The sequence below is a fragment of the Sebastes umbrosus genome, chromosome 3, assembly GCF_015220745.1.
Source record: "Sebastes umbrosus isolate fSebUmb1 chromosome 3, fSebUmb1.pri, whole genome shotgun sequence".
Taxonomy (NCBI): domain Eukaryota; kingdom Metazoa; phylum Chordata; class Actinopteri; order Perciformes; family Sebastidae; genus Sebastes; species Sebastes umbrosus.
The window spans coordinates 15806121-15936404 of record NC_051271.1 but is presented as its reverse complement, the minus strand read 5'-3'; the positions used below and the strand labels follow the sequence as shown (position 1 = coordinate 15936404).

Sequence of the window (130284 nt, the reverse complement as noted above, 5' to 3'; positions counted from 1 at the left end):
TCATCTCTCTGTAGCTGTAGAATCACAGGGACGGGTGATACATACCTCTGTGTTCAGTTCATAACAGAGGTAAGTGTGTTACATCACTTAAGGAACAGTTAGATTGCTAGGTAACTGTTGCTATGCTACCTTTATGAATGAACGTAGCCTGCGTTAAGCTAACGTATGCTAACATTAGCTTGAGCATCTAGCTCACTAAAACGTGATTAATCACTTGAGATGGGACACTACATGTTAGTTAATGCGGGATAGCTCCAGCTAGCAGCTTCTCTGTGGGGATTTGTGGGTTAACATCAGGTTTAGTGAGACTTTCTGGTGTCATATAATCATTATAGTGTTGATGGTGTCATCACATGTCACAGCCTGAGAGACAACCACAACAACACATCATAATAATCATAATAATCATAATAATAAACCTTATTTGTATAGCACCTTTCCAAAAATAGTTACAAAGTGCTTTATATAAGTTAAAATAATGCAAAAATCAGGATAAAAACAATACAGAATAAAAACATAGGCCAAAATAAAATGTTGAACATAAGACTTGTACAAAAAGTCAACAATAATGAAATTTAAAACAAGGGATTGCTATAAAAAAGGCCTTCCTGTAAAGGTAGGGTTTGAGGCATGATTTAAAAGAATAGATGTAGGTTAACTCACACTCTGCCTTTTATTTACTTCATGTTTTTTGGGGTTTTCTTTTTTTACATTTATCCTTTGATATTGCAATATATATATTGTTTTCTTCCATTTACATGCTCTCTTTCTCGTGTTGTTTTGTCAGATACCACCATGGATATCCGACCAAACCACACCATTTACATCAACAACATAAATGACAAAGTCAAGAAAGATGGTAAGTGTCCATTTATTCCCTCTCTATGCCTTGAAGTGTGATTATAATAGGCAGTCAAAGTAAATTACATTGTCCTGGCCATTTGTTGGAAAAAACAAAATCAAACTTAAATCAAAGGGCTACTAACGCACCATGGGTATGTGGTTTACGCTGGCAAAAGTGTGTTTCTAAGGACATATTTATCAAAAAAAAGCAAGCAAACAAAGCACAAGGAAACCAAGGATGTCGCTGCCTCTCTCTTTCTGGTAAAAAACCATAAGCCCACCCAGGTGCATGCTGGTCATACCTGCCTACCTACCTATATAACTGCGGGTTCCCACAGTTTTACCCAATTCATAAACAAAAGAAAACAATATACTAATTACGCAAAAAACTAAATATACCAAACTTGAAAATAGTTAAGAAAACATTATCAAAAATCAAATCTAAATAAACATCTAGAATAATAAATCAAACAATACTACCTATTTTTAGTAAAACAACAACTAGATACTAACAAGAAATAAATAGCTCCTACAGATATGATGAGAGTCTGTGTTGAACTCTGTCTGCTTCTTGTTTTCACCTTGCAGAGATGAAGCGTTCGCTCTACGCGCTCTTCTCTCAGTTCGGTCAGGTAGTAGAAATCGTGGCCATGAAGACCATGAAGATGAGGGGACAGGCCTTCGTCGTCTTCAAAGAGCTCGCCGCCTCCACCAACGCGCTGAGGCAACTTCAGGGTTTTCCCTTCTACAACAAGCCCATGGTAGGAATGGCTGTCTGATGGGCCATTTTCTTTTTCTTGTAGTGGCATGCTAGCTGTGTTTACTCATGCTCACATTTCGTGTTTTCCACGCTCGGATTCACCTTCGTGAAACATCAAAATAATAAAAGTTAATTGCATGTTGCTTCATGCAGCTGCAAAAATGTGTAAGATGTCAGTATGAACGAGGCTGGGCTTTAACTGACGCATGTTCTGTTGTTTTCCAGAGGATACAGTACGCAAAGACAGACTCAGAGGTCATCGCCAAAGTGAAAGGCACGTACGGCGACAAGGAGAAAAAGAAGGACAAGAAGAAGAAAGCTATGGAGCCGGCAACCAGCCTACTAAAGAAACCACCAGCGGTGAGTAACGCGTCTGTCAGCAAACATCAAGTTTAGGTTTACAAACATCAGTCAGTCATTGTTCTTTGTCTCTTCATGCGGTTTAACTGTAAAAACAGAGGATTCAATGTTCTTTAAAAGATAAGAACACATATTTTAAATGAGCCCAACAGTAGTTTTGTCTGTCAGTTTTTTGTCTACAGTTCTCATATACAGATCAATACTGTTGATAATTTTTGAAAGCAAGATCTTTGAATCCATTTTCCTACCCTCGTGGCAACGCCATTAGTTTCAGAAACAACTATTTTTGCAGCTTTCACTTGCTCATGCAATTTTATTGAAAAAAAAAAGGCAGGCATTTTAGACCGCAACAATCCCCAAAAAAGCCTGCAAAATCCTGGAGGGACTGGTTTCCGTTCATATCAGTTCTTTATTAAACTTTTACAGTTTGAACACTCAATAGTTTTATGTAATTTAGTGGATATTTGAAGGCTTCTGATTTCTTATTTTTCCACAGTGCACAAATCCTTCTCGGGGATTGATTATTTCTACCTAGATTACAAATTGTTAACGTCAGTAGTAGCTGGTTGTACTTAAAACAATACTTATACCTGAGCATGCCTCTGTCTCTCTAAATCCTAAATTTAACCACAAAAGATGTGTATACATTTGGCGCTTAAATAATGCCCTGTTTAAAGGATAAGGAATTTTGCTCCTATTTTTCGGATAAAATAGATTAGTACCTAAACTTTTACCATTTCATTACAGTGAAACGGATTTAGGCAGTTTTCTCTTCACAGTAGGGTTGAATACTAAGAACTGAGATCCCAGTATTTCCTGGGAATTCTTGTAACTATCTGGTTCCCGTGTCCTGGGAAAACTGACAAAACTGGATCGAGTTTTCAGCTGCAGCGGTTTCTTCTATACATTTCTTCAGAGAAATCGGCCAGGCCGCTTTGTAATCGGAGACTTGTGCCTTTGTATCAGAAGCCGAGGGGCGTGACACAGCGGCGGTATTTGACCACCTGAACGGGCTGCCCACCCTGCGCACTGTTATTGGCTTGAGGTTACACCCCCACGTGGGGCCCAAAGGCTGTTTGTAGATGGCCAGAAGCGTCCCAAGTAAATCAAAATAAGAAAAAAAGAGAAAATCCAGGAAGAGTGCGGCAGGGTCTCTGCAGATACAGACACCACCACACACTTCTGGTGGGGCAGAAGTGATGATTGAGAGGGATTATTTTTCTCTCAGTCTATACCTTGTTTTTTTGTTTATTAAACTAAACTGCAAATAACGACTGCTCTGTTGTATTGGATCTGCGTAAGATCATTCCTACCTTTATATAAAGGAACATCGGAAAAATGAAAAATTGCCATTACAGTCGTCAATGCCAATATATCGCAACACCCTAACACCCTTTTTTATGTATTATTATAGACTAATCTACCCAGCAGTCTATAAAGTAATACAAAAGTTTAAAGTGATGAACACATTAATGCATCAATAATTATAACCCATCCTAATAATATAATATATATTATTCTGAAACGATCCATTCTGTTATAATTAATGCTTTTACTTTTTGATGCCAATACTGTTGCTTTTAAAATGTTGAATTTAGGACTTTTACTTGTAACAGAGTATTTGTACACTGTGGTATTGCTACTTTTACTACAGTAAAAGATCGATGTACTTCTTCCACCTCCTGCAAATATGAAATTGGATACATCTGAAAGTTATAAACATGAGTTTATGTTCAAAATAAAACCTAATTTATGGCGTTAAATCCCAGTTTTCTTGGGGAGAGAGTCATGCAGTAAAAACTTTAAAATGAAGGGAAAACCTTTTATCGTACTACTACAGTACACCAACACTATCTGCCTCACAGCTACTTAAAGTCAGATTTAAAAAAACTCCTCCACCTCCACCCACGAGACGACGCTGCTTCCTCCACCGCTGAGAATTGATGAAGTTTGGATCACTGAACTTTACTCATTAACTGTCACTTAGCAGTAAGATTAATGGCTGTAATAAAAAAATGAGGAAAAACAAGAAACAGCTGGAAGAAATATTTCCAGAAACCTGTTTATTTATCATCAGTTTTGTCATTTTTATCGGTGTGTGATTGTAAATATGTCAGTAAGTAGAAGCAGAGGAGAGAGGCAGCGCGTCCTGGTTGGGAATAAATCAGGAGACATTAGATGGAAGAATCCACACATCAACACACATACACTCTATTCGTCTAACAGGATTTACAACAGGACATAGTTGGAGGAGGAGGCAGAGCTGTGGTCTGATGCTGTTCTATAGGAACTCTCTGATGAGAAGAACTGAGGCTGTCAACAGTTACTCACGTTAAAATATAACTTCCAACCCACTTAACTGCTGTACTTTAAGACAAATGTGATTCCAGTTGGTGGTTATCAGACGTGCATACTGTTAATACTTTATTTTACTTTTATTTTGAAATCCATGACGGTATGAAAATGTATTAAAGGTGTTTATAAAATTAATATTTATATCAGTGTCATGAAAATTAAAAGTTCAAGAAAGCTAGACGCTGTTCTTGGTAAACTTTGTTCTGAAAGCACATTGTTCTGTAAGAATGAAAGCAAACAGAAAACGTCAGTTATTTTTGGTCTTCATGTTGTTCACTGTCGTTATTTATGTTTCTTGTTTGCAGGGATCAGCAGCACCTGTGCACTCGACTGCAGTACAGGTAAGATTGTTTTTGTTAAAGGAGTAAACCAGGGTGGGGGGGGGGGTGGGCTGGAGCCGATCCCAGCTGACATTGGGCGATGGGTGAATATAATGAATCTGCTCTGTGGTGTGTTGACTTGCACTCCTAACACATGATCTCTGCTGTCTTCTCAGGTGCCGGACAACCCACCAAACTACATCCTGTTCCTCAATAACCTGCCTGAAGAGACCAATGAGATGATGCTCTCCATGCTGTTCAACCAGTGAGTTCACTGTCATCACTTTGTGTTTATATTAGGGCTGTCAATTAAAATATTTAATTGTGATTAATCACATTTTGTATCTGTGCAAATGTACCTTAAAGGGAGATTTGTCAAGTATGTCATACTCTTATCAACATGGGAGTGGGCAAATATGCTTGCTTTATGCAAATGTATGTATATATTTATTATTGGAAATCAATTAACACAAAATAATGAAAAATATTGTCCAGAAACCCTCACAGGTACTTGAACAGCCCCAGTTTATATTCTTTACAGTGTTGACAGTAGTTTTTCTTCTGTTGTCCTCTGCAGGTTTCCTGGTTTCAAAGAGGTGCGGCTCGTTCCGGGGAAACACGACATCTCCTTCGTGGAGTTTGAAAGCGACACGCAGGCGGGCGTGGCTAAAGACGCACTGCAAGGCTTCAGAATCACAGCGACCTGCGCCATGAAGATCACATACGCCAAGAAGTAGTTTGATCACTGGACACAAAGAGACTCTGAGTGGGAGGGGTGGGGGGGGCGGCCCCTGGATTTACGTTGTGTCGCCAGATCCTTTTGATTTTTGTAAATCCTACAGAGCGTTTTTTTGTTTTTTACTTTTTGTTTGGTAAATTCAGTGCCGTCGTTCATGAGGTCAAGTGAATAATCTCTGTCCTACATATTTTGTAAAATAAAAGGCTTTTACCTAATTGTTGTCTTAGATGTGAGTTTTCCTCCTGGATCTTCAGGAACAAATGTGATCAGTTGAATACCAAAGCCCCTTAAACGTTTGATATTTATAATAAATAGGGCTGTCAATCTATTCAAATTGTTAATCGTGATTAATCACAAATTAATCACACATTTTTTATCTGTTCAACTGTACCTTAAAGGGAGATTTGTCAAGTGTTTAATACTCTTATCAACATGGGAGTGAGCAAATATGCTGCTTTATGCAAATGTATGTATATATTTATAATTGAAAATCAATTAACACAAAACACTGACAAATATTGTCCAGAAACCCTCACAAGTACTGCATTTAGCATAAAAATATGCTCAAATCATAACATGGCAAACTGCAGCCCAACAGGCAACAACAGCTGTCAGTGTGTCAGTGTGCTGACTTGACTATGACTTGCCCCAAACTGCATGTGATTATCATAAAGTGGGCATGTCTGTAAAGGGGAGACTCGTGGGTACCCATAGAACCTATTTTCATTCACATATCTTGAGGTCAGAGGTCAAGGGACCTCTTTGAAAATGGCCATGACAGTTTTTCCTCGCCATAATTTAGCGTAAGTTTGGAGTGTTATTTAGCCTCTAAAAATCACAAGTTGCGTTAAAGAAATTAGTGGCGTTAAAAAGAATTTGCGTTAACGAGTTGGAGTGTTAACTTTGACAGCCCTAATAATTAGATAAAATGATAATACTGTAATGTTAGATAATGCCTCATTTGCATATTTAAACATACATTTTCAGAAAACTTGTAATACCAAAAAATATTTCTCTTAATGTAAATAATGAACTGAGGAAGTTTGATGGTGATATTGATTAGTTAATTTTTTTTACCCTATTCACTTGTAGTGTCTCCCATTAAACACTAAAAGTCTGGAATAACCTCTAATCCTGCACTTCCTACATGTTATGAGTGATTATAATCATTCATAAAAGTATGAGAATAAGCTGTAAAAGCATGTCCGTACAGAACATGTTCTGAGACTTCAAACTGTATTTTCAGTCACACTTTGTCCTCCAGCTGTCATTGATCTGTGTAATTCATTCTGCTGGCAGTGAGGACCATATTTCACCGTGTCGAGTGACATCGGTGTTGTTTTCAGCTCTTAAAAATTACCAGAGGAGAGTTATTGATCAGCAAGCAGCTGAACAAGTCCAAACGTCAACACTTCAGCACTTAGTGAACTGTTAATTACCAGGCAGATGACAGCAGGAGTTTATGGGACATGGAGGAAGAAGAAGAAGAGGAGGTTATTTACGGGTGGACGTCCTCACAGTGATGGGAGAGCTGGTTTAAATTCAGCATGAAGTGATAGTATCGACTGGTGCTGATGGCTGAATGATCATATCAGACTACAGAATTAAACAATGTCGACAAATGATCTTTTCAGTGAAGGTTCAGATCAGACAGATATCCATATTCGACTTATCTTGTATTGTATTTTGGGTTTCTACTAGAACATGTTTACATGCTTTAATGTTCAAAAACTCATTATTTTTTTTCAGTCAGGGCGTGCCAAACTAGCCGTTATGCAAATGTGTTACTTGGTGACATCACCACTTTATGGAAAAAAAGGCGGGACTTCAAGCGAGGCCTTTCAGGCAGTTCAGGAGCAGTGTTGGGGGGAGAGTAACTCCCTTTAGCGTGGACTTGGGGCTTTGTAACTTTTACATGCACAAAAAACTATATAACACACTAAACACACACGCATAATAGACATAATAGGTCCTCTTGTTTGAAGAAAGAAACGTGCAGAACTCATATTAATCGCACATTTTGCAGCATGTGAAAATCTGGGGAATAACGTTTGTCAAATGAATCTGACTTTATCGTAACCAGAGGAGAAATAATTACAAACAAACATCTGAGACTATTCTCTGCCACTGACAGTCTCCAGCCACATATAAAGCAGAAGTTGTCCGTCCTGTCTGATGTGTGTGTATGAAAACAACAGCAGCAGGACCCGAGCTGTGATCTGAGGTCAGCGTGGGTTTACTCAGCTGTATCACCGCTCTGCTGTAAATGATTGTTGTGGTCACGAGTGTTTCTGTACAGACGAATCCATCACAGCAGAGACCCTGGGAACAAATGATGGATGTGTTCCCAAAAGTCAACATCTCATATAAACGACTACTGGAGTGCGTGTGTGTGTGTGCGTGTGTGTGTCTCTAAGTCCTGTTGCTCAAGGCTGCAGTGTTCATTATAACCACAACATGAAATGCAGCAAACATCCGGATGATTCAGGTACTTTCACAGCAACTTTTTTGTGTCCCTTTATAGTAAATCAGTGTCTGAATGAGCACAAGCTGTGTATGCCTACGAGTTACTCCAGTTCACCCAAAGAATGATGTTTGCTTCTCAAACTATTTCATTTGAATAATTTTTAAAAGGAACAGTGTATAGGATTTGGCGGCATCTAGTGGTGTGGTTGCAGAGTGCAACTAATGAGTACCCATCCGCTCATTCCTCCCTTCCCAAGACTGCAGTAACGTGAGCTCAGAGGTCATCCTTATTATAACAACACTATTATAGGAGCAACCAAACACTGGCTCTAGATAGACATCAGATATAATAGTAAAACACTGACCGGGAACATTTTACTGCACAATGAGTACTTTGTAGTGCTTTTTGCTGATAATACTTTTACTTAAGTAAGGTTTTGAATGCAGGATTTTTTTGTGTGGTGGAGTATTTTCACAGTGTGGTATTAGTACTTCAGTAAAGAATCTGAATATTGCTCCACTACTGGTGGCAGCAGCTGCTGAAGGAGAACTGGAACACATCTACCTTCACATCCACAATGATCCAGCACGTAACTTTCTGCTTTTCAGGTCAACTGTACAATACAAATAATAGCAAACATGATGTAATCTTGAAGGCGGTTGACCTGCTGTTGAATGCAGCACTGAACAGCACTCAATGACTCCAGGTCCGTTCTTTAATTACATCGACGACAGCTGGAGAGATTACAGGTGACCCAACACCAGATGTCAGCAACCTGTGGCTCTCCCCCCCCCCCCCCCCCCCACCCCCACCCCCACCCCCCCCACCCCCTCTCCAGTGGCTCCTTTCGACAAAAAAATCATAAAAAAGAAAAGTCTCGTAGGAAAATAGAGAATTTAATAGTGCGTGGACAGATTCAACAACCAAAGAAGAAATTGAAAGACATTTCAAGAACAAGCATGCTGCATTTTTACTTTTTTGCATGCAGTATAAATGTGTTATTTGGGCCCGTTCTAAAAATTATGTTTTTGAATATTTCTGCATACTAGAGCATTCAGAGGATGGATGGATTTCCCAAGTAGATTGACAATAAGGGGGTCTCTGAGCAGTTTCCAGAACAGAATTGCTAGCCATCCAATCGCCGAAAAATAAAATTCTTGCAGAAATCTCCAAATATCAAAAGTTTTTGAAACCAAATCACAGCATGGATTTTTCTATGGTGTTCCTCTGTGTAACAAATGGTATCAACCCAAAAATAGCTGCAACAACTTTTGAGACATAATAGAGCTTGGGAATGACCATCATATGCTTCTATCATAATGTTTTAAGCCCTTATACACTTTCACAATTTATTTTAATTAATTAATTTGTTTTTATTTCTGATTTATGACTAGAGCAACTTGACACACAGTGCTAATTTTCAGGTTCCCAGCTTTCAGATGATGTACACCACTTATATGTGACATCTACTGCTGACCTGCTAACTCCACCTAAAGACCCCCTGTACCCCCCTAAAATAGACAAAAACGGGTCTATTGTGGGTCTCAGAGGGTTAATCTGTGGTGTACTTTTAGTTATTAGTAAAGTACTGACCTGAGCAAAATGAATTTCCATTTGGGGACAATAAAGATAGATAGATAGATAGATAGATAGATAGATAGATAGATAGATGGATAGATAGATAGTAACTTTATTGATTCCGAGGGAAATTCAAGTTTCCAGCATCACAGTTCCATAGTGCAAAACATGTTAGTAAAAAGGCAGTAAAAAAGTTAGTAGTGCAAAGTACAAAAAAATATACCAGATATAAAAATACAAGGAGATGAAGAAAACTGTTAAAACTGAATATAACGCAGAGTAACTCCATCTAATTAATTAATAATACATTACATTATTAAAAAGGAAAAGCAACAAATCTTCACATTTAAGGAGCTGGAACCAGGTAATGTTTTTAAATGTTAAAATGACTTTAACCATCAATATAGTCATAGTCAATTAATATTCTGTCAATTAACTAATTTATTAATTGATTAATCGTTTCAGCTGTATAAACTGTTGGGAAGCTTAACTGATAACAAAACATATTTTATAAACTCTTTGTATGTTTTGTGAGCAACAAAGGGGACATATATGACATCACAGCGCGTGCACATAATTTATGTTCTGAGGAATAAAGTGTGCGTGTGCGTGTGCGTGTTGGTTCGCTAGACGTCGTGAACGCGCCTCTAGGTCCTTTCAGTCATTCAGTGGATCAGAGCGCGCGAAGAAGCAGCTTCAGGTCTGTATCACTAATTATTATCAATCATCTCCTTTATTCACACATCAGTGTTCATTTCTCTCTTTGATTACGTCATTTAATTGAGTTATTAATGATCAGCTGGAGAATCTTTAAACCTGAATGTTGGATTTTTTACATTTCACACATTAAATGCAGATTTTCACCTGAAAACTTTCTGCTTATTTTAAATGTTAGTTGTTGTTGTTTTCACAAACACAAATACTGAATGTAAAATACCATTAATTCTGCAGTTCAACACGTGCAGAAATAGTTGGTCTTATATTCATATTATATATTCAGGTCGTCACTGCTCTCATGTGTTTCTTATGGGTTTTTTTATTTCTTATTTTGTAATCGAAGTAGTATCTCACGCTCTGATGTGGTTCCAAAAGTGTGGTCCGGGGAACCCAAAGGGTCCCGGAGAGAATTCAAGTGGTCAGAAGTTAAAAACATTTTTTTTTAAAAATCCTTCATATTTCATTATTATTATTATTATTATTATTATTATTATTATTATTATTATTATTATTATTATTTGCAAGATGGCAATGAGGTCTAAATTATACAGTTAGATACTGTAATTTATATATCTAAAATAAAATACCCTTAGTTCTGCAGTTCAACACGTGCATCCTGTAAATTTACAAATTTACAAACAAAACAGAAATTCAGTTTTATTTTACTGTGTTTATTCATAGGAGAAATCTATAAAAGTGGAACAATGCTCATAAATGTACTATTATGTAATAAGCAGGAGCATCTATAAACATATTAGAGCTGCAGCTAACGATTATTTTCATTTTTCTATCGATTAATTTGCCCATTATTTCCTTGACTCATTGATTAATTGTTTAGTCTATGAATAGTGTAAAAAAAAAAAATGTCAGAGTCCATTATGATGTCTTCAATGTGCTATATTTTGTCCGACTAACTGTCAGAAACCATAAATTATTAAATTTACTGTGATATATGACAAAGAACAGACAATCCTCACATATGAGGAGCTGGAACCTGAGAATGTTTTTGGCATTTTTTGGCTTGAAAAATGACTGAAACGATTAATCGATTACCAAAAGAGTGTCTTATGATGGACAGACAACCTAACCCTAACCCTTAATTGACTAATCACTGCAGCTCTAAACAACAACTACATGGACAACAACATACAGTATGTATAAACAGGTCAAACTGTTCATGTAAACAGGAAACAAAGACACATTTAGGTGAAAGGGAGTGCAAAGAGTACTGCCATAAATATTGAATGAGTAATGTGAGAAAGGTGGAACCATTACATGTGCATATATGCATGTACACATGTAATATAAATTGGTTAACAGATTGGAGTAATTTGTCAGTGGAAGCCCATTAATGCCGTGAAAATAAATAATTTATTTATTAATCTTTAATTTATAGATTTTTCTGGCAGTAACAGATTTCCTTATGAGTTATATTTATTAATAGTACCTATTTTTTAATATAACATGATCTGCTATGATCTACAGCAGGTAGGTGTGGCTGAGGATCTACTTCATGATGAGTTCTGGTTGAGTGACCTTTAAATGACCTGTGGTGGTAAAAGGTGAATTTAGGTCAAACCTTCCACTGACTCCGCTGGCCTTTCATTTAGAAATAATATGAGAACAAACCTAAAGACAGTGGAAACATCTGCTAAGATGTCTTTGCGATGTAGCATGATGTGAATTTTTTGACTGACACTTTTTAAATTAAGATTAAACTATGTGTGTACTTGTGTATGGAAGACCATTCATGCCAAGAAAATAAATATATACATGAAAAGTTAAATATAATCATCAAACTTTGCAGTTTACCATTATTAATTATGATTATTAACTTTATCTGCAAAATGTCTTTGATATATTTTTTTTATGAGACGCTACACTGCCAATATTTCAATGTATTATTATGAGTAAAAGCCGTTTCTCACCAGTGCGATGTGAAAATGTAGTGCGGAAATGTGGAAAATTTGCATATAGGTGACAACTATGCATACCCGGTCCAGTGCGAATTATCCACATTTCCGTGTTCCATTTTTGCAATGAGTTTCCTCCTAAAAAGTGCCGTGTCCGCTCCACACAACAAAAACCTCTACAGACAGAGAATGTCTAAGGGGCTAATGTTAACTACACAATACATAAACTAATCGGACCCCAAACGTGAAGTTAATGCTGCTAGCTGTGGTGGGTAGCCCCGCTCCATGATCAACATATAGCAAATGCATATCAGCTACATTACCGGCGGCCGTGAGCTAGCCAGTGGGGCATGCTCACATACAGTGTGCACACACAGCGGCCCGGCTATGTCAACAAAGCACAGAGTTGCGCTGATTACAGCACAAACAGAGGGAGAGTGACTTCATTCTCTGCTCATGTAGACATTACTCCTCTATATCTTTACATAACTAATGATTGTTTGATGCTACATTGATGCTCTGGATATCGTATAGATCACCTTTAAGTAACATTGTCGATGCAGGTCATTTACTTTAATACTTTTACTTCAGTAGAGGATCTGAATACTTCCTACAGCCCAGCTGACTCCTGCTGAGCTTCAATTTACAATCAATGAGAACAAACCCACTCTGATGCAGCTGACTCTTGCGTCGGAGCGGTAAAAGACTTTTTCAGACGTCAGAGGTGAGACGTAACATTCCTCAACCTGCGAACAAATCTAACAAGTAGACTACATGGACACTGTAACCTAGCAACACCATTAGCAAAACTATGAAAATAATGCATCAAATAACTCAGATCCAACATTTCTCAAGTTACACTGAGCGGCCAAACAGCTGTCTGTATGTCAAACACTAAATCTAGTGTCTGTACTGTATGTGTGTGAGAGGCCCGAGATATACTGGTGACCTGTCCAGGGTGTACGCTGCCTTTCACTCAGTGCATGCTGGGATATCGGCTCCAGTGCCCTGCCACCTTATACATGACGTTAAAGCACAAGTTATATCCTGTATTTTTCTTATTGTGAACTGAAAAGACCAAACCAACAGTGAATGTATCTACTAACAAGTATTGTGTGTATATCAAAGCCTGATATATATTCTTCCTCTGAGCCATGGAGCTCAATTCTTATCCAACAACTATTAAAAACACATCAATGAGCCTCACTGTGTCACCGGGTGGCATGTTCCTTCATCACCATGAACACACACTGTAGTTTATTTTGACTCAATCCCACATACACCGTCCTGCTGCCACTAATACTCACTAGAACACCACATGTGGATTAATCCGTCGCTGAAAATAGTCTCCAACAAATGCACCATTTCCTCCTGTTTGTTTGATAAAAACTACAGTGAGCAGCTGTTTTTAGGAGATAACAGATTTTTCTCCACACTTTAAAGGCTCATGTGTTCCTACAGGATTTGACCTCATAGGTGCATTACAATCTTCAAAATGACTGATTATGACTCTGATTGGTCCAAGACGAACTACAGCTACAGCTCAAAGCTAGGAGATGGAAAATGCGTCATTGACTTTGGAAACATATTTGCTTTAGAGTTGAGATTGGAAGTTCATTCTTGACCTTGAAACAGTAGCTGACAAAAGTAACTAGTGTCACTCTACTCTATATCCATAGACTGTATATAAGAAATGGACGTAGTCACCGTGACATCACCCATTGGTTTGTGGACTACGGTTTTGAAGCCTCCAGTTTGACATTTTGGTCGTCGCCATCTTGGTATTTGCAACCAGAAGTGACACAAGAGGGTGGAGCTGAATGCTGAATAAGACATTTTTAGGCGACCAAAATGGTTTTAATTAACTTTCATGAACTGAAAACACATTGTGAAAGGGTTGAAGTTTTAAGACGAAAACAAGGACAACTCCCAGACTGGACAACGCCGTGGTAGCGACCTGTCAATCATAAGGTAGCCACGCCCTAAAGCATACCCTGCTTTATGGTGTATTTGACTCTAAATGGGACCATAATTTACTAAATGAACATCATGCTGTATTGAAGAAGACTTGAAACTAGCGATTGAGACCATAAACTCATGTTTACAATGTTTACTGAGGTAATAAATCAAGTGAGAAGTAGGGCCATTTTCTCATAGACTTCTATACAATCAGACGTCTTTTTGCAACCAGAGGAGTCGCCCCCTGCTGGCTATTAGAAAGAATGAAAGTTTAAGGCACTTCTGCACTGGTTTCACTTTTCAGACTCTGGAGGTCGCCGCCTGATTACATCACGATTCCCTCCTGCAGAATCTCAACTTTTAACTTAACCCAACTTAAAGGGGATGTCCAGAATAAATGGACATTGTGAACAGACTGTTATTATTTCACGGGAATCAAAATGTAAACTCTTTTTACTTCCCAAACCTTCCCTGCAGACACTCCTACCTGGGCATGTTGACCTGATCCAAAATGGACGACCCAACCAACAGCAGCTTGGCTCTATCAGACTACGTCCTGGCCAGTGACAGCCTGGACTATGAGATTCCTCTCGACGAGATCCCGGACACCACGCAGGGCCAGGCCTTCTTCGTGGCCACCATCGTCATCGCCGTGGTCCTGGTGGGCATCATGTTGGTCTGCGGAGTGGGGAACTGTCTGTTCATCGCCAGCCTCGCCCGCTACAAGCAGCTCCGCAACCTGACCAACCTGCTGATCGCCAACCTGGCCGTGTCGGATGTGCTGGTGGCGGCGGTGTGCTGTCCCTTCCTGCTGGACTACTACGTGGTGAAGCAGCTATCGTGGGATCACGGCCTGCTGCTCTGCGCCTCCACCAACTACCTGCGCACCGTCTCCCTCTACGTGTCCACCAACGCTCTGCTGGCTATCGCTGTGGACAGGTGAGCCCACTTGTCATCACACACATGTAGTCCAAGTGTAGGTTTCCAGTACGTCCATGAAGGTTTTTGGTTAGATTGCAAGATTAAAAACAACTTGGTGAGGTTTGGAGAAAGCAGGTCAAAATCCAGGTAAATCCAGAATGGGTAACAGGAACAAATACAAATGGCTGGAACTCAAAGGCAACTTTGATGAACTGGCAGAGGAACAAAGGATCTGGGCATGTATACATGTAGTGAGAGGCTGATGAGGGAATGAGGTGACGGTGGGGAGCGTATAGGTGAGGAAGGTCAGGTAACTGCAGGGCTGATGAGGCGGACATTATTGTGACACCATGTGGTTAAGGTTAGGGAATGACAGGGGTCATGGTTTAAAGAAGCCAATGCTGACAAATGCCGACCTTACACCAAACGACTTTTCAAGCGATTTCACTGTCGCAGACATATTTTCAATGTCGAAATTAAAATGATGAGAGTTTTGCTAGAGTTGCGGCGTGATCTCGGTCGTTTAGTGTAAGGTGGTCATAAAACTCAGTCCAAGCTTTCTTAAGTCCAAGCTTTTTCTCGTCTTGATGTTCTGATATAATCAAACAAGTTTAGTAATGGTGCCTTCAAATGAATATCGTGAACTCGTGTTTACAACTTGGGTAGTCGTGTACACGATATGCTTGGCGTTCAAGTGGTTAAGTCGTGAAGAACACCGCTGCTACGCAACGGCAATATTAACGTTACTGTCGGTGTCTAGAAGACACAGAGGCGAACAATTTAGCAAGATAGCAAGTGGGTAACATAATGCAGGAAATGCAAAGGCGTAATGAGGAAAGAGAGGAGGCCGTTGGGAATATCAGCATTATCCTCAGACTTATTTTAAATTATGAATAAAAACAATATAGACTAGTGAAACAAATGTTCAATCTAGAGGTTATAAATCTGACATGACACATGATTCACTGTACTGTATGTCCTGTTTCCTCTCTCATATTTATCCATTTCCTGTCATTTCTCAGTAAATCACATCTGAATTTGGATGCTCACTGATCCGAGACATGTGACCTTTGCCCTCTATCCATCAGTCTGCAGTGATGTAAATAAAAACTGTGTGACTACTCCTCAGTAATCATTAGAAGGGGCGTAGACACATGAACTACATCTGTTCACGGCAACTGTCCACCTCCATGTTCAATTATTGTTTTGTCTGTGGCGGACCATACTTGCCAACCTTGAGACCTCAAAAATAGGGAGGATTTCAACATCTGAGCGGGGGGGTCTGGCGGTCCTCCCCCAGAAAAATATGAGTTTCGAAGACATTGTTTCCTCACTGAAGGTCTTTTCAGACACAACATGACAACGGCACCACTGCGCTCTGAAACCCATTATTTCCAATGGCTTGCGCCACGCCATGACGGCTTTTCTCTGCATTGAGGTAAGCCCAACTGCACGCTGTGATGTGCACTGAACCCAGTGGCGAGTGCAGCTCAATATTGTTTTTGCGAGCAGCTCTCTTCTACCAGGAAAAAAACATTAGGTGTAGCTGTATTGTCGTCCAGGTGGAAACATTATGGCTTAAACAGGCTGTACAGCGCCAGAAACAGGTCAAGAAAACAAAAAGGAAATGTATGTTTGTGCAAATGTATGTTTATATTTATTACTGGAAATCAATTAACAACACAAAACAATGACAAATATTGTCCAGAAACCCTCACAGGTACTGCATTTAGCATAAATAAATATGCTCAAATCATAACATGGCAAACTGCAGCCCAACAGGCAACAACAGCTGTCAGTGTGTTGACTTAACTATTGCCCCAAACTGCATGTGATTATCATAAAGTGGGTATGTCTGTAAAGGGGAGACTCGTGGGTACCCATAGAACCCATTTACATTCACATATCTTGAGGTCAGACGTCAAGGGACCCCTTTGAAAATTGTCATGCCAGTTTTTCCTCGGAAAAATTTACCGTACTTTTGGAGCGTTATTTAACGCCTCCTTCGCGACAAGCAAGTACGGCATGGTTAGTTTCATATGATGGCAGTATCTTCACAGTATCTTCAACTTAAAAGCTGCAAGCGTTAATGCTTTTAGTGGCATTAAAACCAATTTGCATGAACGTGTTATTATTGCGTTAACTTTGACAGCCCTAATTTAGAGATCTTGTGGATAAGTTGAAGGTTTGGCGCTAAATGAAAGATGATAGGAGGTCAATTCATCCTTTGGGATCAATTGATATAAAGAGAAGAATATGAACCGGAGATTCCTATTCCTTCCTTGATTCTCTCAATTTACCTTTCTTTCTTTCTTTTTCTTTCTTTCTTTCTTTCTTTCTTCCTTTCTTTCTTTCTCCCTCTCTGTGTAGGTGTGTGTTCCTCTGATCGCCTCAAAGCTTATTATTCCTGCATGTACATGACCGCCCGCTGAGATCACGTTAGCAGCAACATGTTTGTGTGGGAGAATAGCCGAGGGCCGAGTTCTGGTTTGTTTGTGATAACACACCTCCTCTCCGCTGCTACAGTAGCTGCTGCAGTGCTGTGATAGAGCAACAAACTACACACAAAATAAAGCTCATTAGCTGTGTTAGTCTGCACTTCTTCTTCTGCAGCCTGTTTCTGGAGGATGTGCAGACTAGCCTTGCCGTGCCACTAATGAACAGCTAAAATTGCTAATTTAGGTTATTTATGTGGTGTCACGACAAGGCTAACAATGAGGTCGACCTTCTTTAAGTGATGTGTCCTCACTCCTTAATCAGAATAATGATTCTTGTTCTTCCCATTGTGAATGCATAAGGCCCCCCTTAGTGCTAGGCTTTCCATTAACTATAATGTAAACCCATCCGGGTCAACGGTTAACGCTCAAGGAAAGTGCTGTGGTGACGTAGTTATAAGAATGAAAGAGACAGACAGGGCAGACGGGAGGGGAAGTGGATGGGTCCAACAAACACAAAGCTTTCATCCAGGAGACCGCTGTCCATGTGCCGTACTTTACATTTCACTTTACAATCAGCTGTTCGTTCGTCTCCTGTGTTCACAACGTTGAGTCACATTTTTAGTGTACAAACGTAGTAATTTTAAGCTCAACCATGTTGTTTTTTTCCTAAACCTAACTAATGCCTAGTTCACACTTCATGATTTTAGCCCTGATTTTCCGCTCCCTGACATATTTTGGTGCTTCCTGACAAAAGCACTAGATCAGAGGCAAATCGGCGCTCGAGCGTCATGTCAGACGCATTCCAGATATCTAGCATGCTAAATATCTGGACCTGTCGGGGACTCCGGCCACGAGCTACAGCCATGGGTTGTGGGGAAACCTGGGGGAGGAGTGGTCGCCTACTTACTGAGTGCTGCATTTGCAACACGGAGCAAAGTTGTTGCACATGACCGGAGCACAGCCAATAGGAACGCTCTCTCAATGAGATGACCTGTGATGGTCAAAGCCTCCCATCACGGGCCTGTAAACAGAGCCATGATGAGGTGCAGAAGTCTAGTTATCTCTCAGAACACTTGAATTACAATATGCTGAAAGGTTATCATGGAATTTTTGCCCAATGATGCCAAAAAGATACTGCCTACTGCCACTTTTAAAGACTCACAATTACAAGACAGCAAGTTGTGTAGTGTGAACAGTACAGTGATCTGACGAAAGTGATGCCGCTGGGTCTGACAAAGCGTCAGTATGTGACGAGTTGGGATGAGAACGTGTTGGCGTAATCCTTTAAACCTCAGCTTTAGGCTACTTTAAGATGAACCTCAACACCTACTGACATGCTAATGTTTGGCATATTAACATGCTATTGTGCCAACATACCAACTGTAAGCACTTGCTAACATTAGCATGCAGCAGGCAGACGTATGTTTGGCTGAACTACAGAGCTCCACATCAAACAGATCTCAGTACTCGGAGGACGACCTGACCGGAGATGATTTATCTATTTAATAAAAAGCTGCTTCTGGGCTTCCTGTCAGCTTCTGAACCAAATCCGTCATCGACTGACGCTCACACTTAAGGACCAGCAGCCCTGTTTCATTTATCATGGCCGACATCCCCTATAATGTATAAATAGCATCTGCAGGGAGGAAAGATGGATAATCTCTGTATATCCGGGGACGGTCAGAGTGGTTCCAGTTCAGTGTTCATAGCTAAACATCTGGTAGTGTGTCTGATTGTGTCCTTCTCAGCTCTGCATCAAGGGTACAGATTGGCGTTATCAGTCGCTATAAGCCTCATAGATGTGGGTCAATTGGGGCCTACTACACCCATTAGTAGCTTTTACCATCTATTCACATGGTAGATCACCGAAAGGACGTATAATAGAACATGACAGTGACCTCTAGTGACCGCAGTAATTATGACAGGAGTAGAAGCAGAAGTCAGGGGCTGTAGTATAAACAGCGTGAAACTCAATAAGGGGTAGAGGTTGGGGGCAATGGATGGGACACAAAACACAGGGTTTCCACCTAAGAGACTGGAATTCGCATCCCGTGTGAAATCAACAATCTGTTATTTTTGGCCAAAACACAATGTTTTCCACTAAACTTAACTAAGTGGGTTTTTTTTCCCGCATAAACCTAAAGAAGTTGTAGTTCTGTTGACTAAACCTAAATAAAGTTGTAGTTTTGTTACCTACACCTAAAGAAGTTGTAGTTTTGTTGACTAAAGAAGTTGTAGTTTTGTTGCCTAAACCTAAATAAAGTTGTAGTTTTGTTACCTACACCTAAAGAAGTTGTAGTTTTGTTGACTAAACCTAAAGAAGTTGTAGTTTGTTGCCTAAACCTAAAGAAGTTGTAGTTTTGTTGACTAAACCTAAAGAAGTTGTAGTTTTGTTACCTACACCTAAAGAAGTTGTAGTTTTGTTGACTAAACCTAAAGAAGTTGTAGTTTGTTGCCTAAACCTAAAGAAGTTGTAGTTTTGTTGACTAAACCTAAAGAAGTTGTAGTTTTGTTGACTAAACCTGAAGAAGTTGTAGTTTTGTTGCCTAAACCTAAACAAGCCTTTTTGTGTGCAGGTACATGGCCATCCTCTACCCTCTGAAGCCTCGTATGAAGTACCAGACGGCGTACTGCGTGATCCTGACGGTCTGGATCGTCCCCATCTTCATCTCCATCCCCTCCGCCTACATGGCCTCTGAGACGACGTACCCCCATATGGAAGGTGGCCCCCACAAGACCTTCTGCGCTCAGATCTGGCCCGTGGACCAGCAGGCTTACTACCGCTCCTACTTCCTCCTCATCTTCGCTCTGGAGTTCATGGGCCCGGTGACCGTCATGGCTGTCTGCTACATCCAGATCTCCAGGGAGCTGTGGTTTAAGGACGTCCCGGGATTCCAGACAGATCAGATCCGGAAGAGGCTCCAGAGGCGTCGAAGGACGGTGGTGGTGCTGATTCTGGTGCTGGTCGCCTATGTCCTGTGCTGGGCGCCGTACTACGGCTTCGCCCTGCTGCGGGACTTCTACCCCACCCTCATATCCAGGGACAGGAACTCCCTGGTGGTCTTCTACATCATCGAGTGCATCGCCATGAGCAATGGGGTCATCAACACCCTCTGCTTTATGAGTGTCCGACACAACACCAAGCACCTGAAGAAGGCGGGCAAGTTCCAGCTGAGGATGGTGACTTTTGCGGCCGCCAAGTCGGTGGATGAAGGGGACGCACGGACCTGCTCCGTCCGAGTGACGGAGGACACGGAGGGAGCTCGGCTGAAGTAGAGGTCAAACATCTGACAGATCTGCTGCAGCTCGCCCAGAAACAGAGCAAAGAGACGCACAGAGTGGGAATTTTCAACGTGTATTACCCGACCAGAGATGATGTGCTTCCAATAGGTGTAGCGGGCGTGGCTCATACAGCGAAGAAAAGAACAGTGGGGCCATGTTGTAGTTCTGTTTCTGGAAATACTGGATTTAAACGTTGGTCTCGCCTCGAGGAAAGATGTTCTTATCCTGGCAAGACAACCCTGTGTGATCATGGAAGTACTCGGAAGATGTTAACCGCTTTCGGACAACAAGTAAAAAACGTTTGTATTCCCCTACAAGCCTGCATCATAAACGGGGGCTACAAGCACGTGCAGCAGCGTAAAGTGCAAAAGATGCTGGCTGAAGTGGAATATAAATCCCCAAACCATCCCAACTCATCACATACTGACGCTTTGCCATCGGCTTCACTTTTCGGTCCCAATAAACACTTGCTTAGGTTTAGGCAACAAAACCACTTGTGCGCACAGGACACGAACAGCGGTCTCATGGATGAAAGCCTTGTGTTTGTTAGACCCGTCACCACACTCCCGGACCACTTTCTCTGAGTGTTTAATATTGACGTGGATGGGTTTACATGGTAGTTAATTGAAAGCTTGCCGCATTTCATAGAGGCGCTAAAGGGTGCCTTTTGCATGCAGCGCCGAGGGTGACAAAGCGTCGGTATTTGATGACCTGGGAATGAGAATGAGCTGAAATCAGAGGGTATGGTGATTAATAAATGCGCTCTCAGCCAATCACATCACTGATCTCATTGCTCTGAAACAGCTGAGCCAATCACAGGGAAGCATGACAACAATGACTCATCATGCTGCTGCCCTGATGATCTGCAGCCGGAGACTGATGGTGTGTATATTTAATCTGTACAATGATAAATAAATAATAAAAAATGTTGATGAAGTCGTTTATATGATCGCATCAATCCAACAATATTTCAGTTTGAATTCTAGTGTATCTCACGTCATAAATGGTTCCATCATATTTTAAAATGTGACAAAGCAGCTTATACACCATTATGCACCTCAAAATTAAAACATAAAACTCCACTTGGGACCACCACTTACTACCGCTAAGAAGTGTAAATAACTAATGTTTTTAGAACTACATTTCAGACCTAACAAGATGGAGAGTTTTTTGCACTGTATAGCAGTAGTGGAGGAAGTATTCAGATCCTTTACTTCAGCAAAAGTACTAATACCACACTGTGAAAATACTCCACTACAAGTAAAAGTCCTGTATTTAAAACCTTACTTAAGTAAAAGTATTATCAGAAAAATGTACTTAAAGGTATAATCTGTGGGATTTGGCAACATCTAGTGGTGTGGTTGCAGATTGCAACCAACATCCATTGCTCACTCCTCCCTTTCTAAGACTGCGGTAACGTGAGCCAGAGTGCAAAACCGTGGTAACGCCGTTCGTCTTGCTTGCCATCCTTACCATAATAACACTACTTTAGGAGCAACGGAAGTCAGACGGCAGCTGACGGTACCACAGTTTTACTGCTCACGTTACCGCAGTTGCACAGGCGTGTCTGAGAACTACGGTGGCCTTCAGGTAACGTAAAAACGTAAAAGTCTCTCTCTAGAGCCAGCGTTTGATTTGTCTATTCTACTGTAGAAACATGGTGGAGCAACATGGCGGACTCCGTGGAGAGGACCTGCTCCATATGTAGATATGAAGGGCTCATTCTAAGCTAACGAAAACACAATGATTCTTATTTTTAGGTGATTATACACTAACTAAAATAAAGTTATGAATATTATATTAAATTCCTGCTAATAGATCCCCTGAGATGCTACACTCTGTACCTTTAGTGTATGAAAAGTAAAAGTACTCATCGTGCAGTATAACCTTCCCTGTCAGTGTTTTACTATTATATCTGATCTTTCTGGATTAATATTACTGCTGCATTAATGTCTATGTTGCATTTCACTAAAGGAACTTTCTACCCTCCCTCAGCTTGTTAATGTGAGCAGTGTTGGGGCCCGTTGTGTGAAATAAGGAATTATAATGCCAGTCACGTGAGAGGAAAGATATTTTCTCCAGCAAGAAAAGGATGAGGTGAGACAGGAAGCGGTTTGATGTTGAGGATTTACCTTCACAGTGGGATCATGTGTTAAAAATGTATGTAGTGGTGGTACTGTGGGTGAATCCACTCGTGTTGTTTGTGCATTCAGAAAGCAGCTCTGGAGTCGTGATGGTGTTTGCAGCTGTTGAAATTCATGAGGCCCGCCGGCCAGTTTAACATCACCAATGAATGCATAGTGTCAGCTGGAGGACCCACGATGCACCACAAACAACCTGACGGGCAGCAGACCTCAGATCAGCTCTCTGTGGCAGCTTTCAAACTCTGTCACCTGTGCTGGGTCTACACTTGGTGCTACACTTCAGCAAACTGGTTGACAGGACTTATTCTCAGGGGTGGAAAGTAACTAGGTAGGTTTACTCAAGTACTGTACTTAAGTACTATTTTCAGGTACTTTAGTATTTCCATTTTATGCTCCTTTATACTTCTACTCCACAACATTTTGGAAGCCAATATTGTGCTTTTTTTAGCAGATATTTCCTGTTTTATATCATATTAAACTGAGTATCTTTGGGTTTTGGACAAATCAAGACATTTGAAGATATCACCTTGCACTCTGAGAAATGTTCACTATTTTCTGACATGTTATAGACAAAACGATTACACGATTAATCTAGAAAATAATCAGCAGATTAATCAAAAATGAAATTAATCATAAATTGACCTACTGTTGATAAATGAATATATAAATGTGACATTTTGTGTTGTTCTTGTAAAATTCTCTCTATAATTGTACAGAGTTTGGTGGGTGACTAGTCAAGGATTTCTGCTTCATAATAACACCATACAATCAAAAACAGGAAAGAGTGCCTGGGTTAGCTCAGTTGGTAGAGCAGGCGTCCATGTATCAAGGCTTGGTCCTGACCGCGGCGGCCCGGGTTCGAATCCGGCCTGTGGCCCTTTCCGCATCCACTCTCTCTCTCCCCCCTTTCAAGACTCTATCCACTGTCCTCAATAAAAATGGAAAAATGCCCCCAAAAAAATAACTTTAAAAAAAAAAAAAACAGGAAAGAGTTTGTTTTCATCAAATGTATTCAATTAATGTAAGAAAAACAAATTAGAGCAACAATTATAAGACATCTACTCCTAAAACATACATATTTACATGAGCAGAATCAATCCCAAACAGGAACAGATGGAGCTTTTATCTGAAATAAAATCTAAATGAAAATAAAAAATCTGATAAAACATACAATGAAAAAGGTTCAGTTTGGACTAATGCTTACATACTGCAGCTGAGTGCTGATCAGAAACTATGTCGGAGTGTTTTCAATGGTTCAGAACAAACACTTAGTGGTTTGTCAAATCAACTCGTGTGTTTTGCATCTTCAGTAAACAGCCAGAACCGATGTCATGGGAACATTCCCCAATTTAAATTAGCGTTACGCTGCATGAGGCATGCTTTTCATTCAAAAACCTATTTGCTTTAATTAGCCCGAATTACCGCAGTCCACTGTTGTGTTTGAGGTTGCTATGACGACACCTGCGAAGACACCTGACAGCTTTTGCATGTTGGCAGCTGGAAGCAAACGTTGAAAAGAAAATATAAACTCGGAAATCTTTAAATGTGTTGTTGGTAAACAGACGGGAGGCCACAGAGCTCAAAGTGCTGCTTATAATTCACTTTTAGGCAGGATTCAATCAACTTAGATCCAAACATCTTCGGTGTGTTTTGGAATGTTTCCCACCCGTACATGAATCTGTTGAGGCCTCAGCTGCTGCAGCAGTGAATCAAACAACAAAAAGAAAACAGAGGTCTGTATCTACTTCCTCTTCTTCGTAAAGGCCTTTGCTTCCTTCTGCAGTCCTCTGATGTCCTCTTTACCACTGTCATCTGAGACGGGAGGCGCGTAGTCTGAGTCATCGCCCGCGTCCTCGCTGTCGTCGTTTATGAAGCTGTCGTCATCCCCAAAGTCCTCGTCGTCTTCATCATCATCATCAATCTTTTTGGGGACGGTACGTGTAGTGCGAGCTGTAAAAGCATAAACAGTGTGAACATGACGATATAATCCAGAGTGAGACAATACAAAAGGCTCAAAGTGAGTACCGTGGAGAGTTTTGTTTCATGTTGCCCTATCTTGACAAGTATTTGGACACATTACCATGATTTTTCTTTTTTTCTTTTACCATAAAACAATAAAAATCAGTCAACGTTGGTGATCCTCTGACTTTTCATCAAGCACCCGCATCAATTTTAATATGTGCAATACTTTGGTTTATAACCAAATATCTGCAGAACTAATGACATTCCCATCAGCCTCAGCTATACTCTGCTGCTATTTAGCAAATGTTAGCATGTCAACAGGCTAAACTAAGATGGTGAACATGGTAAACATTAAACCTGCTAAACATCGGCATCATTACACTTAAACAACAATTGTTCACCATATAAATATAAACGAAAACAGTTTAGTTTATGACAAAAGATTTGGTTTTACTGTAAATGTATGTTACACTGATAACAGGTGTATCTGTTGAAATTATTCTGTATTATTCTTGTTCTTATCATTATTGATAGAAATGATGGACAAAACAAAAAAATCCAAAATAATGTTTCAAGGAAACACCTTTGAACATTTTCATTATTTTCTCATGACCTTTAGCACTCACTTGACTTGAAAGAAAGAAATCTGGCACATATATGTGTATTTAGATGCAGATTAAAAATCTTTTACACCCTATTTGTTAAATAAAAAAATTAATGAGGATTGTGCGGCTTTGGCAGAGGTTTGCTCTCTCCAACTGCTTTATAGTTTTTATAATAATAATAATAATAACAATAATAAACCCATTAAACACCAACACCATTGGTGGTTGGGCCACTTATGAAATCACTGCTTTGGGTAAATATCTTAATTTAGATATATACTGTAATTTATATTTTACTTGAGTAATCCTCAATACAACATCTTGTTTCTTTTCTTCGCTCCTCCAAAGGGTAAAAGGACAGCAGAGCCATCATTTCTCCGTCCTTCTTCTTCCTGTCAGTGGCGTCTTAAATCAGGAGACAACTGTCGAGGACGTGGAGCGACTGAATGTAAATGAAGCGCTATCAACTAAATGTCAACTGAGGCTGAGAATGTAAATACTGCTGAGAAAAACACGTTTCTCATCAGTGTAGAGAGGTTTCCTATTAAATGGTGGAGGGCGGTGGTGTGTGTGTGTGAGTGTGTGTGTGCGTGTGTGTGTGTGTGTGTGTGTGTGTGTGGGTCAGAAGGTAATTTCCACTCCAGGAAATCAACGGGGGTTGATGTCTTGAAGGATCCTGAGATTACAATATGACCTGCTAACAGAAAAAAATCAATAGGCCCCAGTGGGTTTATGGATCCTGAGCAGCTCTGGTGACGGGTCGTGTGTGTTTGTGTGTGTGTGTGTGTGTGTGTGTGTGTGTGTGCGTGTGTGAGGGAATATAAGTGTGACGCTTCTTCTTCAGGTTGAGGATCTGTTGCTAAACCCTTTCTGAGAAGGAAATTCCTTTTATATTTTCTACGTTTGTTACATAGCTGATTGTGGTTAAAGGACCAAACAGCACTAGTGGTTTTGCACAATCAGCCCAGTAAATCCTGCTGCTACTGTTAGCGCTCACAACATTTACCAAGTGATGTAAAGTGGCACTGTCATTTTTAAATGTCCCGCCTTCCAAGGCCCCATTGGTTTAGTACGCTATCAAAATCATCTTGCAGAGACATGAAACCTGCTCAACAAACTACAGTGATGCATCACAATGAAACACGTTTGCACTATTTTTCATTAAATCTACTTAATATTAGAGTTTTAATAGTGTTTCAATTGTAATTGTATTCCTGGTGGTGCATTCATGTCCTAAAATGAAGGTATGACAAGCATCATAGTATTAATTAATTAAAGAACGGGTCATTATTATTTTTTTTTTTATATCATTTTGTAGCTTCCCAGTGGTGTTCCTCATCTGAATATTCACATTTTGGTCAAAGTATATATGTTTTAGCGCCAGAATGCCACCAGACTCCATTCACAAAAATTCATTCAACGTCATTTTCATTGGTCATTTTACCACTGGAGTATACATACAACCCCACTTAAGTAATCCAAACTAACACTTTCAGTTATTTCCAAACTTAGCACAGCTAATGTTGACACACTGAATGTTGAAAACAAGAAAAATTTGACATTAAATTATAAAAAATTATTTATGTTCACTAAGCAAGCCATTTTAAAAGGCTTTATTAAATCTGTATATTGGACCTGAGTTAATGTCTTTTTCCTGCATTTTAAAGAAGCTTTGATCACCTGACATCAAGAAATATATATTTTTTTATTAAAATGTATTATATTTGTCGAGAGCAGAGCCAATTCTTTGATTAAAATAATAGACATTTAATGTCGATTATGTTTACTGTGTCCTTAGTGTTGATGCTGTATACTGAATTTTACTGATATCATTGTTAATTAGAATCAGGATATTGTCAAACAGAAAACAAAAAGGTTAAACATCCTACCTGCTTTCTTTGTGTGATTGTATTCTTTCCTGTGAAGAGGATTTTTCCTGTCAGGGAACAAAAAGTCACAGTTGAGTTTGTTGTTTTCAGTAATAAATTACATTAATAAACAGGGCGAAAGTGAGCTTCAGCCCACCGATCACTACTGCGCAGACTCTGGCTCCAAATGACGCCAAAATCTCCGGGATCCGGGATATTTTTTTTCACTTTTGTACAGTGGGAGGAAGTGGAGACATGTCGTCCATCTATATATATATAGATATATCTATATATATAGATATATATACAGTCTATGGTGTCAACCCCCCAGAAAAATGTGTTGTCACAATATTTTGCTCAAGTGTTGGACAGACGGAGTGACAAGACATCTCATCATATAACAGTCAGACTTGTGATCTGCAGAGGATGAACCATTTCCAGTGTAGATATATCATTGAGCTTCCTCGAGCTCGACCCTCAGGACAAACTTTACATCTTTAGCTCCAATACCGCGAACGAGCAAAACACTGGCCAACTTTTTTGAAAGTATGAGACTTAATCTAAATAAAAAGTTTGTTCTGACTAGAAGTACTATGACAAAATGCAACACATTTTTTTGTCAATGAATAAAAAAGATAACGTGAAAGATGGATGGATGTTTTTTGGGGCATTTTTAGGCCTTTGTTACAGACAGCAGAGATGATGACGGAGAGGGAGACATGAAAGGGGATGTTGCAGTTCATGGTTGGTGCTTTAATCACTGAGCTACAGGGGCTATCATTAATTACTGCTGTAATGCAAAGTCTTATTCAATCACCTGTAATGTATGTGTCTTTTCTCCTGATCGGTAAAACATATCGTCTACTACCAAAACCCGTCTCTTCTTCAGGATGATGAGGAGCGTCTTGTAACGTTACGCCATCTCTGCCGTTAATGTAAGCTTCATCAGGTCACCAGGTTTCCCATCATACCTCTTAATCCCTCCCTTTCATCTGACCGTGCTGTGATGTCTGACCTGTAGCAGTCGGTGCCGTAGGGGCACTCAGGCCGGTCTTCCTCCTGCGTCTCCTCTTCCTCCTCGTAGTCGGTGTCACCGGGGTGACTGCTCTCCTGGAAATGGGCCGGGTTCCTCCTGGAAAAACAAACAGGGAGGTGATGAGAGGTCTTCAGAGACATGTCGGAGACTCTGCACTCAAAGCATTTCTGCAGGATGTTGCCCTGCTGCTGCTCCCCCGTTATGTACATTTAATTTAAAAAGGACCTAACAGCGGAAGTTCTGGACCATTTAAACCACAGACTGAGGTCAGACTGGGGCCAACTCTTCTTAAGAATTTAAGCAGCAGCAGGGCAAAATTTTGTGAGGATGTCAAATCACACAGGTCGACTAAAAAAATATGAATTTTATCCTACTAATTACATTTGAACATTATTGGATGTTAGTAAAGAAAATGAATTACAGTAAGTTACATGATGAGAGATTTACAATCTATATTATATACATATAAATCAATGTAAAAAATGAACAGTTCACTTTTGGTAGCTAAATGACTACAGCTGTCTTTAGACCAACATAAATCCCTCTGGTCTGCGTTGTTGTGTGTTGCAGGTAAAAAGATGAATAGTCCATTAAAAGCTGTTGTTGTCTGTAGTCGATGTATTTAGGGTAAACTGTAGAACTACCACAATGCTTCATGTTACACGCTACTACAGGACGATATTAAGAATTCAAGGAGGCAACAAAAGACAACTGAATATTTAAAAAAAAAAGGGAGAGTCCAAGGCACTCTTCTGGCAAAAAATAAAAAGCCTTTATTCAAATGGCTATTTCATGACATGTTCAGATTGGGTAACAACCCACCCCCATTTCTTCATGAAATAGCCATTTGAATAAAGGCTTTTTATTTTTTTTGCCAGAAGAGTGCCTTGGATTTGAACGTCTGAGCACTCATTGGTTTGTGGACTGCTGTTTTGAAGCTCGGCATGTTTGACGGCGCCATTGGCTGCCCTGTCCACAGCAGTGCATTGCTTTGTTCCTGGACCAGTACTCTTGTCTGTTTCCCCAAACTGGGGGCGTGCCGACCGTCATCTACTGTAGGTAATACCCTGACTACAGATAAGTACCTCATTCAACCTCACTTTAAAACACCCAAATTATCTTTTTAAGATCTGCAGCTGGATGATATTGGCTGATCTGGTTTCAGGTGTTTTACATCAATCACACTGTAAATGACGCTCTGAGTTTTCACTCGTCAATTTTTTGTGATTTTTTTCAGTTTTGGGGCTTCAGAGGTAAATGAATGTGGCTGTGATGCTCTGCTCCACTTCAGACCCACTTTGTGATTTAGGGTTGTGTAAGAAAACCTCAAAATTCATGTTTAGCTTTAATGTTTTTGAAATAATCTTTTATGTTATATTCAAGAAAATGAATATCTGTTGAGGCTCAAAGCAGAGAGACACGAGGCGGCTGCTTTGAGAAGCTTTTGGACCTGATTCAGTTTTTGGCTCGTTTCATGTTTATCAGCTCAAGTGCACTTCATCTCATCTTTGTTGGAAAATGAGCCACATCAAAGAAAAAGCCCTCTGGCAGGACTTTCATTTTTTTTTGCACTGAAGAAGCTCAGCCTCAGTGTTTGTGCTCAGGTAAACATTACCTGTAGCAGCTCTTCCCGTACGGACACGGCTCTCTGAATCCGGATGCGGATGCAGAGCCGCTGTTCGACACGACAGACGCTGCTCCTCGTTTAGTGTGTTGTCCATTTTTCGACTTCTTGTCCTCGTTCTCAGATTGGCTGATTTTATTCGTCCGTGTCGTGGTGTTTATGTGCGCTGTAGATGTCTCTCCTCCTCTTTCCTCCTCGTCCACATCCATGGTGAAGCCGTCAGACTCGTCGCTCATCTCAGACCTCTTGGATTCACTCTGAAGCCTGACTGAGGGCTCTGGAGGGACATCCTGAGAGTCAACAACAGGAACAGACAAACAAAAAGGGGTTCATTAGTCTGTAAAGACAGCATGGAGACATGTTTTGGACACTCGTTGAAAAGGCAGTCATTTTACAGTCCAGTCATTTACAGGTAAGATTGACAGGAGGACTTATTTGGACCAAACTGGACCAAAAACAGTGAAAACACGTGATAACAGCCACCGACTAGTCATTAACAATACTCAACTGTTTTAGACTGAGCTGCTTCCTCTTCTTCATCACTTTTGATCTTCCTTCTCCTCTTCTTCGGCCTCTCCTCCTCGCTGAGCTCCGCCTCCTCAGGTGAGGAGGTCTTGGTGGGCGTGGCCCGTTTGGCTGCGGCTCCTTTAGTGCTGGTTGAAGCTCCTTTACTTCTCTTCACAGCTGATTGAACGAAGAGACAAATGTCATTGTCAGAGGATTATACAGCAGCTAGAGTTCAACAGACACTAAAAGATTTAATATTTAATAATAATATTACATTTCATCACACAAAATCTGTTAAAAATCAATGCTAGTATGCATTGTATTAGTCGGAATATGTGTAACATTTCAGGGGATCTATAAGCAGAAATGGAATATAATATTCATAACTATGTTTTCATTAATGTAGAATAAGAATCTTTGTGTTTTCGTTAGCTTAGAATGAGCCGTTTATATCTACATAGGGAGCGGGTCCTCTTCACAGAGTCCGCCATGTTGCTCCGCCATGTTTCTACAGTAGCCCAGAACAGACAAACCAAACTCTGGCTCTACTTTTCACGTTTTTATGTTACCTGAAGGCCACCATAGTTCTCCGAAACGCTTGTGAAACTGTGAAACTAACGAGCAGCGTGTTAAACCGTGGTACCGCCAGCTGCCGTCTGACTTCCGTTGCTCCTAAAGTAGTGTTATTATGGTAAGGATGGCCTTACTTTCCACCACTGCTAACAGTTTTGTGTGAAATCAAACTCATGACGTGACTGTGGACACATTTGTGAAAAAGACTCAGTGAATGAAAGCAGACGCCACAGAGAGCATCACAAGTTTCTCTTTAGGAAACTGGAACTTTTCCATCGCCCCACTCTGCCCAGTTAAACTCAGCTCTTGAAGTGCAGCGCAGAGCGGATGGACGCAGTAACGGAGGCAGTGATGAAGTCACTGCGGGTCCATCCAGCAGAGCAGAGCCGTCTGCTTTCCTTCACAGTAAATTTTACAGTAGCAGACACTTAAACAGCAGCACTCAGGGGGGAAAGAGAGGATCTCCATCGTCTTCTATTAACTGCTCTAATTATCAACAGAGAAAGGCTAACCGCTGTGTTTTACACTTCTATTGATTCTCTTGTTAACGTCAGTTCGTCAAACATCACAGCAGTCAACCTGCTCAGCTTCTCTATTCAAAGAGAGCGACACCTTCAGACAGGTGTCAGCTGCTGTTTAAGGTCAACAAACGTCTGCAGCGTTCAGGTGGTGTCCCGACGTCCCAGCAGCACCTAGACAACATCACCTGGAAACAGACTCCCATTTCTTCACCAGACACTTTGTGCATTAAAGCTGAAAATGTACCACAGCACACGTGTCTTAAAAACAAGCCTAATATGGAAAATTATATTTTTTTAGCTGACATTAATGCTGGTTCAACCATTTAAAACAATTTGTAACATAGTTTTAAAAAGTGCTGTATAAATAAAGTTTATTATTATTATCATTAGTGCAGTGCCCGTTCAAAATGTGACTATGTGCGGTATCGGTAACGCAGACGGCCTTGTCAAAGCGTTTGTATTTGACGCTCTGGGAATGAGAACGGGCTGAAATATCCCACTCAGTATGCATCTTGGTCACAATTTTAAAAAACACATCTAACAGATGCATGTCAAGATTGTCTGTTTATGTTATGTGTTTATGTTTAAAAACAAAAAAATATACTTATTGGCCGATATCTTTCGCTATCTAAGTTTTTAAATCTCAAATACTGATATCTGCCTCAAACATCCGTTATCAGTCTCACACAATTTTAAATGAATGCCTCCTAAAAACATGTTTAGATCCACAATAAAAAGGGAATCCTTGTTGAGGATCCTTGAAGACCCAACAGATGTATTGTGATGTAAAGACGGATCCCATTAAGTGTCAAGTGTGGACAAAAGAGGGTTCTTCTGTCTGTGTGGAGAGACACGTGACAAAAGTAATAAATCCATGAGACATGAACACACTACCTTTCGGGCTGGAGGATGAGGAGGAAGCACTGTGTGTCGCTGCTACAGCCGCCATCATCCACGCAGGTAACACTCTTCTCTTGGTGACAGATGGAGTGACGTCACTTTGGTCCTCTTTCTCTTCTTCTTTTGGTTGTGTAGAGTCTCCCTACATGAATGAAAACAGTTCTCAGTAGAGTACAGTGGGTTTATCATCAGAGCTGCTGCTGCTGCTGTCAACACCGAGACTGAAAACTATAACGCTGATCATCTTAAATGATGATCAAGAGCTTTTTTTCTTTGTTTTTGCATGTCTACTCGTTCTATTTAAAGCAGTTATTTCTGCACAGTTGCAGATAAAGATCAGGTTATACAAAATAATATTAATTTTATACGATTTGTAGAAGTAGATTCCAGAGGTGGCTGCGTGGGATTGTTTCTGACTCGTGTGATCCAAAAATGTCCAATAACTCCAGAGCATTGTTAAGTCCAAAAGTCAACAGATATTGAAAAAAAGATAGCTGTAATCATTTCCAATTTTCACAACATGTTTTTATCTTCTGCTTCAATCCATATTTGTTGGAGTTTAGCCTTTAAAACAACATTTTCACTGAGGTCAAAAAGTGTTTACGCTCCTGCTCGCCGCACACAAAGGGAGGTACGCACCTGTATTAACGGGGCAGTCTAGCAGCAATCTAACGGCACCATTAATTACATTTTATATAATAAAATTATATAGTATGGTAATAAAATTATTCAGTATATAGTATGTAGAAATTTCAGTATTGTGACAACACTACTGCTGATAAAGGTTTTGATGTTAAACAAACCTTGTTTAAACTTCTGTTGGCGGCTTCCTCCTGGCTGGACAGAGCTGCTGGTGTCGGCTCCTCGTGAGGTGGAGTCTGTCCAACAGGAGGAGGAGGTGGCGCCACATCTGGCTCGGGAGAAACAGGAAGTTCTTCTTCTTCTTCTTCAAACATCTGACTGTTTCTGCGGGAAGTTATATTTGACAAAATAAGTTAAAAAAATGAGTTTAAGCCTGAATAATTGAGGTTGAAGTCCTCGTTTCTTCTCTGATAAAAGCTGGAATTTCTGTCTGAATTAAACATGACCTTCAGCTGGTTTGAACAGTGGGAACATTTGCTTGAGAGTCCTTTTTCCATGTGTTTGATCTTAATTTCAAACAGAGACAGGACAGTCAGGACAATGGAGGGGACGCTAATTCGTAGATAAAAGAGAGAACCATTTTCCTAATGTTGGCTTTTAATTGAGTCAACACTTGAACTGGACCCCATTCAACCCCACACAGTCTGCTCTGCTAAAGATAAAAGATAAGATTTTTATTAAACAGCCTCTTCCATCTGATTTAATTACTCACGCAGACGTCTGGGGGAGAAATTGCAGTAAATGAGATTCATCTCTTGATCTTGATGGAGAGGAGCATTATTATTTTTTTACGTGTAAGTACCTGGGAGTGCGGTCTTCTCCGCCCACGGCCACCACCTCGTAGATGTACTGCCCTGGCAGCAGAGAGAACAAGTCTCCATGATGAAGAAGGTACCAGGAATCTCTCTGCAGAGGTCGAGGGTCGTCGCTCAGGGACGACTGAACAAAGCACGGGTTCAGGTGGGTCTAGAGATCAAAACAACAAGATGAACCCATAAACTCCAGCAGGGTTATTATTGGATGTGGGAAAAACTAAAGTCTGTAATGATGTTTTGGGATTTATATTCAGTCTTTAAAGCGGCTGTAATCAATATTTTTATAATAAGCATGAAAAGCCAACGTGATAGGTGTCTCTGGTGGTGAATTATCAGCTGAATCTGCAGCTCCCCTCAGCTTTACGGAGCTTTATAGTGAGTTTCAGCTCATTGTTTAGTTGGACTTATGTGAGAAAATCTCAAAACACAATGTACCGTAATGAATATGTAGAAGAACACTGTACGAAAAAAAAAAATTTAAATACTATGCTTGTATTTCTTGTATCTACACCTCAGCACTACTTTGTACAGTCTGACACAGACTGCAGTCGTTTTTATTAGACCTATCACTATAACTGCACAGTAGGGGCCTTTGGTTAGTTAGTGCTCTCTCTGTAGGGCCCCTCTTAAACGGGTCACAGTGACCTGATTTTTCACCTGCACCGATCATCTGAAATCGGTGGCTGATTTTCCTTTATGCACACTGCCCTGCAGCCAAAAAACTGCCAGCGAACGTACGCTATTGAAAAGAAAAATCTGAAAGCATTGTGATTTTCTGTTTTTTATGACGCAGGTATGAAGGTCAGAGCATTGATAGCCTCAGGCTGTTATTGATGCAATTGATTCCACCTCACAATTAGAAAATGGATGAAGTGTTGTGACTGTGAAGTGTTAATTATTTGAGATGATGATTTGAGACGTGCAGATGCATCGACTTCAAGTCAATTAAACAAATGATAACTAGATGAGGTCGGTGTGATTTATGTCTTTAATGCTGTCTACTCTTTTCTAAACAGACCTCCATCTGACGTCTGCTGCTGGAATGACTCCATTCTCCCTCAAGACTAATAAAGATCTGAGTATTGAATGTATCTGTTGGAAAAATGGTATGTCATTACAGCAACTAAATGGAGACCTTTCAGCCATCATTGACATCCATTACTCCTAAAACACAAGATTTATCTTGCTGCCAGAAACAGAGACCATCCATCCGTTAGCTATAACTACCGATACCTAACTACAGATACACTAAACACACTAAAGTGACATGAGATGACTTCCATTTCTGCGACATTAAAGTTCACAATAACATTTCTGAGTGAAGACTCTAGTTTGGACAGACTTCATAGCACACAATCAGCCACAAAAGTAGCACGCTACAGCTCACAGACAGGCAGCCATGCAGACAACGCTAAATAATTATATTTTAACTAGGGCTGTCAAAGTTAACGCGATAATAACGCGTTGATGAAAATTTGTTTTAACGCCAATCATTTCTTTAATGTATTAACACCATCCTTCTTTCTGAGGTTGTAGCGGGCACAGTTTTAAAGCTAGAGTGAAGCTTCTGGCATCATACGAAACAAGAAAACCTAAAGAATCCATTGGTAACAACCATGTCATACTAGCTTGTCGCAAAGGAGCTTAAATAAAGCTCCAAACTTGCACTAAATTTTGGCAATGAAAAACTGTCATGGTCATTTTCAAAGGGGTCCGTTGACCTCTGACCTCAAGATATGTGAATGAAAATATGATAATCACATGCAGTTTGGGGCAAGTCATAGTCAAGTCAGCACACTGACACACTGACAGCTGTTGTTGCCTGTTGGGTTTGAGTTTGCCATGTTATGATTTGAGCATATTTTTTATGCTAAAGCAGTAACTGTGAGGGTTTCTGGACAATATGTCATTATTTTGTGTTAATTAATTTCCAACAATAAATATATACATACATTTGCATAAAGCAGCATATTTGCCCACTCTCATGTTGATAAGAGTATTAAATACTTGACAAAAAAAAAAGCACTTAACTATGGACAATCATGCGATTAAATATTCAAATCAATTGACAGCCCTAACTTTAACCACAAAAAGTTACAGATGTGTAACTCATGGTATGCTTTGGGATAAAGGCTCACGCTTATGGTCAAACATGGCAAACCACTGGTGTGGATGTTTTAAATCTTCAGTGAGAGGACGTACCGGTTTGAGACGCAGCTGTCCGTTCAGGTTCTCCAGCAGACCATGAAGTCTGGACACTCTCTTATCGTTGACCTGAGACAACATGAGGAAAAACAAAACAGGAGAAGAGCTTCAGTACAAAATGATTCAGATTATGTTCAGGCTCATTTTTTAGACGCAGAGATGATTTATAAACTCAGATGTGCAAAAAAAAAGCCATGATATCATATTGGAAAATCTGTCATTTTTTTGATGGCTCTAATAACATAAGTACTACGAAGACAACGGTGTACCCCATCAGATATTACACATCCTGTACCAGCTGCCTCCATGTTATCAGTATAACAGAGTCCTCCAGTGGTTCAGAGGAAGACCTGCAGCTCAGCTGTAACACTCACATCATCCTTAGTTTTAGTCTTTAATAGTCTTTTGTAGTCTTTAATAGTCCTGGGTGTGTATGTGGAATACACAATACAAAGATATTGATCAGTTTGTCTGGATCAAGCAAAATGGTTAGTAATGGAAACAGTATCAAAATGATATACAGTAAATCAGTGCAATAAATTACATATTGATTATCTAATAATAAGGATAATCTATATCTTTAAATGTGACAATTTCTGGACAGTTTGAGTGGATAAACAACCCAAAAAAAATTAATTGAAAATATTTTCAAAAGTTCAGTAAATGGAGAATAGACAGATAGATAGATAGATAGATAGATAGATAGATAGATAGATAGACAGATAGATAGATAGATAGATAGACAGACAGACAGACAGACAGACAGACAGACAGACAGATAGATTATTGTCCTCTGTTGGGTAGCAGTGGTGGAAGAAGTATTCAGATCAGAAGAATAATCAGGTAAATGTACTTCAGGTATTTAAAGTATAAAAATGTCCCCTGTGACTGTTCTGCTATTCAAGTGAAAGACTCAAGTGAAGTACAAGTACTAGTACTAGTACAAGTAATAGAGTACTTGAGTAAATGTACGAGGTTACATCCCACCACTACATTTACAGTAATGTTTATTAAAGTGCACTGTTGAGAGTAATGCATAGTAAACTACAAATAAAGCCACACAGCAGGAGGACTCACTCCCAGTAAGGGCCCCCTGCCCAGCACCGTCTCCCCCGGCGGCAGGTGGATGGGAGCCCCTCCACCTCCACCGTCCACCGGGACGAGGTCGAAGCCGGAGCCGGACATGTGCTCAGCAGGGCGGGACTGGAGTAAGCTTCTTCACCCCCCGTTCACTGGAGGAACTGGTAGAAAACACATAACGATACAAGCCTTTAACCATCAAGTTCAATGGATTCTGAGAGCTTTTGGAGAGTTAAAGCAGGATTTAATATGCATTTGTACTCCTGCCTACCTGTTGTGGACGCACACTGGATACTTATTCCTCTTCACAGCACAGAAAGCAACTTTGGCTGCTGTCAGCTGCAGGATTCAAAACTTCCTGGTTGCAGTGGCGCATGCGCAGTAGACGTCAGGCGCCAAGCAGACTTCTGGACACCAAACTCCATCAAGATTTTGTTCAATTTAAAAATGTTCTTGTTTATTTGCGAATTATTTCTGGTTATACAATAAATATCAAGACGTATTATGAATTAGTATATGCCATTCTTTAATTCGGCATACACATAACATACATTGCACGACTTTAGTTATCACAATTTCAACTTTTTCATTTGATCATCATGTTGTGAATTTTAATAGGCAAGGCAAGGCAGCTTTATTTGTATAGCACATTTCAGCAACAGGGCAATTCAAAGTGCTTTACATAAACATTCAAGAACATTGCGACAAAGTGCAAAAGACCATTAAGACATAATTAAAACAGTTATAAAAACATTAAAGATTAGAAAATAAAAACAAGCTAAAAATAAAAGCTGGGATAGAAGCTAAAATAGAGTATAACACACAAGAGTAAAAGCTCTAGTGCAGTATAGTGCAGAGGAGATGTATGACTCTGATCGAGTTGCAATCCTCAAAAAACGTTTTTGGACAACTAACATTTTATGAAGGTTTGTAGGAAAAGTACTTGCCCAAACTATATTACAATATGAAAGATAGGGATAAATTAGAATATAATTTTATAATTTGATAAACTAAAGACACGCAATGTTATTTAAGATTCAAGATTCAAGATTCAAGATTCAAGATTCAAGATTCAACATGTTTATTGTCACGCCGGTTATTTATTTATTTATTTATTTAAAAAGGATCCCCATTAGCTGATACCAATGGCACCAGCTAGTCTTCCTGGGGTCCGAAATCATGTACATTAATTTATCACATACATACTATATACAACATCACATTTGTGTTACACCAATAACACTAAAATTTTCAAACATATATAAATTTCAAATTTCAAATTCATACACAAATCTTCCACAAATTTTTTTTTTTTTTGTTTAGCCTCAAGGCCCATCATCAGGGAAAAAGGAACAAAGAAAACAAAGAAAACCATACATGACCAACACTGGACTATCGATGGGTTATGGGTTACAGGGTTATACAGGTACAAACGTGTGAAATACTTTTTGCTGGGGAGCTCCATTAAAATAATAAGTTATATTACATTTACATTACAATTATAAAAGGAAATACTTTGTACAAGGGCATATTAAAAATATATACAGACATATTAAGAACATATACATTAAGAACATATACAGTATATACAGTATAAGGTATATTTTTGTGTGAGAAGGAAGAGAAATATAACGTGTATAAAAATATAAATAAATAAAAATAAAAAATATAAATAAATAATAATAATATAAAAGTAAAAATATATATATAATAATATAAAAATAAAAAAATATATATTTATATTATTATTTGTATATATATAAAATATATATTTATATATATATAAGAATAAAGAATATAAATAAATAATATAAAATATAACGTGTATGCCGAATTAAAGAGTGATACTTACTCATTCATAAACTGTCTTGATCATTATTTTGTAAACATAAAAAACCCCTCAAATAAACAAGAACATCTTTAATTGTACAATGTGATGACGGAGTTTGGTGAACGTGTGGCCAGAAAATGGCCTTTGTACGCATGCGCAGTTTGATCAAACAAACAGTGACGTATGTCTGTGAGTAAACAACCGTTGAGACATTTAAACTGTCAGCTGTCAGACGGACACGGAGCGACCTCACTGACGGTAAGAAACAACACATATTTACACCAAACACTTGCGTTTTGTGCTTAAATATGACGGCATACATGTTATAACCAGTGTTGGCATGTAAAAAATGTTATTTAGCCTGAAAACTGCGACAGGCCGGAGGGTTTTCAGTCTCTGTTAGCTAGTCAGCTAACTCGCTAGCCGTGCAGCTGAACGTGACTCCGAGCTGAAACAGTAAACATCTGGTTTCTTACAAAAGAGATTCACACTTTAGTCCACAAACCAAACAGGGAAACAAATATAAACAAAGTGCTTTATAAAGGCCTGGAAATGGGTAAATATGAGTCGTTTGTGCAGGCAGGATTTTACCATCATTCAGCCTTGGGAAGTGTAGCTGCACACATGTTGTCTGTTATAACCTGTTTGTTTTTTATAATCCTCTTAATTAATCCTCACCGTTAGCTGTTTACTTTTGGCATGCATATATTTTGATATTTCTGGCATTGTGCACAATTGTATGTTTTTTTTTGCACCTTATTGATAATCTTGTTATTATAATAATAAATAATATTGTTTATATTTTGTTTATTTGCACTCTATATAGTCTCTATACTCTCTCTATACTCTCTATAGTACCCATCAGTTCATCATACGTGTCTGTACAAATATGTCTCTGTCATGTCAAATCAATTTTTTAATGCCAGAATCAATGGCTGTATTCGAAACCGCATACTATACTAGTAGTACGTACTGATTTGGCCAAAATGTAGTATGTAGTATGCAGTATGCGAACAAAAGCAAAATCTCCAGTATGCCAGAAATACCCGGATGACGTACTGATTTGGAAAAATTCTCCAGTCTGCATCAGACCAGTCTATCTCGCCTACTGTATCCCACAATGCAAAGCGCCGGAACAGTACAGGCTGCGGGTACAAAAACAGCAGCCAAAAGCTGCTCGTTTTTTACTTTTTTTGTAGCCATTTCAACACTAAATTCACTTCTGAAAGTTTTTGAGGCGAGAAATCAACTGTGTAGATTATTAATATCGGCAGTTTTACGAAGTTAGATGGCGAATCGAACATTTGTTCCACCGTTGTCGGAGTTTAGAAGCTCCACAGAATACTGTGACAGCCAGCGAGCGCCTGCCCGGGTCGCTGCCAGCAAGCCGGGTAGTCACGCTCAGAGACCGCTATGAGCTGCTGGAGCTCACTCCGGCCTCGTAGACCAGAGGCTTTTATTTCCTTGTTGACGGATAGTTTGTTTAAATATCACAACACAGATGTCCATTATAAATTAACAGGAACCTGTGTTTATCTGCCTTTTTGGAGTTAAAAAGCTCCACAATCGCCCGCAGGCGTAGCTCGCTGGAGAGCCGGCCAGTGACGCTCACAGAGCGGATACAGAGCAGCAGAGTGGCGAGGGAAAGAGCAGCTTCTGACGGGGCAGAGAGATTCCTGATGAGACAACATGACACTTTTTTAGCATTTCTCTAATATCTGGAGGGAGATCAGTCCACTTTTTTTGTTGTTGCTGTAACTGAAAAAGCAGTTTGAGTAAAGTAAATGTTGTGGATGAATGTTTTATATTTCGTCTCTCCTCGTTGATGATCCTGTTTGTCAGACTTCATTATGAGCTGTTAGAATAAATAGTTTAAACCTGCAGTATCTTATAAAGTAAACAAGCATAACATAAACAACAAAATCAAAGTTGTATTTTTTGATAATATTGTAATAGTGGTACAAGTTTGTTTTTTTGTCCTGTGCTTTAAGAGCTGGTTTAAAGGCTTAACCTCGTCTAGCATACTGCTAAATACATCACTTTAACTGTCACATACTGCATACTACTGAGGAACGCAGTATGCAGTATGTACTGTATACTGCATACTGCGCTCCTCAGTAGTATGCAGTATGCGGTTTCGAATACAGACAATATATTTGCTTGATTTGAGTCCATGTGGCGGTAGAAGGAAGTTACCGCTTTTATTGTTGTATTCGCAACATCATATCCGTTCTGTATCCGTCAACCAAAACAAATTGCAGTCGACCTCAGTGAGCCGAAGTGAAAAAGCGGAGGGTCCGCGTGGATACCACCTGCACCCTCATATTTTAAATCCAAAGTGATAAACACTACATATACAGTAAAGTATGGAAACACTTTGGGTTTCACACATTGCCAGGAAAAGCAGAGTTAGACATCATGGCTAAAGCTGCATGCTAACTCTGTCATGGACAAGAAACGTTATCGTATTATGGTAACATGCAGTCAAGCCAACCATCACTCTCATCTCCGTGGTCAAATCAGCCGACGCTACAACTGTAAAGCACCCACATACTGACATTTATGTTAAATGCATTCAAACTGGAGCTTACCATGGATCTGTAAAGAGAACAGAGCTGCTGGGAGAGCTAGAGACGGACTTGTAAAGTAAACACATGTGACTATGTCCGTTTTTCAAAAAGAAATGTATACAAAATACATACTGTATATGGAAATAAGATTGATGGATTATATTCGCCAGTAGTTTAAAACATTACATGTCCCTTATAGATGAAAAGAAAGCCAGAATATACGTCTGTGAGTCAACTTCTTTAACTGAGCAGAGGACAGTGATTTTGCTACTTTAGCAGATTTAAAAAAAAAAATATATATATATATATATATATATATATATAATATTCAGCCACTTTCTGAAGCCAGCCTGCTACCTCAGCACCCAGCACTTTCTATCTATTTATTTAACCTTGATTCAGTCCTGGTACCTGGTGCTCCTTTTTATTGTAGCTTCTATTGGTGTATTGTGTTGTTATGTGAACGTGTTTTAATGTGTCCTGTCTGGATGTGATATGTTGTTTTAATGTACTCTTTTAATAGCAGTTTTAGCATAGCATGCGAACCAAAGACGAATTTCTGCCTTTTGTATGCAAAAAGCAGACAATGATGTATTTTCTATTCTGCTATTCTATTCTATTCTTTATATCTTCAAAGTGCCCATCAGATTCAAAGAGATGAAGCTTCAGATGTAATCAGTAACATCAGTTATCTCTTTGTTTTCCCCAAGCTTTTTCAGACCGTTGGACTCTGAGCTATTATGCAGCATGACTCCACAAGGACCTCGTCTGTGTTTCTCCTCTCTAAACGAAGACCCTCCCTGATATCCACCTGCGACACCCCCACCCCTCAAAACTTTGCTGAGACGCTGCCGACAGAAATGAGCGTGAAGATCTTTGGCGAGCTGGACACCGGGAGTCTGTGCAGCGCCTCGGGGACCTGCAAGTTGTGGCATTACATCATCGAGGAGAGCGACCAGGTGTGGAGGAGGCAGTGTCTACTGGTTGGAGCCGTCTGTCAGAGGGAGGTCGACAGCGACAGGAGAGACGGCCTGTCCTGGAAGGTGGGTCAAATTTAAAGATCTTATTGATAATATTTTTTATGTAGACGAATAATTTAAAACAAATAATACATCCACTGAGCTTTTAGAAAGGTGGTAAATAAAATTATACCCATAGAACCCGTTTTAATTCACATATCTTGAGGTCAGAGGTCAAGGGACGGACCCCTTTGAAAATGGTCATGGCAGTTTTTCCTCGCCAAAATTTAGCGCAAGTTTGGAGCGTTATTTAACCTCCTTCGTGACAAGCTGATATGACATGGTTGGTACCAATGGATTCCTTAGGTTTTCTAGTTTCATAGGTTGGCAGTATCTTCACTCTAGCTTTAAAAAGCCTGCTACAACCTCCGAAAGATCGATCGCGTTATTGCGTTAAAGAAATTAGTGGTGTTAAAACGATTTTGTGATAACATGTTATAAACGCAGACCTTTGAGGGGATGTGACATCACAGAGAGACAGAATATGTTCAGTTACAGGTGATGTTACAGTTGGTGCCTTAAATGAAACCTGTGAGCTGGTGTTTACAACGTGGGAAGTCGTGTACACGATATGCTTGGCGTTTAAGTGGTTAAGTCATGAGAACACCGCTGCTAAGCAACGGCAATATTAACGTTACTGTTGGCGTCAAGAAGCCACAGAGGCTAACAATTTAGCAAGCTAGCAAGTAGGTAACATAATGCAGTAAATGCAAAGGTATAATGACAGAGGGAAAAGATGAGGCCGTTGGGAATATCAACATTTTCCTCAGATATATTATAAAATTACGAAGAATTACAATATACAACTAAAATTACAATATATTCACTTATTATGTACCGAAGAATTAACTTCCATGGCCTCCGCCATTTCTGACAATGTCAACAAACACGTCACAAGACATGAACTCGGATTTTTCAGAAACTTTCCACTTACAAGGTTGTGAATATGACAAGAGGGGGACCTTCATATGGGCTCTACTTGTGAACACGGAAAACACGACCCCATTTGAAGGCACCAACCGTCAGGTGTTGGACAGCAACCTGCATAAAGACACTAATGCTTCAGGTTAGACCCAGCTTAGGCCTTGAAAAGACTTGAGAGGTTAAAAGGTCAAGTAGAAATGGCTGTATGCTTTAATTGATGCAAATAGTCCCATTATTTTGAATTAATGTAATATAAAGAAAATAATTTCACCATCAAATGTCATCTTGAATGAGAAGAGGTTTAAGCTTCTTTGATCCCCCCGTCCTCTGTCTGCGTCCTGTCTCCTCTCTGCAGGTCACGCTTGTGAAGAACTACACTCGAAGCCGTTTAAAGAAAGACTGGCTGAGAGGTCGATACAGCCACGTGAAATCAGCAGAGGAGCTGAGCGGCAGGAAGATGACGCCGCTGGACGCTGAGACCTGGGGAGAGATCCTGCAGGCCGAGCTGGACAGATGACCGACAGATGCTGCCACATTTAGGATTTTATTAAAAGCACCTCTGGCACTTCTGAGTGCCTGATTTTTAACTCTAATATATTTTATACTTGCAAATATACACAAACAATTGTACATATTTTTTTTTTTTGTAACTTTTTGAAAGAAAATAAGGATCATGGAGGAACGAAAAATAAGCATTGACATTATTTAGGGAAATTAATTTCACTTGCTTTGATGTAAAAATGACTGAAATGCAATAAATTACATTGTTGTGAAGCGTGTAATGTAGTATTTGTTGACACGATGTCAGAGAGGAGTTAAGTCAACTCCCAGCATTTTTGATGCTGCATTTAGTGAAGGTGGAGTAATGTGCATTACGTTGTAAGGTGTTTCTCTTATTGTGTCCACCCAGGCAACTTATAGTCTCACAACAAGTTTGCTCTGGCTGGTGGGCGGTGTTTGGTATTTCCTCAACTGATCTCAACATGGCTACCTGGTCACAGTACACTACAAGATGTTTCTAAAAACATTTGAGGAGAGAAATAGGCATTACAGTAACAGAATATTGATTCATATTTGATCAGCGCTGCCTAGTTTGACTTTTTGAATGGCGTTTGCGAGTGATTGACAGCTGCTCAGAGAGGGCAGACTCCAGCTTGGCTCTGATTGGTTGTTTTCTTCCGTTCTGTGAAATCTTGACAGAACACAGAGACACATGATTTTTTTTTTTTTCAGATTACCTGTCTCATGCACTACACTGTCGGGATATAGCGACTGTTTTATAAAAATAACTTTTTTTTAATCATCTTTACTCCAGTCTCGTCTACTTCAGAGAGAGAGAGAGAGAGAGAGAGAGAGAGAAAGCTTTATGTCATTGTATTAAATACAACGAGATTCACAGTTGCCACTTCTGGTCAGTGCTTTAAAACAAATACTTAACAAGACTAAACAAGGCAGATAAAACATATAACAGGTAAAACACACACAGTTATAAAGTAAATAAAACAGGTAAAGTAGATATATATAAAAATAGTAAATATAAAAATAAGTGTTACACTGGAAGTATAAAATATAAAAATAGATGCACTTGCAAAATAGGTAGAGTAGATGTAATAAATAAAATGTAAACAAAGTTGCACTTGAGGTGTATTTATATTCAGCTACTATTTTGATCATCAATCAGTTGTTTTTGCCATTTAAAAAAAAAAATATGCAAAACAAACCCTGGGTCCAGCTTGTCAAATGTGAATATTTATCACTTTTATTTGTCATTAAAATTATAAATATTATATTTTTAATTTCTGAACTATTGAATTGACAAAAGAGGCTATTTGAAATCTGCAATGGGAAATTAAAATGGCCATTGTTTCACCACAATCGTGTTAATTGCAGCCCTACTCTACACCAAAAAACTGACAATAATAATCTGATATTTTCAGGTGGAATTTCATTCATTCATTCATTCATTCATTCATTCATTCTCACTATGCAATATCATTTTCCACTTGTGCAATTTTGTTAATAGTCTGTTTATTGTCAATACTGTATATAATGCTCCTATTTTTATACTTCCTTTTATTTAAATGGTTCATATTTTACTACACTTTGTTTAGCTGTTTTTTTTTTTGACTGTGTTAGCTTATCTTATTTTATGACTTGGCCCTCACACTTTTATTTTGAAAGCCGTAACCGGAAGCCCTGTACTGACTGGTCCCTCCTCAGCATCACCGCATCATCTCTAGCCTCCATCATCACGGGACCTGAAACTGACCCCGTAAGAAACACACAGAAACCGGGATAATGGACGACGTCCCTCCGATCATCAACATCTCCATCTCCCTGCGGATCCAGCCCAATGAAGGACCGGTGTTCTTCAAGGTGGACGGGACCAGGTTCGGCCAGAACAGGACCATCAAACTGCTCACAGGCTCCAAGTACAAGATCGAGGTGGTGCTGAAGCCTGGAAACGTCGAGGCCACGTAAGAAGAAATTAAATGATATATTATTTTCTGCATTATAGGGTCAGATATTGTGGTTTTTCTGCAGCGGGAGGCAACACAGCATTCACATATTTAAATAAAATAATAAATAAGAAAGGACATAAATTAATAATTAAGTAATTTCTATAAGGATATGATCCATCTCCATAATTACAGTTAAATATCGTTTCTAAATGCAAAATAAAGCAGTATGGTCGTGCATGGCTCTGTGGCCTTCCTCCTGCAGCCCTGCAGCATCCGATATCCGCCTGAATAAATCATCATGTGGATCATGTGTGATGTTTTTTTAACATCACTGGTGGCGACATGACGCGTTGTCTCTCTACTGATGTACAAACAGCTCATGTTGGATTAGATGAAGTGAAGAAGTCAGTGTGGAGCAGGGCGGGTCCACATGATCCAGGGCCGGCTCTAGACCTATTGGTGCCCTAGGCGGATTTGGGGCCCCCTCTCTAGGATTAGGGTTCGGGTTCGGGTTCATTCCTCCAGAACCCGAACGCTAACCCTGTAAACCGCAACACACATCAGACATCACAATGGTTTGAAGACAAATATTAAGATTTTTATTTTAATAAATAACTGTATTTATTATAATATAAATTAACAATTTGTCCCTGATATTAGGGATGCACTGATACCGGATCGGATATCATGGCGATACTGACTCAAATAGCTGGATTGCATATCGGTGACAATGGGTGAAAAAGTGTAAGGAAGAGAGTTACAGGGGTGAAAAGTGTGTTTCTTTCTTTCTTTATTAGTTCATTTGTTTCCTCAATGCAGAAAATGAGGCAGGGCGCCCACCTGCATTTAAAAAAAATAATATATACATATTTTTTTGAGGGCGACCAGTGCTTCCCAGCGGGTGGCGCTCTAGATGACCGCCTATATGGCCTATGCCTTAAACCGGCCCTGACATGATCACACACCTCAGTGACAAGTGATCCATCTGTACAGATGACGGTGAAACGTTAATAAGTAAAATAACAAAGATACACTGTAAATGTCAAACAAAAAAGGAATAATAGTAGGATAAAACAGATTGGCCTGATTCAATTAGGATCTGCAGATTCTAGGCGTTTTTGGTCTTATGATGATGTTTTCATTTAGCCTATAGTCCAAAAGAGTAAGCTGACAAGTACATTATGCCACCATGTAAACATTATATTATAATTTTAAATTATTATAATTTATAATTGAATGGTTTAAATGTTGGTAGACTTAAAATAACACCAAATGTGTTCAAATGAAGCAGGTTTAAGAGTGGTGGTCCTGGTATTGATGGTAAACCTGGAAATGTATGCCTTAAAAAGTTTAAATCAACTAAATGCATTATTAGGTTTGGTCTGTGTGAGGCTCGGGGCAGGAAGTGGTGATGACCACATGCTGGGTAGACCTGGTGGGGGGCCTAGGGCAAGGATTTGACCTCTTACTTGTGGAATGTGAGCATATATGAACTAAAATACTAACAGAGCCCCCAACATGCAATAATATTAGGTTGATAATATTGGACCATCTTTGTTGATATTGTACTTTAATGGTGCAAATTCCCCAATTTGCAAATAATCAGATGACCAAAAATCAAGTGTCACGTTGTGGATCTGCAGCCTTTGGGGCCCACTGTGAGGTCTGGGATCCCCGGGATGTGGCCAGCTTTGCCTTGTTGGTAATCCAGTTTTCTCCAAATATAGATTGATTGATCAAGCGGCAAAGTCTGGTGCTGAGAAAAGAAGCCAAAGTGGAAGTGCCAAAAACTGCAGTTCTTCAAATGGCCACTTGAGGCTCTAAAAGCGAGTCAATCCCCATAGACCCCCATGTTAAAAAGCCCAACTTTACAGCAGAAATAAACTTGTTTACAGCCTGGTACAAAAACAGTTTTGATCTCTATAGTCTCTATAGTTAATATCCCCGTTCATCACAACTGTAGGGGGGGGGATTTTTATATAACTCACCTGTTTAAATTATATTAAGGCTTAAAGTTATGCATAATTGAGGGTGTGGCCACTTTGAGTGACAGGTGAGTCTCAAATTCAAATTTGGTACAAACGTCCACTTGGACTCAATGATGACCTGTTTAGATTCTGGTGGTCAAAGGTCAATGTGACCTCACAAATCATGTATGTACCTATACTGCAGCCAGCCACCAGGGGGTGATCCAGATGTTTTGGCTTCTCTTTTGGGGAGCTGTCATGTCATCCATTTTTACATACAGTCTATAGTTCCACCTGATGCAGGTGTCCTATCACTTAACAGCCCTAAATAAAGTATCAAACTACTTCCTCCTCTTTCTCTTCCTCACAGCACCATGAACATCGGAGGCATCGTCTTCCCTCTGGAGCAGCAGTCCAAGGACGAAGACTCGGTGGTTTATCACGCCCAGTACGACACCGAGGGCGTCCCACACACCAAGAGTGGAGACCGGCAACCTGTCCAAGTTAGTATGGAGGTAAGACAACTGTGTCAAAGGGATCTCTTATGAGCTATCAGATGGCTGTTGCTAAGAAGTGCAGAAATCTGCATTTTTTTTTATTCATCAAATTAAAGAGCAGGTTTTTGCTGCAGTGTTGGTGACGACGATCTGTCTTTCTGTCCAGTTTAACAAAGCAGGGACGTTCGAGACAGTCTGGCAGGCGAAATACTACAATTACTACAAGAGGGAGCACTGCCAGTTCGGCAACAAATTCAGCAGCATCGACTACGAATGCAAGCCCAACGAGACGCGGACCCTTATGTGGATCAACAAGGAGACATTCAACTGAGTCAGCTCACCCCTCCACTGTCCACACACCAAATACCAAGCAGAGGACACCAGGTGCACCAGGACTACCTTTGAACATCAGCATCTCAATAAAAAGGACAGCCTTATCTTAAAGGCGTGCATCACGTCAGCGAGGGTCTGGTATTTGTGTTGTTTTATCAAAAAGAGGAGGGAAAATAGCTGTTTGCTATGCTGGTCTTTAAAGGTTTTTTGTTTTAAAGCTGCACTCTGCAGTGTTGCTTTTTGGCAGCTTCATATGCCAGCAAAAGGGAATAGTTTAGCTAATAGTCAGAAATCCTATACAGTGAAGTAAGTTAACTGCACACAGCGCGCTCATGTTTGCCAACTCGGCTGGTTTAAGATGTTTTATATCAGAGGAAACTAAAGGGACATAACGTGGGAAAAGATCTGAAGCTTAAGACTGCTGTTTTCTCTGAAGGGAGCGCTCATGTATCTGTATTTAAGTTTCAGTCCGTCACTCACTGTGTGGGTGGACTTCCTTTCAGTGATCAAACATCAAGAGAAGCTCCATATGAAAAGTTGTGCAGTGTAGCGTTAAAGCAGGAGTGTTCAGGGTTAAAGGAACAATCGGACATTTTGTGAAATACGCTTTTTTGCCATTTTAACCCACAGAGTCACATGAGAAGATTTATATTTCATCTCACTTCATTCCTTGCATTCTGGTGAATTTTTATGCACCAATGTCTGCCTTTTCTGCATCAAGTTACAGTAGAAATGTCTTGGGCTCAATGAATCCACAAGAGTCTCAGCTTTCCAGTCATACCCAATTTATGCAATTCCAAGACCTTTTAGGGACCCCAGTATGGAGAAATATTCAAACCATTTTAGAATAGAAAAATAACACATTTATACTGCATTCAAAATACTGCTTGTCTTTTTTTTTTTTGCCCAAAACTGCATGTGATTAGCATAAAGTGGTCATGTCTGTAAAGGACAGACTCGTGGGTACCCATGGAACCCATTTTCATTCACATATCTGGAGGTCAGAGATCAAGGGATCCCTTTGAAAATTGCCATGCCAGTTTTCCCTCTCCAAACTTTAGCCTAACTTTAGAGCGTTATTTATCCTCCTTCTCGACAAGCTAACATGACATGGTTGATACCAATGGATTCCTTAGGTTTTTCTAGTTTCATATGATATCTTCACTATCGCTAACATGGAGTCCTCTACAGCCTCTGAAATTTAGGTGTGCTTGAGCACCCCTAAAAAGAGTCTAAAATTGATGTAGCTAGGCTAGCAGTTTCCCTCTGCTTCCAGTCTTTGTGCTAAGCTAGACTAAACACAGGACCTATCTCTTTACTGGACGCACAGAAATTTATATTCTCATCTCACTCTGGAGGAGAAAATGAACAAGCGTTATCCCCCAAAATGTTCAAACTGTTCCTTTAATGTGGAGTGAAATGAAGCCTTCAAATTGTGAGCAATAACTCCTGATAGTAAAGTTGTGAGGGGCCGAATGCACCAGCTAGCATGGTGTCAGCTGAAGATGGAAGACACCTGGGGGTGGATGAATTATTTTATCTTATTTATTAACTGTGTGGATGTGTCTGTGAGAGAGAAGAGACAACGTATGAGAGTGTGTACATTGTTGTAATAGTTTTGACTTTTGTTAAGTGTTATGTATTGTGTTATTTAATGGGAAAATCCACCCAAAACACTGTTGTCAGGCTATTAAATAGGCGTTATCAGTCGCTATAAGCGCCAGAGATGTGGGTAAACAGGGGCCTAATACACCCACTAGTAGGTTTTATCATCTATTCACAAGGTAGATAATCAGGTGCTGTAGTATAGACAGTGGGAAACTCCATAAAGGATGGAGTTTGCATCCCGTGTGAAACCAACAATGTGTAGTTGTCTTTGGGTTCGTAGTTATTGTAACCCAAAACACGATGTTTGTGCACGGTGTTTTTTTGCCTAAACTTAAAGAAGTTGTAGGTTTATTGCCTAAATGTTAGAATGTGTTGCCTTTAAGTTTCACTTTCACTTTTACATCGTAGTAGGCGTAGTAGGCCCCTAATGACCCACATCTATGGTGCTTATAGCGACTGATAACGCCTATTTAATGGCCTGATAACAATCGAATCGGGTACAGCAACAATTTTTAAACAAACAGGTAGCAGGACAGGGATGTTTTTTCTTCTTCTTCTTGTAGATAACTGGCATAATTTCAGACGCCGTGACATGATGTTCAGATATTTCCAGCAGCAGAAAATGCCAGTCTGGTTGCAGAAAATATTTAAGCGATCTAAAACAAATTAGAAAACGTTCTGGTGTCAACCCACCAAAAGTTGAAACTGACCTTCAACATCCACACAGGTAGAAATCTGCTAAGAGGAGGAAAAACAGATGTCGAGGCAGACGATATGAGATCTAACAGTGTGGGTGGATGATGGTGGATTCTTCCTTTAAAGGATAACGCTGGTGTTACTCTGAATTTCAACAAATCCCATAAAAAGACCAAAACCTACAAAGTCCGTCTCTCAATACTTTCTGACTTCCTGTCTACTGAAGTCAATTGGTTCCTATTGAAAATGTGAATCTTTAAATACACAGATATATTGTAATTTCCTAAAACAGCCGGTCACTGTATTATCAAACAAACAGGAGGAAATAGTGCATTTGTTGGGGACTATTTTCACTAATCCACATTAAGTGCTCTAGTGAGTATTTGTGGCAGCAGGACGGTGTACGTGGGATTGAGTCAAAATAAACTACAGAGTGTTTGTTCATGGTGATGAACTAACATGGCGCCCAGTGACAGTCAGGCTCACCGATGTGTTTTTAGACAACAACGGAGCTCTATGGCACAGAGGAAGAAGATATATCAGGCTTTTATACACACACAATACTTGTTAGTAGATGCATTCACTGTTGGTTTGAGTCTGAACATGAGATTTGTTGTCAGTAGGAAAAGTATCACCAGATGGATCCTTTAAGCTTTCAAACAAGTCTGCTAAAAACGGACGGTTTCTTATGTCTTTTATTTTGAGACAAGGTGCTTATCACAGGCTGCAAGTTCTTCACTTTGTGTTACATTTGTGCCGCCACAACTCTTACTCTTTTTTTTCTCTCTCTGAAGTGCATGGCTAGATTCATTTTGCCAAATATGATCTGTATGTTTGTGTTTTTGTTAAGATATCTCAATGCATAAACCTTGCTGTTTTGTTATGTGTTGAACTAAGGAGTATAAAGTGTCTTTGTGAATAAAACAGTATACTGAAACAATATTGTTGTATAGCAGCAGTTGCAGTTATTATAAACTTGAATATTTGTATGCATCAGTGGTCGAGGGAGTATTCAGATCCTTTATTTAAGTAAACGTACTAATACCACACGGTAAAAATACTGTTACAAGTAAAAGTCCTGCCTTCAGTAAAAGTATTTAAGTATAATCATGAAACTGTACTTAAAAGTATAAAAATGTCCTCCGTGACTGTTCTACTACTATATATTGTATAATTAGATTATTATTACTCATGCATTAATGTAAAAGCAGGATTTTACTGTTGTAGTTGGTTGAGGTGGAGCTCATTTTGAACTATTATTAACTAATGATTATTTTCATTATGGATTAATCTGCTGATTATTTTCTCCATTAACTGATTGATTGTTTGGTTTATAAAAATAGTGAAAAGTAATGACCCAGAGCCCAAAGTGACACCTGCAGTACAGTGACTGTATAGCTTTAAAACACTAAACGTAAGAGGGACCCATTACTCTCCTATATGTATCTGTGGCTAATATTTACCTCACATATAAACATTTTACATACAAAACATCAAGCACAGAAACTATAGGTGTAATATAAGAAGCAGTTTATTGTGCTTTATGTCCAAAATGTTGTGTTGCTGTGATGTATGACTTAAATTTAGGTTAAGTGCCTTCTGTTATGATAATAAAAATAGAGGTTAGCTTAGCACTTATTTAGGTAGAAAACAGGATAGTGTTGTAATTAAAACATGATGATTGAGTGTTTTTATTACTGATCTATGATGTTTCCCCTCAGCAACAACGAGCTTCAGAGATTGAGAGAAAACCTGGATGTGCTGCCATACCATTTTTTCTCCAAAGATTGTGTGTGTTTACAATGATGAATCACTCTGTACCTAAAAAAGAACAACTTGATTTCGCACACATTTCACGTGTACAAAACATTATGTGACCAAAGCTACATTCAGGGACAACCAACAGAAATATAATTAAAGTAAATATAAGCTCAGACTTGGTTAGGGTGACCAGATCCCAACAAACAAATGTGGGACAAAGGGTATGTTTGTGTGGGACAGTGTGGGACAGTGTGGGACAGTGTGGGACACGTTACCAAGGCTGAAAGGTAGTCTACAATTTTGATATAATGTCTATCTAACTTAAATAATAAACATTAATATTCTGCCCATTATCTTGTAACATCTCTATGCTTTGCCAGAATGCATCCATAGATCGGCACATCTCTTTTTGAGCTACACCTTTCTTGTGAGACTCACATGAACTGTGTCGCTGGCTTCATGTCGTATTCCCGCTGTGTGAAATGGAAAAAATAACTGGCAAATTTCACAAAATAACTCTGAGAATCTCCTTCCATCGGTTTATAAATACTTATAAGTAGTTTCACAGTCTTTGTTGTAGCTGTTCTTCCTTTTCTTTTGTGGTCGTTTCCATCATATTGTGCCTAAATCTGCATAGCTTGTGACTTTGCGGTGACTCGCAATTTTCTCCACTGGGCATATAGTGTAGCAAAGACGGTGAAAGGTCAACCTGCACTTGACCCACGTGTGCAGTTTGACAGCAAACACAGCGCCGTGATGACAGCCTTCTCTGCTTTCTTCTCAGCCATTGGATAAAAGCCAGATTTTTAAAAAAGCGTCTGTCCTGCGGTGGTTTGACTTTTCAAAACTAGAGGCCAATAAAAATGTGGGATGTGGGACAAGGGATAGAAATGCTGTGCAGTCCCCTGGGTCTAAATATGTGCAATAACATGCTGATCACTCTCAATAAATATATAATTATCTGACGGACACTTTGTGCAATAATCTGGCAAAACTGTCATCTGGCAAAACTGTCATCTCATCAATATACATATTGTATTTTTATATTTTATATTGTATTATCTTTTATATTTTTTATATTTATATTGCACTATCTCTTTTTTTATTGTATTATCTTTTCATTAGCACCTCTGGGATTTTCACAATCTAATTTTGTTGTGCTACACAATGACAATAAAGGGCTTGAATCTTGAATCTTGCCTGGTAGGCCTGTTCAGTAATCCAACCTTCCATGGCTGAAGTATTCAGATACAATATTCCTTTATTAGTCTCACAGTGGGGAAATTTGAATTCATTCAGATCCTGGTGGAAATACAACTACAAGTGCCTCAAATTTATAGTTAAGTATTTGATTAAATTAGGTGGAAATAATTCAAGATTTCAAGATTCAAGATGTTTATTGTCGCCGGTTATACAGGTACAATCGTGTGAAATATTTTTAGCTGGGAAGCTCAATTGACATATTACATTAAATATTAAAATATTACATTAAAATTTACATTAAAATTACATTTACATTACAATTATAAAAGGAATTAATTGATATAAAATAATTGAGGCCCCTTTGTGATTCAGTGTTTGTTATTTTGAAAGAGAGTGATTCCTCTTCACAATAGACGAGCTTTGGTTTGCACCTTCTACTCCTCCTCCTCCTCCTCCTCTCTCCCTCTTCACTCTCCCTCCCTCTCTCTCCCTCTCTCTCTCTCTCTCTCTCTACACCACCAGCTTCTCTCTCTTCTCTCGCTCTCTCTCCCTCTCTCTCTCTCTCTCCCATCTCTCTCTCTCTCCCTCTACACAACCACCTTCTCCCCCTGTCTCTCTCTCCCTCTTTACTCTCTCTCTTTCTCTCCCTCTTTACTCTCTCTCTCTCTCCCCTCCTCCTCTCTCTCTCTCCCTCTCTCTCTCCCCCTCTCTCCATCCCCATCTCTCTTTCTCTCTCCCCATCTCTCTCTCTCCCTCTTTACTCTCTCTCTCTCTCTCCCCCTCTCTCTCTCCTCATCTCTCTCTTTCTCTCTCTCCATCTCTCTCTTTACTCTCCCTCTCTTAACTCTCCACTCTCTCTCCCTTTCTCTCTCTCTCTCCCTCTTTACTCTCCCTCTCTCTCTCTACTTCTCTCTCTCTTTACTCTCCTCTGTCTCTCTCTCTTTACTCTCCCTCTCTCGCTCCTCCAGTCTCCCTCCCTCTCTCTCTCTCTCCCTCCCTGATCTCTCTCTCCACAAGCTTCTCTCCCTCCCCCTCTCTCTTCTCTCTCTCTTTTCTCTCCCTCCCTCCCTGCTCTCTCTCCACCAGCTTCTCTCTCTCTCTCTCTCTCTCCCTCCCTCCCTCTCTCTCTCTCTCTCCCCCCTCTCTCTCTCTTCTCTCTCCCTCCCTCTCTCTCTCTCTCCACCAGCTTCTCTCCCTCCCTCTCTCTCTCCCCCTCTCTCTTCTCTCTCCCTCCCTCCCTGCTCTCTCTCCACCAGCTTCTCTCTCTCTCTCTTCTCTCTCCCTCCCTCCCTCCCTCCCTGCTCTCTCTCTCACTCTCTCTCTCTCTCTCTCCCTCCCACCCTCCCTGTTCTCTCTCTCTCTCTCTCCTCCAGTCTCCCTCCCTCCCTGCTCTCTCACTCTCTCTCTCTCTCTCCCTCCCTCCCTCCCTGCTCTCTCTCTCTCTCTCTCTCTCTCTCCCTCCCTCCCTGCTCTCTCTCTCTCTCTCTCTCTCTCTCTCTCCCTCCCTCCCTCCCTGCTCTCTCTCTCTCTCTCCCTCCCTCCCTGCTCTCTCTCTCTCTCTCTCTCTCTCTCTCTCCCTCCCTCCCTCCCTGCTGTCTCTCTCTCTCCCCCCCTCTCTCTCTCTCTCTCTCTCTCTCTCCCTCCCTGCTCTCTCTCTCTCTCTCTCTCTCTCTCTCTCTCCCTCCCTCCCTCCCTGCTCTCTCTCTCTCTCCCCCCTCTCTCTCTCTCTCTCTCTCTCTCTCCCTCCCTCCCTGCTCTCTCTCTCTCTCCCCCCTCTCTCTCTCTCTCTCTCCTCCAGTCTCCCTCCCTCTCTCTGCGGCTCTATCTGCTGGCTCGCTGCAGTGAATCTCTCCCCCGCTGCTGTCACAAACCGTAAAGTCAGACAGCCGGTGGTCGGTATCTCACCGTTAAAAGTCATAAACCCCGTCGTTTGAAGCGTCGTCTTTAATCTAAACCGCGTCGATCCGTTAACGGACCTTTTAAATCCACACCAGCAGCCAGGCTCAGACCTCCCTTCCTTTGCGGCAAAATGGTAAGACAAATCTGTTCTTCATTTATAAAATCATAATGTCATTTAGTGAAACCAGCTTCTGCTCCTTCGACTGTTAGCTCAGAGCTAGCAGCCCATGCTAACCTAGCTACCGTTAGCACAGTTAATAACGTCTTTAATGTTTATGACAGTATTAGTGTTTATTATTGTGTTTGTTTATGCTTCCTTTCAACACACACACTGTCACACATCCACGTATAAAGTAACGTCGATGTGCAGCTCGGTGTTATCTGGTCACAAGGCTAGTTAGCTGTTAGCTGCTGAGGAAACACTGAAACACTAATACGGTTTAGCTAGCAGACGAGCTAAGCTAAGCTAAGCTAAGCTAAGCTCGTCTGCTAGCTGGAGGAGCGTCAAGTGCGCAACACAGTAACGACGGAAGTGTCGTAACATCAAACATAAATCAAAATAAAGGCTTCAAAGAAGATAATATTTATATATTTAATATAAATATATATATCAAATATATAATATAATAATTATATATTATTGGCTTGCTATAGTGTATAAATCGTTAAAAATAATTAGATAATAAATAAATCAAAATAAAGGCTTCAAAGAAGAAAAATCATTAACGGCAGCACAAATTAACCAGCACTGCAACTATTTTATTATTTATATACAATATATATATATATAATTATAATATATATTTAACCACATTTATAATATATATTTAACCACCTGTTCATCAAGGCCTATGATCTCAGCTGACTCTTCCTACACATCACTCTTTTAATTAGTAAGTTATAGTTTCTCCTCTGTGTTATTTATTACTATGATTTTGTGTGCCCCTTTTTTTAAAATGTCCTTGGGTTTCTGAAAGGCGCTATATAAGTCCAATTTATTATTATGATTATTATATATAATATATATTTATATATATATATATATATATATTAATGTATATAATATATATATTTATATAATATATATATATAATATATATAATGTAATAATTATATATTATTAGTGGCTAGCTATAGTGTATAAATCGTTAAAAATAGTTAGATAATAATGTCCATGTGACCAACATCTTAAACTTCAATTGAACGTAATTTACAATGTTATGGTGGAGGAAGTACTTAGATCTCAAAGAAATAATACGTAGAAATACTCTTATTACAAGTGAAACTAGTGCTTTTTTTTATTATTATCAATGTCTTTATTGTTTTTTTTGTTATAAAAACATCAGCATTATTATGCAATATATTCAATACAGGATTTACTTTAACAAACATAACATACCCCACACACACACCCGTTCTCTCTTAACTTTTCCCTTTCTTACAGGGCCAACATGAATATATAGCTTCACAGTATCAATCATACAATTAAACAGTTAAATGGCAACTGTAACAAAATGAAGATACACATAAACAGAAATTAAATATATAGAAAATAAATAATAAATAAAATAAAAAAGATTTTCAAAAACAAGAATCCATTCCCTTCTGAGGGTCTAGAAACGAGTGCATTTAATATTTTACGTAAGTAAAAGTACAAAAGTATTAGCCTGCAAACACACTTAAAAGTACCAAATGTAAAAGAAGCCTACTCCATTATGCCGATTCCCATCTGCAATTTACTGTTTTATTTTGAAAGTGTTGACCGGATGTGTTAGGGTTATGTATTATGTCTTATGTGAGAGATGTCAGATTCGTCAGACGTTTCTGTTGGTGTTTAAATCACATCTTTGTTTTTCGTGGTTATAGCTGTCTGCCATTCAGACCATCTTCTTATTAATTAATATTCTTTAAAGTAATGTTAGTGTGATGTTTGATTTAAAAATAAAAGGCAATCTCTGAAAGACCCTTGAAGCAAATTTGTGATTTTGGGCTATATAAATAAAATTGACTTTACTTGACTTGATCAACAGCTTATCATTATAATAAAGCAAATAGTAGCAAAAATAAACCCACTTTATTACTCAGGAAAATATAGAAATATGAGTTTATATACATATGTTTTTAAAGCCTGCCCACTCTGATTGTGGTGTAATTATTATTCTTTTCCATATTACTCAATCTTTATTTATTTATTTTGCCTTAAACTAATAGTGCATAGTCAAGAAATAATCACAATTTGTGGAGAGAAAGGGATGAGATGCAACAGAGGTCCCTTGTCTGGATTTGAACCAGAGATGTTACTGTTTATGTGGTGATCCTCTTGCTGACAGTTTTAAGGGTTAAACCTGCTAATCTTTAAATCAGGAGCCAAAAGTCACCTGCATGGAGAAATGTGTCTGCTTCTAGTCCTTCCTAATCCTTAGTTAAAGTTGCTCTATACATTATTCAGAGCATTAATATAGCAGTAAATAACTATTTGCTATGTAAAGATATATTTGTAGTGGAGAATGAAGTCGCTCTCCCTCTTTGTGTTTTGTAATCAGAGCTTCTCCTTGTTTTGTTGACATCGGCAGGCTTTTCGTGCTCATTTGTGCATGTGAGCGTGCCCCACTGGCTAGCTCATTGCCGCTGCTCTGCACTGCTCTCATACAGCGGTTACAGCTAATAACGCCGTCACGATCGATGGTACCGTTGCGGTAGTGTAGCACCCACCCTCTGGTCCCCCCCTCAGGTTAACACTATTGGCTCTTTCAGCAATGTTGCCACTGTTTTCCCTGTCAGCGCTGTTACACCATTAGCTACGAGCTGCCGGCTCAGCTTTCGCCATGTTGAGAGCCGTGTGGAAACAATAGAAATGCTCCCAATCTCGCATTTAGCACCTTTTAAAGGTGCTAAATTTGATATTCAGAGCATTAATATAGCAGCAGACAACTATTTGCTATGTAAAGTGATTGGTTGAGGCTGATACGTTTTTGCCGCGGACGCGTAGCACCCACCCTCCAGTTCCCCAGTTGGCACTGTTATCTCTGTCAGCACTTTCACCGCTGTAAGCACCATTAGCTGCGAGCTGCCCGGCTTGCCGTTGCCATGTTGAGAGCCGCTGAGAGGCAATAGAAATGCTCCCAATCCTCTATTTAGCACATTTAAGTGTCCTTATCTATTCGTTATGAAATTCGTATTATCTTGTTTTAATTGCACAGAACAAGATAATTCAGTAAATAAGAGCAGATAACTTTAAACACTAAGCAAGTCGGCCAAGAAGTGAAGGTTTCCTCATTTTGTGGAGGCAGGTAACAGTTATTATTGTAAGTGCAACTCACACTGGCCACGTTACATCATACAGACAGACGAAGCAGTCGAGGTACAATTGCTGGGATGTGCCAATCCAGGTAGAAAATGTGATATAATTTTGGAGAGTTGTTGTGCGTTAGGTCGACGCTGGGAAATAGGCCGTTTTATGTTGTAACACTCATATGCCGCCGGTGAGTGTTTCCCTTTAGAGTTCAAATCTTAATGCGAGTTAAAAATGGATTGATGAATCCAAAAATGTGTGGAAAATGATTACCCTAGTTCTGCCACGAGTAAGAATACGCCCACACTGAGCCAGCTGAATTTGAAAACGCATCTTTTTCTCTCCGTTCAGGCCCTCCAGTCCAAGCACACTAAACCGCTGTTTTTCATATTCAGACATTGAGTACAGTATTTTCAAAAATCATCTCTGTAGTGGATCAATCAAACTAAACTTTAGAAAACAATGATGTAAACATTGTCCTTGTGATCACTCATTTTAAATACAGCAATGATGATTTTCAATTAATTTAATTATACTTAATTTCACAAGGATAATCCACCAAGTATTGATACTGGATTTCAAGGAGTCCTGTGTATTTTGTCAGACACGTGATCATAAAATATTGATTCAACTGACACCTCAGACAGGAATTACTCTTCGCCTGGTCATCATATAGAATCCATGACCTGTAACCAAATCATTATTTTCTGCTTGTTCATTTATCAGATATCTCCAAATGACAACAGCTAAGATGTGAGTGTCTGTATTCAAACACAGCATGCAGAGGTTTATCCAGCAGACGAACCAGACTGTCTTTCCCACTATTGAACCCATGTTGTGATCATCGCTTTTGTTGTTTGCTGACTGAAACAGGAAGTACAGATGAAGCGTTTTCTCATTGATTAGGCGTCTTAGTGTGAATGGTGATGGTGAAAATCTCTTAAAAGTGTGGATGCCACGTCATTTTCACATGCATTTTTTAGATTTAGCCAATAGTATTGCACGGTATACTGATACTAGAAAGGTATAGCGATATCCTGCCGTTAAAAATGGTACGACACCCCGTTTTATTAATACCAATACTTAATACCATAAATGTGTGCAGCGCTCTGCTTTATAGGACGCCATTAGTATTGGGATCCCGCGGGAGCAGACAGCTGTAACTTTGTTGCTGGTGGGAGCAAGCGGTCAAAAAATAAACTGTAGTGATAAACAGAAGGATGGAGTCAACAAGTCAAGTTGAAAATAAGATTAAAGCAGGTCATGAACCGCTCACCGGCTGCACAGTCTCGCTCTGAGCTGGTGTCTCTATCAGCAGAACTCCCTTAAATAAATCAAGGAAATAACAGCGCGGCTCTTATTACCGACCAAATGTACCCATAACATTAAATTCACCATCTTTTCTGAATCTTTCCAAGCATCTCCTGTAATTCGTCAAACACATAATCCACCAAACAGCACTTGTTAAACTCTTCTCTCTCTTCACACCACTTACTGTGGAGTGGTGTCCTCTTGATTTTAGCAGCTTTTCCCTCATCAACTTCTCACACAACTTCATCTGAATTTATTATCAGTTTTGTAGGTTTTTGTTTAGGAAGCCTCTCGTGGTCCTCCATGCTGCAGTACCACTCTCCGTCTTAACTGTTACTAATGCGCCAGCAGGGGCGCTGTGTTACAAAACAAATAAGTGATATTAGAATCAGAAATACTTTATTGATCCCCAGGGGAAATTACAGTTGTTCCATTTTAAAATAAGAATGTCTATAAACATAGATTATATAAAAATATCTATAAACACAGTAAATCCCATAAATTTAAGTATATGAGATATCAGATTACTGCATACCATTTAATTTTTTAATAAATAAAAAAACAATTTTAAGTTCCATGTTCTATCATCTATTATTCCATTATTTTTCCTGATGTTTTAGATTTTTGCCGTGATATCGTTTCATTTTCGGTATCGAGATATTTAGGCAGGGTATCGTTTCAAAGTCAGAATTTTTGTATTGTGATAACACTATTAGCCGGCTGAATGTAGTGTAAAGCCAAATTATACTTTACAGTCTGGCTGCAGAAGGCTTTGTGGTGTAAATTTTGTCATCTTTCTATGTCCACGAGGGATAAAAAAAACCCCAACTGTGCATTTTTGTGTAGTTAATGACAGCTGATGCAAAGGTTTTTGTCCCGTCCCGATCAGAGCGATGTGGTCAGCAGTTTAAGATTTCTTTTAGACACTGCTGCAGCACCAGCAACTTTACTGTCATGTATGCTGTGAAGCAATGTCACTCAGATTTATGTCAGAGATTCAAATAATGTGGCGGATAAACTGAGCTGAGGTGGGGTTACCGTCCACCGTCCCTAAATATACAGGCACATGTTTCATTGTAGGTCAGATTCATTAATAAATTCCTCTTGGTGGAGTGATTGACCTGATTAGCTTCCCCGCTTAGCTGTTAGCACTTGCAGTGTATAATGGTTATGTTTTAATTTCAATGTATTTAGTTTCAGTGTATTTGAAGAAACTTCTTTCAACAGCTGCACAATTTCAGAGTTGTCGTCATCATTTGAGCGTGCCGCATGATTGACAGGAACAACTTTATCACTGAATAGGCAAACCCTAATATGTTTCTAACTCCTTAAACGCTAATTAACCTTAAATGGCTTCAGATGGTGCCATGCACTGTTGCCTGGATGACATAAACCAGTGAAAACTGCAGGTTCAGATGACGAGAGAAAATGTCAACATATAATAGCTTTAATGCAGATGTGTCATTTATTAGAGAATCATATTTTTATTGTTATTGCAACATGAATTAAATACTGGCTGGTATGTGATGGATGTCATTATAGCGAACCATCCACTGAACGCACAGAGGCGGAGAGGACAGGGTGAGGGTCTAGTGTCTGTTTGTTAAGTGAGGCAGAAAAAAACTGAACTCAAATACTGCATCCAGATGACTTGTAGGGCTGGGACAATACACGTATCTCCTGATTCGATATGTATTGCGATTTTTAAGTATTGCAATTCAATATTAAGATTTGTTGCAATTTTTGTTAACTTTTTTAACACTATACCATGGGAAAAGTCGTTATTGTATTGCGGTAACGTGCAGTCAAGCCAGCCGTCACTCTCATCTCCGTGGTAAAATCAGCAAACGCTACAACTGTAGAGCACCCATATACTGACATTTATGTTAAATGCATTCAAACGGCCCCGATGGAGCTGACCATGGATGTATAAAGAGAACGGAGCTGATGGGAGAGCTATCGACGGACTTGGTGAAGTTAGCAGAAGCATACATGTGTGACTACGTCCGTTTTTCAAAATAAGGTGTTAACAAAGGGAACTGTATATACAAAATACATTTATGTAAATAAGATTGATTGGATTATATTCACCAGAAGTGTAAAATACATTGCACATACCTTTTATAAATTAAAAAGAAAATACGACTAATTTGTGAGGGAAATGTCTTTTATTCTTTGATTTTTGGGTTGCTGGAAAAAAAAAATAGTAATGCCTGACAATGACTGATATATTTGACTTCAGGACATCTCTGACTAAATACATGCTGAAAATCTAACTTTTTTTACCGTATTAATTTAGAGATTTTCCAAAGTAAAGTCCCTAGAAGTGTATGTTTCAACTTATTTCCATGGTCTAGTGTTAAAAAAGTTAACAAAAATCGCAATAACTTGTAATATCGAATCGCAAAATCACAAAACATATCGAATCTGCACCCAAGTGTCGTGATGGTATCGAATCGGGAGAAAGGCGTATCCTCCCAGCCCTAGTAGTGTAGCTCTCACACACAGTTTCAATGCTTGGCAGCATTAAAACGCTCAGCGAAAATCAATAAGACTGAACAGCTTAAAGCACTACAGCATCCAAACAGAATCCACCCAGATATTAATGTGCATGAGGAACTCACAAGTACAAGATAAAAAGGAAACCCCATGTACACTGTAGTGTACTAGGCCCATGTGACGCCTGTGATCAGAGCCAAGTGTGTGTTGGGCTCAGTGTCAGACAACAAGCTGGAGCAGACCTCTGCATGTGGAGTTCCCTGAGGAGGGAGGAGGAATGTTTGAGTGGCTGGCACAGCAATCAGAGAAACCAAATTAACTCTTCAGTCAGCCTCAATCACACTCACAAACAGAATAATTAAATCCGGAGTGAAACTGATTGGAGGAAAACAAAATGGCCTTTTTGGAACTATGTTACTACTGTTAATACTGTACTGTACTGTATATTTCCCTGATGATACTTCCATACTTTTACTTGAGTAATATTCTCCATGCAGGGCTTTAACTTTGAATATTATCACAATGTGGTATTAATACTTTCACTTAAAGGATCTGAATACTTCTTCCATCACTGATTGCAGCCTTAATGACGAGGCTACTAAATTTGTTTTGACTTCTGTTGTATGGAGGACGGAGCCTGCCAAAATCCAAAATAAATAAATGAACGTCTCGGTAAATAAATAAATAAATATGTCATTAAATGTAGCAAAAATAATATAAAAAATAAATGTAACCATTAATTAAATGATAAAATGTGAAATAAATTAAAATTTCTGTTTTAATTTGCATCTTTATTGATTTTATCTTTGTGTTAATTCCCTTATTTATTTATTTACCCCTCTGTTTAATTTTGCCTTTTATTTATTTATGGATTTCATTTTATATATATATTTAATTTATTCATCTATTTTTGCATTTATTTTCTGATTTATTTATTTTTGCATTTATTTTTTATTTATTTTTAAATGTGTGTATTTATGTATTTATTTATTTATTCATTTCTGCACGATTTTCCCTAACGCATTTCACCCCTTATTTATTTTCCCAAACTTATTTATTTCTGTATTCTTTTCTTTATGTATTTCTGCCTCATTATGCAAATGAGGTTACTGTCACTCAACAGGGTAAAATGCAAAGGGAAAAATCGTGCAGAAATCCATCCATCCATCCATTATCTATAACCGCTTACCCTATTCAGGGTCGCAGGGGGCTGGAGTCGGTCCCAGCTGACATTGGGCGAAGGCAGGGTACACCCTGTCGGCAGTCTATCACAGGGCTAAATTGTGCAGAACTAAATGAATAAATAGATGTAAAAATGGATAAATAAATACATACATTTAAAAATAAATATAAAATAAATGCAAAAATAAATACAAAAATATATGCAAAAACTATATAAATGAGAAAAAATACATAAATAAATGAATTAATACAAAGATGAATAAATAATAAGGAATAATAAGTCCTCCATACTGTTGACTGTTACAAACCTGCATAAACTACTGCAGTTTGTCAAAATCAAAAACAATAAAATCACATTTTTACAACAGAGAAGAAAACTAGCTAATGAAAGTAGAGATCCAAGAGAAACATTTGGTGAAGACAGACATTTCACTGCATTATAATAGTTTAATAACATTTAAGGAAAGTGAGCTTTGGAAGCCTAAAATCTGAGTGACTGGCCCAGTATTCATAAAGTCAGCAGTGTTAAACATGAACCTTGTCAAACCCCACAGATGAGATTATGGTTTTTATGTACTGTAAGGCAGAATAAACCTCATATATGACCTGTTAATGTGATTTAGAGTCAGTGTGGCTCTCGTTACCAGTTGAGGAGGAAAGCTGCAGCTTTGGTCGAGCAGCCTGATTCAAGTCCTCGAGAGATGAGACGAGGCAAATCAAGGCGGCACGTTGGCCTAGTTTTCAGAGTCCAGATCATTCTGTCGCTCATGCATAATGAAGAACACCAACAATTAGCTAAGAACAGGACACAGAATAGTTCAATTCATCTTTTTTTTTTACATTTTACTTGATTTTACAGATTTGCTATAACATAATGTAAGGGGCACAAGATTTATCTCAGTCCAAGGAGAACTATATATTTATACAGTGTGTGTGTGTGTGTGTGTATATATATATATATATATATATATATATATATATATATTCTCTTGTATGTAAATCTTTTAGCCCCTTTTTGGTATAAATGACAAAGATGTTCCTGTTTGTTTATAATCAGATGCCTTAATGTGGAACACTTTGTTTCATCGTCAATCTTCTCTCTTTTTCAGGGAAATGAAGCCAGTTATGCCCTGGACATGTGCTCGCACTGTAAGTATTAATAATCACTTCATGGCATTAGATGAAACACTGTAAGTGACTAAGTTGTTGCTATCCCTAACTGATGTCCTTGTGTGGATTCATTATTTTCAGTTCGTTTGTGTTTAAGATAAGTAGTAGAGTATCTGTGTTATCTACTGTGTATTCATTTTGAATATGAAAAAGCTGGTGAAATTCTGATATAAAACAAATCAGTAAAAAAAAATCAGGTGGAGGATGCCTATTTCTTTTCCTATTTTCAGAATAGTCCATGACAAATATGTCTGGGTATTTTTTTGAATACCCGAACGAATGCAATACCTGAGTTTTATTACTGATACAGTACCAGAAGTCTTTTTAAATACCTTACTTTGAATTCAAACACATTTTTCCACAAACTTTATTATTCATTTAACAAAATAAACATAACCATGTCAAACATCAACAGCTGTACAAAAACTGTGCCGGAAAAAAATACAGTGCCGAATTAACAAAATTAAGTTTGAATATGAATGCGTCTGCTCAAAAGAAAAAAAGAATCTAAGGCCCTGATCAGACAGAGTGCGTTTTAGCAGCCTGAGGCGGCATTTTGTAAATGTTTTCAACGAGATTGAAGCATGTTGCGCGCTGCTTTTGTGTTGAGGAGTGCTTCGCGTTTATCCGCTCTGTGTGCCTCTCGTTTTTATAGGAGCGCCCTGAATGCCTCGAGTTTAAAAAAAAGTCAACAAATGCACCTGGCGTCATTAGCGTTTTTGCTCATTTCGCTTGATACCCAGAGCTATAACTTTGCCAACCGTAGTTACCATGATCTGAACATAAAACAGCAGGAGGCAATATAGAGGGGTACTGTAGATTTCGGGTAACTTGTTTTCATTAATTTAAACCATACCATTAACTAAGGCTGTCCCGAATACCATTTTTTAAGGCTTCGAAGCTTCGGTGAGAAATATTCGAAGCTTTGTGGAGCAGCGTGGCGTGGCAGGCTGACATGTTCTTCTGTCTGTCTGTCTGTCTCCCTCTTCCCTGTTTCCGTGCCCAGGACAATGCCGCTGCCGAACTACTGCTCACACACGCATCTCTACACATAGCAAACAGTGATATCCGTCTGAGAATAGCTACTAATAATTAATAATGTTGTGGGATTATTCCTTATTTCATGGGCTGTTTGGGGATTTATACTTTATTATTACATATTTATTATTATTATTATTATTGTTTTTATTATTATTATTACAAGTGCTCTGTCTGATCTGGCAACAAAACAGCAGTGCGGTACGCTCTGTATTATCAGGGCCTAATGAAGCATTATCTGCCTATTTTTTGTGCTGGACAGGTTATGATACTCGTTGCTGCAGACACAAAATAAACAGAACTCTAATAGTGTTGAAGTTTGATTACCCTGCATTATTAGATAGTGATCGTCAGGGGAAAAGTCTGACATGTTCACACTGAGTTTGGGATATGATGATGGCTGGTGATGGATGTGAACGTCACCACATGCTGCACCTTCCTCTGCAGGCCTCTGCTGGCAGTCTGACCCAGACTCCCAGCACTCTGAGGCTAAAAATGCCTCATCCCTCTGTAAAGGTCAGTGTCAGGGCTGCTGGGAAAACCTCGTTTATTTTTAGTCACGACAATATCCCAGTTTTAATTAGTTGGTCGCTTTGCTCTGACCCTTAAGTCAAGAGAGGAAAGCTAGACGCTTAATTAGAAAATAATGACTGTAATGCTTGGGCCTACTTTTTGAGTAGCAGCCCCCTCAGGAAGATGGTAGTGTAAGTTGAACTTCAAAATTCTCAAACCTCAAAATTACGTCAACCGTTGCTGGTATCGGATATGTTTGCTGAGTGGGTGGGAGGTTTGGGGGGCCTGCTTCCTAACGAGCTGTTAAGAAAGGTGTCAAAGACTGGGGGGGCACCCGGTTGAGATTTATGACACGTGCTCCGTCTTTTCCCTCCAAACTGAGAAACCTGCTTCTCTTGCTGCCTGTTGAGTCCCAGAAACAGCTCAGCCTTTTGTTGAACTTTGTGGCCTGGAAAGTCGATACCAAATCTTTGGTTTTCTAATCTGTGAGCAAGACCCGGTCCTGCTGTGTGACCGAGGAAATGGTACACACAGGTGTCTCTGCTTACTGCAGTTGACTTTGGGGTCTTGCCTTGTAGCAAGAAGTCACACCAGCAGCTCTCAGGTGTCTCAGCTCTCGCCAAATCTCCCCAATGTATTTGGCGAGGTGTCTGGGTTGACGGCCTGAAACGGGGAGACATGAGTGGCGGGGTTCAGTCTGGCTGACGGTGCTGTATTTCCCCAGTCAACTGACGGACTTCGCCTGCTCAGGGATATTTATGGGAGTTCCCGATGCTGCCACGCCTCGACTCCCCACCCTTCTTTTCTTTCAGGACCAACAGCTCAGTGCAGCTGCTTTCCCTGTTAAAATCAGAGCTGCCTTGCTTGAGTTACCCACTCAGCCATCAGAGAAGAACCACTAATTTACATTAAAGGTGCCCTGTGGAGTGTTGGCCCACTAGAAGCGCTGTGGAGGCATGTCTTTACGAATGGGTCGACATTTTGTTAGTATCTTGCAAGTACACGAGGAAGTGGGCGGCACAGGCAGTGAAGAAGAAGACTAGACTAGAAAAAATGAATTCTACACGACCTACAGACCTGAAGGATACACAATACAAATACAAATACAATTTGTATTAACAAATACCACTGAACACATTAATGCAATCGATCTTTCAGAGATTGTAGCAGACTCAGTTTTAAATCTAGAGTGAAGATGCTGGCATCATATGAAACTAGAAAAACCTAAGTAATCCATTGGTACCAACTATGTCATACTAGCTTGTTGAGCAGGAGGCTAAATAATGCTCCAATTTTATGCGAAATTTGGTGAGGAAAAATTGTTATGGCCATTTTCAAAGGGGTCCCTTGACCTCTGACCTCCAGATATGTGAATGAAAATGGGTTCTATGGGTACCCACGAGTCTCCCCTTTACAGACATGCCCACTTTATGATAATCACATGCAGTTTTGGGCAAGTCATAGTCAAGTCAGCACACTGACACACTGACAGCTGTTGTTGCCTGTTGGGCTTGAGTTTGCTATGTTATGATTTGAGCATATTTTTTAAGCTAAATGCAGTACCTGTGAGGGTTTCTGGATAATACTTGTCATTGTTTTGTGTTGTCAATTGATTTCCAGTAATATTTATATTCACACATTTTTATAAAGCAGGATTTCTGTCCACTCCCATGTTGATAAGAGTATTAAATACTTGACAAATCTTCCTTTAAGGTACATTTTGAACAGATAAAAAATGTGTGATTAATTGCGATTAGATATTTGAATCGATCGACAGTCCTATTTTTTTTATATCCACTACACATGGCTGTGTCACATTAGTTTCCTTTATGGCTGCTGAAAACAATCTGGTGCCATCCTAGCCAAACGGCTGATGTTCACTGGATTCATGAGCAGAAACTCTTTTCTCTGCTCTGCTATTTCTATGCTCCTGGTCTATTTTTGCTGCCGCTGCTCTTCTGTTGTAGTTCTGACTAAGCAGTTGCTCAACCAATGTTCGCTGTTGTATTAAACCACACTTGCGGTTTCCACCAGTAACTATGGGTGTCGCCAAAGCAACCAGGACTGACATTTACAACATCAAACTGTAACTAATGAAAAACAATGTATGTATTAACTAGGCTTCTCTATTCAGTGTTTGGTGCTCAAATCACTGCTTACTCAGGTGTTGTGTTCAACAACTAGTTTATTGTATAGTTTATGCATATTTAAAGATTTCTTTGACTCATAAGCCATCTTACCAGTATTCACAAAACAAATAAAAATTGGCCAAAGCTACCAGTAATGAACCAAATATAAAATTCAGTTAGCATCAATTCTATTAATTATCTTGGTCCATTCACTTTTTATGGTGGTTATGTGAGCTGGTTAAGAATCAGCAAAGTTTCCCTTTGGGGGCTGACGTGACCAGGCATTATCAATCCACTTGACGAGGGCGACTTCAACCACAGGTACTTTTCCCGCGTGCGTTCAATTTTCATTTAGAGAAAATTACTTTGTTTTTCCTGTCCCGTCATGAAATGTACACGCAGCACCAGCCTCAAGTATCCAGCTGGAAAGTAGACGATCTGCAAGGCAAAGTGTCAAGGGAATAAAGTAAAAAACAAAACAAAAAGTCTAACGCAGTTTTAAAATAATTTGTCATTGTTGTTGTCATGTATGAAAAGACCCAAAATGAAGACTGCAAGTGGAATACTTGGTTACTATAAGCAAATTATTTAAACAGCCTTCGTATAAGAGTGATTCTGTCCCAAGCTTTTTGATCCATATAAGCGGTTGATCACTGTAACCGTGATCACTATAAGCGGTTTCCACTGTATAACAATGACATGTGCTGTATGCTGTAGACCAGGGGTTCTCAACCTTTTGCAACTGAAGGCACACTTGTGATTGTCAAAACATTTCCGAGGCACACCTTCCCAAATAAATGAGTAAAAAACCTAACATGTTTATACAACAAATAATAAACTGGGCTGTAGATATGTGTTGTGCCACTGTCAGCTGTAATGACCAAAATACATATTCTGCTTACCCTCAGTGAGACACTTGGGCTTGCCTCTGGGAAATAATGAGATCAAGTCGTGGTGGGATGGATGAGAGGCTGACACGCAGAGTAGCATTCAAAGTTGCTTTCAGTTTGTTCCTTGCCTTTGATTTTGTGACAGTCACAATGGAAAACCCTGACTCACATAAATAGGTGGTGGTGAAAGGCAACAGAAATTTGATTGCCCGTTTTGACAGAGAGGGATATTGACTGGCAGCCAGTATCCAGAATGAAGCAAGGTCTACTTGTGTGAGCTGAAGCTTCAGGCTGCTGTCTGCTGATAGTTCCATCAGTTCATTTTCCAACACAGTGGAGAGAGCTATGTCTTCTGAAGCAGGATCCACAGAGAAAGGGTCCAAAATCCAAAGGTTTCCATCTCGTGCATCTTCTGGGAAGTAGTCTGTAAACTTTCCTGACAACTGAGTCAAATGCTGGGTTATAACACTGGATATGTTGACATGAGGAGTGGCTTCCAAAGTTTCACTTAGGAGTGAAAACACGTCAAATCGTCCCTCCTTGACTCTTCTGTTCCACAGAATAAGTTTTTTCTTGAAGCCCTCAATTTTGTCTGAAACCAAAAACACTGTGCTGTTTCTGCCTTGCATTGATATATTGAGCTGATTTAACTGGTCAAATATATCTGATAAGTAGGCCAGTGTTGCACAAAAGTTACCATCAGTGTAATGCTCAGCAAGAGGGGAGTGCTGCTCTTCCAGAAATGTGTGCACTTCTTCTCTCAGTTCAAAAAGGCGATTAAGCACATGTCCCCTTGAAAGCCACCTTACTTCACTGTGGTACAACAGCTGCAAATGATCTGCATCAAGTCTTTCACACAAAGCAGCAAAACACCTTGAGTTGAGTGCATTTTTCTTAATATAGTTAACAGTTTTCACAGCCATGTTCATGACTTCATGCAGTTCTGGTGACATCTGCTTTGTAGCTAGACTTTCCCGATGTAAGAAACAGTGCGTCCACTTGGCGTCTGGCGCCCTCTCCTGGATCTGTTTTACAACACCACGATGTCTTCCCGTCATTGATGCAGCGCCGTCTGTGCAAACACCTGTACAGTATTTCCAATCAAGACCTTTTTCGGTGAAGTAATCATCAAGGCAGTGCATTACATTATCTGCCGTTGTTCTTGTTGGAAGCTCCTTGCAAAACAATAGATCCTCGTGAAGATTACTGTCCTTGCAGTATCTTACAAAAACTAACAATAAAGCGGCATTGCTAACGTCAGTCGACTCATCCAGCTGTATGGCAAAGTATGGGCTTGCCTTTATTCCTTCCACAAGTTGGCATTCGATGTCATCACTCATGTCAATAATTCTTCTGCTCACCGTGTCATTGGAGAGTGGTATTGACTGAATTTTGGTTGCAGCGGCTTCCCCCAGTAACTCTCGGCACATATCCACAGCGCTTGGCAAAATAAGCTCCTCTGCAATCGTAAAGGGTTTCTTGCTACGAGCTACACGAGCAGCAACCATGTAGCTAGCTTTCAAAGTGGCTTTTGACTGAGTTGTTAATGTTGTGATGACTTTCTGTTGTGCCTGAAGCCCGTCCCTTTTCCTTAGGAAATATTCTTTTGGCTTCTCGACACATCCTGGGTGCTTTGTGTTTAAGTGTCTCTGGAGCTTCGATGGGTTTAGCGCCTCATTTGACAAGATTTCACCACATTCAACACATTGTGCCTTGGGCTCAGCATCACTGCCTGCCATTATGAATCCAAATTTAATGTATTCAGGGTCATATTTCCTCACCACACGCTTCGGAGCTTTTACTGGCGCAGTGTTGTCTCTCACATCACTTTTTCGCTTTAAAAACGATCCATTTTGTCTCGCTGCATCCGAGAACGTTAGCTAGCTAACAGTGGCAAACACGTTTGTCTCTACCTGATGATGTTTGGTGTTTTTACACAAGGCCTATTGAAGGAGGTTGGGTCACACTTAATCAACGCGCCTTCGGGGTACCGCACATGCGCAGTAATATCTGCTCTGCACTCGCCGAAATTGAGCCGATCGCAACGCACGACCGCAGCTCCAGTTACACTGCGCATGTGTTATACCCAATACAAGACCCGTGTCCGCCCGTGTCTCAGCCTCCTTCAATAGGCTTTGGTTTTGCAGCAGCTGGCATCTTACCTCCTTTAGGTTTTACCTGTTCACTTTGCTAAATAATAATAAAAAAATAATCTAGTACCACTGCCTCCGCGGCACACTAGATGGCGCTCTGCGGCACACCGGTGTGCCGCGGCACACTGGTGGAGAACCCCTGCTGTAGACAATATAGACACGTAATAGGCCATCTCCTTCAAACAACTGGATTTATTCATTTATCTCCAAAACTACATTTTTCAAGATTACATTTAAACACATCATGGTAGTGTTATAATTTACCTTCACCTAATGCTCATTTTTACTGATTGAATGCACCATAATGTAACCCAATGGAATATCAGTTAAAGCTGCAGTGGGTAGAAATGGATTAAATATGATTAAAAATCAGACAGACGTGCATGAGACAAGTAATCTGAAAAAAATCATGTGCCTCCGGTGTGCTCCTAATGGCATCTGCAAGATTTCACAGACCAGAGGAAAACAACCAATCGGAGCCTAACTGGAGTCTGCCGTCCAGCTGCTGTCTATGAGAACCGGCTGTCAATCACTTGTGAACTCCGGTCAAACTAGGCAGTGCTGACCAAATATGAATCAATATTCTGTTACTGTAACGCCTATTTCTCAACTCAAATGTTTTCAGAAACATCATGTAGTGTACTGTTTAGCTGTAAAATGAAAAGGTTTGTGACATGGCGGCCATGTTGAGATCAGTTGAGGAAATACCAAGCACCGCCCACCAGACGTAGCACAGCCAATAGGAAAGCTCTCTCTCTGAAATGACCTGTGATTGGCCAAAGTCTCTCGTCGTGGGCTAGATTTTTTAAGGCCTGAAAACAGCCATGAAGAGGTGCAGAAGTCTAGTTTTCTCTCAGAACACTTAAATTACAATATGCTGAAAAGTATTATGGAATGTTTACCCAATGATGCCAAAAATATACGAAAGCATATTAATGCCGATCTCCTGATTGCATATTTTTACTGAATATCGGGGAATCCCTAATAAAGATAACATTTATTTTCAATGGCCGATCGGACAACTGCACGAGGCATTTCCCTTGACCGAACACAGAGTTTTCTTTCCCCGGGCAAGCGGGCACGCGTCATTGTCGAGCCCTGTTCTCCACATAATGTCATGATGCAGTGTTGATGAGATGAATGCATCAAATTAATGTGTTGCCTATGTAATGGGATACATATAATAAAACATCTTAACAATGAAGTTTAAATTCACCACAGAAAAATTATCTGTAGAAAATTAGATGTAAACTCTACAGCAGAGGTCTTCAACAGGGGGTCCGCGACCCCTAGGGTGTCCACAGAGGTACTGTAGGGGGGGTCGCGAAATTCTTTTTTTTTTTTTAATTCTTATTTATTACAATTTATCTACTCACTGTACCTTGCACATGTTTAAAGTAAAAACATGAATATATGAACCTGTGTATTATTTGAATAGCTTAGTATTGAATGCACAATAACAAGGTACATTTATAAATGGCACTAGGCCCAGTTTAATATAAAACACAATTTTATACAATATATATAGTTGGGTGTCCCTGCTCCATCTCTCCATCAGTTTGGGGGTCCTTGGCCTGAAAAACGTTGAAGACCCCTGCTCTACAGTGTTTCCATTAAATGCTTACTTTTGTTCCCTTGAATGAAAATAAATCAATAAGATAAGTTATTAGTTTACTCCAACAGGACAGATGATCAGAGGTGCAGAGTTTTTGCCACCTTCATTGTTACAGGGACTTAAGTATGGAAGGAGTTTCTCAGTGAAGCAGCAGCCAGTAAAGGAGTAGATAAGAGCTGCAGCATCTACGTCATAAAAGGAGACCAGACCCTCCTCATAATCAACAAACACCCCCACCTTCTGAGGCCGAGACTTCAGAGATAGACTGACTGAAGGGCCAGTAGCAGCTTTGTACTGATTTCCATTCCTCAAATATAAAGTCCAGTTACCACTCTGAGGGGTCATACTGATAGTTCCCTTCCTGTTGATCGACTCTCTGGCCACTCCAAAATTCCATTTAGTCTTTCCTTTAACTTGAACCTCAAAGTAAAATCTGCCTGAAGAGAAACTCTGCTTTGCTAAAACACAAACACTATCAGAAAATCTCTCTGGGTTGTCTGGGAGATTCTTATCCACATCACCAAAATTCACTTGTTTTCCATCATCAGACAGGATGAGATTGGGATGAGCTGTATCAGGATCAAGTATCACATCCACTGCATACTGCTGGAGCCTTTTCAGCTCTGACTCAGCGACCAGCTTCTTCATCTCTTTACTGAGTGTCTCCTCCAGCTGAGCCACAGCTCTCCTCATAGTCCCCTCATATGATGGACGGACGCTGACCTCTGTCCAATCCTTGGTGGGTGGAGCAGCTTTCAGGGACTGGACACTCTGGAGAAGATGGAGTTGGTCTTCAGAGTGTGAGAGCTGCTCGATATCAGTCCTTCTCTTCGTCAGCTCAGAGATTTCCTGTTCCAGCTCTTTGATGAAAGCTTCGGCCTGTTTTTCTGTTGTTTTCTGCTTCTCTTTGATCGTGTCGATGAGATTGGCCTGGCCTCTCTCAACAGACTCCTTCAGAGCAGTGAAGACTTGAACACCTTCTGCTATCTCTCTGTCTGCATCTTCCTCACTAAGGTCAACTGACTGTTTGATCTCCTGAATCTTCAGTCGTCTCTTCTGGATCATCTGCTGGATTTCAGCCTCTGTCTTCCCCAGCTCGGCCTTCTTTCCTTCATATTCTTCTTTCAGAGGAACAACATCATGCATCTTGTGGTCTAAAACATGACAGAGCATGCAGACACATGTCAGGTCGGTCTTACAGAACAGCTCCAGAGGTTTATCGTGCTTCGTACACATCTTGTCTTCCAGGTTCTCCACAGGGTCGATCAGCTGATGTCTTTTCAGGCCTGACATTGTCAGATGAGGCTCCAGGTGAGTCTCACAGTAGGAGGCCAGACACACCAGGCAGGACTTCAGGGCCTTCAGTTTGGTTCCAGTGCAGACATGACAGGGAACTTCTCCTGGTTTGGACACTTGTTGCTCTGAGCTGATGCTGCTGGTTTTCTGTTGAGCTGACTGTCTGAACTGAACAACCATCTCAGAGATGAAGGTGTTGACGTGCAGCTCAGGTCTTGTGTTGAAAACCTTTTGACACATCGGACACAGGTACTGGTCATTAGTATTCCAGTGTTCATTGATGCATTTTTTGCAGAAGTTGTGTCCACATGGTATAGTGACTGGATCAGTGAACACATCCAGACAGATGGAGCACAGAAACTGATCTTCAGATCGCAGATAGTTTGCAGCAGCCATATCTACACACGTAGTGTGAAAGAAAAGAAAAACATTTTTATTCAAAATACAGTTTAATTTGTAACAAATATGTTGATTGCTTTCCTTTTAAGTTTAGCATCTGATGTTGGATTAAGTAATTTTGTAATTATATACATATACTGTATTTTGACTTAGCCTCATCGTGAGCAATCGCGACCATCTAAGTCGTGTTTACAAGCTCAAGCTCGCTACTTTGGCAAAACCACACAGAATATGTCCACATTCTGTTGTGTAGACCAATTTGTATTAAAGAACAGCTCTGCTAACAAAGCTCTGCTTACTTGAAGACTTACTTTTCCTCTAGCTACTTCACATTAAAAGCCTCCAACTGGTTCTCTGTGGGAAAGCTTTTAATGTGAAACAGCTAGAGGAATTACAATAGTATGTAGGAAGGTTGATGCTAGAATGGATGGTCTGGAGGGACGCTTGCCTGATTCTGCACATGCACTTCCTATTCTTTGACCAATAGGCTATACTAACCTTAACCATTCGTCCCTTCTGACCATCCATTCCAGCATTTTTTCATGTAGGAATGGATCAGTAAACAGTAAAAATAGCAGGAAAGTAGGAGTGAAACTAAACTCCAAACAACACAGCTGCAAACTAATTTCCCTGTAAGGGACATTAAAGATACTTTGAAATGCTTACTTAATGACAAACACATCACATTTCCTTTAACTGCTTCACATTAATAGACTCTCCCACTGGTTCTGTGGTGGAAAGCTTTTAATGTGAAACAGTTAGAGGAAATAGAGGAAGCAGTATGTAGGAAGCGATCAGTAAACAGTAATAATAGCGGGAAAGTAGGAGTGAAACTAAACTCCAAACCACAGAGATTCAGTTACAAGTTACTAAAGTCCTGAGAACTGACACAGAGAGACTGTTTAAAACTTAAAGTGGGCTACTGTATAGTTGACCTGTAGACAAACAGCCATAGTTATATTGTTAACAATTTAATTTAAGTATGAAATGCAGAGTGGATCTTCCTGCCTGAGTAGAGCTGAAGTTTTGTGTTAATCCTGGTTGTTGAAAGTGTAAATATTATCAGCTGTACTCACCAGTGTTTGACAGAGACTCTGCTGTGTTGTTGAGAAAGACCTGATGAACTCAGTTTGAATTTTTCTTTTAGAGAGAAACAGAGACTTGTCTCGACTGCCTAAACTCTACTGCGACACTGACAAATCCTTAACTTTCATTTCTGGAGTGTGACGTTGCAGCTCTCCTCTCTCCAGTGTTGCTCCGCCTCTCACTGCAGCTCTGTTGGTGAAGTTTTGTCTTCCTCATGTTTAGACATGATTTTAGTGACATACAAGAGTTGTCCCGGCTTAACATGAGCTGAAGGTGGTACTGTACTGTATGTAACATATTTTTGAGTTTATTTTTTTTGAGGGGAAGCACTAAGCTGTGTAGGCACTGTGACAAGTGGAAGAGTAAGATTACTTTATACTACTAGCAGCCCAAACAACTTACTGGACAATAAAACGGCACATTGATAGAAGACAATCCAAAAATGTACTTATTACATTTTCAGGGTTGATACAAAAATATAACTGTTGTTACATCAAGCAAAAGATCAGCTCAGTTTTAACCTTTAACTGAAATCTTTTGTCATATTTGTCCAGCAACTCTTTTTGTTCAGTTCCACGGGCCAGGACAAGACCAAGAAATATAGTATGGTCACTGTTGGACTATTTAATGGATCACCATTTACAAACACATTATTTGTCCTTGGTCAACATGAGTGGTCTTCCTGTGCATGTGTATCACAAACAGTGTCTCCACATACATACACATACAGTATAGCTGTATTTGGTTAACAGTACAGTGACTCCATGCTTGTTCTTCCTTTGTGTTGTGGTCCATCCAGTGGTCGCTGTGTGCCATAACACCAGTTATAGTTTTGTACATGGAAGCTTATTACTGTTTATTGCATTGGATAACACCTGCACCATTTTGACAATACAATATATTAACTATTTAAAATGGGCTTGAAAGGGCTTATACAAAAGCCTGATGATTTTCATGCACAAATTTGAGTAACTTATAAAACAGCAGTTATTGTTATTGTCCACGTAGTCACAGACATGAAGAGGCAGAGCAGAAAACAGTAGATGAAATAGATTTTTTAGTGCCGGAATCGCTATATTTGCTTCATTGGAGTCAATATGGAGGTAGAAGGAAGTTACCACTTTTATTGTTGTAGTCGGAGTAACGTGACCTAATGTCCATTCAGTATCCGTCAACCAAAACAAAACATAGCCGGCCGCAGCGAGCCGAGACGAGAAAGTGGAAAACGGCGGAGAGTCCACGGGGATACGAACTGCACCCTCACAATTTTTAATCCAATGTGGTAAACATTACACAAACAGTAAAGAATGGAAACATTTTGGGTTTCACACATTGCAGGAAAATCTGAGCTAGACAACTCAATAGAAGTGTATGATTCAACTTTTCCCCATGGTCTAGTGTTAAAAAAGTTTACAAAAATCGTAATAGCAAATTGCAATGCTTAAAAATCACAATACATATAAAATCGGCACCCAAGTATCGTGATAGTATCGAATCAGGAGATGGGTGTATCGTCCCAGCCCTAAAAATAATTATAATTTATTTATTGCAAATTGTGTTTGTGTGATTATTTACCAAGAATTAAAAAAAAAAACATTGAATCATTGTAAAATGAGATATGACTTTCTTGAATTACCATGTTTAAAGTCGTGGGAATGGAAACTGTTGCAGGTGTTAGTTTTGTGCTCTATCCAGTCAGCCAAGCAAGGAACAGAAGAGATTTGATTTTTAATGAGTAGATTTATGACTGTGTGTCCCTCCCAATGTAGGTTCACTACAAATGAAAATGAGAGGCTTTCAATGACTTCCATTTAACTATGAAAAAAAGTTTCAGGCTGTCGAGCAACAGTTCTCCTCCAGATCGACTTCTGTAAACATTTCCAAAGCTCACAAATGCAGCACATTGGCCAAACACCCTTTGTATTTCATTGTATGACATTGTGGTCTTGTATAGTTCAATGTTTATAACGAAGCACTTGGTTGACAGTAGATCTCGGCCTCCCGTTGAGTCGAGTGCGGAGCTCTGGTGTTTCTCAGCGGGTGCTGCCTGTTCAGAAGGATCAGTACTGTGACTGAGCGACATGTCGGAGGTGTTGTGTTTCCCAGGCAGTAAATTAAAGAGAGAACGCACTGCTGCCATGACTTTGGCTGTAGCTCTACCACAGACCACAGGTGGTGTAACATCTACATCTATAGAAATAGATATCTATACCTACCAGAGATGCACCTGTTCTAATTTTCTTGGCCGATTTAGATTTTTTTTTTTTTAAATCTGACCAATCAGATTTTTTCAGACTCTGATTTTTTTTTTTTAAGAACTATAGACAACATACCCGGTAGGGGTGGGAAAAATTGATTCACCTATGTATCACGATTTTTTTTTTTTTTTTTTTTTTTTTTTTTACAATTTTGTAATGCATTTTTTTTAATACCAGAATCAATATAATGGCTTCATTTGATTCTATGCGGAGGTAGAAGAAAGTAACCGCTTTTATTGTTATAGTCTGACTAACGTGACGTCATATCCACTTCAATAACCAAAACAAAGCTGCTGTGAGGCGAAGCTAGAAAGCAAACAGCTGAGGGTCCGCGGGGATACGACCTGCACCCTCACTTGTTAAATCACTACACATGCAGTAAAGTATGGAAACACTTTGGGTTTCACACATTGCCAGGAAAAGCAGAGCTAGACATCATGGCAAAAACTGCATGCTAAATCTGTCATGGACAGGAAACGTTATCGTATTGCGGTAACTTGCGGTCAAGCCAGTCGTCATTTGCAACTTCGTGGTCTAATCGGCCAACGCTACAACTGTAGAACAACCATATACTGACATTTATGTTAAAAACAGTCAAACGGCCCCGATGGAGTTGACCATGGATGTATAAAGAGAACGGAGCTGACGGGAGAGCTAGCAACGGACTTGGCAAAGTTAGCGGAAGTATACACGTGTGACTACATCTGTTTTTCAAAATAAGGTGTTAACAAAGGGAACTGTATATGTGTGTGTATATATATATATATATATATATATATGGAAAATATAAAACGTTTTACATATCCACTAATTTATGAGGGAAATTACTTTATTCTTTGATTTTTGGGTTGCTTGAAAAATTACATAAATGATTCCTGACTGATTTATTTGACTTCAGGACATCGCTGACTACATACAGACACAAAATCAAACATTTATACTGTATTAATTTAGATATTTTCCAAAGTGGGGGACTGCTATGATCCGTCAAATTTGCGGAAAAGTTGCGGTGATTGGACTAAATTTCAAGGTCGTGCAAAAATCATGATCGTGAATTGTTGTAATCGCAACATCGCAAATTCCTGGAGGGTCTGATTGAAGTGTGAATCAATCACCACAGTAAATGTACATTTGTTCCCTTGAAACGAAATAACTCAATACATGACATACGATAAGTGATTAGTTTACTCTGACAGGAGAGATGGTCAGAGGTGCAGAGTTTTTACCACCATCATTAAGACCAGGACAGAAGTATGGAAAGAGTTTCTCAGTGAAGCAGCAGCCAGTAAAGGAGTAGATAAGAGCTGCAGCATCTACGTCATAAAAGGAGACCACACCCTCCTCATAATCCACAAACACCCCCACCTTCTGAGGCCGAGACTTCAGAGAGAGAAAGACTGAAAGGCTAGTAGCAGCTATGTACTCTTTTCCATTTCTTAAACATAGAGCCCAGTAACCATCCTCAGGTTTCAGTGTGATTTTTCCCTTCCTGTTGATCGACTCTCTGGCCACTCCTGAGTCCCATTCAGTCTTTCCTTTAACTTGAACCTCAAAGTAAAATCTGCCTGAAGAGAAACTCTGCTTTGCTAAGACATTAATATAAGTATCAAATCTCTCTGGGTTGTCTGGGAGATTCTTCCTCACACCGTGATTCACTTGTTTCCCATCATCAGACAGGATGAGTTGAGGATGAGCTGTATCAGGATCAAGTGTCACATCCACTGCATACTGCTGGATCCTATTCAGCTCTGACTCAGCGACCAGTTTCTTCATCTCTTTACTGAGTGTCTCTTCCAGCTGAGCCACAGCTCTCCTCATAGTCCCCACATATGATGGACGGACACTGACCTCTATCCAGTCCTTGGTGGATGGAGCAGCTTTCAGGGACTGGACACTCTGGAGAAGATGGAGTTGGTCTTCAGAGCGTGAGAGCTGCTCGATCTCAGTCCTTCTCTTCGTCAGCTCAGAGATTTCCTGTTCCAGCTCTTTGATGAAAGCTTCTGCCTGTTTTTCTGTTGTTTTCTGCTTCTCTTTGATCGAGTTGATGAGATTGGCTTGGCCTCTCTCAACAGACTCCTTCAGAGCAGTGAAGACCTGAACACCTTCTGCTATCTCTCTGTCTGCATCTTCCTCACTGAGGTCAACTGAGTGTTTGATCTCCTGAATCTTCAGTCGTCTCTTCTGGATCATTTGCTGGATTTCAGCCTCTGTCTTCCCCAGCTTGGCCTTCTCTCCTTCATATTCTTCTTTCAGAGGAACAACATCATGCATTTTGTGGTCTAGAACATGGCAGAGCATGCAGACACATGTCTGGTCGGTCTTACAGAACAGCTCCAGAGGTTTATCGTGCTTCGTACACATCCTGCCTTCCAGATTCACTTCCACAGGGTCGATCAGCTGATGTCTTTTCAGGCCTGACATTGTCAGATGAGGCTCCAGGTGAGTCTCACAGTAGGAGGCCAGACACACCAGGCAGGACTTCAGGGCCTTCAGTTTGGTTCCTGTGCAGACGTCACAGGGAACTTCTCCTGGTTTGGACACTTGTTGCTCTGAGCTGCTGCTGCTGGTTTTCTGTTGAGCTGACTGTCTGAACTGAACAACCATCTCAGAGATGAAAGTGTTGACGTGCAGCTCAGGTCTTGTGTTGAAAACCTTTTTACACATCGGACACAGGTACTGATCATTAGTATTCCAGTGTTCATTGATGCAGTTTTTGCAGAAGTTGTGTCCACATGGTATACTGACTGGATCAGTGAACACATCCAGACAGATGGAGCACAGAAACTGATCTTCAGATCGCAGATAGTTTGCAGCAGCCATATCTACACACATAGTGAAAGAAAACAAAAACATTTTATTCAAAATACAGTTTAATTTGTAACAAAAAGAAATTGATTGCTGTTCTTTTAAGTTTAGCATATGATGTTGGATTAAGTAATTTTGTAATTATATACATATACTGTGTTTTGACTTAGCCTAGCCGTGAGCAACCGCGACCATCTAAGTCATGTTGACAAGCTTTGGCAAAACCACACAGTATGTCACACATTCTGTTGTGTAGACCAATTTTTATTAAAGAACAGCTCTGCTAACAAAGCTCTGCTTACTTGAAGACATTGTATTTCCTCTATAGCTGCTTCACATTAAAAGCCTCCAACTGGTTCTCTGTGGGAAAGCTTTTAATGTGAAACAGCTAGAGGAAATACAATAGTATGTGGGAAGGGTGATGCTAGAATGGATGGTCTGGAGGGATGCTTGGCTGATTCTGCACATGCACTTCCTATGATTGACCAATAGGCTATACTAACCGTAATCATTCGTCCCTTCGGACCATCCATTCCAGCATTTACCATGTAGGAAGCGATCAGTAAACAGTAATAATAGCAGGAAAGTAGGAGTGAAACTAAACTCCAAACCACAGAGATTCAGTTACAAGTTACTAAAGTCCTGAGAACTGACACAGAGAGACTGTTTAAAACTTAAAGTGGGCTACTGTATAGAGGACCTGTAGACAAACAGCCATAGTTATATTGTTAACAATTTAATTTAAGTATGAAATGCAGAGTGGAACTTCCTGCCTGAGTAGAGCTGAAGTTTTGTGTTAATCATGGTTGTTGAAAGTGTAAATAGTATTAGCTGTACTCACCAGTGTTTGACAGAGACTCTGCTGTTTTGTTGAGAAAGACCTGATGAACTCAGTTTGAATTTTTCTTTTAGAGAGAAGCAGAGACTTGTCTCGACTGCCTAAACTCTACTGCGACACTGACAAATCCTTAACCTTCATTTCTGGAGTGTGACGTTGCAGTTCTCCTCTTTCCAGCATTGCTCCGCCTCTCACTGCAGCTCTGTTGGTGAATTTTTTTCTTCCTCATGTTTATACATGATTTTAGTGACATACAAGAGTTTTCCTGGCTTAACATGAGCTGAAGGTGGTTCTGTACCTAACGTATTTTTGATTCTATTTGTTTGAGGGGAAGCACTAAGCTGTGTAGGCACTCTGTGAGAAGTGGAAGAGTAAGATTACTTTATACTACTAGCAGCCCAAACAACACGGGACAATAAAAAGGCACATTGATAGAAAACAATCCCAAAATTGCCTGAACACATTTTTAGGGTTGAAAATATAAACCGTTGTTACATCAAGCAAAAGATCAGCTCAATTTTAACCTGTAACAGATATCTTTTGTCATATTTATCCAGCAACTCTTTTTCTTCAGTTCCATGGGTCAGGACAAGACCAAGAAATATAGCACGGTGACTGTTGGACTATTTAATGGATCACCAATTACAAACACATTATTTGTCCTTGGTCAACATGAGTGGTCTTCTTGTGCATGTGTATCACAAACAGTGTCTCCATGCTTGTTGTTCCTTTGTGTTGTGGTCCATCCAGTGGTTGCTGTGTGCCATAACACCAGTTATAGTGTTGTACATGGTAGCTTAATACTGCTGTTACTGTAGTGCAACATGCAAAATGACTGAATTCAGCGCTGAGGTTTTTTTTGGTATTTACCTGTTTATTGCATTGGATAACACCTGCACCATTTTGACAATACAATATATGAACTATTTAAATAGGCTTGAAAGGGCTTCTACAAAAGCATGATGATTTTCATGCACAAATTTGAATAACTTCTAAAACAGCAGGTATTGTTATTGTCCACGTAGTCACAGACATGAAGAGGCAGAGCAGAAAACAGTAGATGAAATTTGTAAACCTGCACATTTATTTTGGGTTTTGGCATGACCATCTGTACTGCGTTATCTGCCACAAGATTAGCTAGATTTTATATACAAATTTAAAATGTCCTGCTTACTTACTGTAGACACAGTTTATGCTTTAGTTTTTGCAGTGATGTTTTTGTGATTGGTATGATTCTTGAAATAAGAAAACCCATCCATTTTCTCTTCACATGTTTTGGATATGAATGTGACAACCACTTGTTTTTTAAATTTAGACTGAAAATATTACTAGAACCAACAATGAAGACCAGTTACCTTAAAATAAGTAGGGGTGGGGAAAGAAATTGATTCACCTAAGTAATGCGATTTTTAATTTATTTTTTTTTACCATTTTGAAATAGATTTTTTAGTGCCAGAATCGATTTATTTGCTTCATTGAAGTCAATATGGAGGTAGAAGGAAGTTACCATTTTTATTGTTGTAGTCGGAGTAACGTGACGTCATACCCATTCAGTATCCGTCAACCAAAACAAACCGCAGCCGGCCACAGCGAGCCAAGACAAGAAAGTAGAAAACGGCGGATGTTCCACAGGGATACGAACTGCACCCTCATATTTTTAAACCAAAGTGGTAAACATTACACATAGAGTAAAGAATGGAAACATTTTGGGTTTCACACATTGCAGGAAACTCTGAGCTAGACAACTCAATAGAAGTGTATGATTCAACTTTTTCCCATGGTCTAGTGTTAAAAAAGATATAATAAAAATCGTAATAAATCGTAATCGCAAATTGCAATGCTTAAAAATCACAATACATATAAAATCGGCACCCAAGTATCGTGATAGTATCGAATCAGGAGATGGGTGTATCGTCCCAGCCCTAAAAATAATTATAATTTATTTATTGTAAATTGTGTTTGGATGATTATTTACCAAGAATTAAAAACAAAAGATTGAATCATTGTAAAATGAGATATGACTTTCTTGAATTACCATGTTTAAAGTCGTGGGAATGGAAACTGTTGCAGGTGTTAGTTTTGTGCTCTATCCAGTCAGCCAAGCAAGGAACAGAAGAGATTTGATTTTTAATGAGTAGATTTATGACTGTGTGTCCCTCCCAATGTAGGTTCACTACAAATGAAAATGAGAGGCTTTCAATGACTCTTCCATTTAACTATGAAAAAAAGTTTCAGGCTGTCGAGCAACAGTTCTCCTCCAGATCGACTTCTGTACACATTTCCAAAGCTCACAAATGCAGCACATTGGCCAAACACCCTTTGCATTTCATTGTATGACATTGTGGTCTTGTATAGTTCAATGTTTATAACGCAGCACTTGGTTGACAGTAGATCTCGGCCACCCGTTGAGTCGAGTGCGGAGCTCTGGTGTTTCTCAGCGGGTGCTGCCTGTTCAGAAGGATCAGTACTGTGACTGAGCGACATGTCGGAGGTGTTGTGTTTCCCAGGCAGTAAATTAAAGAGAGAACGCACTGCTGCCATGACTTTGGCTGTAGCTCTACCACAGACCACAGGTGGTGTAACATCTACATCTATAGAAATAGATATCTATACCTACCAGAGATGCACCTGTTCCAATTTTCTTGGCCGATTTAGATTTTTTTTTTAAAAATCTGACCAATCAGATTTTTTCAGACTCTGATTTTTTTTTAAGAACTATAGACAACATACCCGGTAGGGGTGGGAAAAATTGATTCACCTATGTATCACGATTTTTTTTTTTTTTTTTTTTACAATTTTGTAATGCATTTTTTTTAATACCAGAATCAATATAATGGCTTCATTTGATTCTATGCGGAGGTAGAAGAAAGTAACCGCTTTTATTGTTATAGTCTGACTAACGTGACGTCATATCCACTTCAATAACCAAAACAAAGCTGCTGTGAGGCGAAGCTAGAAAGCAAACAGCTGAGGGTCCGCGGGGATACGACCTGCACCCTCACATGTTAAATCACTACACATGCAGTAAAGTATGGAAACACTTTGGGTTTCACACATTGCCAGGAAAAGCAGAGTTAGACATCATGGCAAAAACTGCATGCTAAATCTGTCATGGACAGGAAACGTTATCTTATTGCGGTAACTTGCGGTCAAGCCAGTCGTCATTCGCAACTTCGTGGTCTAATCGGCCAACGCTACAACTGTAGAACAACCATATACTGACATTCATGTTAAAAACAGTCAAACGGCCCCGATGGAGTTGACCATGGATGTATAAAGAGAACGGAGCTGACGGGAGAGCTAGCAACGGACTTGGCAAAGTTAGCGGAAGTATACACGTGTGACTACATCTGGTTTTCAAAATAAGGTGTTAACAAAGGGAACTGTATATGTGTGTATATATGTATATATATATGTGTGTATATATGTATATATATATTTGTGTGTATATATGTATATATGTATATATATATGTGTATATATTATATATATGGAAAGTATAAAACGTTTTACATATCCACTAACTTATGAGGGAAATTACTTTATTCTTTGATTTTTGGGTTGCTTGAAAAAATTACATAAATGATTCATGACTGACTGATTTATTTGACTCTGATTTATTTGACTTCAGGACATCGCTGACTACATACAGACACAAAATCAAACATTTATACTGTATTAATTTAGATATTTTCCAAAGTGGGGGACTGCTATGATCCGTCAAATTTGCAGAAAAGTTGCGGTGATTGGACTAAATTTCAAGGTCGTGCAAAAATCATGATCGTGAATTGTTGTAATCGCAACATCGCAAATTCCTGGAGGGTCTGATTGAAGTGTGAATCAATCACCACAGTAAATGTACATTTGTTCCCTTGAAACGAAATAACTCAATACATGACATACGATAAGTGATTAGTTTACTCTGACAGGAGAGATGGTCAGAGGTGCAGAGTTTTTACCACCATTATTAAGACAGGGACACAAGTATGGGAAGAGTTTCTCAGTGAAGCAGCAGCCAGTAAAGGAGTAGATAAGAGCTGCAGCACCTACATCATAAAAGGAGACCAGACCCTCATCATAATCCACAAACACCCCCACCTTCTGAGGCCGAGACTTTAGAGAGAGAAGAACTGGGCGGTCAGCAAGAGCTTCATACTTATTTCCATTTGTCAACCATATAGTCCAGTTACCATTCCGAGGGTTCAGTGGGATGACTCCCTTCCTGTTGATCGACTCTCTGGCCACTCCTAAATTCCAGTCAGTCTTTCCTTTGACTTGAACCTCAAAGTAAATTTTTCCAGAAGAGAAACTCTGCCTTCCTAAAACACAAGCACTATCAGAAAATCTCTCTGGGTTGTCTGGGAGATTCTTTCTCACATCACCAAGACTGACCTGTTTCCCAGCATTAGACAGGATGAGAGCAGAATGAGCTGTATCAGGATTAAGAGTCACATCCACTGCATACTGCTGGACCCTCTTCAGCTCATTTTCAAGAAGCTTCTTCATCTCTTTACTGAGTGTCTTCTCCAGCTGAGCCACAGCTCTCCCCACAGTCCCCTCATATGATGGACGGACGCTGACCTCTGTCCAGTCCTTGGTGGGTGGAGCCGCTTTTAGGGACTGGACACTCTGGAGAAGATGGAGTTGGTCTTCAGAGCGTGAGAGCTGCTCAATCTCAGTCCCTCTCTTCGTCAGCTCAGAGATTTCCTGTTCCAGCTCTTTGATGAAAGCTTTGGCCTGTTTCAGTGTCATTCTCTGCTTCTCTTCGATTGTCTCAATGAGCTCTTTCAGACCTCTCTCAACAGACTCCTTCAGAGCAGTGAAGACCTGAACACCTTCTGCTATCTCTCTGTCTGCATCTTCCTCACTGAGGTCAACTGAGTGTTTGATCTCCTGAATCTTCAGTTGTCTCTTCTGGATTGTCTGCTGAACTTCAGCCTCTCTCTTCCCCAGCTCTGCCTTCTTTCCTTCATATTCTTCCTTCAGAGGAACAACATCATGCATCTTGTGGTCTAGAACATGACAGAGCATGCAGACACATGTCTGGTCGGTCTTACAGAACAGCTCCAGAGGTTTATCGTGCTTCGTACACATCCTGCCTTCCAGATTCACTTCCACAGGGTCGATCAGCTGATGTCTTTTCAGGCCTGACATTGTCAGATGAGGCTCCAGGTGAGTCTCACAGTAGGAGGCCATACACACCAGGCAGGACTTCAGGGCCTTCAGTTTGGTTCCAGTGCAGACGTCACAGGTAACCTCTCCTGGTTTGGCACATAGTTTCTGTGAGCTGCTGCTGGTTTTCTGTTGAGCTGACTGTCTGAACTGAACAACCATCTCAGAGATGAAGGTGTTGACGTGCAGCTCAGGTCTTGTGTTGAAAACCTTTTTACACATCGGACACAAGTACTGGTCATTAGTATTCCAGTGTTCATTGATGCAGTTTTTGCAGAAGTTGTGTCCACATGGTATACTGACTGGATCAGTGAACACATCCAGACAGATGGAGCACAGAAACTGATCTTCAGATCGCAGATAGTTTGCAGCAGCCATATCTACACACATAGTGAAAGAAAAGAAAAACATTTTATTCAAAATACAATTTTAATTATTCTTTTAAATAGAAAGAAGTGTGATTATTACTGTTATATTACAGGAGGGGTGTGTAGGATCTAGCGGTATCTAGCGGTTAGGTTGCAGATTGCAACCAACCGAATCCTCTCCCGTGTACCAAGCATGTTGGAAAGCTATGGTTGCCGACGCGAAAATGAAAATGGCCCACTCTAAAGCCAGTTGTTGTAAGAGTAGCGTTAGTCATTTGGAGCAGAGCCAGTATGTGTGTAAGTGGGAAGTGAGTGGTGAAGCAAGAGAGGGAGCGGCGGTGTTGGGAGCAAGTAATGTTATCGACCCCGGCCCAAGCCATTCTGGGCTACTGTAGAAACATGACGATGCAACATGGCGGATTCCGTGGTAGTACTGATACCAAAATGTTGACTTCGATATGATACTGTCTGGTAGGGGTGTAACGATACGTTTTTACTATGATACGATTTCCATGGTTGCGATACGATTCAAGGACGATATTTGGCTCATCTTGAGCAATATGATTCGATTAAATGATTTAAAATCGATACAGTAACATACACCTTTTATTTGAAAATAATAAAAAGTGCACCTGCAGGACCTGCTGATTCAGTTCTCAAGATACAAGGCAGTTTAATATTTAACAAAAAATATAATAAACCAACTTCTATTCAAGTTAAATGAACAGTGATTTGACCTGCTGCTTCTGTCCTTATTTTCAATATAAACGGTAAAGCAATTATACAGTGATCAACTTATAGTGATCAAACAGCTTGGGACAATATTGAATTGAATTTCCCTCGGGATCAATAAAGTTACTATCTATCTATCTATCTATCTATCTATCTAATATAATCATTCCTATACAAACGCTGTTTAAATAATTTGCTTAAAGTAATCAAGTAGTCCACCTACAGTGTTCATTTGGGGTCTTTTCATACATGAAAACATATGGAAAAAGACTTTAAAACTATGTTAGACTAACGTTAGTTGAATTTCTGTTTGTTTTTTTTACTTTGCAAACTAATTTCCATCTAAGGGACAATAAAGATACTTTGAACTGCTTACTTGATGACGAACACATCACATTTCCTCTCGCTGCTTCACATTAAAAGTCTCCTACTTGTTCTCTGGTGGAAAGCTTTTAATGTGAAACAGCTAGAGGAAATAGAGGAAGCAGTATGTAGGAAGCGATCAGTAAATAGTAATAATAGCGGGAAAGTAGGAGTTAAACTAAAACCACAGAGATTCAGTTTCTATAGTCCTGAGCACTGACAAAGGGAGACTGTTTAAAGCTGTTAAAGTGGGGTACTGTATGGTGGCCCTGAAGACAAACAGCAATAGTAAAAGTGTTTGTATGAAATGAAAAGACTTCTGGTTTTTGAAAGTATAAATATTATCAGCTGTACTCACCAGTGTTTGGCAGAGACTCGGCTGTGTTGTTGAGAAAGACTTGATGAACTCAGTTTGAATTTTCTTTTAGAGAGGAACGGAGACTTGTCTCGACTGTAGCGTGGCTGACTTCACTCTCATTTCTGGAGTGTGACGTTGAAGCTCTAGTCTTTCTAGTGTTGCTCCGCCTCTCACTGCAGCTCCGTTGGTTTTGTTTCCTCCCTCTGATTTATTTATTGATTTATTGATTTATTTATTTATTTATTTATTTATTGGGAAATACCAGTTACTCTTTTGTTAATATGGAGCAAAAGTGGTGCTATACCTAACGGGTAGGAGGAGTAAGGTATGTTAATAAGTGGTCTTGCAAAACAAACAACTAATCGATTAATTGAGAAAATAATCTACAGATTAATCGACAATGACAATTATTGTTAGTTGCAGCCTTAATTTAGTCTACCCTCATTTATATACATTTTATTCATTGCAGGACTGTTGTATTAGAGTGCATTAGTTTAGGTGTACCTAATAAACTGGCAACTGAGTGTAATTCCCAAAAGACGACCACAAAATGTAAATTGCACTTCTACCAGTGCAGCTTTCGTTTAAGCTTCTGTGTTAAAAAAAACAAGACGAGAATCAAGAAAATGAGACTCCGTGAAAATACTTGAAATAAGTTGATTTTCTTTAGAAAGTGGTGAAGATGGAGGAGATGGTGTCTCCTCCTGAAGGAAAACATATCTGAGGTTGTTAGTTGTGTCCTTGTCCATCATGAGTGATTAGCCTGTACATGACAGACTGTGTGTTCACTCACATGTATCAGTGTTTGGTGCTCGGTGTAGCAGCAGTGCAGTAACTTTGGGCTCATCATTCCTTTGTGTTGTGATCCATCTAGAGGTCGTTATGTGTCATAACACCAGTTAGTGGTCTCCATAGAGGCCTGCTGGTGCTGCAGTGTAGCAGGGAGTCACAGAGAAGTGGTCAGACATGAGGAAGACTATACAACACCATTTGTTGTCAATATTGAAATTAGGCTTGAAACAACATTCAAAACTAAAATTATTGATATTGTCAGTCTTGTTACCTGCAAGAAGAAGCACTGCAGAAAACAATAGATGAAAATAGGAAAAATACTGATATGCCACTAATTTCTTTAACACATTAGCGCAACTTGTGATTTTTAGGTTGTAGCGGGCTGCAGCTAGAAGAAATTTGCAATTGCTATTAATATTAACTATGAACAATCATGCGATTAAATATTTTAATCGATTGACAGCCCTAATTCCTAGTTTTTATTCCTAGTTTTAACGTTATTTCAAACTGTCTGTGTTGGTGAAATTAGATACACTTTAAGATGATTGGTTTCAAGTCTTAAGCAAATGTGTCATATTATTATTAAATATTGTTGTGCGTATGTCATAATTCCTTTTAACTCTACTTGTTGCTGATGGTTTGTAGCAATCAGCTTTGTAATATTTGTTTCTCCTTGGACCAAACATCTTTAGATTTCTGATTATTTTAAAGGACAGGGTAAATTATCTCCTCAAACTACCAGGTTACCAACACAATACGGCCCCTACCTCTCTGGTTATCAGCAGAGTGATTAGTGTTGAAAGAGGCGTCACATGACCCGGTGTTAGGGCTTAGAGAACGGCACCAGGAGGTAACACAAGGTTCAACCTAACTGGTGCAGTGACAGACCAGTAGCTCTGAACAACCATGGCCAGTAGGAACAAAAAAACAGGTAAGTTTGGTCATGTTGTACGGGGGAAATGGTTTCTGCAGGCAGCACAGGAAGGAGATAAGATGCAGGTGGACGTCAGGTGTTTTAACTCCTGTGTGTCCTGTTCACAGGGTAGAAGTGTTGCCCAAACTCGCTGGTCAGAAAACGTTTGTCCAAATAATCTCCTCCTGTTACGTGGTAACTTTGTCTGTTTGTTTCAGTTGCTGTAAATTAGACTTTCTCTCTCTCTCTCTCTGTTTCATTTCAGTTGATGCTGATGAGATTAAGAGGCTAGGAAAGAGATTTAAGAAACTCGACCTAGATAACTCCGGGTCCCTGAGTGTGGAGGAGTTTATGTCCTTACCAGAGCTCCAACAGAATCCCCTTGTGCAGCGAGTTATCGACATATTCGACACCGACGGAAACGGGGAAGTCGACTTTAAAGGTAAATAAATAATTTTCCCTCCTCACTCTGAAAAGAACTTCTTCCTCTGAAAGTTTTTACTACTGACATCAGTCTTAAATATATGGTATGATAGTCTGCTGCCCCTGAAAAGCCTTTGATTTGTTTTCTTATTTAAATACTGTATATAACAATTTACTGAATTGAATGATATATTTATTGTGTGCAAAACTAGGGCTGTCCCGAATACCATTTTTTGAGCTTTGAAGCTTAGCTGAGAAATATTCAAAGGCATTTGAAGCTTCGCAGTGCAGCTGACTTGTTCTTCTGTCTCTGTTTCCATCTCCCCTGGTTCAGTGCCCGGGAAGAATAACTAATATTATTACACGACTATGTTGAATACTTGATTCTGATTGGTCAATCACGCCGTTCTCCAGTCTGTTATTTCCTTATAGCAGACCGGTGCTATGTAGAACAGACCGTTGCTATGGACACAGTTCTGATGTCAGATTCTGGCGGACCATTTTTGTGTCAAGTTATTGATTTCTTAAGGAAGTAACCGTGTAATAAGCGGGATGATAATAATAATACAGCGAGCGGGTCATTGTGAGATAAGCGTCTGCATCGCCCTGTCTGGGTTTATTTCACACGACCGATTTGCTGTACATTATCCCTTACATAATTAATTAAGAATACGAATAATGTTGTGAGATTATTCCTTATTTCATGGGCTATTTTGGGATTTAAACTTCACATAAAACAAAACAATAAAAACAAAGCATTCGAATACTGATTTGGAGGTTGAATACCATGGCAACGGTCGAAGCTTCGAAGCATTCGGGTCAGCCCTAGTATAAACAGCAAGATGAGGGAATTTATCAGTGTGTGAACTATTGTTGCTGCTCTGACGGCACATAAAATTCGCAATGCACTGCACTGTCAAATCCACAAAGATCTGGCAAGACAAGACATATTGTGCCAAAATGGGAGCAGTAATAACAAGTAGAATAGCATTACCTTATTAATTAGTTTAGAGGGAATGCACTGTTGTAATTTGTGAAGAATAACTTTTGGGGATGGGTGATATGGACAAAATCTTCTATCCTTGAATTTGTAATTTTATTTATTTTTTAACACAAACACATTGTAATTCGTTCACAGCTCTCTCAGTCAAAGGTTGAAAATAAGTTAAAGTACAGTAAATGAAATACCTGACAAATCAAGATATTTTAACACATCAAATATCATTTAATTCTTGCAATTTATGGGTTGTATCCACTCGGTTGAATGTAGTTATTGTGGACAAAAGCATCAGCTAAATAAATGTAATGTAATATAAAAATCCAATATTTCCATAAATTATTATTATTAATGCTCATTGATTTGCATCATTGCCCACATTGATCAAATACAGCCAGAAGATAGATAAATGTAGTGAAGAAAAAAGTACATTGTTTCTCTCTGAAATGTAAACTAGGGCTGCACAATTCATGGAATATTAATCGCGATCACGATGTTGGCTTCCCACAATTAAATGAACATGATAGACTGTGATATTGACGTTTAAAATGCGTTCTCCGCTCATAGAAATCTCTGCTGCATTAATCAAGCGCTTTCTAAACTAACCGCTAGAGATGCAGAGTCAATGAGCAGCCAGTTGAAGCCAGATGTTTTTCAGCAGTCTCATATATCCGATTTTTCTGTAAAAATACAATAATTTATTTCCTAATCATTTGAATTGTGTGTTTTTATGCAAATAACCACTATAGATGACATTAACAAAGTGAAAGGATAACACTTAGCGTTTGTCATGGTTGGAATGTAGCACAACATGGAAGTGAAAGCAGCGCTCTGTTCATTTAAATGTGAAATTACAATAAAAATATTTTTGTCCCTAAAATCTATGAATAATTAGGATAAATAATCGTGATCTCAATATTGATCAAAAATTATCGTGATTATCATTTTGGCCATAAATCATGCAGCCCTAATGTACACTGACATTTTTCATGAATTGAAATAAGTGGCCTTTCATTGTGACCAGTCTGAGGCACACCTGTGTAATAATCATGCTGTTTAATCTGCATCTTGATATACCACACCTGTCAGGTGGATAGATGATCTTGGCAAAGTTAAAGTCCTCACTAACAGGTTTTAAGAAATTTGTGACTATAATTTGAGAGAAATAAGCCTATTGTGTGCATAGAAAAAGTATTTTATTTCAACTCGTGAAAAATGGGAGCAAAAACTAAAGTGTTGCGTTTGGATTTTTGTTGAGAATATGGAAATGCTCAAGTACAAGTACCTCAAATGTATAGACTTGACTTGAGTAAATGTACTTGTAAAGTCTGAATTCCAGCCTAGGCATTAGCAATTACTTTCTGAATTTTTTTTCAACATATGATCAGATTTGTTTCATTATCTTCAATTTAATCCTTTTTCCAAAGTTATTTTTTAATGTTTTAAAAAACGTACTTTCTACGTATAAGGCATTTTCAAGACTTGGTGGTCGTGGAAAGTTTGTGTGACACAACCAGTTCCTTTCTTCATTTGAAGATCTGCACTGGTCTTAGAAAAAATATGCATGATAAGTAAAAAAAAAAAAAGTAAAAATCTTTCATTAGTCGGTGGGTCGTCTTGTAATTATTTGCATAACAACCCAAATCGTTTTCCCCATCATAGCGTGGTGATCTTTTTGTTTGACATTTACATTTATTATGTAGCAGCAGGTTTATATTCTTAACAGCAGTTTTAACTGATGATGTTGTTTTCTGTCCTTCGGCAGAGTTCATCGAAGGAGTCTCCCAGTTCAGCGTCAAGGGTGACAAGGAGCAGAAGTTGCGTTGTAAGTGTCCAACATACATCAAGTCTTCTTCACATCTCTGGTGCCTCTTTATCATTATTAAACTCCCAGTTATGTTCACCATCATTCAAAAAGCTTGATTGGGTCCAGTAGTCAGATGTCTGAGAGGACTACTGTATATGTTTGAATCGTCTTTCATACTTTTAGGTTGTAGAAAGTCTTTAAAACATAACTAGTAAGAGCCATTTTCATAACTGTTAGCTGTCAAAAAAATTTTAAGCCTCATTGGGTGACACCTCAGTGATGTCATGTTGTACTTAAGTGCAGTGCTGCATCTTATAAAACTTGGGCAATTTAGATGTAAACATTTCAACATCTAGATTGCAGAAAAGTGGGATTTTTTAGTTTTGTACACTTAAAAAAATAAACTCCTCATCTTTTAAAGTTGCAGTGGGTAGAAATGGAGCAAATATGATTAAAAAAAAACGTTATTTTTATAACAGTCACCTATATCCTGACAGTAGTGCATAAGACCGGTAATCTGATGCTGGTTCCCCTAATGGCATCTACAAGATCTCACAGACCGGAGGAAAACAACCAGTCAGAGCTGATCTGGAGTCTGCCATCCAGCTGCCGTCTATGAGAGCCACGAGTCAATCACTCACTCACGAACAGCTAAACAGTACACTACAAGATGTTTCTGAAAACATTTTAGGTGAGAAAAAGGCATTAACGTAACAGAATATTGATTCATATTTGATGAGCTAGTTTGACCGTTTCATCGGATTTGCGTGTGATTGACAGCTGGCTCTCATAGACGGCAGCTGGATGGTAGACTCTAGATCAGCTCTGACTGGTTGTTTTCCTCCAGTCTGTGAAATCTTGCAGATGCTGTTAGGAGCACCGGAGGACACCGGAAGACACAGAGGTACATGATATTTTCAGATTACCTGTCTCGTGCACTACTGTCACGATATAGTGACCGTTTTATAAAAATAACTTTTTTAAAATCATATTTGCTCCGTATCTACCCACAGCTTTAAATTACATTACATAATGCGTTGTATCACACATCAAGGCCAGAAGCACCTTTTCTGAAAAGCTGCATGTGTCTCTAGACTGCAGTATCACGGGATGAACTTCTCTGTTGACCTCATAAAATAAATCATCATTCCTCCATGTCTCCTCTCTGACTTCAGTTGCCTTCAGGATCTATGACATGGACAAAGACGGCTACATATCCAACGGGGAGCTCTTCCAGGTCCTCAAGATGATGGTGGGAAACAACCTGAAGGACACCCAACTTCAACAGATCGTCGACAAAACCATCATCAACGCAGACAAAGACGGTGATGGCAGGATATCTTTCGAGGAGTTCTGTGCGGTGAGCATTGATGATGATTCAGCGTCATCACCTTCCTCCTCATGTCCTGTGTGCAAACTAGAGAAGTTTAGACTGAAAAACACAGCTAAGAGACATAGGGTTGAGATTTCTGGAAAAAATGTATAGTATAGTATGTCGAATAAAAGTCATAGTATAATATGTTGAAAAAAAAAATCATAGTATAGTATGTCGAAAAAAAGTAATAAAATATGTCGAAAAAAAAAAAAAAGTCATAGTATAGTATGCCGAAAAAAATAAGTCGTAGTATAGTATGTTGAAATAATAAAAAAAAGTCTTAGCATATGTTGAAAAAATAAGTCATAGTATGACAAAAATAAGTCATAGTATAGTATGTCGAAAAGAACTCAAAGTATGTCGAAATAAGTCATAGTATAGTATGATGAAAAAAAGGTCATAGTACAGTATGTCGATGTCAAAAAAATTCGAAAATGTGATCGAGCGAGTTTGAGCGAGCTCGAGAGAGCTCTATAGTAAACAGCACAGGAGCAGAATCACTTGTTGACCACCGTGGAGAAATTTGCTTCTGATGTGAACAGCCTTGAGCTGGCGTGATAAATAACATGGCGCGGCGCTTCCATTCGCTATATGAACGTGCAGTCAGTGAGACTTCAATGAGAATAATGTTAAACAACAAAAAATGTAACATGTGACCTCCACTTCCTTTTGTCTCCTCCAGGTGGTTGGTGGATTAGACATTCACAAAAAGATGGTGGTGGACGTCTGACAACTTTGTTTTTTTTCTTCCTCCATTTACTGAAGATCTGCTTGAAGACGTCGTCCAACAAAATGCTCAACGAAAGTATTTTCTCTGTGAAAAATCCCCTCCTCACCCCCCCTCCCTCCCTCCTTCCCCGTCCTCCCCCCGAGCCTTCTGAAGCCAAACTTTCACCAAGTATTATCGAACAGGAACTCTCTGTGACTCGTCGCACTTTAAAAGCTGACGGACGGCTTTTTAACGCAGAGCGACGGTTTCAGTTTGGTGGAGGAAAGCTGGAGTGTGTGTGTGTCTTTGAGTGTGTATGTGTTCTGTATGTTTTACTGGTTTTTCAAGGTATGTGGGTTTTTTATATTTATTTTGGTGTCATTGTTTTTTTTTTTCTTTTTTTGGAGAATCAAAGGAAGTCTATCTTAAAGAAAGTAAACTTTAGTGGGTGAGTGTATTTAGCGGTGATGTTACTTGATTTCAGAACAACACAAACACAGCATGAAGTGCCAACAAGAATTTATTGACATGCAGTTGAATTACAGGTAAAAATCTGTGTCTTTATTTTAGAGATGTAATTGTATTATTGAATGCATTTATCTTACTGGAGTATTGCATTATTTACACTTAAAGAACAGCGTCATTTTACAGTCATGTTTGGCTACATTTTGTCAGAAATGAACAGAGAGAGATTGGGCACTACATGATTTTAAACGACAGACTTTGGCTTACACGAGCGTCCATATTTGTTTGCTGTTTTTTCAGGCACTTTTGTGTTGTTAAGCACCAAGTTGTAGTAACGACTTAGATGTTGACGTGAACATTATGTACAATTCGGAAACCGGTAATTACGATAACTCCTGACACGACGTGAACGCAGCATACTGTCAGGGACCAGTCTGCATTTTTGAACAGCGCCTACTGTCGATGTTGGAAAGTAATCGATGACAATTACTTCAAAATACATATTTGTAGATTGACTGCAGAAATCTTAACACATAAAACTCTCAGTTTTGTAAAATAAGAACGAAGTTGTTGCCGTTTGAATTAAGCCAATAAAAATACGTCAACGGTTTTATATTTTCTGCAAATTTAAAGAAAATTAGTAAACAGGCAGAAATTCTGATATTTTTAATTTAAATATTTACGTTTGCTTTATGAAAATTACAAACCATAAAGCCACTGATCATTGAACAACATGCGGGACTCCTACAGGTTGGAAAGACTCATTTTAGTTTCTAATAAGTCTGTACAAAAAGTCCATATTCTTGTGTTTTTACACCTGTAAGATTTAGTAAAAAAAACAAGCTTCATCGGTAGAGGTTCGGCAGAATTAGCAGAGACAAGACTGTAAATGATTTTGAAAAACCAAACACAGTGATGTTCTGTAGTAGTGAACTGAAACTGTGTATGCTTTGGACATTCACATCTTTATACTCCAACTTTCTTTGGAAAGAAGCAAAGCTGAGGAGGATAAAAACTAAATGGCCGTTAAACCGCTAACAGCAGCTGTACACAGTATTTAGTACACTGCCGACATATTTACCGACGCTCTGCAAAAGACTTTTCTACCTGAAACGAAAGACTTGTGATGTGTTTGCATGACGTGTGATCTGATCTCCTCTTCTTCTTCTGCCCGTTGCTCTTTGCATGTAGATCAGATTTTATTAAAAGCTCTTTAAAGCTTTATTAAAGGTCTTTTTTCAAAGCTGGTCTCAACATTTAATGAAATGAGTGAAATGTCTTGCGAATGCAAATAATCTATTCTGTGCATGCTAGTATATGTATTACTGGTTTGACCACTTGCATATTTGAATTTTTATACAATTATACAATAACATCTACAGTTTTTGGTGCATGTTCAATAGTTAGAAATCATGAAAAATAGCTACTTCAATAGAACTTTAACCCTTAAAAGACTTTATTTAGCTGTAATAGTTTCATAATTTAAACGTGTGGAAATGGTGTCAGGGTTGTGTTATTATCAGATAATGTATTTCATGGTGAGGATAAGTAATCTTAACATCATTTGTATTGTATTTCATTGATTTAGCATTTCAGAGTTTTGGCTCATTTCATGAAATTCAGTGAGACCGTGTTGTGTTTACATATAAATAATGGTGATAAATAAAACATGAACATTTCAAGCACGTTGATGTTGCCAATAAAGGTTTAAACATGGAAAAAAAAGAACTGAAATCTTAAATGTTTTTTAGTCGCCTGCCACCCGTTTTTGTTTTCTTCTTCACGTTCTTTAATTTTTTTTTGTTATAAACAGTTTGTATCCTGCTTGTTTAATTTGAGGTCGGTGCTGTTGGTTTAAAGGGATGTTTGTGATAGAGGCCACTTGGATTCAGTCTTAGATTTTCACTCCTGTTTTCATCTTTGCTGCATCACTGAAACTTCATAAATGAGAAATAAATTGTTTGAAAGTTGTTACAGACGCTGTGAACTTAAAGTCTCTTTATAAATGTTCCAGGATCTTTACTTAAATGTGAATTTTCATCTAGTATTTACTACAAATTATTAACTTTATGATGACGTCAACGTGATTCCTGTCTGTGGTTTTAGTGGATTTTTTATTTTTATTTTTATTTTTTAAATTAATTTAAAAATCGTTCATAGTTTTGCTTTTAAAGTAATCGAGGAAACAACATTTTTTAATTTTTTTTTGCAGTAGTGGAATGTAACTAAGAACATTTACTCAAGTACTGTACTTAAGTACACATTTTACATGTCTACTTCTAATCCACTACATTTATCTGACAGCACACAAAACATATGAAGAGTTTATCAAATATGTTTTGTTGTATATTAAACTACCTAACTAAACAGTTTATACAAGTACATCTAAAATTATTAGTTGATTAATCAATTAGTTGATTGACAGAAAATTAATTGGAAACTATTTTGACGGTTGAAGTCATTTTTCATATAAGAACATTTCATGGTTCCAGCTCCACAAATGTGAAGATTTGCTGCTTTCTTCTTTTAATACTGTTAATAATTGTAATGTATTAGTAATAATGTTGAGGTTTGGACCGTTGGTTGGACGAAACAAACTTTGGGTTCTGGGTAAATGTGACAGCATTTCACACTATTTTCACTATTTTTACAAACCAAACAATCAATTAATGGAGAAAATAATCAGCAGATTATTAGTTAATAGTTCAAAATGAGCTCCACCTCAACCAGCTACAACAGTAAAATCCTGCTTTACCATTAATGCATGAGTATTAATAATCTAATGATAGAATATATAATAGTATGACAGCATGTTTGATACTAAAGAAGTGCACACCTTTCTGTGAGCTCAAACATTCACAGCCTCAGAATAAAAAACTGCTGAGGGACATAAAGATGCTCTGCTCTGTTCCTACCAGCAGGTGGCAGCGTGAGGCCACATGTTGAGACACACTATTTCTCATAGTTTATATTTTCAATGTTTAATTAGTTTTTATCTTGTTTTTGTCATGGAAGAAATGTCAACATCTTAAAACTGTGTGATTCCCTTTTCATATGACAATATATAAGAGATTGTTTCAACCACTGAGTTGAAGCATCAGATCACCTGATGTTACAGGTCTGAATGCCCTTAAGTGAGCTGCAGGAGAAGTCGTCGAGTTGTTGCCGTCAGTGCCAATTATAGATCTCATTAATACTCTGGCTGCTGCACACTCAGACCCCCGAACCCTTCTCATGAAACCTGCTCATCTGTTTGTGATTTGACCACCAGATGTATTTCCACACGAGCCAACATGAAAGTCTGCAAAACCAGCGTCTAAAATGACTCTTGAAATAATCTGTGCCATAATTGCTAAAAAAAAATGCATAAACACTGTTCATAGAAATGTGGATTTACACAGTAACCTCTGTGTAAACTGAAAAATGTCAGCATCATGTATCAGGTTTACAGAAGACAGTTTTCTTTACTGGGTGAAGTCTGACTGAGCAATACAGAAGACAGATTGAGGGAATATGACTACAATGAAATGTTTTCGACATACTATACTATGACTTTTTCTTTTTTTTTCTCGACATACTATGACTTTAAAAAAAAAAAAATCGACATACTATACTATACTTTTTTATTTTTGCTACATACTATAATATCACTTTTTTTTGGACATACTATACTATGACTTTTTTATTTTTTCGACATACTATACTATGACTTTTTTTTTATTTTTTTGACTTACTATACCATGACTTTTTAATTTTTTCGACTTACTATACTATGACTTTTTTATTATTTTTTTCCGGACATACTATACTATGACTTTTTTATTTTTTCGACATACTATACTATGACTTTTTTAAATTTTTTCGACATACTATACGATGACTTTTTATTTTTTTTCGACATACTATACTATGACTTTTTTATTTTTTCGACTTACTATACTATGACTTTTTCTTATTTTTTCGACTTACTATACTATGACTTTTTCTTATTTTTTTCAACATACTATAGTATGGCTTTTTTTTCCGACATGCTATACTATGACTTTTTTATTTTTTCGACTTACTATACTATGACTTTTTTATTTTTTCGACTTACTATATTATGACTTTTTTATTATTTTTTTCCGGACATACTATACTATGACTTTTTTATTTTTTCGACATACTATACTATGACTTTTTTTTATTTTTTGACATACTATACTTTGACTTTTTCTTATTTTTTTCAACATACTATAGTATGGCTTTTTTTTCCGACATGCTATACTATGACTTTTTTTATTTTTTCGACATACTATACTATGACTTTTTTATTTCTCGACATACAGTACTATGACGACTATATATATATATATATATATATATATATATATATATACACAATGACTTTTTCTCTACATACTTTACAATGAATTTTTTTTTTTTCGACATACTTTACTTTTATTTTTTTTCGACATACTATACTTTGACTTTTTTTTTTTTTTTTCAACATACTTTACTATGAATTTTTTTCGACATACTATACTATGACTTTTTTGGTTTTTTTACCGACTATACTATGACTTTTTTGTTTTTCAACATACTTTACTATGAATTTTTTTTTATTTTTCCGACATACTATACTATGACTTTTTTATTTTTTTAACATACAGTACTATGACGACTATATATATATATATATATATACAATGACTTTTTCTCAACATACTTTACAATGAATTTTTTTTTTTTCGACATACTTTACTTTGACTTTTTTTTTTTTTTTTTCGACATACTATACCGTGATTTTTTTTCGACATGCTATACTATGACTTTTTTATTTTTTTGACCTACTACACTATGACTTTTTTGTTTTTCAACATACTTTACTATGAATTTTTTTTAATTCTTTCGACATACAATACTACGACTTCTTTCAACAAAAAATATTGTCCATTAATGTCAAATGTAAATCTTAGCAAGCTGTATTTACTACACTATACATAGTACTGTAAACATGTATATACTGGACATAAACAGCCTATTGCATGTCTATAAAGTAACTTATTACATTACATGTACAATATTTTTTCAGCACATTCACCTACTTGCCTATAAATAATAATAGTTATTAGCTTTGTTCAGCTTCAGAAAATTATTATTATCTTCCTGAGTTCTAAACATACTTCATGAAGCAGAACCTGAAATAGGTTTATCATAATTTCTGTGTATCATAATGTATTATGTACTGCCATAACAACACAAAAGTATCTTGAATACAGTTAAAATAGTTTTGAAAGGGAAAAGCCTTTAAATGCTCCTCGGTGTCTGGTTCTGCTCTTTAAATTGTCCTTATTTTGCATTGTAACTGGTCTCACTGGAGTCTTGAATGACCCTGTACTACTTTGTGTAGTTGCCGTTTGTTTGTCTGGTGACGTTAACATATCGAGGACGTCAGAAAACGTCTTTTAAGTGAAACCTGTCCTGTTCTTTATCAGTGTGGATGTCGTCTGCAAAAGCTGGACGGACACCAACCTGTCCTCTCACCTGTCACTATCCTCTGTGATTGGCCCGGGAATAATTAATGGACCAGAGTGTGTGTGTGGGGGGGTTATTCAGAGTTCAGTGCAACTCTCAGGTAACGTCAGCGGGTAAAAGGATCTGCCGTAAACACTTACACACTGTGTGTGTGCGTGTGTGTGCGTGTGCGTGCGCGTGTGAGTGTGTGCACATTTACTGTAGCTAATAAAATAGGCAACCTTGGTTTTCTTGCAGTTAACACATAAAGAGTGATTCTATTAAAACTACATGAATGTACTTTTGGGCACTAGGTGGCAGGAGAGTTCCACATCAGGTTGACAGACGCTCAAGTACTGTACTTAAGTACAAACTTGAGGTACTTATAATTTACTTGAGTCTTTTCTTTTCATGCTACTTTCTACGTATACTCCACTACATTTAACAGCTTTAGTTACTTTACAAATTAAGATTTTTGCATACAAAACATATGAAGAGTTTATAAAATATGATGTTCTGTTATAATTTTAACTATTCAATTAGTCAATTGACAGAAAATTAATTGTCAACTATTCTGATGGTTTAAGTCATTTTTCATGCAAAAACATTTCATGGCTCCAGCTTCACAACTGTGAACATTTGCTGCTTTTCCTTTTAATAACATTGATAATTGTAACGTATTAGTAATGTTAATAATGTTAATGTATTAGTAATAATGTTGAGGTTTGGACAGTTGGTTGGACTAAACAAACATTGTGAAGGTTTCACTTTGGGCTCTGGGTCATTGTGACGCCATTTCTTACTATTTTTACAAACAAAACAATCAATCAATTAATGGAGAGAAAATGGGCCAGTGTAAGGATGTGAGTGACTTTGACAAGGGACAAATTGTGATGGCTAGACGACTGAGTCAGAGCATCTCCAGTACTGCAGCTCTTGTAGGATGTTCCCGGTCTGCAGTGGTCAGGATCTACCAAAAGCGGTCCAAGGAAGGAAAACCGGTGAACTGGCGACAGGGTCATGGGCGGCCAAGGCTCATTGATGCACGTGGGGAGCGAAGGCTGGCCCGTGTTGTCCGATCCAATAGAAGAGCTACTGTAGCTCAAACTGCTGAAAAAGTTAATGCTGGTTCCGATAGTAAGGTGTCAGAACACACAGTGCATCGCAGTTTGTTGCATATGGGGCTGCGTAGCCGCAGACCGGTCAGGGTGCCCGTGCTGACCCATGTCCACCGCCAAAAAAGGGGCCTCCAATAGGCACGTGAGCATCAGAACTAGACCACGGAACAATGGAAGAAGGTGGCCTGGTCTGATGAATCACGTTTCTTTTACATCATGTGGATGGCAACGAGTTTGAGGTGTCGACTCGGCCTCCAAATTCTCCAGATCTCAATCTAATCGAACATCTGTGGGATGTGCTGGACAAACAAGTCCGATCCATGGAGGACCCACCTCGCAACTTACAGGACTTAAAGGGACTGTTTGTGAGAATCAGAAATGCTTGTTAACAGCAACACCTGTGGCCGTTAAGTCAACGAAAGTCAGCGTCCTGTTGCTCGCGCTTGTGCTCACTCTACATAGACATGAACGAGCATCGCTCAAAACAGTGAGGCGACACACGTCAGCTAAAACCACAATTTCACTCTATATTTCACCTGCTTGGCAGTAATGTTAGCTGACCAGACAAAGGTCTCTCCATGAATCATTGCTGATCCTAGTGTTGACTTTTCCTGCCTCAGCCTCCCGACCGCGGTCGTAGGGAACAGGGGAGACACCGGAGTTTTGGTCGGAGACAATAAAGTTTCTCGCTGCGGAGCCCCGTCACTTCACAAGACACGGGAAACCTCTGTTGGTCTGGAGGAGCTGCAGCATTTATTTCTGCACAAACGTCCACTGTACATTCACTAGATATTCTCAGAGCTAAACTAACTCTTCTGCGGTGTGTAGTGTGCGGGCATGCATGTGAGGTGGAGCGAGCTGAGTGAAGGCAGGCAGGCAGAGGAGCAGAGTACAGCAGAGACTCCGGCCCTGGAGACCAAAGCTACGGTCTCCCCCGCGTCCTCCGACCGCGGCCAATACTGTTTTGCAAGACGTGACTCACAAGATATAACTTTGGAGACTTTGGAGTCTGTGTCCGATGCGCAAGCGTGCATGGGACACGGATTGATTTATACGTATAAGAAGTTACAAACTGTCCCTTTGAAGGATCTGCTACTGACGGCTTGGTCCCAGATACCACAGCAGACCTTCAGAGGTCCAGTGGAGTCCAAGCCTCGACGGGTCAGGGCTGTTTTGGCGGCAAAAGGGGGACCTACTCAATAAGCAGGTGGTCATAATGTTATGGCTGATCGGTGTATACTAGTTTAACAGTCATAGGGAACATTTTGATACTTTTACCACTTTAAGTACATTTTCCTGATTATACTTACATACTTTTACTTCATATTTTCAATGTAGGACTTTTACTTGTAACAGAGTATTTTTAGTGTTGTTTTAGTACATTTTTTAGTACTTCATCCACCACTGTCAACAACAGATATCAGATTAAAAAGACACAGTCAGGTTCGGCATTAACTAGTTTACAACTCGCTCAACTAGCTTTGTGTAGCTGTTTCTATGGTGACAGTTAGCTCTGGTGCTAACAGTACGATGATACAGGTTATTCAAGTCATTGAAGTTATTTGGATTCATCACAAAGAATCTCTAAACCAGATGATTTTTGCTTTGTTAGTCTGGAATCTGATTTATTAACATGAATTTAAACCTTTCAGTCAACAATGTAAAATGGAATACACATTTTATTAATCATGTAATTTGGGATGATTAGCTTGTTACACAATAATAAGTTCATGTCATAGAAAAATGTGTCTATGTGCCATTATTGCAAATATTATTAGTGCAAATATGAATGCATGTTTTACGTTATATTACGAAACTTGTCAGATATTTAACAAATAAAGGACTGATGAATATTTTTGGAATTAATGTAATGAATGAATGCTGCTTTACTTTTAATAAAATTGATGGCAACTTAGCATTTTCAATTTGTCTTACACTTATTTTATTGTTAATATAAAACCCAAACAAAATCAACTGTTGGTTAATATTTTGTTATTATTTGCAAAATGTTGTATTCACAAGAAAAAGTTCTTTAGACCACAAATTTTAAATAAAATCTATGAGACGCACAGAAAAACATTAATAATACATTATTATTATAGTATATTAATCCTGCACTTGACATGTTATTTATTGATTGATTTATTACATCATATAAATTGTATTTAATTTGATTTTAATTAATGTATTATTAAATATTACTTCGAATAGATTATTTAAGATTGATTAAATGTAATGGTTTAATGATGAATACTGTATATATTATGTCTTAGCTGGTAGTTTTGTTTTTTTTTTCCAATCAAATCATGAATTCAAGAAAAGACCATCAAAACTAGACACAAAAATCCCCTGATTTCAGCCTGTATGCTGCTATTTTAAATGTTCTTCATTTGTTGTGTGTTTTTAATGCTGGCAGAGCCAACTACACACTGTAAACATCCAAATTAGCATATTGTAATGAAGAACTGTAATGTGCAGTGGGGACACAACAGGTACTTAATTGACTCTACTTGAGGTTCAATTCAAACAGTGAGATTATTTATTCTTCGAGACCAACAATAAACATATTAAAATCTGTTAAAATGAATGTTTACACTAATAAACAATAGTTATAAATAAATACATGTGTCTCTCTCTCTTACTGTAGCAGCTGATGTCTCACACACTGCTCTGACATTCAGGACTTTCACTGCCAAAATGAGCTACTTTATAATTAAAAAACTACTTCTACTTGGCAAAGAGAAACTTCAGAGAAATTTCCTTAACAAATGGAGTAAAGTGAATCCTGGAGTACGTTTTGGGACAAAGGCAGCGTGATTAAACCGAGGCAGATTACATCTGTGTGCCTGTGATTTGCAGCAGCGTGCTAGACTACAATTACACACCTGTCTGCTGATAACGAGGCTCGGTTTACCTGCCGGGACGATATATCTGCTCCATCAGACAGCTGCCAGACTGTTAATGAAGAGAGCTGACGAGCCCGACCGGACCACCTGACCGCACAGGGACACCGGTGACTCCCCCACGGCTGATCTTCAGGTGACGCTGCTGCAGCGATACAATGTGTGATAATGTGTGACTTTTACATGAATAAACTTTGTTTTACTCTTTTATTTACAGATAAATATTCAACTTGTGGGTGGTTTATGGATGCATTTCATTGTATTTTATTTATTAAAGTCAATAGTGGAAAGTAACTAAGTACATGTAGTCCAATACTGTTTTGAGGTACTTGTACGTTACTTCAATATTTCTAATTTACGTTACTTTGGTTATTTTATTATGTGTTCCTTTATACTTCCACTACATTTCAGAGGAAAATCTTGCACTTTTAACTCCACTACATTTATTTAACAGCTTTAGCTACTGGTTATTTTGCAAATTAAGATTTTTACATTCAAAGTTTATGGTGAGAATATAAAATGATCCATATATAATTAAGTTATAATCTTATTTAATTAGTTTCACATCCACCAACAATAAAATCAGTAACAACAATAGTGTAGTAGTGTAAAATATAACATTTACAGGGGGATTCTGCTGCATAAAAACTATTTTTACTTTTACTTTCACTTGAGTAGGATTGTGAACTAGGAAATTATCTAAATACTTCTTCCGACACTGATTTAATGTGGGGTAACCTATTACCGCACTGTAACTGTACTGAAACTGTATTTCTTTTCTACTATTTTTTGCTTAGATATTTTATTAACTTCCCCTGTCTGATAGCAGACAACAAGAAATTATTAATTTCACATGTGTAGGTTGAGAGTAACAAATTAAAGAAGAACTTAGTAGTTTCTTTGCTTTTGATTTTTTTTAGATTTGAATTCTAAAACATAATAAGATTAATACTAAAACCTGAATTTCATTCTAATTGTTATGAGTTAATTTGAGCACTTTACATGACAGACTGGTCGGTTCTATTTGAAAGTTAGTACTTGGACAGATGGGTTGACGAGGAGGACTTGAAGGCAGCACACTGTAAAAAGATGCTAACATGTCATTGGGTGATAATATGTCTATATCTATAGATATTGATAGATAGCAGAAGAGGAGTACAAAAAATAAAAAATGGAGGTGTACATCAGGTTTTAAATGACATGCAACACATGAATTTAAGTGCAGGTTAAGCTTGCAATAGTTGCTATCAATTACAAGCAATGGAAAAAAGGATATAAAGGTGCATTTATGCTATCAATTAAATCATTTAATTATAAAACAAGCTATCAAGCGGAGCTGTGGGGATTCAGACGGTATCACAGAATCATATTGTAGTATTTTTTTTCTCTAAGTGACAGTTCTGGTACAAATTTATATTTTTGTCTATTTTGGACAAGAGGACATCACAACTCATTTTCAGGTTGGTTTTGGGGGGTTAAAGTTAGGCCAAAAAATATTTTATATTAAAGCCAGTTTGTGTTTAAATACCCATCACATCAGCACATTCAGGTCATGTCCGTTTCATAATAACAAAAAAAGACGCCAGGTCTGACCTGAACAAAGCTGATCTCAGGCTAAGGCTGTGCCTCCGTAGATCCAATAACACATCCAATGACACTGAAAAGATCACTACACCAACGATGAAATTAACAATAAAACTTTTATTGGTAAAACACTTTCCAATAAGTTAAAGTGCTTTACATAAAATAAAGTGAATAAACAAGAAAAAAACAGACTTTGTAGACCGGTTAGAAAAGTGACTCCTCGTGTTCATGATCAAAAAAAGTAATGAGAAATAAATTTGACTGTTAGAATATCTAAAAAGAGCCATCCAGTACGTGGTCAGCCTAGCTTAGCACAAAGACTGCAAGTAGGGGGAAACTGCTAGCCTGAAATTAAACTGATATCCATCTTCTCATTTGACAGAATACAAATTATCTCCCAAATCAATGGACTGCTGAAGTCATTTTTATTTAAAGGCATATTTATTATTGTGCAAATACGGAGTTTGGTTCCTAATTGTTGGTGGAATAAAAGACACAAAATAATTTCCCCTCCTTAAACAGATTGGTAGTGCATTAGAAATCTACTTTACAACTGTTGTAATATATTCTGGTCTTAAAGGAATAGTTCTGGACTTTGGGAAATACATTACTCGCATACATTATTCACTTTCTTTCCATGAGTGAGGTGAGAAGTTTGATACTACTCTCACATCTGTGTGTTGAGTACAGAGCTGGAGTCGGGATGTGTTTAGCCTAGCTTAGCATTAAGACTGGAAGCAGGGGAAACGGATAGCCTCGCCTCAGTGAGCTTCAGAGGTGTCGGTATGTGTATTTTTGAATTATGGACAGAGCCATGCTTGCTGGTTCGCCCTGCTTCAAGTCTTTTTGTTAAAGTGATGGTTCAGGTGTTTTGAAGTGGGTTTGTATCAGGTACTTATCCATAGCAGGTGTATTACCTACAGTAGATGACGGTCAGTGTGCCCCCAGCATCCAGAAACAGACGGGAGCACCGACACCGGCACAAAGCAATACAGTGCTGTGGACAGGGACGGCAGAAAAACATATTTAAGACACCTAAAAAAAAATTGATATCCGTTTAATTGTACGCTATATTTAGAATATTTTCCGGCGGCAAACTGAACTGAAAGTGAAACGTATTTATACTGTTTTTGTCATCTGAGCCTGCTGGCTTTAAAGAGCGCATAGAAAAGTTTCCCCTTCAGTTCATTTCCCCGTTGGAAATGAGAAAGAAAGGGCCGTACTACGGCAAGATAAAGCGGTGATGGTATTGTTAATATAGCATATGCTAACACCGATAAGATCTTTTTAGGTGAGCCTTTTAGGTATCTAAAATTTCTGCCGTCCACGTCCACAGCACTGTATTGCTTTGCTCCCGTGTCTGAACTCCTGTCTGTTTCTCCAAACTGGGAGCGTGCTGACTGTCATCTACTGTAAGTAATACACCTACTATGGATAAGTACATCAGTATACATCCCCACTTCAAAACACCTGAATGATCACTTTAAGCTAGGCTAACCACATCCTGACTCCAGCTCCATACATATGCACACACACACACACACTCCTAATCCCACTCTCTGAAAGAAAGCAAATGTGAATTTCCCAAAACGTTGAACTATTCCTTCAAAGACACAAAAACATGGTTTGCTTTAAAAAACAACTTGTTTTTAAAAAAAAAATCTGATAGATTAGAAACACAACATTTACATAAACATAAAATTAAAGTACGTGTACAGTTTCATTTTAGAGGAGCATATATTTATATATGCTACTTATATGTATTCTGCTAACAAACAGAGCTCACAGCAAACAGGTGGAGCTCTGACAGCAGTTCAGCAGTCCGGTTTACTCTTCACACAGGTGAGGTGAGGCGAGACAAAGCCGGTTATCTCAGTTGGCTGGGAGCTTGGAGGTTTTGGGCGGCCTGCATTTTCTGTCGTCTTCTCTCCATCGCCTGCTGCTTCTTCAGCTCGATCTCTGCTGCTGAACATTTACCCAGAACTGCACAAGAAAACACAGACGACACAGTCAGTGTCAATTTTATCAACAAAAACTATGATGTAAAACATTTGAGGGCTGTTACTCTACAAAGACAATTAAAGCTGGAGTAGGTAGAAATGGAGCAAATATGATTACAAAAAGTCATTTTTATATCGTGACAGTAGTGCATAAGACAGGTAATCTGAAAACAATCATGTGCCTCTTTGTCCTCCGGTGCTCCTAATGGCATCTACAAGATTTCACAGACCGGAGGAAAACTCAACTTCAATTAGAACATTTCCAGAAATGTACCGATGCTTAGCCCTACTTGTAACCATAGTAACAGTGCAATAATGAGTATTTCCATATAGTGATTGTGATCAGAGCTGTGAAGCAGTGTGACTGTAACAGAAACATCACAGTAAAAACAGCTGCTTACCTTCATGACATGCTGGAGGTTTGATGTTCGCTCAAAATGCAATAAGAACCTGCAGCTCTTCATCTAATCAGCTCACTGGATTCTCCTTCTGATTTCGCTCACTTTGAAACGTATGTCCGGAAAAAGTGCAACATTTTTTCCAAGATTTATCAAAAAAGTTGTCAGTTAGCGCTAACCTCAGTGGCCAATGGTGAATATTTTGTGTTATTTTGCAATAAATTTCAACCATCTGAAAAAAATATGATTGTTTAAAGAACTTACTGACAATCAAAATACGCAACATGTTTCAGTGGGAGTAAAAATGAGTTTAGGGTCTTAGTTTAGACTCTCTCTTAAGACTGATCTGTTTGTGGTGGCATTTGACTATGCAGTTAGTTGGTCATTGGACTGAATTCATGCAGAACCCCGGTAAATTGAGCAGTCAAACAGTTGGATTGTGTTTTTTGTGGAAAAATTGTCAGAATTGTCAAAAGATCGCACTGATTTTGTAAGAAATCATTGTGTTAATTAAAAAAAAATGCAAACTATGGATGAACGATGATGTCGGCACATGTCGGCAGATAAAGGCTTTAAAATATCGGCATCGGCCAGAAATGAACATTTCCTCCGATATGACATTATGCACACTTTACAAACTGTTACACCTCGGTGTATATATATATACATATTTATTACTTCTCTATACATACTACATTCCAGTTTACACCTCAATATATATTTTAGTACTTCTCATTATTACGTACTGCATTCCTGTTTACACCTCTGTGTACATATATTACTTCTCATCATGCATATACAGCACATACTACATGCTGTTTATATTCAGTTTTCCCATCTGAAATACTGTCAACAAAATAACAAATTTACATTCACATTACTATTTTAATTTACTTAAGTTTATATTTAAGCCCTATATTTTAACTGCACTATTTAATGCCTTAGATTACCATTTTGCTTTTACTTGTGTGATTCCTCTTTTATATATACATATTTAATGAGCATTGTTGAAGGAACCTGAGACCAAAGATTTTCATTGCCAGTGTCTGCTTTGCTGGAATTGACAAATGACAAATAAAGAACGATGTGAAGCAATTGAAGCATAGCGACATCTCCAGGAAGGCCAAGTCTGTTCAATTTCTTTGGTTCAATGTCACGAGAGTTGACGTAAATCCATGCGGTGTCATTTCTCCAATAGTGATCTATTAAAGCTTAAAAAAACTAAATCTGAAATGAAATTACGTTCATTTTTATATTATTAGTTTTTTTACCCAGGCAATATTGTTTCAGTTAAGTTTTTCTTAAATTATATAGTTTTTAATTTAGTTTCAGTTTGAGTTTACAAACATATTTTTCACTGCTTATTTTCGTTTCAGTTTTAGTTCACTATAATATCCCAGGTGTTGACGTGCTCTTACCTTTGCTGGTCACCGTAGAAACTGGGCTGTTTGGCTTCTTGAAGGTGAACTGGTCTTTGCGGGGGTTTCCCTGCGGTGCTGACTGGACACATGTTGAGCTGTTTGTGGATCCTGAAGTGTTGTTCGCTTTCGTATATCTGAAAGAATCCCTCTTCTGTACACCTGCAGCGATGTGAGAGACGAAACCACCAGCCAATGAACTGCCAGCTGGTCTTCCTGAAGCACAGGGAAGACTTGTTGGTGCTTGTTTTTTGGGAGCCAAATGTTGCTGATTGGCTGGCTGTTGTTTGCTGTTGGACGGTTGCAGAGATGCAGAGCCTCTCTGGTTTGACATGTGACCCCCAGGAAGAGTCTGTTTGGTGGAAACATTCCCCGCACTCTGGATCTGGTTCTCCACGTCTTCACACATTTCACACAGCAGGTCGTCGTCAGCGGGGTCGTCCCAAACCGGGTCAGACGAGAAGAACGAGGACAGATCCTCGTCCAGGAGGTCGGAGACAGCAGGCGCCTCGCTGTGGGATGAGACTACCGCAGGTTTTATCGGAACATTTTGAGCTGTTTTTGTAGCTGATGTGTTTGATGCAGTTGTGTTGTATTTGGCAACAGAAGTCCTTTGAAACGGTGCTTTCTGTGGATCTGACTTCACTGTGTTTGATGTTTGCCTGGTACGCTGAGATCCGGCCTCAACTACAACACTGTTACCGGATGAAAACCTGTTCTTCTGAGTGTCTTTTTCAGCTGTTTTTGAGCTATAATCCACCTTCAAGTTTGTCCATGTGTCCGTCTGGATTCTTTTGACAGAGAAATTAGGATTAGACTCCAGTTTGAAAGTCGTTCTTTGTCTCACGTTGTCTTTTTCCATTTTAGAAACAGTTGACTGAACCGCTACATTTGCTGGACTTTTCTGTATTTGACTGGGTGGTTTCTGGGTTGAACAATGCTTTGGAGCAATGAAGTTCTGTGGATTTTGTGTCATCTCAAACACTAAAGAATCATTTAGCAAGTCATCGTTTTCCCAATCGTCATCAAACTCGTCTTTTACTGATGTTCCTTTAGTGTTCGTCGTGGAAACACCAGAGGAGGGGCCGAGTGAGGAAGCAGACAGTTTCCCAGAGGCCTCTTTGGAAGCAGGTTTTACTTGTGACAGCTGAGCTGACGACACCTGACTTAGATTTCCGCTTAAATGTTGGGTTGGTCCATCAAACAGAAAATCCAAATCGTCCTCCATATATTGATCCAGGTGAAGCTGCTCGTCTGACCCGGCCGGCGCCGTCACAGCTGGTTGGCAGTTGTCGTTTTGATCTCCGTTCTCTAAATCCAGGATGTCCTCTGACAGGAGCTCCAGACTTTGCTGGTGCAGGTCCTCCACTTCTTCTTCATCCTGATGAAACATGTTGAAGTCAAACTGTTTGGCCAGCTTCAGCAGGTCGTCCACTCCGTTTGGCCTGTCGCGAAAACAAAACAGTTTACTGTGATGACAGAGATATTCTGGAAACACGTCATGGATACAAGCTTCCTTAAAAATGAGCTAAATTCGAAATTCAGAGGATTAATATAGCAGCAAACAACTATTTGCTAATCGCCGTCCCTCTGCACTGCGCTCATACGGTGGTTACAGCTGACAACGCCGTCCCGACCCACGGCCGGCTCAGTAGTCGCTAGTGTTGTAGTACTCGACATCGGTCTCAAGACCAGTCAAGACCACAACTGCGGGGATATATCACTAAACTACCTGTTTATTGTCTGATTTTATTTGTTAACATCATTACTGTGTTTGCTCATAGAAAACAAAGGAAAAAGAGTTCAGGCTTAGGCTCAGAGTTTGTTAAACCTGCTTTTTGAAACAGGGCCGTGAAGCTCACTTACAGCCAAAAGAATGCACAACTTGTATTTGTAGTTTCTCATGAACCTACCTCGGGGATTTCTTCTTGGGTTTGGGAACTTGAACATCTGGCGTGCAGGGAATGCCGGCACTGTCCCCGATCCACTGTTGTAAAGTCGGCTCTGCAACCTTCGGTCTGCCATACTTCAGAGAGACAACACAGCAGATTTAAATAAATGCTGTTTATTGGCTCTCTTTGCTGATCTGAGCTGTTATTCGGAGCACTGTCATGAACAATGAAAACACGTTTACAAAGTAGGTCCAGGAACTGAAATGTTTGGGGGGGGGGGATTTTTAATCTCCCCAGCCGTGTTACTGACCTTTGGAGCGATCCTACTAACAATCTCTGAGATGTTCACAACTCCAGCAGGCTGTTTCTTGCCTCTTTTACCTGGAAAGAAAAACAAAAATCACCACATAGCTCAAGATCCAGATTTTTTTGTTCAATCAAAACTCCAATCATTTACCTCCAACAGAAATTATTCCAAAGGTCTTAAGTTTACAATGACAGAAAACAAAGAAACATGGTTGGAATTGGAAATATCAAATATTTGCGTTTTGGGTTTCTTAAAAGAAAACAGTAAGTAATCAGTAATAAAAACTGCTGTTTCTGTAGATCGGCTGATGGATTAGCTGTCTCGTCACTGCAGCAAATTATGAACTTTATTAAACATTCTGGAGAGAAAGCCTCTAAAGGGACTGTTTGTAAGAATCAGAAATGCTTGTTAACAGCAACACCTGTGGCAGTTAAGTCAACGAAAGTCAGCGTCGGGCTCGCGCTTGTGCTCGCTCTACATAGACATGAACGAGCATCGCTCAAAACAGTGAGGCGACACACGTCAGCTAAAACCACAATATCACTCTATATTTCACCTGCTTGGCAGTAATGTTAGCTGACCAGACGAAGGTCTCTCCATGAATCATTGCTGATCCTAGTGTTGGCTTTTCCTGCTTCAGCCTACCGACCGTGGTCAGAAGGAACAGGGAGACACCGGAGTTTTGGTCGGAGACGCTAACGTTTCTCGCTGCAGAGCCCCGTCACTTCACAAGACATGGGAAACCTCTGTTGGTCTGGAGGAGCTGCAGCATTTATTTCTGCCCAAACATCCACTATACATTCACTAGATATTCTCAGAGCTACTAAATCTTCTGCAGTGTGGAGTGTGCGCGCATGCACCTGAGGGTGGAGCGAAATAGCGAGAACGAGCGCGGTGCAGCAGAGACTCCGGCCCTGGAGACCAAAGCTACGGTCTCCCCCGCGTCCTCCGACCGCGGTCAACACTGTTCAACAGACGGGCTTCACTAGATATAACTTTGCGGTTTTGGTGCTTCCGTGTAGTTTGTGTTGGAGTCTTGTCTGAACAGCGTAGCCACACGCGAGCGCGCATGGGACACCAACCCGGATTGATTTATACGTGTAAGAAGTTACAAACAGTCCCTTTAAATATGTGGATATTTAAAGGGTTCCACAGTTGGAAGGGCTGAAGTTTACCGTGTCTGTTGGGTGAAGGAGAGGTGGCGTCCCAGATGATGTCCTGCTGAAAGTCTGAGTCGTTGTTTGGGGACTCTACAGTGAAAACACCAACTGCTCTGGATCTCGGGATCCTGGTCGGGCTCTTAAAATCTGGAGAAGAAACACAAACAACTGATTCAGAAACAGCAACATTTACTACTTAGTCTGTTTGACTTTTTTGCTGCAGGAGGTCAGAGGTCAAGGTCTGTAGCTGGTTTAAGGATTCAGTGTCTCACTCAAAAACACCCAAACTGTAACTGTTTGTTATAGTTTCGGTTCTTCCTGTTAAAAAGTCTGAAAGTTGAATATAGTTTTGTTAAAATGGAAAATGTAAACACATTAGCCTTTTCATGAATTGTTCAAATCTTTAGGTAAATTCGGCATACTAAATAATCCACTAAATTGCATTTTATTCCAGTTGAATTTCACTCTATACGATGTATTTCACACTGCTTTCCAATGCCATGTGAGACTTGTCTTGGTTGAAAACGACAAGAAAAAGCCAACTAATTTGAGTTTGTGATGTGCCGAATTGAAGACTGAAACCTGTGGTTTGTAAAAATATATTTAGTCATGTTGTGTGATGCAAGTTACCTCTTGTATATACAAGAAAACTTAAAATTGCGAAATATTTCAATGTAGTTTGGTGGACATTTGTATGCATCCAGCAGAGCATGTGAAACTTGTTTTGGTTGAAACAGACAAAAATAGGCAAATCATTTAGTAGAGATTACATTTTGATGTGCCGAATTGAAGAATGACACCTGTGGTTTGTAAAAATATATTTAGTAATGTTGTGTAATGCAAGTTACCTCTTGCATACACACGAAAACCTAAAATTGTGAAATATTTCAATGTAGTTTGGTGGACATTTGTATGCATCCAGCAGAGCGGGACGACAGGGCTTGTAGCCGCCACAGGAGACCAGAGAGGCAGGCAACAAACTTCAGACAGCTCAAATAACACTAAAAACCAACAGAAATAGAGTTTCTGACCCGGCCGATGGCTCTTTGGAGACTCGACCTCCGCCGCTGACTGAGTCTGCTGAGTCCGACTGAAGCTTCTCCTCAGTCGGTTGGGTCTCGATGGTTCTGACGGGGCCGTCGGTTGTTGCTGTGGGAGACCGGACGGAGGAGGGATGTTTCGGCGGCCCTGGTTCATGGTTTACTGGTCTGTTACCGACCGATCCGTTGACGGTTTGCCAGTCGACAGTTTGCGCGGGTTAACGCTGAGTTGTAGTTTGTTATTTACAGTTTATTTTGCTGTAAATTCCGCCGATCGGAGGTGTTTTTGAACGTCCCGCCATCTTGTCGTTCCCAGGGTTCCTTTCGAGGGCGCGTTCACGGGCAACAAAGCTGCTCGGATATTACGAACCTGAGACTGTATACTGTAGATGCATCGGGATGATTTTATTTTTTAAAACGATAATCTATATAAATCTAATAACAGTTTTTTTTTGTATTAAACAGCTTAATGTTTATAGAGATAACAACATTCATAAAAATGAAAATGAGGGTTTCCTTCTGTTAAAGGACCAGTGTATAACAATTAAAGGGACTGTTTGTAAGAATCAGAAATGCTCGTTAACAGCGACACCTGTGGCCGTTAAGTCAACGAAAGTCATCGTCGGGCTCGCGCTCGTGCTCGCTCTACATAGACATGAATGAGCATCGACTCAAAACTAGTGAGGCGACACACGTCAGCTAAAACCACAATATCACTCTATATTTCAGCTGCTTGGCAGTAATGTTAGCTGACCAGACGAAGGTCTCTCTATGAATCAATGCTGATCCTAGTGTTGGCTTTTCCTGCCTCAGCCTCCCGACCGCGGCCGGAGGGAACAGGGGAGACGATAACGTTTCTCGCTGCGGAGCCCCGTCACTTCACAAGACACGGGAAACCTCTGTTGGTCTGGAGGAGCTGCAGCAGTTATTTCTGCACAAACGTCCACTAGATATTCTCAGAGCTGAACTAACTCTTCTGCAGTGTGGAGTGTGCACGCATGAACGTGAGGTTGAGCGAGCTGTGAGTGAAGGCAGGCATGCAGAGGAGCAGAGGAGCAGAGTACAGCAGAGACTCCGGCCCTGGAGACCAAAGCTACGGTCTCCCGTGTCCTCCGACCGCAGCCAACACTGTTTTGCAAGACAGGCTTCACATAGATACAATTTTGCAGTTACAAGTACATTTACTCAAGTAATTTTGAGGTACTTGTACTTTACTTGAGTATTTCTATTTTATGCTGCTTTACACTTCTACTCCACCACATTTCACAGGGGAATATTATACTTCTACATTTGTCTGACAGCTTTAGTTCATTTGAAGATTCAGATTATTAATACAATATATAAATCAACTAATAAATTATGATATATTATTATAGATAAAGCTACCCAGCAGTATATAGAGTAATTAAAATATGTCCACCGTTATCAGCTGCAACATTAAAATGATGGACACGTTAATGCATCAATCATTATATAAAGTCATATATTATTCTGAAATATGCCATTCTGCATAATTAGTACTTTTACTTATATTTTTTTTATACAAATATCTTTGTACTTTTACTCGAGTATGATTTTGAATGCAGGGTTTTTACTTGTAACAGAGTATTTTAACACTTTAGTATTGCTACTTTTACTTAAATAAAAAATCACAGTACTTATTCCTCTGCTGATCATTATGCAGAATAATTATAAATAATATATACTGGATTAGGCTATATATTACTGGATTATAATTATTGACGCATTCATGTGTTCATCACTTTAAAGTTGCAGCTTGTAAAAATGGAGCTTATTTTAATTGCTTTATATACTGCTGGGTAGCTTGTGAATTTACCCCCGGGGGGATCAATTAAGTCTTAACTTAACTTTTACATCATAATCTATTTGTTGATTACATTTTGTATTATTAATCTGCATCTGCAAAGTAACTAAAGTTATCAGATAAATGTAGTGCAGTAATAAAAAGTACAATATTTGTCTCTGAAATGTAGTGGAGTGAAGTAAAGTAGGCTTCCACCAAATTATATTTAACTACCGCTGACCTTTTACAGGCACAAAGGAAAAGGAAACAGCACCAAAGCATAATAGGTACTCTTGAGGTAAAAATTTGTGATTTGGGGCTATATCAATAACAGTGACTTGACTTGACACAGCTGTGTGTGAAGCAGGAATATATTTATGAACACGCCAAAAATTATGAGAAGGGGTTTGGAGGTTTGGTCTAATGATCCATAACAATCATCAGGACTAAACTTCAGAGAGTCAGAGCAGCAGTAAATCTCAGTTAATCTCAGAGACATTAGACATCAGATAAACACGTGTGCGTTCACCGTGCAGCTGCAGGCCGAGTCCATCCAGCAGACGACAGCAGCAGCAGCAGCGGGGGTTGTTTGTGAAGCTGTCAGCAGCAGCTCTCGTCTTCCTCCAACGTTTCCCCAAAGGAAGGATTATCGCGTCACATCCCGCTGGGCTGACAGTATATACACACTGTGATGAGAGCACACTGATGCTGCTGCTGAAAACAAGCTCACTTCAAAATTTGATGAATGCTCTGTGGAAAAAAAACACATGACTGAGTTATAACAGATGATGGCGGAGGCAACTGAAGTCCACAAATGTTCTTCATTTCTATTTCCTTTCTTTATCAGATAATAATACAGAGTCACAGCACTGAAATAGATGGTGTAAGTGGGTAAGAAATTAAATTAAAGATTTTTTAACATGCTGAAGCAGTGTGCATGAGGGTTATCTCCGACTAGGGATGTCCGACCAGTGGGCCGCTGCCTCCTCAATTTCTCTCCAAGAACTCAATGAATACTAGGAGATATGTCCCTGTTGGCCAATTCTTTTTAGTGTACAGAAACATACAAATAAAATACAAATGTAAATGATTGTTCCTCCATATGTTGGTATTTTTGCCCCAAAGCCCCCTCCCACCCAACCCTCACCCATTGCCGAAGCAAAAAGGATAGGGGAAAAACAGCGATTAATCATGTTATTGTTCACAGTTAATCGTGATTAATCGCAAATTAATCATGTACCTTAAAGGGAGATTTGTCAAGTATTTAATACTCTCATCAACATGGGAGTGGGCAAATATGCTGCTTTATGTAAATGTATGTATATATTTATTATTGGAAATCAATTAACAACACAAAACAATAACAGATATTGTCCAGAAACCCTCACAGGTACTGCATTTAGCATAGAAAATATGCTTAAATCATAACATGGCAAACTGCAGCCCAACAGGCAACAACAGCTGTCAGTGTGTCAGTGTGCTGACTTGACTATGACTTACCCCAAACTGCATGTGATAATCATAAAGTAGACATGTCTGTAAAGGGGAGATTTGTGGGTACCCATAGAACCCATTTTCATTCACATATCTTGAGGTCAGAGGTCAAGGGACCCCTTTTAAAATTTAGCGTAAGTTTGGAGCGTTATTTTGCCTCCTTCCCGACAAGCTAGTATGACATGGTTGGTACAAATGGATTCCTTAGTATTTATAGTTTAATATGATACCAGTATCTCCTCTAGCTTTAAAACTGAGCCCGCTACAACCTGAAAACAATGTGGTATTGACCTGTCAATCACAAGGTGGCCATGAGCATACCCTGCTTTATGGTCTATTTGACTCTAAATGGTACCATAATTTACTAAATGAACATCATGCTGTATTGAAGAAGACTTGAAACTAGTGATTGAGACCATAAACTCATGTTTACAATGTTTACTGAGGTAATAAATCAAGTAAGAAGTAGGGTCATTTTCTCATAGACTTCTATACAATCGGACTTCTTTTTGCAACCAGAGGAGTCGCCCCCTGCTGGCTTTTAGAAAGAATGCAAGTTTAAGGCACTTCAGCTTTGGCTTCACTTTTCAGACCCGGAGTTGCCCACTGTATGAGACATACAGGGCTTTCCAGTAACTACAATGTAAACCCGTCTGCGTCATTATTAAATGCTTAGAGAAAGTGGTCGAGGAGTGTGTTGACGTAGTTTAAAGAGTGAAGAAACACATACGGCGTATGGATGGGAGGGGAGGTCAATGGGCTTTCATCCAGGAGACAGCCGTTCGTGTCCTGTAACCAACGACGTGTTGTTTGTCTTTGTGTTCACAATGTTAAGTTTCACTTCCACTCTATTAACGTAGCATGTTTAACCCAAACCACAATCTTTTTTCCTAAGTGGTTTTGTTGCCTAAGCCCAAGCAAACAACGTTAACCACGTGTTTACTGTGACCGTAGTGGCGCATCATAGTTTGACGCACTGGTCTACACCCTGTGTTAGAAAGTGACAACAAGGGGTCCTGACCAAGCGTCAGTATGTGATGAGTTGGGATGAGAACAGGTTGGGATTTCACAGAGAGGAACCGATTAGGGCTGTGAGTGAGTTTTAAACTGCATGAGGAAAAAAACTACCAAAAGAAAACAACATTTTACAACAAGTACATCAGTCATTTTTAATCACACGTGTACGTATATGCAACCCAGTCTCATAGCAGTTTGTGAAATAGTCACGAAAATTAAACTACTGATTTGTGTACATAGACACAAATTTTCCATTGTTTTCGTGACGCTCAGCACGACTTTCAACAACGTATCCTCATACAACGCTTCGTACGATTTCTTACAAAAAGTTGTTCCTCATTTTCCTACAAATGTTTCCGCTCCAGTCTTTACAAAATAAAATTACTTAGTAAGGTTTAGGAAAAGACTTTTTCGTAGGTATAGTTACAAATGATGTATGAGATCAGCCTGTAGTGCTGAGCATCACGAAAAAAATGGAAAATTCATGTCTATGTACAAATCGATAGATTTATTTCACGACCTGCCGTGAAATTGGGCTGGTATATAAGATGAGGGGAAATTTGGAAATCCAACACTACGGTGCCTTTTGTACAATTTCAACTTTGATTCTTTTGTGATGAAGACATATATTAAGATTAAAAAAACAATCCGTCCACCATTTACTGTCTTCCAAAAGAGTGCAGCTCTGTTTCCAACTCGCCAACTGTGTGGACTGAGGTGAAATCTGAGCGATTCATCGTTGGGCCGACATGCCGACCCTCCGCCTGGCTCGCAGCCAAACACAGATATGCACCATATTTCATGGCCTGTGCGTCCGAATAGAATACCCTGCTGCTCTAAAGAAAACACTGAGCTTCGATGCACTGAGAAAGGAATCTGTGGCAGAGCTATCAGGAAGGAAAGAGGCAGCTACCTGGTTTTTACATTACAGTGGCAGCGGGCTAAATGGCTCTTTTTCCCCAGCAGACATTGTCCGTCTTTGAAATGCGATCCGGGACCCCGGCGGAGGCTCGTTAGAAAAGGCCTGAGCGCTTTCAGGCCGGTGGATCAGAGAGCAGTGTCAGATATGCTGCTCTCTAATCTCACCAATCTATCACTGTCTGCTTAGAAGTGCCAGAGAGCCTCCGGGGTGCAAACGGCAGTACCAACTCTCATCTGTAAACTACTGAAATCAAACCCCAGCTTATAAATCAGAGTACTGGACGAGGTCTGGATACTGAAAATATTCTGCAGGATGGTAACACACCAGACTTGCCTTCAAATCTTTAATAATTTTCTTTAGAAATAAATATTCACGACCAAATAAGTAACAATCAACATAAAAAAAACACACACAAAACATTTTTAGAGTCGGAAACTCTAAAAATCTGCTCCTGTGTGGGTGTGGATTGATCAGATTTGAGTGACAGCGACCAAACAACCAATCAACCGTCATCAGATTCTGATTCAGATATTGCTAAATCCTGATTGGTGCTCATAAGTATGTGACATCATCGTTTTCTAACGGAGCCCCGCCTCCGTCAAACCGGAGAGAAGAGCATGAATAAAAAAAGAAATAGAGAAATCTGTAATGTTAAGATAACCAAAACTGTTCTAATTTTGACAGAAAATTGACTGTTTGTGTTGGACACCATCGCTTGTAATAAATAAATCAAATAATCTGATGGAGAAAATACATTTTCATGGCCTTTAAAGGCTCAGACTCGGTCTCTACTACCTTTGGACTTGGTCTTGACTCAGACTTGACTGGACCTGGTCCAACACGAACAGCTCGCACAGGGCACAAACAGCGGTGTCCTGGATCTAAGCCTTGTGTTTGTTGGACCACACTAAAAACACCCTTAAAATGAGACAAACAATCTCAGGATCCATAGAATAAAACTGTAAACTGTAAATATAAAATATTGGACAGGCAATGTAGAAAAAATGACCTATAAATATCAACAAGATGTCTCTGATATTGAGCTTTGAGCTTCTCATTTTAGAGAAGTATGTAGGTGTAATTCTCTCTGGTGTGGAGAACGTTTTGAGTTGTAAACTTTTGGCTTATTTACAACCTGTCTGATCGTCTCACCGCTCACGTTTCTTGACCCGTCAGATTTCATTTTAATGTTTCCCGATATCATCTATCAACTTGTTCCATGTGATGAGATCATAACTGACAGAAATGATGGACAGAAGTACCACGACAAGACCTTAGTTACAATGAACCAGAGACTCCTTTAAACAAAGGTTCCCTGTTGCCGCAGTGGAAACTGATCCTCGTTGTTGCACTTTTATAACATCCAGCAGATCTTTCAGGTGCACATAAACACGGCTACTTTCATTTATTGGCCTTTTACTGCTCTCCCGGGGCTTCGGTGGATGTTTCAAGTCAAGTTTCTAGTCATTCTGTGTATCATCACTCCACCTGACAGCTTCCAACACCTCTGGTGTAACAGCTCATTTTGCACCAATATCCTTTTTGTTTATCCTCTTTTTGAATGCTTCATTCAGGATCTTTCTGTAGATGCAACATTCTGCAGCTCTGCAGACTCGAGGATGTACGGTTTTATTATTATTGGTTAACACTCCATTGACGGGTATTTTATATCCAATGGTGGAACGTAACTAACTACATTTACTTAAGTATTCTGTACTTAAGTACAAATTTGTGGTGCTTGTACACTTGAGTCTTTTCTTTTCATGCTACTATTTCACTACATTTATCTGACAGCTTTAGCGACTTTACAAATTAAGATTTTTGCACACAAAGCATACAAAGAGTTTATAATATATGATGTTTTGCTTTAAATTAAATAACCCAACATACAAGTACAGCTGAAATGATAGGTCAATTGACAGAAAATTAATTGTCAACTACTTTGATGGTTTATTTTTCATGTAAAAACATTTCACGACTCCAGCTTCACAAATGTTATGTTAGTGACGTTTGTCACGTGATTTCTGTACTTATGTTACGTTGTTTACGTACGTATTTTACTTAATTTGCGTAAACTTATTTTGAAGCCCAACCTTGATTTTGAGTTTGTCCTAAACCTAACTAAGTTGTTTTGTTGCCTAAACATAAATGCGGCCATTTCACGGTAATGATAAAGCCTAAAATGCATTATCATGACACGCAGAATGTCCTTAAAATGTCTATTTGCTATTTATGTGACTTCCCATGAGATCAGGTTGAGATTTGCTGCATCTCCTTTTAATAAAGTTAATAATGTTAATGTATTAGTTCTAATATTGAAGTTAGGACTGTTGGTTGGACTAAACAAACATGGTGAAGGTGTCACTTTGGGCTCTGGGTCAGTGTGACGGCATTTCTCACTATTTTTACTATTTTTACAATCCAAACAATCACTCGATTAATGGAGAAAATAATCAGCAGATTAATCCATAATGAAAATAATCATTAGTTAATAGTTAAAAACGAGCTCCACCTCAACCAGCTACAACAGTAAAATCCTGCTTTTACATTAATGCTTCAATAATAATAATCTAATGAGAATATATAATAGTATAACAGTCACAGGGGACATTTTTATACTTTTAATACTTTAAGTACATTTTCCTGATTGTACACACATACTTTTACTGAAGTAACATTTTCACTTTAACTTGTAACAGATTATTTTTACAGAGTGGCATTAGTATGTTTACTGAATACTGTTTATATCTGATGCGTGTACAGTAGTAAAACTCTAAAGCTCTTCTTAAGAGGCTTCATCTCATTAAGAGCATCAACCTAATCGCCTCCATTAAGCTGATTGACTCTGAGAAGCTGTTTTCTTTTCTTTCTCTTGGAAAGATTTAGTTTTTTCAGCCTCCAAGAAACAGTCAGAGAGTTTCAGTTCGGAGGCTGTTTGTTCCTGATAGATAAAAATATAGACAATTGAGCTGAAAATAAGGCAAGAACAAGACAATTCAGTGGAAACATTTGTTTAAGACAGAGTCTACAGTTTCTTTCCTTTAAATCTGCTGGAAAAAATCTGCTTTGAGGCATTTATACATGCATATTTTCCTTAAATAGAGTTATAAAAAAGACACCAGAGCTCAAAGATATGGACAGGATGGGATGTCTAATTCAAAACACTGCAGATGTGGCTCAGTTGAGAACACAAGGGTTGGTGGGGGAAGTATTTTTAGCTCATATGAAGCAGAGGAAAGTGAAACTGGACGAGCTCTGCAAACTAAAGTCAGGCAGACATGACGTCATGCTTCCAGTGTCTTCCCTTTGAGCTGCAGCCGGTTAGCAGATGGAGATGGGCAACATTTCCTCCATCACAAGCTTGAAAAGAATTCCCATCGACGTGCTCTTCAGCCCGAGTCCAGAGTACACAGTTTACAGCTCGCCGCACTTCAAGTCTAATGTTCCACGAGCCTCCCTTCACATTTCCACTTCAACACCCACTTTAATGCGTGCAAACGACTCCAGTTACTGTTTCATTACCGGCCTATAAACTCTACGATAAGTGGCTCCGTCACATCCATCTGAAAGCCGTCCAAGACGTCGCCCACAAAGTGCCCGCTCAGTGTGCAGCGTGCGTGTGTTTGGGCTGAACTTAATGCTGCATTTATTGCCATTGACTGGCCCATTGTAATTTATGTCAGATGGTGTCCCAGCTTTTTGTTTTTGTGAGGAGTACAAAGAGTGGACGCGCAGACTGTCTGAGAGGCTGAAGAGGAAAAGCAGAACTTCTTTTTAAGTCTTGGGTTCATTCTTGATGTAAGGTCACAGCAGAGAGGCACCATAGACTGTATATAAGAAGTGAACGTAGTCACCGTGACATCACCCGTTTGTGGACTGCCGTTTTGAAGCCTCGAGTTTGGCATTTTAGCTGTTGCCATCTTGGTTTTTGGCTGTTGCCATGTTGTTTTTTGCAACCAGTAGTGACACGAAAGGAGCAACTGTACGCTGAATAAGACGTTTTCAGGCAACCTAATTAACTTTCATGAACTGGAAACACACTGTGAAAGGGTTAAAGTTGTAAGACGAAAACACGGAAAACTCCCAGACCGGACAACGCCGTGGTAGCGACCTGGCAATCACAAGGTAGCCACGCCCTAAAGCATACCCGGCTTTATGGTCTATTTGACTCTAAATGGGACCATAATTTACTAAATGAACATCATGCTGTATTGAAGAAGACTTGAAACTAATGATTGAGACCATAAACTCATGTTTACAATGTTTACTGAGGTAATAAATCAAGTGAGAAGTATAGGGTCATTTTCTCATAGACTTCTATATAATCAGACTTCTTTTTGCAACCAGAGGAGTCGCCCCCTGCTGGCTATTAGAAAGAATGCAAGTTTAAGGCGCTTCAGCTTTGGCTTCACTTTTCAGACCCAGAGGTTGCCCACTGAGGGACACTTGTGATGCTTTCTGATGAGATATCAGGGTAAAACTGAAGAAGTTCACACAGAAACAATAACTGCCCTCCAATATGATGCACACGTTTTCTGATCTGCCACCTCTGAGGATAAAGTTATATAATCCTCAAAATTTTAATTATATTAAACTGCATTTTTTGACACTAACGAGTCAATGTTTTATCATATTTTTTAACTCTCTATATTGCAGTTTTTATCTTTAGTTGTTGAGTCCACCTTTCATTATTACACGGCGTTGTTGAATACTCGATTCTGATTGGTCAGTCACGGCGTTCTGCGGTCTGTTATGTCTTTATAGCAGACCGTGACAGGTCGCTACCACGGCGTTGTCCAGTCTGGGATTTGTCAGTGTTTTTGTCATAGAACTTTAACCCTTTCACAGTGTATTTTCAGCTCATGAAAGTTAATGTTAACCTTTTGGTCACCTAAAAATGTCTTACTCAGCGTTCGGTTGTACTTACCCTTTTGTGTCACTTCCGGTTGCAAATAACCAAGATGGTGACGGCCAAAATGCCAAACTCTAGGCTTCGAAATGGCAGTCCACAAACCAATGGGTGACGTCACGGTGAGTACGTCCACTTCTTATATATAGTATTTGGTCATAAAACAAAGTATTGGACAAATTCTGACCTCATGGTGGCGCTAGATAAGAAGTTTAAGGATCACCAAAGTCATTAGGATTCATCATCTGGGGAACATTTACATCTGTACAAAATTGTGTGGCAATCCATCCCACATTTGTCAAGATATTTCTGTCTGGACCAAAGTGGTGGACTGACTGACTGACTGACCAATCAGTGTTGCCATATAGAGCCACAACTCGTTCACACTGGTTAGAGACTGAAACCATAATGTCCTGAGGTGCCAGAGAGCTCTAAATCCAGCCTGTAACTTTCTCCGAGGCGACGTGAGAATCACCTTGTTGTGGTGAGATGTTGAGTTTCTCATGAACTGGGTCGCTCATTGTGGGCACAGAGAACCAGAGAGGCTCTCTAATGGCTCGGAGATTAAACAGAACATCTGATGAATCAAAGAATCTCAGAGCCAAACACAATGGATCTTGAAAGCAGAATATTTTCAAGAGCTAATTGCGTTGGGTTAATGCATTTGAACATTTATCAAGCTGCTCTGTTTTCTCTCCAAATCTAAGACACCCGCAGGAATGCTTTCATTTGCAGACTGTAGCTGCTGCAGGCTGAGCTGTCAGCACGTCGGGCCGGTGACAAACAGCATTTCAGAGTATAATATCTGAACAAGCACTGGAGCAATGAAACCAGTCCTCCAAAAACTTCTTCCCAGGATGACAATACTATTTGGGCCGTGTCAGCTCAGTCTACTTCAGGCCAGAATGTTTAATGTCTCTTTAACAGCGCTGGTCTCATTCTCCCCTCATTCCCTGGACGCTGCTCATGGAGTCCGGAGAAATCCCCTCGCTGCTCCAACAGCGAGGATTGTTTGGATTTATGGACAAGCTTTACTGGACTGTTGGGAACCGGCGTGCAATCATTGCGCTGCAATGAAACCCTGACGTTACTCTGCCTCCACGCATAATAAGCTTCATTTCGACCCAAGTCAATGCATTTAAACCAATTCAGGGAGATTTCTGCCGCATCAGAAAACTCTACAACACTGGATCCTCCAGCTGCACTTTTTATAGACAAACTTGTGTAAGAAGTGGAAGAGGTGGGAGGGAGAATATGTGAGGCCACAGGGGGAAGTAAAAAGTTCATGGAAATTAACTTCTTGGACTCTTAAGACAGATGAAGGACTGTTTATTGAAAAGGTCATTCTCAGCTTGGTTTAATTGAACACATGTCAATGAAGATAAACTTCATTGACATGTTTAATTTGTTGTTGTTTAAAGGGAACATACTGACATTTTGGCATCTTAAAATAATCCAGTTTGTTTAGCCCAGTGGCCAACCTCTGGGTCTGAAAAGTCCAGCTAATGAGGAAGTGCCTTAAACTTGTATTCTTTCTAATAGCCAGCAGGGGACGACTCCTCTGGTTGCTAAAAGAAGTCTGATTGTATAGAAGTCTATGAGAAAATGACCTTACTTCTCACTTGATTTATTACCTCAGTAAACATTGTAAACATGAGTTTATGGTCTCAATCGCTAGTTTCAAGTCTTCTTCAATACAGCATGATGTTCATTTAGTGAATTATGGTCCCATTTAGAGTCAAATAGACCATAAAGCAGGGGATGCTTTAGGGCGTGGATACCTTGTGATTGACAGATCGCTACCACGGCGTTGTCCTGTCATTTAGTAAAATATGGCCCGAAGTGACACCTTCACAATATTTATTTAGTCAAACCAACAGCCCAACCTCAACATTAGTACTAATACATTAACACTATTAACATTATTAAAAGGAAAAGCAGCAAATCTTCACATTTGAAGCTGGAACCATGAAATGTTTTTACATGAAAAATGATTCAAACCATCAAAAAGGTTGCCAATTAAATTTCTGTCAATCAACTAATTGATTAATCGACTTATTGTTTCAGCTGTACTTCATCTTCCTCATATGTTTTGTGCAAAAATCTTAATCTGTAGAGTAACTAAAGCTGTCAGATAAATGTAGTGGATAGAAGTAGAAAGTGGCATGAAAAGAAAAGACTCAAGTAAAGTACAAGTACCTCAAATTTGTACTTAGTTACTTTCCAACTAAATAACTGTAAATGAACCAGCTGTTTTTAATCTGTTGTCCCTGAAAATAACAGACTAAGCTGGAGTTGTGTGTTGGCTAAAAGTAATTGCATACAGCATTAAAAAAACCTCACCAGTCAGGGTCCTCACAGTGTTTATGTGAGCTCCTGTTCCTCCACGCTCTGCTGCCGTGATGGATCATCACACAGAGAGGAAGACGAGGTCATCAACCCCCCTTCATCCATCTCCACATGCACACACACACACACACACACACACACACACACACACACACAAACCGCTAATATGATGTCATCAACCAAGGTCACGGTCACCCTCCTCGACCCTCAAAACACACAAATACACAAAACCCTCAGTGAGTTTGTACCTTCTAGTGAGGACATTTTGTTTGGTCTGACTTCATTAAAGGGCCGGTTCAGATTATAATATTTCATCCCCTTCCTGTCCAGTGAAAACCACGTATCTCCAGATGTGTTGATGTTGAATGTTTGTGATAAACTGAAGGATGAAGTGTTCCTTTATGTGTTGACAAAATTCTCCTATACTTCTTAAGCTAAATAAACTATTTCTAGGGCGGGTCCATTTGCGTTCTGTTCGGTTTTTTTTCAAACGGAACCAATCAGCCATTGCAAAACGCAGTGACGTAGGTTACCAAAGTAAGCTAATCAATAAGGTTATGAATAATGTGAACGCTAGCACTACTGTAGTCAAAGTAAGCTGTGCTAAGTTTGCGAAATAACTGAAAGTGTTAGTTCGGATTTTTTGAAGTGGGGTTGTATTTATACTCCGTGTTCTGCGAGGTAAAATAACTGTTTTTGTGAATGTAGTCTGGTGGCTTTGAAGAGAGAGATATAACGGCTTCCGTCCCCCATCTGAAAGGGCTGTCTGACGGCGAGGTAAAGCGACCGTGGACGGGAGCAGCATTAAAACTTAGTGTACGCTATATTTAAAATCATTTCACCGGTTCTCCTGTCTGCTTCTCCAAACTGGGAGCGTGCCGACTCCCATCTAACTTACTGTATGTGACTTTAATACACTGACTATCAGGATGTTTATATACTGTATGTGTAGCAGCGTCATGCAGAAACCTACGTCAGGTCACATGGGAAAAAGTTTTTAATAGTAGCATTTCGACACTAAAACATACGTACTTTGACCAAAATTTGAATGTTTGGATTTCAATACACAAAGAACATCACTGTGAAGATACAGAATGATATAAAAACCTCAAAGAAAACCAAAAATAATGGACCCGCCCAATAAAAAGCCTCTTGGATCAGCTGGAAAATGCATCGTCACAAAGCTGTAATATGATGCATCGCTGTAGATTAAACCAGCCAACAGTATATGAAGGAGTTAAAACATCTACAGCAGTAAAATGCAACATACACATTAATGCAGCAGGAATATTAATCCATAAACATCAGATATAATAGTACTGACAGGGAATATTTTACTGCACAATGAATACTTGTGTTTTATACTAATACTAATGTTTTGAATGCAGGACTTTTACTTGTAGTGGAGTATTTTTCAAAGTGTGGTATTAGTACTTTTACTGAAGTAAAGGATCTGAATACTTCTTCCAGCACTGATTATTCCTCAGAAGGCCTCTCACTTCCTCAGTTTGGCGTCTTGATGTCGGATGTGGTGTTTATTGTAAAATGTTTGAAAACTGTTTAGACCCCGCCCCCCTTCTAACGAGCTGAGCTAATTGAAGTGAATCTGATGGTGAATGAG

The 130284-nt window shown here is 39.3% G+C and overlaps 9 protein-coding genes and 2 long non-coding RNA genes across 14 annotated transcripts in view; 6 read left to right on the top strand and 5 right to left on the bottom strand.

Moving 5' to 3' along the window:
- snrpb2 (small nuclear ribonucleoprotein polypeptide B2) overlaps positions 1–5592 on the top strand; it is a 5725-nt gene extending 133 nt beyond the window's left edge. The window contains exons 2-7 of the mRNA XM_037765813.1: positions 788–859; positions 1432–1604; positions 1829–1963; positions 4624–4659; positions 4815–4903; positions 5216–5592. Of these exons, the coding sequence (XP_037621741.1) occupies positions 796–859; positions 1432–1604; positions 1829–1963; positions 4624–4659; positions 4815–4903; positions 5216–5375 (657 nt within the window). The 5' untranslated portion in view covers positions 788–795 and the 3' untranslated portion in view covers positions 5376–5592. The remainder of the gene's footprint in view (positions 1–787; positions 860–1431; positions 1605–1828; positions 1964–4623; positions 4660–4814; positions 4904–5215) is intronic.
- Positions 5593–9964: 4372 nt separating this feature from the next.
- prokr1a (prokineticin receptor 1a) lies at positions 9965–21794 on the top strand. The gene is made up of 3 exons (XM_037765808.1): positions 9965–10122; positions 14489–14950; positions 19947–21794. Exons 2-3 carry the CDS (start codon positions 14523–14525, stop codon positions 20644–20646), a joined length of 1128 nt encoding a protein of 375 aa, XP_037621736.1. The 5' UTR covers positions 9965–10122; positions 14489–14522; the 3' UTR covers positions 20647–21794.
- Positions 21795–23788: 1994 nt separating this feature from the next.
- Positions 23789–37531, bottom strand: aplf (aprataxin and PNKP like factor). Its single transcript, XM_037765798.1, has 11 exons — positions 37406–37531; positions 37132–37295; positions 36052–36123; positions 33837–34000; positions 33196–33358; positions 32387–32534; positions 30400–30575; positions 29883–30181; positions 28247–28363; positions 27253–27299; positions 23789–24746 (listed from the first exon to the last, which is right to left on the bottom strand). The coding sequence occupies exons 2-11, from the start codon at positions 37237–37239 to the stop codon at positions 24538–24540; spliced, it is 1503 nt and encodes a 500-aa protein (XP_037621726.1). The 5' UTR covers positions 37240–37295; positions 37406–37531; the 3' UTR covers positions 23789–24537.
- A 1604-nt stretch (positions 37532–39135) lies between these two features.
- Positions 39136–44257, top strand: LOC119485955 (F-box only protein 48). Its single transcript, XM_037765818.1, has 3 exons — positions 39136–39223; positions 42245–42578; positions 43834–44257. Exons 2-3 carry the CDS (start codon positions 42276–42278, stop codon positions 43993–43995), a joined length of 465 nt encoding a protein of 154 aa, XP_037621746.1. The 5' UTR covers positions 39136–39223; positions 42245–42275; the 3' UTR covers positions 43996–44257.
- Positions 44258–45691: 1434 nt separating this feature from the next.
- Positions 45692–49602, top strand: cnrip1a (cannabinoid receptor interacting protein 1a). The gene is made up of 3 exons (XM_037765817.1): positions 45692–45955; positions 48278–48422; positions 48571–49602. The coding sequence occupies exons 1-3, from the start codon at positions 45777–45779 to the stop codon at positions 48733–48735; spliced, it is 489 nt and encodes a 162-aa protein (XP_037621745.1). The 5' UTR covers positions 45692–45776; the 3' UTR covers positions 48736–49602.
- A 234-nt stretch (positions 49603–49836) lies between these two features.
- Positions 49837–51983, top strand: LOC119485960. Its single transcript, XR_005206401.1, has 2 exons — positions 49837–49980; positions 50068–51983. It is a non-coding gene; the product is annotated as an uncharacterized LOC119485960 (long non-coding RNA).
- Positions 51984–55781: 3798 nt separating this feature from the next.
- Positions 55782–98831, top strand: ppp3r1b (protein phosphatase 3 (formerly 2B), regulatory s1ubunit B, alpha isoform, b). The gene is made up of 6 exons (XM_037765814.1): positions 55782–56037; positions 65298–65337; positions 91342–91518; positions 94262–94321; positions 95479–95663; positions 96361–98831. Exons 1-6 carry the CDS (start codon positions 56035–56037, stop codon positions 96406–96408), a joined length of 513 nt encoding a protein of 170 aa, XP_037621742.1. The 5' UTR covers positions 55782–56034; the 3' UTR covers positions 96409–98831.
- On the bottom strand, positions 73414–76670 carry LOC119485926 (E3 ubiquitin-protein ligase TRIM21-like). The gene is made up of 2 exons (XM_037765772.1): positions 76468–76670; positions 73414–75390 (listed from the first exon to the last, which is right to left on the bottom strand). Exon 2 carries the CDS (start codon positions 75386–75388, stop codon positions 73748–73750), a length of 1641 nt encoding a protein of 546 aa, XP_037621700.1. The 5' UTR covers positions 75389–75390; positions 76468–76670; the 3' UTR covers positions 73414–73747.
- On the bottom strand, positions 77586–79401 carry LOC119485961. Its single transcript, XR_005206402.1, has 2 exons — positions 79214–79401; positions 77586–77821 (listed from the first exon to the last, which is right to left on the bottom strand). It is a non-coding gene; the product is annotated as an uncharacterized LOC119485961 (long non-coding RNA).
- Positions 79525–89565, bottom strand: LOC119485906 (E3 ubiquitin-protein ligase TRIM39-like). 4 transcript variants are annotated; one of them, XM_037765746.1, is made up of 3 exons: positions 89372–89565; positions 87172–87930; positions 79525–80795 (listed from the first exon to the last, which is right to left on the bottom strand). In XM_037765746.1, exons 2-3 carry the CDS (start codon positions 87926–87928, stop codon positions 79915–79917), a joined length of 1638 nt encoding a protein of 545 aa, XP_037621674.1. In that variant the 5' UTR covers positions 87929–87930; positions 89372–89565; the 3' UTR covers positions 79525–79914. The 4 variants fall into 4 exon arrangements, 3 of the variants coding, with proteins under 3 accessions (XP_037621674.1, XP_037621673.1, XP_037621672.1); XR_005206398.1 differs by lacking the exons at positions 87172–87930; positions 89372–89565 and having other exon boundaries at positions 79526–79760; positions 79849–81678; XM_037765745.1 differs by lacking the exons at positions 87172–87930; positions 89372–89565 and adding an exon at positions 82382–82876 and having other exon boundaries at positions 79526–81557.
- A 10263-nt stretch (positions 98832–109094) lies between the features above and the next one.
- etaa1 (ETAA1 activator of ATR kinase) lies at positions 109095–116515 on the bottom strand. The gene is made up of 6 exons (XM_037765699.1): positions 116160–116515; positions 115144–115275; positions 113972–114042; positions 113683–113795; positions 111770–113214; positions 109095–109936 (listed from the first exon to the last, which is right to left on the bottom strand). Exons 1-6 carry the CDS (start codon positions 116323–116325, stop codon positions 109821–109823), a joined length of 2043 nt encoding a protein of 680 aa, XP_037621627.1. The 5' UTR covers positions 116326–116515; the 3' UTR covers positions 109095–109820.
- Positions 116516–130284: the final 13769 nt, after the last annotated feature.

Excerpts from the sequence above, each read along its gene's own strand:
- prokr1a (XM_037765808.1), top strand. The coding sequence starts at position 14,523 with ATGGACGACCCAACCAACAGCAGCTTGGCTCTATCAGACTACGTCCTG. Across the intron at positions 14,951-19,946 it reads CTGGCTATCGCTGTGGACAG|GTACATGGCCATCCTCTACC; the intron begins GTGAGCCCACTT and ends TTTTGTGTGCAG.
- aplf (XM_037765798.1), bottom strand. The coding sequence starts at position 37,239 with ATGTCCGGCTCCGGCTTCGACCTCGTCCCGGTGGACGGTGGAGGTGGA. Across the intron at positions 32,535-33,195 it reads CCAACAGAAGTTTAAACAAG|GGAGACTCTACACAACCAAA; the intron begins GTTTGTTTAACA and ends TCATTCATGTAG. Across the intron at positions 27,300-28,246 it reads TACGGCACCGACTGCTACAG|GAAAAATCCTCTTCACAGGA; the intron begins GTCAGACATCAC and ends GTTCCCTGACAG.
- LOC119485955 (XM_037765818.1), top strand. The coding sequence starts at position 42,276 with ATGCAGCATGACTCCACAAGGACCTCGTCTGTGTTTCTCCTCTCTAAA. Across the intron at positions 42,579-43,833 it reads GAGACGGCCTGTCCTGGAAG|GTCACGCTTGTGAAGAACTA; the intron begins GTGGGTCAAATT and ends TCCTCTCTGCAG.
- cnrip1a (XM_037765817.1), top strand. The coding sequence starts at position 45,777 with ATGGACGACGTCCCTCCGATCATCAACATCTCCATCTCCCTGCGGATC. Across the intron at positions 45,956-48,277 it reads CCTGGAAACGTCGAGGCCAC|CACCATGAACATCGGAGGCA; the intron begins GTAAGAAGAAAT and ends TCTTCCTCACAG. Across the intron at positions 48,423-48,570 it reads CTGTCCAAGTTAGTATGGAG|TTTAACAAAGCAGGGACGTT; the intron begins GTAAGACAACTG and ends CTTTCTGTCCAG.
- ppp3r1b (XM_037765814.1), top strand. Across the intron at positions 91,519-94,261 it reads CGGGGAAGTCGACTTTAAAG|AGTTCATCGAAGGAGTCTCC; the intron begins GTAAATAAATAA and ends GTCCTTCGGCAG. Across the intron at positions 95,664-96,360 it reads CTTTCGAGGAGTTCTGTGCG|GTGGTTGGTGGATTAGACAT; the intron begins GTGAGCATTGAT and ends TGTCTCCTCCAG.
- LOC119485926 (XM_037765772.1), bottom strand. The coding sequence starts at position 75,388 with ATGGCTGCTGCAAACTATCTGCGATCTGAAGATCAGTTTCTGTGCTCC.
- LOC119485906 (XM_037765744.1), bottom strand. The coding sequence starts at position 87,961 with ATGTTTTTCTTTTCTTTCACTATGTGTGTAGATATGGCTGCTGCAAAC.
- etaa1 (XM_037765699.1), bottom strand. The coding sequence starts at position 116,325 with ATGAACCAGGGCCGCCGAAACATCCCTCCTCCGTCCGGTCTCCCACAG. Across the intron at positions 114,043-115,143 it reads TCCTTCACCCAACAGACACG|GTAAAAGAGGCAAGAAACAG; the intron begins GTAAACTTCAGC and ends TTTTCTTTCCAG. Across the intron at positions 109,937-111,769 it reads TTCTACGGTGACCAGCAAAG|TTCTGGGTAAATGTTCAGCA; the intron begins GTAAGAGCACGT and ends TTTCTTGTGCAG.